This window comes from Lampris incognitus, chromosome 17, assembly GCF_029633865.1.
Source record: "Lampris incognitus isolate fLamInc1 chromosome 17, fLamInc1.hap2, whole genome shotgun sequence".
NCBI classification, from domain to species: domain Eukaryota; kingdom Metazoa; phylum Chordata; class Actinopteri; order Lampriformes; family Lampridae; genus Lampris; species Lampris incognitus.
In genome coordinates, this window is record NC_079227.1 from 14,181,539 (window position 1) to 14,312,205 (window position 130,667).

The 130,667-nt window shown below is 43.7% G+C and overlaps 1 protein-coding gene across 4 annotated transcripts; it reads left to right on the forward strand.

The window, feature by feature from the left end:
- The first annotated feature begins 22,464 nt into the window (after positions 1–22,464).
- plekha1b (pleckstrin homology domain containing, family A (phosphoinositide binding specific) member 1b) lies at positions 22,465–108,079 on the forward strand. Of its 4 annotated transcripts, none has more exons than XM_056296941.1 (13): positions 22,465–22,474; positions 56,048–56,232; positions 60,957–61,013; positions 61,390–61,435; positions 69,156–69,253; positions 71,960–72,082; positions 78,054–78,191; positions 79,998–80,066; positions 95,511–95,575; positions 96,842–96,905; positions 98,015–98,104; positions 99,644–99,717; positions 104,841–108,079. In XM_056296941.1, the coding sequence occupies exons 2-13, from the start codon at positions 56,092–56,094 to the stop codon at positions 105,100–105,102; spliced, it is 1,227 nt and encodes a 408-aa protein (XP_056152916.1). In that variant the 5' UTR covers positions 22,465–22,474; positions 56,048–56,091; the 3' UTR covers positions 105,103–108,079. The 4 variants fall into 4 exon arrangements, with proteins under 4 accessions (XP_056152916.1, XP_056152915.1, XP_056152917.1 ...); XM_056296940.1 differs by lacking the exon at positions 22,465–22,474 and adding an exon at positions 47,657–47,777; XM_056296942.1 differs by lacking the exons at positions 22,465–22,474; positions 96,842–96,905; positions 98,015–98,104; positions 99,644–99,717 and adding an exon at positions 47,657–47,777.
- The last annotated feature ends 22,588 nt before the right edge of the window (positions 108,080–130,667 follow it).

Below are 130,667 nucleotides of genomic sequence, written 5' to 3' on the forward strand. Positions count from 1 at the left end.
CTGTTGTCAAAAAATGTCTTTTATCAAACCAGTGAGATCGATTAGTGATCATTCGATCAAGGAAAAATCTGAGGAGTTTGAGAGAAGGATCGCAGAGTACGAGGATGAAATTTCGCGTCTCAAGAAGGAAAACTGTCGACAAAGGAAGAAACTGGACGCTATTTATAAACCTGAAGTACGGATATACAGATTAGGTATGTACAATTAAAATAAATTCGTCTTATTCACATCATCGACATTGTTTTTAGCATAGTTTTTCTCTGGTGTTGGATGCAAATATTTTGCCCGTGTTGAAGCCAACTCTACCTCCAAGTTGAAGAGGAACAGCACACATGCGGTCATATTTAGAGCTCACATCTGAAATATATGTTTTCATTTCAATGAAAGACATTAGTGTCGGACGAAAGATTTAATTTTTTTGAATAAATAAGATATAATTAATAACATAATCTGAATTTCCCGTTATACATCTACCAAAGTACAGTCATTAGGAGACGTCTTCACAGTTTTCCAAAGGAGTTGAATCAAGTGCAACTGGACTTGGTATATATCCGTGAAGACGTTTCACCTCTCATCCAAGAGGCTTCCTCAGTTCGTGTCTTTCTGACTAGACCAAGCTAGTCTGACTGGCTGGTGATGAGACTCAGAAAGTATCCTCTAGGAGTTGTTGTCGGAGCTATAGATATGCGTGGCTCTCCTGTGCTCCGATGTCCAGCCGCGCCCGTCGCCATCGGAGCTATTAATTTGCATTTGTTTAGCAGCGATGGTCGTTGGGGGTGTTAGTTTCGACTTCTTGTTCAGTGGTCATGAGAGTCGTTGGAGCCGTTAGTGACCGACTGTTGTTCTTGGAGGCTAGGCTTCCTGAGTCTCCTGGGTAGAGATGAAAGTACGGCATTGTAAGTGGGAGATAGGTGGTGTCGCAGACCTCCTCCTCTGTTGAGGGATGGTTTTTCCAGTTTCGCACAGATGGCTTCCTTCACCCCTCTTTCAAACCATCTATCTTCTCTGTCCAAAATGTGTACGTTGCTGTCCTCCAAGGAGTGTGTCTTCTCCTCTAGGTGTAGATAGACTGCTGAGTCTTGTCCTGAGGAGTTTGGCCTTCTGTGTTGGGCCATCTGTTTGTGTAGTGGTTGTTTGGTTTCTCCTATGTATAGGTCAGTGCAATTCTCATTTGCGGGTGTGTGGTACACGGTCTTTGGGATGAACCAGTCTTTGTCGGAGTGTGTTGCTGGGTTTGAAGTATACCGGGATGCGGTGTTTGTTGAAAATTCTCCTGAGTTTCTCGGAGACCCCAGAAACATATGGGATGACTGTGCTCTTCCTTCTGTTCCTTTTCTCCTCGTCGCTTGGTCTTTTTGGAACGTGTTGCAGTTTTCACAAAGCTCCAACTGGGGTAACCGCAGGTTTTTAAAGCTCCCCTCAGGTGTTTGTGTTCTTCTTGTTGGGCCTGAGTGCTGCTGGGCACATTGTCAGCTCTGTGTTGCAAAGTTCTGATGACGCTCAGTTTGTGTTCCAGCGGGTGGTGTGAGTCGAAAAGTAGATATTGGTCTGTGTGTGTAGGTTTCCTACAAACCCCCATGTGGAGGCTCCTGTCTTCCCCAATGTGGACGTCACAGTCCAAGAAGGGCAAACTGTTGTTCTTTACATCTTCCCTTGTGAACTTAATGTTCTTGTCCACTGAGTTGATGTATTTGGTAAACGCTTGCACCTCTTGTGTTTGGATTTTGACCCATGTGTCGTCCACATATCTGAACCAGTGGCTTGGAGGTGTTCCTCTGAAGGAGTTCAGGGTCCTGTGTTCGACGTCTTCCATATATAAGCTGGCCACAATGGGCGATACTGGTGAGCTCATTGCACAGCCGTGTTTCTGTCTGTAAAACTGCCCCTGAATTGGAAATATGTAGTGTTCAGGCAAAGGTCCAGTAGTTGGCAAATCTGGTCTGGGCTGAGGTTGGTCCTATTGTGGAGAGTGTCGTCCCATAGCAAACATTGCCTTACTGTTTCCAAAGCCTCCATGGTTGGGATGCAGGTGAATAACGAGGTCACGTCGTAGGATACCATGGTTTCATCCGGTTCCAGTTTTATGCCTTGGACCTTGTCCACGAAGTCAATGGAGTTTTGGATATGGTGAGGTGTTTCGCCTACTAAAGGGGTCAAGATGTTGGCTATATGTTTGGCAATGTTGTACGTGACCGAGTTTATGCTGCTGACGATGGACCTGAGGGGGGTTCCATCTTTATGGATCTTAGGGAGTCCATATATGCATGGAATGTTATCTTGTGGGTAGAGACGGTGGTATTGTATCCGATCAATGGTTCCTCCTTTCTGTAGTTTCTGTAGGTACTCTATTATTCTCCTCTGGTAACCACTAGTAGGATCGCGTCTCAGAGGTTCATAGGTGTCGGTGTCACTGAGTAATGACGTGATCTTGGCGTGGTAGTCTGTTGAGTTGAGGATAACCGTGCATCTCCCTTTATCTGCTGGAAGGATAGTGATATTTTTGTCCTTGCTCAGGGCTGTCACGGTTTCCTTTCCTCCATGGTTAGGTTGGAAGGAGGGAGTTTCGCATTGGACAGAGCTGCTGATACCTTTAACCTAAGCTGTTCCGCCTCAGTTTCCGTTAGCTTGTTTGTCCTTATGGCTGATTCTGTGGATGTGATGAGATCAACTATAGATAGTTGTTTGGGTGTCATGGCGAAGTTCAGTCAATAGCAATAGGTCTTTGTGTGTAGGTTTCCTGTTTTCCCCAATGTGGACGTCACAGTCCAAGAAGGGCAAACTGTTGTTCTTTACATCTTCCCTTGTGAACTTTGCCCTTCTTGGACTGTGACGTCCACATTGGGGAAGACAGGAGCCTCCACATTGGGGTTTACAGGAAACCTACACACACAGACCAATATCTACTTTTCGACTCACACCACCTGCTGGAACACAAACTGAGCGTCATCAGAACTTTGCAACACAGAGCTGACAATGTGCGCAGCAGCACTCAGGCCCAACAAGAAGAACACAAACACCTGAGGGGAGCTTTAAAAACCTGCGGTTACCCCAGTTGGAGCTTTGTGAAAACTGCAACACGTTCCAAAAAGACCAACCAGGTGAGTGACGAGGAGAAAAGGAACAGAAGGAATAGCACAGTCATCCCATATGTTTCTGGGGTCTCCGAGAAACTCAGGAGAATTTTCAACAAACACCGCATCCCGGTATACTTCAAACCCAGCAACACACTCCGACAAAGACTGGTTCATCCCAAAGACCGTGTATCACACACCCGCAAAAGTAATCTGGTGTATGCCGTACAATGCAATGAGGATTGCACTGACCTATACATAGGAGAAACCAAACAACCACTACACAAACAGATGGCCCAACACAGAAGGCCAAACTCCTCAGGACAAGACTCAGCAGTCTATCTACACCTAAAGGAGAAGACACACTCCTTGGAGGACAGCAACGTACACATTTTGGACAGAGAAGATAGATGGTTTGAAAGAGGGGTGAAGGAAGCCATCTATGCGAAACTGGAAAAACCATCCCTCAACAGAGGAGGAGGTCTGCGACACCACCTATCTCCCACTTACAATGCCGTCCTTTCATCTCTACCCAGGAGACTCAAGAAGCCTAGCCTCCAAGAACAACAGTCGGTCACTAACGGCTCCAACTACTCTCATGACCACTGAATAATGAAGTCGAAACTAACACCCCCACTGACCGTCGCTGCTAAACAAATGCAAATCAATAGCTCCGATGGCGACGGGCACGGCTGGACATCGGAGCACAGGAGAGCCACACATATCAATAGCTCCGACAACGACGGGCGCAGCCATAACATCAGTACACAAAAGAGCCACGCATATCTATGGCTCTGTTAGCGACGGGCGTTGGTAAACATCGGATCACAAAGAGCCACGCATATCAATAGCTCTGACAACGACTCCTAGAGGATAAATTCTGAGTCTCATCACCAGCCAGTCAGACTAGCTTGGTCTAGCCAGAAAGGCACGAACTGAGGAAGCCTCTTGGGTGAGAGGCGAAACGTCTTCACAGATATATACCAAGTCCAATTGCACTTGATTCAACTCCTTAGGAAAACCATGACCTGGATGAATGACAACATTCACAGACACGTCTTCACAGTGTACTGTTGGTTTCGGTCGGTATGCCACTGCATTGTTTATAAGGGCGGGGATACCTGCAGTCAGTTGAGACTGAAGAAGTCACTTAGATGAGTGATGAAACGTTTCTGTCAATAAACGTTGTGTCCAGATGAACTGATTCAACTTTCTGTGATTTTCTTACCTGGCATATTGAGCATGCATAAAGACAAGTCTTCACGGTCTTTCACTGAGACAAGTTGTGAAAGTTGTGTGATCATGAAGAGAAGTAAAGCATATCCTTCCAAATGGAGAATTAACTGGGTCAAAAATACTGTAAACTGAAAAAGTGCAGCTTTTCCCTGAGATTAACAAAGCAAATGGAATAACGCTCAAACAAGAGCATTCTTCCGGCGTAACTGTTTGGTTGTATTGATGCATGCTCAATATTCCAGGTAAGAAAATCAAAGAAGGTGGAATCAGTTCATCTTGACACAACATTTATTGGCAGATATGTTTCATCACTCAACTAAGTGACATCTTCAGTTTAAACTGACTGCAGGTATCCCCACCCCTTTTAAACAATACAGTACAATATAATTGCGTAACGACCAAAACCAGCAACCAGTTTCGAATGCAAATATGGGTGTGACCATTAACTAGAGTGACCTATAACATCTCTAAGTATCTGGCATCTATTCTTAACCCGTTGGTAGGCAGTAATGAGCATCACATTCAGAACACTATGGTTTTTGTGGATGATGAGGGGCATCAATATGGAGAAGGATGAAGCAATGGTCTCTTATGATGTTAAGTCTTTCTTTACGTGCGTTCCTGTTGATGAAGCAATAGAGGTAGTTCATATGAAATTATAAAACGACCCCACCCTTAGCAATAGGACCACCCTTAACACTGACCAAGTGTGTCTGCTCCTGAAACTGTCTTTAGTCCACGTACCTCACATACAGGGGGCAGTATTAGAGGCAGAGGCATGGGTGCGCTATGGGCTCCCCAGTCTCACCTGTAGTGGCCAACTTGTATATGGAGGAAGTGGAAAAGAGGACCCTGATGTCCTGTCCAGGGACACCACCTAGCCATTGGTTCAGATTTGTGGAAGACGCCTGGGTTAAAATTAAATCTCAGGATGTACCACATTTGACCGACCACATTAAATCTGTGGACAACCACATCAAATTCACCAGGGAGGATGTTAAGAATAACAGGTTAGCCTTCTTAGACTGTGAAATTGCAATTGGTGATTGAGGACATTTGATTGTTGATTTTTACTGTAAACCAATATATACTGATTAGTACTTAAGGTTTGACTCGCATCATTCACTGGAGCATAAACTAGGAGTCATCAGTAAACCGTACCACCGAGCTGACAATGTCCCCACCAACACAGTGGCTGGGGAAGGGAAGAAAGCCCACATTAAACAGGCCCTGCTTAATGTCTTTATGCATGCTGAATAATCCAGGTAAGAAAATCAAAGAAGGTTAATGAACTGATGGCAGATGAGCTCATTCAACCTTCTCTGAGGCCCTGGTTAAGTGTGGTTACCCTAACTGGGCATTAGTCAAAGCCAGGAAAATGTCCAAACAGTGCACCAGCCAATCAAAAAGAGGAGAAGGACAACAGCTGCCTAAGTGTAAAACAATGGTGATTCCATATCTGGCAGCAGTGTCATAAAAGCTAAGATGCGTATTTTCCAAACACCACGTCTCAATTGCTTTCAAACCCCAAAACACGCTGCGCCAGAAGTTGGTCCACCCCAAGGATCGGGTCCCCTGGCACAAACAGAGTGATATAGTGGACACGATTAAGTGCCACGAGGATTGCCGTGACTTATACACTGGGAAAAGTAAACAGACGCTGGCCAAAAGAATGGCACAACACAAGAGAGCTAACAGGCCAGGACTCCACAGTCTATACCCATCAACAGACCAGTGGCCACTTTTTGTCACTTTTTCAAGGATGAGAATGTACATGTCCTTGATAGGAAGGAGTGCTGGTTTGAACAGGGAGTCAAAGAGGCCATCTATGTTAAGAGGGAACAACCATCCCTGAACTGGGAGGTGGGGGGGCTAAAAGTATGTCTGTTTCCCCATCTTACAATGCTGTGATTGCAAACACTCCCAAATCCTCTGGGAATAGTACATATGGCCATCGAAACTTTAGTTAATGGTCACACCCATATTTGCACAGGAAACTGGTTGTTGGTTTCGGTCGTTATGGACCTGTATTGTTTATAAGGGGTGGGGATACCTGCACTCAGTTTAGACTGAAGATGTCACTGATGTCAAGATGAACTGATTCAGCCTTCTTTGTTTTGTTGTAATGAGATAAAAATTCTTCGCATTTGTTAGATTAGCAATATGTACTTTCCGTTTTGTTTTTCAGGTAATATTTTCCCTTTTTCAGTTTTGCTATTCAAGTTCGACCATGTCTCTCTGAAGTTTAAATTGTTTAAAATAGTATTATAGTTGTTAAAATGTGGTGTCAGTCGTTTCCTAACAGATATACTAACATATGCAGTGCATTAATATCTCAATTGTGGATTGACAGAATTATCTTCACAGAATATGGAGTTTAAAAACTGGCCATCATTTTGACGGCCCATGGTGGTTTTAGGCAGGAGTGAAATTCCGGTCGTTCTAGTGTTAAAGAAGTATCGATGCTACAGATAGGGTTTTTTTTTTTTCGTCACAAGGTTTATAATAACATGCAAAGTAGTTGTTTCTGAGTAAAACAGACATCACTTAGCATATCATGGCTCATAGCTCAATTTAAAGCATGCAGTTTAAAGCATACAGTAATAGTTTTCTGTAACATACACTACCGTTCAAAAGTTTGGGATCACCCAAACAATTTTGTGTTTTCCATGAAAAGTCACACTTATTCACCACCATATGTTGTGAAATGAATAGAAAATAGAGTCAAGACATTGACAAGGTTAGAAATAATGATTTGTATTTGAAATAAGATTTTTTTTACAACAAACTTTGCTTTCGTCAAAGAATCCTCCATTTGCAGCAATTACAGCATTGCAGACCTTTGGCATTCTAGCTGTTAATTTGTTGAGGTAATCTGGAGAAATTGCACCCCACGCTTCCAGAAGCAGCTCCCACAAGTTGGATTGGTTGGATGGGCACTTCTTGCGTACCATACGGTCAAGCTGCTCCCACAACAGCTCAATGGGGTTCAGATCTGGTGACTGCGCTGGCCACTCCATTACCGATAGAATACCAGCTGCCTGCTTCTGCTCTAAATAGTTCTTGCACAATTTGGAGGTGTGTTTAGGGTCATTGTCCTGTTGTAGGATGAAATTGGCTCCAATCAAGCGCTGTCCACTGGGTATGGCATGGCGTTGCAAAATGGAGTGATAGCCTTCCTTATTCAGAATCCCTTTTACCCTGTACAAATCTCCCACCTTACCAGCACCAAAGCAACCCCAGACCATCACATTACCTCCACCATGCTTAACAGATGGCGTCAGGCATTCTTCCAGCATCTTTTCATTTGTTCTGCGTCTCACAAACGTTCTTCTTTGTGATCCAAACACCTCAAACTTGGATTCATCCGTCCACAACACTTTTTTCCAGTCTTCCTCTGTCCAATGTCTGTGTTCTTTTGCCCATCTTAATCTTTTTCTTTTATTGGTCAGTCTCAGATATGGCTTTTTCTTTGCCACTCTGCCCTGAAGCCCAGAATCCCGCAGCCGCCTCTTCACTGTAGATGTTGACACTGGTGTTTTGCGGGTACTATTTAATGAAGATGCCAGTTGGGGACCTGTGAGGCGTCTGTTTCTCAAACTAGAGACTCTAATGTACTTATCTTCTTGCTCAGTTGTGCAACGCGGCCTCCCACTTCTTTTTCTACTCTGGTTAGAGCCTGTTTGTGCTGTCCTCTGAAGGGAGTAGTACACACCGGTGTAGGAAATCTTCAATTTCTTAGCAATTTCTCGCATGGAATAGCCTTCATTTCTAAGAACAAGAATAGACTCTCGAGTTTCAGATGAAAGTTCTCTTTTTCTGGCCATTTTGAGCGTTTAATTGACCCCACAAATGTGATGCTCCAGAAACTCAATCTGCTCAAAGGAAGGTCAGTTTTGTAGCTTCTGTAACGAGCTAAACTGTTTTCAGATGTGTGAACATGATTGCACAAGGGTTTTCTAATCATCAATTAGCCTTCTGAGCCAATGAGCAAACACATTGTACCATTAGAACACTGGAGTGATAGTTGCTTGAAATGGGCCTCTATACACCTATGTAGATATTGCACCAAAAACCAGACATTTGCCGCTAGAATAGTCATTTACCACATTAGCAATGTATAGAGTGTATTTCTTTAAAGTTAAGACTAGTTTAAAGTTATCTTCATTGAAAAGTACAGTGATTTTCCTTCAAAAATATGGACATTTCAATGTGATCCCAAACTTTTGAACGGTAGTGTATGTATTTTGTCTCTTATCTCTAGACCTCCAGCAGCTCTTAGCTTCTGAAAAGGAGGTGCCCATGGTGAATCAGGAGTGGAGCCCCATTTGGGGCAAGGAGGCAGCAGAGGCCCCGTGCATCAAAGAGGAAAAGGAGGAGCTTTGGACCAGTCGGGAGGAAGAGCAGCTTCAGCAACCAGAGGAGGCTTGTATAACCAAGTTCCCATTCACCCCTGTCCCTGTGAAGAGTGAAAATGATGAAGAGAAACCTCTGTCCATACTGCCTCATCAAAGCCAAACGGGGAAGTACAGAGTGGTGGAGCCTCCAGCCAGCACCTTAACGGAAGAGATGAAAACAGAACCTGATGGAGAGAAATGTGGACTATCAGAACTAGTAAGTAACCGAGATCAAGATGGTGATTTAGAAACAACTAGTGATGGTCAGCCCCCTTCCTCAGACTCCTACCAAAGTGAGGCTGAAGATAGTGATGATGGTTGTAGCAAGACTAGAGAACCACAGTCAAGTTTGGACACAACAGACAATACTGAAATAAATCATCAAAGATCTCTTCAGAAGAAACCCATCAGTTGCTCTGTCTGCGGTAAAGGGTTTTCTACAAGAGGAATTATCAAAAAACACATGAGAACACATACAGGAGAGAAACCATTTAGTTGCTCAGTCTGCGGTAAAGCGTTTACTCAAAAATGTCATTTAAACAAACATATGAGAATACATACAGGGGAGAGACCTTTTAGATGCTCAGACTGTGGTAAAGAATTTTCAGAAAAAAGTGATATGCGGAGACACATAAGAATTCATACAGGAGAGAAAGCTTTTAATTGTTCAGTCTGTAGTAAAGCTTTTTCTCAAACAAGTCATTTGCGGTCACATATGGTAATACACACAGGGGAGAAACCTTTTAGTTGTAAAGTCTGTTGTAAAGCTTTTGCTAGAAGAGCATGTGCGAATAGACACATGAGCATAGTACATACAGGGGAGAAACCTTGATGAGTCTTTGGTGAAGGTTTTAGTCAAAAGATCAGTCAGAGGAGACCTGACATATCACAGAGAACAAAATTAGATTACTTTGCTCTTTTTGTGGAAACAAAAACTTATTTGTTCATGTGCTACAATCAGATCATCATATGAATCTGTGTATTTGGACTTAACGAATGTCAAAATGGAGCCTAAAAGTGGATTTTGAATATCAAATTGTTGGAACATAAAAGATTTTTCAGTCAATTAGGAGAAGCCTGCAATGAATTCATTCAGTTTAACATTAATCCTATTCTTGACAGCAAGCTTTTATTAGGTGCCAGTTGGTGTATAATAGTCAAGTATATACTCAGTTTTTGATTATTCTTCAAGTGAGTTAAAGTTACTCTATTCTCATTAAGTCATCCTAACCTGTTCATGTTAAATCCAGTATAAATAAATGATACAGCTCCAATGAGATTTTGCTATTCCCAGGAAACACCAACATGATTTACTTTTGTTTCATAGAGTGCATTATCGTCAATAAATCTAGAACCATCCTGTCAGATGTTGTCTATGAAATGGAAAAGCAACACGTGTCCAAGAAATGCAATATGTGACTTGAGATTTAGTGTAAAAAGAAGGAACTCATTTTCATTACGTAAACAAAATAAAATTGTTATTGAACTCGGAATTTTTTAAAAATATTCACTTCCCTTAAAAAATGTACATAAAGGAGGTAAATTTTTAAGTCCTGGTTTTTTTATTTTCAAACAGAAATTAAGGCTGGAAATCAATCTACAGTTATTAAGTACCCCTGGGTCACGGTTAGAGTTTTAATAGTGGTTTTTAAAGGTAGTAGGATCAATGCCAATAACAGTCAACAAGTTGATCAAATTTAATATAGGGACTCCCAAAAACAGCCGAAGGCCTTTAAAAAGTTTAGCGGGGAGGGGGACACGTATGCAAGTGGTGGTTTTATCAGCCATCACCAATTTTGACAGTGTTTTCAAGTCAGAGGGTTGTTAAAATACCAATTTGGCATTGGGATGATTGACACCTGTCACTCAGACAAGCTGGAAGCTGAAGGAGGGAAAAATCCCCATGTTATCTCCGGCTTGATCGGGCGTCCCTACAGACACAATTTGCTGTGTCTGCGGGAAGCCAGACGTGGGTATGCGTCCTTGTCGCTGTACTAGCACCTCCTCTGGTTGGTCGGGGGGGGGAGTGGGGGGTTGGAGGGAATAGTGTGATCCTCCCATGCACTATGTCCCCCTGGTGAAACTCCTCACTGTAGGTGGAAAGAAGCAGCTGGCGACTCCACGTGTATTGGAGCAGGCATGTGGTAGTCTGCAGCCCCCGGGATGGCTCAGAAGAGTGGGGTAGTTGGCTAAGTACAATTGGGGAGAAAAATTCCACCCCCCAAAAAAAACATCCTTTCCTATGCGGCATCATGACTTTAATGATGACTGGTTATTTGGCCTGAATAGAAGAGGCTGCATTTATTTATTAAAATAGCCATTTCTGTTAAAGTGTTCCTTTGATGTTATAGAAATAACACAAAAGGGCCAGCTGTCATATACGGTAGTCAAATGCACTTGTGCATATCTTTTACTACTACTTTCGGCTGTTCCCGTTAGGGGTCGCCACAGCGGATCGTCTGTTTCCATCTCTTCCTGTCCTCTGCATCTTGTTCTGTCACACCAACCACCTGCATGTCCTCCCTCACCACATCCATAAGCCTCCTCTTTGGCCTTCCTCTTTTCCTCTTCCCTGTCACACTTCCCTCATACATGTCCTGCAGCACTCCTACATACTTCTCTGCAACTCCCGACTTCCTCATACAATACCACACCTCCTCTCTCGGCACCCTGTCGTATGCTTTCTCCAAATCCACAAAGACACAATGTAACTCCTTCTGGCCTCCTCTATATTTCTCAATCAACATTCTCAAAGCAAACGTCACATCTGTGGTACTCTTTTGTGGCATGAAACCATACTGCTGCTCGCTAATCGTCACCTCTCCCTTTAACCTAGCATCTATTACTGTTTCCCATATCTTCATCCTGTGGCTGATCAACTTTATAACGCTGTAGTTGCTACAGTTGCCCTTATTCTTGAAAATCTGTACCAGTATGCTTCTTTTCCACTCCTGAGGCATCCTCTCACTTTCTAAGATTGTGTTAAACAATCTAGTTAAAAACTCTACTGCCATCTCTCCTAAACATCTCCATGCCTCCACAGGTATGTCATCAGGACCAGCTGCCTTTCCACTCTCCATCCTCTTCATAACTGCCCTCACTTCCTCCTATCTAATCCACCGCACTTCCTGATTCACCATCCCCCACGTCATCTAATCTTTGCTTTCTCTCTCTCGCTCATTTTCTTCGTTCATCAGCCCCTCAAAGTACTCATTCCACCTTCTCAACACACTCTCCTGACTTGTCAGCATATACTGTGTGATATACGGTAATACAGAAAAACATAGGGGCTCTATGACCTCGGGGGAGTTATGGAAAAGTGTACATGAATGTTGGTGCGTTGCCTGGTGGTGATTCATTAAAACCAGCGAAAGCTAAATAAAGCCTCCATTGCAATTATTTACACCAGCAATGAAGTCAGTTGGATGTGATCCCTCAGCACTTTCACATAGACCAATAGTTCTCATATCGTTCCTGCGTGACCTCCCCTCTAAATCCTCACACATATCAGATAGGAAAGCCACCTGTTTAGTGAGACTATTTAGCTTACACTCCAGGGATGTAGTCTCATCCGACCAGTGAATTGCCCCTTTCCAATTCTGTCACACAGCTGGACAGAGTCCTAGCATCAGATCTGATTGACGCCAAGTCACCCTGCAGTTCGGGCCATATCAATGCTATTTCAGACCTCAGAGATGTTGCCAAAGTGTCTATTTTAGCGTTCACAGAAGCACAAATGTGATGTTAACTCAGATGCTATATCATCTCAAAGTGAATCAATAGCACTGAGAACAGCATTGTCCAAGGCGGTGGAGTTAGCTTTGTCGGTGTTAGCCATCATGTTAGCACCCTTAACACGTGTAATAGGCATAGTGCATAGTTACAATGTAGTACTCAAAAAGACGTAGTAGTAAAAAAAAAATATTGCCAGAACTGTTGTTTTAGCGACTTATTGAACAGTTGGCAGGGAGCTCTAAAATCTTCTGCCTACCGATTCATCACGCCACCAGAAGTTCGACAATAGTGATTCTGTGACGTAAACTAGATCCCATTCTACACACTCTGGTACGGTAGGTGGGGGTATGCGCCATAAAGTTGGTATTGCAATACCCAAAAAAACATGAAGAAGAAGCAGGAGTCGCAGTTGGAGTAGGAATGATTCAGTCACTTTAAAACCTTGTTGGGAAAAGGAGAAGAAGGAAACATAAAGTTTTAGATGGACAGTGACACAAAAAGCAACAGAACTTACAGTAGCTCAATTAAGTATTAGTACAACAGTACCCTGTACTTCCTGACACCACAGTAGATTTTAAAATAAAAGCAGAGACAGGGCGTTTATTTTTAATGCACATACCATACAAGCATATATGGATGGTTACCACAGTTACTATGTCCAGGTCTACACAGATGCATCAAAGAATTTAGATAGATAAATAGATAGATAGTAGATAAAATACGAGTAGCATTTATTGTTTGAGCATTTCATATTAAAGAAGGGAAAAGGATTAGTGAGGGATTATCAGTGTACACTGGCGAAATGATTGCTATATTGTTAGCAGTGCAGTGGACAGAGGAAACGACCATTGAGAGTTATCAGATAGCAGACTGGATAATTTAATAGAAGTACAACAAACATTATAGAGATTTCAAATGATGGGTCTGACAGTACATTTTTTGTGGGTACCGGCGCATATTGTTGTCAAAGGAAATTGAATGGCAGATAAGGTTGCTAGGAGGTTACAAAAAATAAATGCGTTGAATTAGCAGTTAGATTCAGCAAGACAGAAAACAAGAACATTATTTTTGTAACAATATTTTATTAAAGAAAATGCAGCAATATGTTATACGATAATAGAAAAAAAAGTCATACACAGGGCATTTTAAGTTTTTACCTTTTCTTCCCAACCCAAAACACCCTTAACCCCCTACCTTACACCCTATCCTGCAGGCCTCTTCCACAGGAAATAAATTAATATAGTATAAGTATAGAAATGACAATAAATAAAATTAAGTAAATATAATAGAACACTACAATTCAGTATAAAAGCAAAGATGTATATATGTTTAGGTATAAGTTATACTCATGAAGGCAGGGGGGAAAATAAAATGAATAAAAGCGGTCGTTAATTGCACCAAGACTGTTGCAGTACTGCTGAGAGTCCTTAACATATAGTCTGGGACCTGCAGTTAGGGCATGTACACTCGAGAGCATACATATAACCCCATTAACCATGCATAAGTCCCCTTGAAGAGGGGCTGGGTGGCACCCACATGTCGCTGACAGGACCACAACACACCTCCACTATGAAATTTCACTGGCCGGCAGTCAATCAACATAACTGATTAATGAACAAGAACATTATTAATATTATCTGAACAAGAACATTATTAAGCAGAGATTGAAGGAAAGTTGGCAAAGGCAATGGAGGGAAGATAGGAAAGGGCAGTGGTTTTACAGAGTTCAAAGGAAAGTGGGGGAAATGAGTGCAGACGGAAACGGGGGAGGAGACAAATTTGGACACACTGGACTAAACAGTACACTTTTAAAAAGAGCAAACATAATACAGGTAGAGGCGACTACTGTGGGCAAGAAGAAACAACAGGGCCTGATGATGCGAAACCTCAGAAATGAAGATGTAACTTGGACTTGATAGACATTCTAAAAACAGAACACAGGAAATTAGTGGCATCGAATTTTATTTCAGTGTCTTAGAATAACTAGTTGGATTGAAAAGACATGAGTTTTTTTGTTTTTTTGTTTTTTCAAGTAAATCGATATTCTGGTCCACACTCCATTCCAGTTGGTGGCGGTAATGCCAACCACCATTAAACCTAAAGAAGAAGAAAAAGAAGAAGATGTCAAAGTCAAGTATCTTTATTGTCCCTTACAGGGGAGTTAGTTGGCAGCCAGTCTATATAAAGCGCCACACAAAAAGCAAACATACAAACAGAAGAAGAAGCAGAAGCGGAGGAGGAGGGGGAAAAACGGATAGAACCCAGTAACCACGACCTCTGAGGTCACTACTGTCGGAAAATGTCTTCTCAAACCACTGAGTTCGGTTATTGATCATTCAATCAGTGAAATATTTGAAGAGTTTGAGAGAAGGCTTGCGGAGTACGAGGATGACATTTCACGTCTAAAGAAGGAAAACTGCCGACAAAGGAAGAAAATTGATGCTATTTATAAACCTGAAGTACGGATGCACAGATTAAGTGTGTAAATAGTTTAAATAATTCTAGTTCACATCATTGATATACTTTCATTTGCACGGTGTTTTCTTGTATTGGATGAAAACGTTGTGCCGGTGTTGCACACGGGAGAGGTTTTGCCCTCAGGGCTTTCTGCCAGAAAGAGGGGCTTTCAGGGCCTCACCCTCAACCTAACGGTCCTGGTCCACACCATCTACCTATACCTGTGCATACCTCACTGAACTGCTGTGGTTCGCACGCGTGTGGTGGCCATACAGACAACATTGCTGCTGCTGCAGCGCTGCTACTGCCAGCCCTATTTTTCTACATGATAATGGCCACCAATAATCTACTACTACTACTTTCGGCTGCTCCTGTTAGGGCTCGCCACAGCGGATCATCCATTTCCATCTCTTCCTGTCTTCTGCATCTTCCTCTGTCACACCAGCCATCTGCATGTCCTCCCTCACCACATCCATGAACCTCCTCTTTGGCCTTCCTCTTTTCCTCTTCACTGGCAGCTTCATATTCAGCATCCTTCTCCCAATATACCCAACATCTCAATCTTGTCTCTCTTGCTTTGTCTCCAAACCGTCCAACTTGAGCGGTCCCTCTAATATACTCGTTCCTAATCCTGTCCTTCTTTGTCACTCCCAATGAAAATGTTAGCATCTTCAACTCTGCCACTTCCAGCTCCACCTCCTGTCTTTTCATCAGTGCCACTGTCTCCAAACCGTATAACATAGCTGGTCTCACAGCCATCTTGTAAACCTTCCCTTTAACTCTTGCTGGTACCCTTCTGTCACCAATCAGTCTTGACACTCTTCTCCACCCACTCCACCCTGCCTGCACTCTCTTCTTCACCTCTCTTCTGCACTCCCCATTACTTTGGACAGTTGACCCCAAGTATTTAAAGTCATATGCTTTCGTCACCTCTACTCCTTGCACCCTCACCATTCCACTGTCCTCCCTCTCATTCACGCATAGGTATTCCACCAATGGCCACCAATAACAGAATGTTTAATTTCATTTTAAATTTCATTTATATTCAGTTTAGACAAATGTAGCTTTCCGCTTTCGCCTAACATGCAATAGCTAAAATTGTTGAAAAATATTTATATATTTTTTTCATGTCTGTGAAATATTCTACAGATATAGACATCTGGAACTGGTATGATGTCAATATGACTATCAGCAGATCGTATTAACAGTCTATTTTTGCTGAACTGCACGCCTCTCGCAGAGAAAAATAGGCATCGTGTCTATTCTCTAGAGTTGTTCTAGGGAGCTGTGGCTGCTCTAACCTGTTAACACAGGCGCCAAAATGAGAAGGAAGAGGTTCCGCGGCGCGCAGCCGCTGCTCAGGTAGGTGGTGTGGCCCTTAACCGAATGCTTCCTGAAGCTTTCTGGCAAAAGGCCCTGAAGGCAAACTTCTCCTGTGTGTACCCGTGTTGAAACCAACTCTTCCTCTACCCCTAAGTTGAAGAGGAGCTCCACACATGACTGCATGTGTGCAGCTCCTCAAAAAAAAAACTTTAATAGGGAGAAAAAATTGGAAGAAACCTCAGGGATGTCTCATTTTTTATCTTCATCTCATCTCAACTCATCATCAGCCGCTTCTCCGGGCTCGGGTCGCAGTGGCAGCAAGCTAAGTAGGGATCTCCAGACGTCTCTCTCCCCATCAACGCCCTCCAGCTCCTCCTGGGGGATCCCAAGGCGTTCACAGGCCAGATTGAACATGTAGTCCCTCCAGCGAGGTCTGGGTCTACCCCGGGGTCTCCTCCCAGTTGGCCGTGCCCGGTAAACCTTCAAAGGAAGGCGCCCGGGAGGCATCCTAATCAGATGCCCGAACCACCTCAACTGGCTCCTTTCGACGCGAAGGAGCAGCGGCTCTACTCCAAGTTCCCTCCAGATGTCCGAGCTCCTCACCCTATCTCTAAGAGTGAGCCCAGACACCCTACGGAGGAAACTCAATTCAGCCGCTTGTATCTGCGATCTCACCCTTTCGGTCACTACCCAAAGCTCATGACCATAGTGTGAGGGTTGGAACGAAGATTGACTGGTAAACTGAGAGCTTTGCCTTCCGGCTCAGCTCCCTCTTCACCACAACAGTCCGGTACAACGTCCGCATTACTGCTGATGCTGAACCAATCCACCTGCCACTCTCCCACTCCATCCTACCCTCACTCACGAACAAGACCCCGAGACACTTGAACTCCTTCACTTGAGGTAACAACTCATCCCCAACCCGGAGGGAGCAATCCACAATTTTCCGGTAGAGAACCATGGCCTCAGATGTGGAGGTGCTGAAATGTTTGGAATGAAAATCTGTTTTTCATTTCAATGTAAGTCATTAGCGTTGGACAAAAGCGTCAAGTATTTTTGTTGTTTTTGTTTTGTTTGTTTTTTGTGCAAATAAGATGATAATGATAATCACATCTGAATTTCCCATATGTCCACCAACGTGCGGTCTTTAATGCTTATATATGTATATATATGTGTATATATATATATGTGTGTGTATATATATATATATGTGTGTGTATATATATATATATATATATGTGTGTGTGTGTGTGTTAAAAAAAGTTATTTGAACTTAATCGACACAGAATTGTATCAATAGAAGTCTTCAGTCTTTCTCTGAGGTTGTGAATGTATGATCATGAGGAGTAAAGCATATCCTTCTAACTGGAGGATCAAGTGAGTCAAAAATAGTGTAAAACGATGACAAATACTGTTGTTTTTTCGTCAACGTGCTTATCGAATCAAGAACTGTCCAGTAAAATAATTTAAAATGAGCACCCAAAAATATGACACGGAAAATAGCACGCACCTTTTCTTTTCCCCGTAACCAATCATCTTTCTATAAGCTGATGTTATCAGTAAACTGGGTCAAAGAACACTCCGTATGAAAAATAGCGGCCATGTGTACTATTCACAGAGGATTTGGGAATGTTTGCAATCACAGCATTGTAAGATGGTGTAAGATGTACTCTTAGCCCCCCCTTGGTTCAGGGATGGTCGTTCGCTTGTCACATAGATGGCCTCTTTGACTCCCTGTCCAAACCAGCGTTCCTCCCTATCAAGGATGTGCACATCCTCATCCTTGAAAGAGTGGCCACTGACCTGTAGATGGGTGTAAACTGCGGAGTCCTGGCCTGACGTGTTAGCTCTTCTGTGTTGTGCCATTCTCTTGACCAACATCTGTTTGGTTTCCCCAATGTACAAGTCACAGCAATCCTCCCAGCACTTAACAGCATACACTGCTTTGTTTGTGCCAGGGAACCCGATCCTTGGGGTGGATCAATATCTGGCGAAGTGTACATCTGTCACCATCTTACAATGCTGTGATTGCAACCATTCCCAAATCCTCTGTGAATAGTACACATGGCCATTGAAACTCTAGTTAATGCTCACAGCAATTTGCATATGAAACTGATAGTTTTCGGTCATTATGCCACTGTATTGTTTATAAGGGTGGGGATACCTGCAGTCAGTTGAGACTGAAGAGGTCACTTAGACGAGTGATGAAACGTTTCTCAATAAATGTTTTGTCCAGATGAACTGATTCAACTTTCTGTGATTTTTTTTACCTGCGTTACTGAGCATGCATAAAGACATTTTTTCTGTAACGTATGTATTTTGTCTCTCATCTCTAGACTTCCAGCAGGTCCTAGCTACTGAAAAGGAGGTTCCCATGGTGAAGCAGGAATGGAGCCCCATTTGGGGCCAGGAGGCAGCAGCGGCCTCATGCGTCAAAGAGGAAAAAGAAGAACTTTGGACCAGTCGGGAGGAAGAGCAGTTTCAGCGACCAGAGGAGGCTTGTATAACCAAGTTCCCATTCACCCCTGTCCCTGTGGAGAGTGAAAATGATGAAGAGAAACCTCTGTCCATACAGCTTTATCAAAACCAAACAGGGGAGTACAGAGTGGTGGAGCCTCCAGCCAGCCCCTTAACTGAAGAGATGAAAACAGAACCTTGATGGAGAGAAAAGTGGACTATCAGAACTATACTGCTCAAAAAAATAAAGGGAACACATAAGCAATGCAATGTAGCTCCAAGTCAATCACACTTTTGAGATATCAACCTGTCCAGTTAGGAAGCAACACTGATTTGTGAATCAATTTCACCTGTTGGTAAATTGTCTAATTTCCACCAGGTGGAAATTAGACAATTTGCAAGACAACCCCTATAAAAGGAATGGATTTGCAGGTGGTGGCCACAGACCATTTGCCTGTCCTCATCTTTTCTGGCCGATCTTTGGTTAGTTTTTCATTTTGCTAGTGCCCTCACCACTAGAGGTGGCATGAGGCGGTATCTGCAACCTACAGAAGTTGCTCAGGTAGTGCAGCTCATCCAGGATGGCACATCAATGCGTGCTGTGGCAAGAAGATTTGATGTGTCTCCCAGCACAGTGTCCAGAGCATGGAGGAGGTACCAGGAGACAGGCCAGTACACCAGGAGACGTGGAGGGGGCCGCAGGAGGACAGCAACCCCGCAGCAGGACCGCTATCTGGTCCTTTGTGCAAGGAGGAACAGGAGGAGCACTGCCGGAGCCCTACAAAACGACCTTCAACAGGCCACTAATGTGCAGGTTTCTGCTCAAACAGTGAGAAACAGAATGCATGAGGATGGTATGAGGGCCCGACATCCACAATTGGGGCCTGTGCTCACAGCCCAACACCGTGCAGCCCGATTGACCTTTGCCAGAGAACATCTTGGTTGGCAGATTCGCCATTGGCGCCCTGTGCTCCTCACAGATGAGAGCAGGTTCACACTGAACACATGTGAGAGACGTGAGAGAGTCTGGAGACGCTGTGGAGAACGTTCTGCTGCCTGCAACATCCTCCAGCATGACCGGTTTGGTGGTGGGTCAGTGATGGTCTGGGGAGGCATATCCTTGGAGGGCCGCACAGACCTCTACGTGCTAGCCAGAGGTACCATGACTGCCATTAGGTACCGGGATGAGATCCTCAGACCCATTGTCAGACCATATGCTGGTGCAGTGGGCCCTGGGTTCCTGCTCATGCATGACAATGCTCGTCCTCATGTGGCCAGAGTGTGTCAGCAGTTCCTGTATGTCGAGGGCATTGATGCTATGGACTGGCCTGCACGTTCCCCAGACCTGAATCCAATCGAGCACCTCTGGGACATCATGTCTCGTACCATCCGCCAACGCGATGTCGCACCACAAACTGTCCAGGAGTTGACCGATGCCCTGATCCAGGTCTGGGAGGAGATCCCTCAGGAGACCATCCGTCGTCTCATCAGGAGCATGCCCAGACGTTGTAGGGAGTGCATACAGGCACGTGGAGGCCACACACACTACTGAGCCTCATTTTGAATCGTCTTGAAGAATTTCCACAGAAGTTGGATCAGCCTATGTTCTCATTTTCCACTTTGATTTTGAGTATGATTCTGAATCCAGACCTTAATGGGCTAATGATTTTGATTTCCATTGATCATTCTTAGGTTATTTTGCTCTAAACACATTCCTCTGTCTAATAAATAAAGATTTTCAGCTGAAATATTTCATTCATCGAGGTCTATATTGTGTTTTTAGGTGTTCCCTTTATTTTTTTGAGCAGTGTAGTTAGTAACCAAGATCAAGATGGTGATTTAGGAACAACCAGTTATGGTCAGCCCCTTTCCTCAGACTCCTATCAAAGTGAGGCTGAAGACAGTGATGATGATTGTAGCAAGACTAGAGAACCACAGTCAAGTTTGGACATGACAGACAACACTGAAATAAATCATCAGAGATCTCTTCAGAAGAAAACTGTCAATTGCCCTGTCTGTGGTAAAGGGTTTTCTAGAAGAGGACGTATGTGGCTACACATGAATGAACATACAGGAGAGAAACCTTTTAGTTGCTCAGTCTGTGGTAAAGTTCTTGCTAGAAAAGCATGTGTGAATAGACACATGAGAATACACACAGAGAAGAAACCTTGACGAGTCTTTGGTGAAGGTTTAGTCAAAAGATCCGTCAGAGGAAAAACATGTATAATAGTTATAATAATATAGTATTTACTCAATTTGTGATTATTTCTTCGAGTGAATTAAAGTTACTCTCTTCTCATTGAATCAAACAAAACTGTTCATGTCGAATCCAGTTCAAATAAATGATACAGCTCCAATGACGTTTTGTTGTTCCCAGGAAGCTTGATTCATTACATATTACGACATGAAGATTTAATTTGTGTGTGTGTGTTTGTGTGTGTGTGTGCCCTGTGATGGCCTGGCGGCCTGTCCAGGTTGTCTCCCCACCTGCCGCCCAATGACTGTGGGGATAGGCTCCAGCATCCCTGCGACCCTGAGAGCAGGTTTGGGTAATAGATGGATGGAAAATTATCATCAATAAAATCCAGAACCACCCTGTTTGATATTGTCCATAAAATGGAAAAGCAACACTTGTGTCCAGGAAATTGGATTTGTGATTTGAGATTTTGTTTAAAAAGAAAAAACTTTAATTACGTAAATAAAAAGTTGTTTGTGAACGGTTTTTTTAAGTATTCACTTCCATTTTAAAAAGTACATATAGGAGTACATTTTAAGCCCAGATTTTAATTTTTTTAAAATTTTTTACAAGTATTTTCAGAATCAGAATACTTTATTCATCCCTGAGGGGAAATTGGGTTCTATTACAGACACTCACACTAATAACTAAAAACTAATAACAAGATATAAGAAGATAAGAAAATAGAAACAGAAACAAATAGAAATAAAGATAAAATAAGAAACAGAAATTTCTTATTTTAATTTTCAAACAGAAATTAAGGCTGGGGATCCACCTACAGTTATTAAGTACCCCGGGTCAAGGTTAGGGTTTTAATAGTGATTTTTAAAGGCACAGGAAACGATGCCAGTAACAATTAACAAGTTTATCAAATTTAATATAGGGACTCCCAAAAACAGCCAAAGGCCTTTAAAAAGTTAAGCGGGGAGGGGAACACGTATGTAAGTGGTGGGTTTAGCAGCCATCACCAATTTTGACAATATGTTTAAGTGAGAGGGTCTTCAATTGTAAAAATACCAAATTGGCTTGGGAAACCCCAGGTGACCTCTCTGCCAAAGAATCTGTAATGGTGCAAAAAAACAAAGGAAATTGTGTCGTATATGAGGAGCCATCGGTAGAAGATTTTGTTTTCTACATTCTACTTTAAAATGAAACTATTTTACTTTACTTTTCACTTTTCATTTAACTTACCTGAAAATGTCACAGAGGTCAAGGAAAGGTTAACTATATACTTGTTGGTCGAGTTGGCACTATTTTGGATTATGTGCATGACCTTTCACAAATAAATAACCATACCAATAAAAAAGAGCCAACAACACCGAAATTAATACACTAATAATATCGCCCGAGGATAAAATATATTTTTTACACTTGCTGGTAAAATATCTGACAAATTCAATCACATATTTTCTTTGATTTCAGCACTTTTCCAAGTCACCGCTAGATGGCGGTAGTAGCTTAAAAAAAAAACAACAACCATAGAAGCTTCGGTGGCTTCAGAGGTACTCCGGAATGGTTCGGAGCCACCAAAGATTTAGCCTGCACCGCTTCAGGAATGAGTTGTGAGTGCTTCTGTTTTTATTGTATCTGCTTTCTATTTGCATATTGTTGTATATTGTACTGATTGTAGGGTCCTTCGGGACTACCTTGTGATTTTGGGCTGTACAAAGAAACGACTTGACTTGCTACTTTTCATGTCTTCCAGGCATACCCTCTCTGTTGTGTCTGTGTGTGTGTGCATATAATTGTGGATTTCTTATGTGCTTGTTATTCCATCTGTCCATCCATCCATTTGTCTGATCCCCTGTTGAACTCCAGAGGCTAAAACCTAAACCGTATTGTTGACCTGAACAGCAAACAGACTGTCTGTCACAAGACCATCCTTTAGACTACCTTCTGCTGCACTCTGAATTTCTCTTTCTCAAGTGTCCACTTTGGATTGCCGGAGACTAAAACTAACTGGAACAGTATTTTCATATTTCATCCATCGATTTACCAAACAAACTCAAACCAACTAAGCGTTTCCAGAAATGGCAGTTTTGAAAAGCATATTCCTCAGAGATCCTACAGACATGTAAAGATGTACACGACCAGAGCAGAGCATCTTAGAAAAGGATATTAAACATGTGTGCTATGTGCATGTAACGGGTTATTATAAATATTCCGTTTGCCCTGATTTACTGTTTGTTTCGCGGCCTGTGCTGATGCTGCTGGTCGGGTTGGGCCTTCACTGACTAGGGGCGGAAGTGGGGTAACCAAACGTCCGGGTTTGTCCGGGATTGTCCCGGTTTCAAGCTGGGGTGTCCCGAGTCCCGGCTACTCTAGCCTGTTTTCTTTTTTTTTCTTTTTTTGGTGGGGGGGGGGTAAAAATCCTTCAGTGTATCATGTCCGGCGAGACAGACAAGCTTGTGAGCGCGCGCAAATGCGTGTGCGCGTGCACGAACGCGCGGTACACATTTTAGGGTCCCGGTTTGGGATTTTGAAAATCTGGTCACCCTAGGCGGAAGTAATGTTGCGTTCGCCCTGCAGACATTGTAAATATAACACTTTATAATATGTATGGTTCTCCGGCTTGGTCGGGCGTCCCTGCGGACACAAATCGGCCGTGTCTGAGGGTAGGAAGCCGGATGTAGGTATATGTCCTGGGCGCTGCACTAGCGCCTCCTGTGGTCAGTCGGGGTGCCTGCTCGGGGTGGGGGGCTGGGGGGAATAGTGTGATCCTCCCACGCGCTACGTCCCCCTGGTGAAACTCCTCACTGTCGGGTGAAAAGAAGCAGCTGGCAATTACTAGAAGGGAGGCCAGCTACATTTTGAATTAACATCTTTCATGAATGTGATGGCAGTAAAGTCAATATTTATTCGTTATTTGTAATTTGAGTTATTCGTAGTTGAGTGTTTGAGCTTAATGCCGGTGGCTAGTGCGCAGTTTCACCACACAGCAATGCGTGTTTCGGCCAGCATGTTGCAGAGAGATGATGTTTCTTGTTACAAGTATGTCATGTATAGAGTATTTTAAGTTATCAGGATAATCCATCTATCCAAACCGCTTATCCTGCCCTCAGGGTCGTGGGGATGCTGGAGCCTATCCCAGCAGTCATGTTTGTTTGAGTTAAAACAATCCTAATTGTAAAGACTACTGTTTTTGTTATATATGTCTATTTTAAGTAATGGTGTAAGTAGTTTATTTTATATGAATATATATATATATGAAATCCAGTAAGTCAAGTAAATTCATGTTTCATGCCATAAGCACTGCTTATGGCATGAAACAGGCTTGTACTGTCTCATACAGAATTTACTTGACTCGCTGGATTATTTTGCTCCTGATTTGTTGAGCACTTTCCATACCGTTGAGTGTTTCTTTTAACAAAGTTATATATATACACTATATATACACACCCACTATATGTGGTATGTATGTATGTATGTATGTATGTATGTATGTATGTATGTATGTATGTATGTATGTATGTATGTATGTATAAAAGTATAGGAACACACCTTCTAATCATTGAATTCAGGTGTTTCATTCAGACCCATTGCCACAGGTGTATAAAATCCAGCAGCTAGCCATGCAGTCTGCAGTTACAAATATTTGGGAAAGAATGGGTTGTTCTGAAGAATTCAGTGAATTCAAGCATGGTACTGGCATAGGATGCCACCTTTGCAACAAGTCAGTTTGTAAAATTTCTTCCCTGCTAGATATTCCACAATTAACTGTAAGTGGTATTGAAAAGTGGAAGTGTTTAGGAACAACAGCAACTCAGCCACGAAGGGTGATTGGACTTGTTTTTCTGGCACATTCTACAGATGCTCGATCAGGTTGGGTTCTGGGGAATTTGGGGGCCAGGGCAACACCTTGAACTCTTTGTCATGTTCCTCAAACAACTCCTGAACCATTTTTGCTGTGTGGCAGGGCACATTATCCTGCTGATAAAGGCCGCTGCCATCGGGGAATATCATGTCCATGAAGGGGTGTAGTTGGTCTGCAACAATGTTTAGGTAGGTGGTATGTATCAAAGTAACATCCACATGAATACCAGGACCCAGGGTTTCCCTGCAGAACGTTGCCCGGAGCATCACACTGCTTCCCCCAGCTTGCCCTCCTTCCATACTGCACCCTGGTGCCACCTCTTCCCCAAGTAAACGACACACATGCACCTGGCCAGCCACATGATGTAAAAGAAAAAGTGATTCATCAGACCAGGCCACCTTCTTCCATTGCGCCATGGTCCAGTTCTCATGGTCATGTGCCCATTGTAGGCGCATTTAACAGTGGAAAGGGGTCATCATGGGCACTCTGACCGGTCTGCGACTACGCAGCCCCATAGGCAGCAAGCTGTGAGGCACCGTATCCTGATGCCTTTCTACATTAACTTTTTCAGCAATTTGAGCTACAGTAGCTCTTCTGTGGGATTGAACCAACTGGACTAACCTTTTGCTCCCCAAATGCGTCAATGAGCCTTGGGCGCCTATAACCTTGACACCACTTCAGTGGTTGTCTTTCCTTGGACCATTTTTGGTAGGTACTGACCACTGCATACCGGGAACACCCCACAAGACCTGCTGTTTTGGCGATGCTCTGACCCGGTCGTCTAGCCATCACAAATCGGCCCTTGTGAAAGTCGTTCAGATCCTTACACTTGCCCATTTTTCCTGCCTCCAACACATCAGCTTCAAGAGCTGACTGTTCACTTGCTGCCTAATATATCCCACCCCTTGACAGGTGCCATTGCAATGTGATAATGTTATTCACTTAACCTGTCAGTGGTTTTAATGTTTTGGCTGAACAGACAGACAGACAGATGGGCTTTTGATAAGAAGTTTCTTGTTACAGGATAAAACATGAAAATGATGAAGAATGCTCAGTAATATGTAAAACACAACGCAGAAGAGAACTGTTACATGCACACCTTCGCAAATGCACATACATATGCACGCACAAGAAACGTATCCACACTTACAAAGGATTGGGACAACTATTTTTAGCCCAGGTACTGAATAGCAAAATCCAGTATTGCTCTGATGTGGTTCAACAGCTGACGTGGATACACCTAGACACATGCTATACAGTAGCCACCTTTGTAAGTAAGTAACTAAAACTTTATTTATACTGCACCTTCTGTACGGGCTCCAAGTGCTTCACAACACTATAAACTCGTGTGTATGTGTGTGTGTGTGTGTGTGTGTGTGTGTGTGTGTGTAATATGCTGGTGGTCCAGGCACACTGCTAGACCTCAGGAGGAGCAAGGGTGTGGGTTTGGTCGCAGCTGTGAAAACAACTTGTTCAGGAAGAGTGATGGGGCCACTTGATTGAACGCTGAATATATTTTGGGCGGATATAAAGTAAAAAGATTATTTTACACTTTCACCCTTGTAGGTATTTTGCTGACACGCTCATCCCGGAGGACTTCCAACAAGTGAGTAGGTACACGCTCTGTGTCTTGCTTTGAGGACACGGGCTGAACTTGAGGCTTTTGTGGGGCATGCTCAGTATGCACAACTAGGTATCGATTTTAAAGATCGATTGTTAGGTCAATTGTAAGATTTCCTCGCTAACCACCAGGCCTCCCTGCTACCTCTAAAGCTGTGCTGAACCTCAGAAAGTAAAGCAACAAAACAGCCAGAACGTGAACAACACAAAACAATACTGGATTATCAACTCAGCCGCCATCCTGAAAACTGCCTCCCAGGGTGCTCATAATGTCACATGGCTATTGTTTCTATGGGCCCCAACATGAAGGGAAAAGGAAGCGTAGTTTCCCAGTGCTCAATGTATTTTCACATGGGCAGGGTGCTACCGAGGAAGCCGTCTGATCCAGCCGTCGCACAGAGGAGATGGGGCTGTTGAACGCATTACTTGGTGACACATGAGCCACGTCTGCAACTGCCCACTGTTTCAGTTAAAAACAAAAAAAGCTGCCAAAGCTGGACTGCCATCATGGTAGGCCAGATCATCGTCTGTGTACTGTACCAATAACAGACCCAGTGTGGGTTTGGCCAAGAAGTGACGACAATTTCATAGTTGTCTTGATATGAGTACAGCTGCTACTTTTGGTAGCCAAGGGCTACCTAGCATTGGCTTGACCCATTTTGTCTATATGCTTAATTGTCAAAGTTCGGCATAGTGGGTGAAAAAATACTAAAGCCCAGGCTCTTTCAAACATTTCAGGTTTCCACTTGGCTTGTAGCCATTAAAGTTCTCCTCTATTCAGTGTTAGTCGCCGTTGAAGTTCCCTCGCCTTGCCTTTAGCCTGTTTGCACTGCGTTTTGTATATGCAGTTTGTACTGCACACAGCGGTTTTCACCGTAGGAGCCATCATACCCTGCACACATCTGCACTGCACATGGGAGAGGCATGGTTCAGAAGGTAGAGCGGGTCGTCTAGTAATCAGAGGTTCCTGGTTCGATCCCCAGCTCCTCCAGAGAACATGTGGAAGTGTCCTTGAGCAAGACGCTGAACTCCTAACTGCTCCTGATAGTCCACCTTGGATGCCATGACAAAGTCCTCTGGATTTGGAGCGATAGTGCAGCAATGTACAGCTAGCATGCTGGATTGGGTCCAGGTTGGAAAAACCTGTCTGGAGGAGGTGGATGCGACATGCTCTCCCCTCCGAAACCAGCTGGTGTCCAGGGGCCCTTTGGCATCACCTCCAGTTGCTCCACTGGAACCCCTCAGATGCCAACATGAGGAGACTGTGGTTGAATTGGGCAGCTCCCTGGAATGAATGTGCAAATGAAGTGAATGCGTTTTTGTTAGGGTGCTGATGAAAAAGAGCATTTATTTTTTTACATAAAACCTTTCTTTATTGCAGTTAACATATACAGAAAAGTAAAACAAGTTGGTCAAGTGACTCTACCAGTGAGTGAGATGCAGGGAAAATCCTGTATACAGCCAGCATGGCATATAGCATGTCACACACAAACACTTATACAACTACAAAAGCAATAGTACAACAAGCATTTTAGCCTACCAGTAAAGCCTACCAGTCCACTACTGCACAAGTACTGTAAATATCCACTTGCATAAGTGAACACTGACCCGTAAAATTCTACATTTCCTACATTTGTTTGCACCTGTGTGTGTGTGTGTGTGTGTGTGTGTGTGTGTGTGTGTGTGTGTGTGTGTGTTAGTCTTTATTGTCTTGTTCCTGGTGAAAATCAAGTCAAGATTTTTTTTAAATCAGGTGACATGGTGTTTATGTTAAAGGTTGGTCTGGTGCATTTAGATAACATCATTTCATTCACTCGGTGCTGGTTCACTTGTTTAGCTAAAATTTTCTGCCTGAATCAAGCAACAAGCAAAATCTTACCGTACCAACCACCCTAGAGACATGTTTTTTAATCAAATGATCTTTTAAGACTAAATCCAAGTTTCAATCACATGTTCAAATTGGAGACACTGCAGCCTAGACTAGCCTGGCTCGTGGTTCTCCGTGGTCATGCTATAATTCCTTGACCCAGTTTATACTAAGGCTTTGTTTCCAGAAAACATCTCTCCAGTGAAAATACGCTATGTCATCAGGATGCTGCCGGATGGTTGCTCATCAACCCAAATACTTCAGCACTGAGCTAACGCTCCTTGGTGGGGTTCATCCGCCCAACGACTCCACCAACTGAGCCAGATTGAACCCTAAATTAAGCACAAACTAAGCCTCGAGAGAGTGTTACTCTACAACATGGCTATTTTCCACTTTGTCATTTGTCTTTGCCTCCTTGTAATGCACCAAGCCAAAACAGTTGGACTTGTAATATGTGATGCCCAGACACACATGGGAGCTTTAGTTGGCTACCAAACGTGACCTATCTGTCGGAATTTAGTAAGCAAAATGATGGCTAGCGAAGTTAATTAGTGGCCTTCTACCCCAGTCCTGACATTGACCATCAACACTCACACATACACACTCCCAGACACACGTTCCTGCGTTACCCTGAACAAGTATCCGTATCCAACCATAAGAATCCTATTCTGCCCCAATGCTATTAGCATACTCACATACAGGCTAATGTGCACTCAGCCATTGCCCAATCTTTGGTTTTGTATTTAAACACACACACACACACACACACACACACACACACACACACACGGGGAAATAAAGCAAAACAATAAAATAAAATAAAAAATAAATCTTCTGACTGAATTTTTTTAGGCCAAATCATATTCATATTCAGTGCATATTTTTAATTTATCTTATAACACCAAACAAAATTTTTAAATGAGCCTCTTATTAACAGAAAATGGCAAAAAAATAAAATAAAACTAACAGCACCGCACCAGCATCTGGGAGGGTGCTGTGGTGGCTGGGAGGGTTGGTCGGGGCATTTTGCATTGTGAAAATATGCTGTTTCACACCATATTGGACCATAATCATTGAAATATTTATAAAAGTAAAACTCTGGTTGCTGTTTATCCACATGCACTCAGACATTAAGCAAGAAGAAAATCGAAATTCTGATTCTGAGACTAATACGCTCACTGAGGACGTATACGCTGTCTGAAGCGATCCTCCACCTTTGTGAGTGATCGGTAGTCCGCGGTGGTGTAGCGGTCTAGGCATCGGCTTTGTGTCGATGCAGTTGCCCACTGGGGACTGGGGTTCGCGCCCCGGTCTCGTCAGATCCGACTATGGCCGGACTCGATGAATCAGCAATCATTGGCAACGCTGTTTTCGGGAGGGGGGCGGAGTCGGCTTGTGTTCGTCACGTGAATGCGTCTCTGGGGGTGTCGGAAAAAGCAGTGATTCGGCCTGGAGTCGCCTCGTCACGAAAGTGGGGAGGCGTCTCCTTCGAGACTCCCGGCCGGAGAGATGCAGTTGGCGAACGCATGCAGTACGAGGGTGGGTGTTTGAATTAAAATAGGGATCGATTGGCCACTAAATTGGGAGAAATCAGAAATAAAAATGTATATAAAAAAAGAAAAAAAACCTTTGTGAGTGATCCCACTATGCAACACACAAAATAGCACTGGTAAAACAAGACTTGTAGTGAATGGATTTGAACTTCAGTTTCCTCATCGTCCCATAGCCATTTGACAATGCGAAAGTGTTTCCCAACATTTCTGTTCAGAATGGCCCGTCTGTAGACGGCTCACTTTCCCAGTAGCCACAAGTCAGCTGACATTCTCTCAGCGTAATCTCTGATAGTTAACATTTTTCAGACTGTCTCTGAGCTCATCGTCTGACCGACATAATTCTTGGCTGTTTCACATTTCTGCCGTAATACGTCGGCAAGAACTCGTTTCCACTCGTCATGAATCATAATTTATTACCCCTGTGGCAGCAGAACCGTCAGAAACTCCCGCATGTTAAACCGGACATGACGTGGTAAATCTTGCAGGCATCGCGAAAAATATGCCATCGTCAACAGCGCACGCCAACAAACAGGAAACTTGTATGACCGCTGCAGTAGAAACCGGAAGTCAGTGGACTACAGTTATGCACGACGCGTTCGGCACTAGTCTGCTGCCGTTCGCGGCCGTGGAGTGCAGAAAGTATGTCCAAGACTTAAGTCTCAATCCTGCTCTGATCTCAGACATGGCGTCTCTGGAATCCAATCGACGGAAATTCGTCGTGGCTACGGAGAACTCTCATCTTGTCTGTGTATGCATTTCAACAGAGTTGGGCAAGTTACTTCCAAAATGTAATATATTACATATTACTAGTTACTTTCATTTAAAAGTAATGTTACACTACAATATTACTTTGTGTGTAGAGTAATTAGTTACTTATTACATATTACTTTGAGTTACTTTCACCAACCTAAACACCGAAACCTAGGCATTAAAAAATCAAAGCACATACTACTTCTTCCATGGCGAATAATGGAAGCACAAAAACTCAGATTAACTGGAGCCGATTACACAGAATTACATCACAACAAACAAATACATGACAAGACACAAAATATATATTTTTAATTGCTTGGACTTCAACAACTTCATGTTAGAGCGTCACTAAACAACCATACAGCCACCAGAAGGGCATTCATTTTTTCCATCCCTGAAATAGTATGGGACCAACAGCAACAAATATTAGTGCATCATTCATTAATTATAAAATATGGTTCATTTCAGTCCTGGATGAAGAAAAAAATAATACATAACCTCAACTTCATTAAATAAACAAGTCCATAGCTTGTAGTGTAGGCTATTATTTCAACAACAACAAAAAAAACACTACAGCCAAACAGGGTAGACCTGCAGTACAAGCAAGGGAAACATACAGCCTTATAAAGGCTGACAGTAATAATAAATGATAAATAAAAATAAACTATAGAAGGCAATTAGCCTTGACCTAAGGCTTTACTACATACTGCTAAAGAACTTGTTAAAACGCAGCAGGAGTAGGCGCTGAAAGCGTGCTTCACTGAGACGGTTTCTCTTTGGAGTGAGAACAAGTCCCCCAAGACTGAAAAGTCTTTCCACTGGTGCACTGGATGGTGTTGCTGTGTTATAGCGGAGTGCCACTTTTTTAATTCGTGGAAACTTGTGCAGGCTTTCCATCACAGGATCAGATTTGAGATAGTCCACCACCTCTGTTTCCACCGACATAGCTGCACTGGTTACATTGACCTCTGCATCAAAGGAAAAAAAGTCATCCTCATTGGAGGCAGCAACAGGTGGATGAGGATTATGCGTCAGGGCTGCTGGTTCTTCTGTAAAGGAGCGGCACTCCGTAATGAGCAGCAGCTTAATGTTGTCTTTTCTCGTTTCCTCTTTCAACCAGCGGAGCCTAAACTTGGGGAGCGAGACAGCAGCCAGCAAAGCCTCCTTGGAGTCAAGAGTTGTTGCAAACCGACTTTTGATTGAGGTCACAATGATGTCTGGCAGTCCACTGGTCATCTGCGATAGGCCATGTTTAATTGCGAGGGTTTTGGCCATAAGAATTTCTAATGTTGGCTGAAGTGTTCCATAAAAACAATTCTCCTCGCCCTGCAAAATGTCTAAAGCAGCTGTGTAAGGTCTCACTATAGAACAGTATTCGTTTAGAAACTGGTACTCCCTGTCGTTCATACATTTAATCTGAAGCTTTGTGCAGAGGTTATTGATGACAGTGAGAGGCATTTCTGTAATGCGGGCATATGCCTCATAGAATGAGTTCCACCTGGTTACAGTAGGAACAATCAACTTTTTACTGCTGACCTCTTCCAGGTACTCTGATGCTATTGTAGAGCAGCTGGCCTTTGTCCATAGTGCAGAACATTTGCCTGTAGCACTACGATACACAGCCTCATCCCAGTACAAGGATGACGTCAACCAGTAAGGAGAAGTTCCATCTGAGCTGTAGGTGTTTGGGTGAAGTAACGGGTAAACGTTAGGTGAGGGTAACCCTAACTGTTAGTTGAGGGTAACCCTACATGGTAGGTGAGGGTAACCCTAAACGGTAGATGAGGGTAACCCTCATAGAATGAGTTCCATCTGGTTACAGTAGGAACAATCAACTTTTTACTGCTGACCTTTTCCAGGTACTCTGATGCTATTGTAGAGCAGCTGGCCTTTGTCTATAGTGCAGAACATTTGCCTGTAGCACTACGATACACAGCCTTTGATTCTGAATTAGATGACAGCCATTTATCTACCTCATTGTTTGCAATTAGATTTAGTGTATGGGCTGCACATCTAAAGTGGGGAGGCAGTTCACATGTACTGTTTTCCACATTTTCATTGGTGGTGGAGAGCACACTGTGCAGGTCTGTAAAGGTCACCTCACCACCTTCCTCCATCTCCTCATCAGACTCAGACTGTGCTTGCTGCTGTTGAAACTCCTTGAACGCCTTTACAAAATTACTCCCATTGTCTGTCACACATGCAGTCACTTTGTTGTTGGTCAGTCCATATTGGGAAAAAATGTCCTCCAGCTCTGTTGCAATTAAATCATATGTGTGTCGGCCCCTGAATCTTCTACAAGCTATAGCTGCCTTTTCTCGTTGTAAGGTACCTGTCATAAGAAACGGAGAGATAGTTGAGTTTGCTTTGTCAAAATAATCCAGTCATCTTGTACACCAAACATGTGACTGCTCTCCTGAATGTCCAGTTGAACTGACTCACATGGGTGCTGTGTATCTACATCACTGTCTACAGTAGGCTATTTACCAATGAACCTGTCAATCAACATAAATATTAATAATAATATAACAACAATAATAACACCAGTATAGTATTTATAGAGCGCTTTTCCATCAAAAAGATGCTCAAAACTCTGTGGGAGAGGGGGAAGGGCACATCTCATCACAACCAAATACATTGACTGTACCTTCATCGATCCAGTGAACAGTCACTCCCAGGAAACTCTTGTTATTGCTTCTCCATATATCAACTATTGCTGACACATAGTCCTGGGCATCTAATTTATTCTTCAGCTGTTTTTCCATCGCTGCATAGGCCTTGTCCAAATCCTTGGCAAAGGTTTTTCAATCTGGTAGTACATGCTGAAAAATAAGAAGATGGCAAACGCTACACATTACCCCTTTTGTTTGTTTCCCAAGAACTCCGTGCCTTCAGCTACAGTTAGCTAGCTAACGTTGGCTAGCCTAGCACAACAAGGCTAGTTCCACTGCACGCTGTGTTGGTTGGGGCAAGTTAGCCAACTAACGTTAGCAACTTCCTCACCTCCACCCAACTCCCGCTTCTTTGGAAACAGCATGAACGTTTGGTTACGTTAGAGTAAGCTAACGTTAGCTAGCTAGCTACCGTTTTACACCAGTTTTGCAATCCCTTTAGTTGTTAGCTAGTAGTTCATCCCCTCTTCTAGCTAACCAGCTAGGTTAGCTAACATTAGCTAGTTGATTTGAGCCAAGTCCGAATATTAAGGGTGACGTTAGCTAGCTAAGCTGACGTTAGGCTATGTTTATTAGGACTTATTGAGCAATGCATTAGGGGGACTATAGCTAACGTCACGGTTTTTACCTTGTGAGTTGATCTGACAGGGATCATGGATACAAGTTTTCGGAACGCTGGTGATTCCACCGTAGTAAGAGGCAGCATGTTCTCCACGACATAATCCGCCACCAGCCTTCGCACTTCTCCTGGGTCCACCAACTTTGACTCGGGTCTGGAAAAATCCAGCTTTAGTTGTTTCGATGTACTCGCGCCATCCTCCCGGTCACTCTGCTTGCGGTCGTTAGTAGCAACTCTCCAGGTGCTTCTTCAGGTTGCTTGTGCGATTTCTAGCAGTAGATAGCTCCTGATCGGCAATACATAAAGTACACTTTACAGTGATGCTCTTCTCTTTTGCTCGGATAAACTGAAAGTAGTGGGAGTATATCCATTTTGAAAAAGTCGACTCGGGCTCTGCCGTCGTCGCCATTGCGCGCTTCTTCAGTGACAGTAGAATTTATATCAACAAGACATGCGCGCGGCGCTCTAGCGTCAGATAGCATCTCATGCTGACTGGTGTTGACGCTGACTGCGGAAGTGACATTTCGTTCAGAAACTCGTGAAATAAAAGATGAAATAGAAGACGGTAACGCGTTACATGGGCACAGTAACTGTAATAATATTACCGATATTGTATCAGTAACGCGTTATATTACTCCGTTACTACATATTACTGTAGCGCGTTACCCCAACACTGCATTTCAATGTACAAATCACGCCCTATAAAGGTTAATTGATTAACTGAGTGGTTTGTTGGTTGATTGATCGCAGGGTTTCCCTCAGAAAAGTTGTTGGGCCCGGTAGCAGGTGTCTTGTTTGACGGGGGCCCGACGCGGACCACCGACAGACTGATGCCAGGTAGGACCCTATAGTTTCTGTGATAGCAGAATCACGGATGGAATTGCAGAATTGAGAATTTTTAAAAAACAACTATGATACAGATTACATAGGGCCCTACATTAAGTCAGGGCTAAAAGCTGACTGGGGATATTTTATCTCTGATAAGATAAAGGGGGAAAAGGGCATCTGATTAGGATGCCTCCCGGGCGCCTTCCTTTGGAGGAGAACCCGGGGTAGACCTAAAACTCGCTGGAGGGACTACATGCCCAATCTGGCCTGGGAACGTCCTTTGGAGGAGAACTGGGAGGAGAACCCGGGGTAGACCTAAAACTCGCTGGAGGGACTACATGCCCAATCTGGCCTGGGAACGTCCTTTGGAGGAGAACTGGGGGGAGAACCCGGGGTAGACCCAAAACTCGCTGGAGGGACTACATGCCCAATCTGGCCTGGGAACGTCTTGGGATCCCCCAGGAGGAGCTGGAGGGCGTTGCTGGGGAGAAGGACGCCTGGAGTGCCCTACTTAGCTTAGCTTGCTGCCACCGCGACCCGACCCCGGAAAAGCAGCTGAAGATGAGTTGAGATGAGATGAAGATAAAAAAAAGAGACATCCCTGAGGTTTCTTCCTATTTTTTCCCCCTGTTATTTTTTATTTTTTTTAGGGGGTTGTTCCTTATCCGACGCGAGGGTCTAGGGGCAGGATGTTGTGTTGCTGTAAAGCCCCTTGAGGCAGATTTGTAATTTGTGATATTGGGCTATACAAATAAAATTGACTTGACTTAATGGTTTGTTAGAAGTAAGTCATTTATTCAAAGAAAGTTGAATCAGTTCATCTGGACACAATGTACACTAACGTTCAAAAGTTTGGGATCACATTGAAATGTCCATATTTTTGAAGGAAAAGCACTGTACTTTTCAATGGAGATAACTTTAAACTAGTCTTAACTTTAAAGAAATACACTCTATACATTGCTAATGTGGTAAATGACTATTCTAGCTGCAAATGTCTGGTTTTTGGTGCAATATCTACATAGGTGTATAGAGGCCCATTTCAAGCAACTATCACTCCAGTGTTCTAATGGTACAATGTGTTTGCTCATTGGCTCAGAAGGCTATTTGATGATTAGAAAACCCTTGTGCAATCATGTTCACACATCTGAAAACAGTTTAGCTCGTTACAGAAGCTACAAAACTGACCTTCCTTTGAGCAGATTGAGTTTCTGGAGCATCACATTTGTGGGGTCAATTAAACGCTCAAAATGGCCAGAAAACGAGAACTTTCATCTGAAACTCGACAGTCTATTCTTGTTCTTAGAAATGAAGGCTATTCCATGCGAGAAATTGCTAAGAAATTGAAGATTTCCTACACCGGTGTGTACTACTCCCTTCAGAGGACAGCACAAACAGGCTCTAACCAGAGTAGAAAAAGAAGTGGGAGGCCGCGTTGCACAACTGAGCAAGAAGATAAGTACATTAGAGTCTCTAGTTTGAGAAACAGACGCCTCACAGGTCCCCAACTGGCATCTTCATTAAATAGTACCCGCAAAACACCAGTGTCAACATCTACAGTGAAGAGGCGGCTGCGGGATTCTGGGCTTCAGGGCAGAGTGGCAAAGAAAAAGCCATATCTGAGACTGACCAATAAAAGAAAAAGATTAAGATGGGCAAAAGAACACAGACATTGGACAGAGGAAGACTGGAAAAAAGTGTTGTGGACGGATGAATCCAAGTTTGAGGTGTTTGGATCACAAAGAAGAACGTTTGTGAGACGCAGAACAAATGAAAAGATGCTGGAAGAATGCCTGACGCCATCTGTTAAGCATGGTGGAGGTAATGTGATGGTCTGGGGTTGCTTTGGTGCTGGTAAGGTGGGAGATTTGTACAGGGTAAAAGGGATTCTGAATAAGGAAGGCTATCACTCCATTTTGCAACGCCATGCCATACCCAGTGGACAGCGCTTGATTGGAGCCAATTTCATCCTACAACAGGACAATGACCCTAAACACACCTCCAAATTGTGCAAGAACTATTTAGAGCAGAAGCAGGCAGCTGGTATTCTATCGGTAATGGAGTGGCCAGCGCAGTCACCAGATCTGAACCCCATTGAGCTGTTGTGGGAGCAGCTTGACCGTATGGTACGCAAGAAGTGCCCATCCAACCAATCCAACTTGTGGGAGCTGCTTCTGGAAGCATGGGGTGCAATTTCTCCAGATTACCTCAACAAATTAACCGCTAGAATGCCAAAGGTCTGCAATGCTGTAATTGCTGCAAATGGAGGATTCTTTGACGAAAGCAAAGTTTGATGTAAAAAAAATCTTATTTCAAATACAAATCATTATTTCTAACCTTGTCAATGTCTTGACTCTATTTTCTATTCATTTCACAACATATGGTGGTGAATAAGTGTGACTTTTCATGGAAAACACAAAATTGTTTGGGTGATCCCAAACTTTTGAACGGTAGTGTATATTGACAGAAAGTTTCATCACTCAGTCTAAACTGACTGCAGGCGTCCCCACTACGACCAAAACCAACGATTGGTTTCTTATGCAAATAGGCGTGAGAATTCCAATGGCCATGTGTACTATTCACAGAGGATTTGGGAATGTTTGCAATCACAGCATTGTAAGATGGTGACAGATGTAATCTTATCCCCCCCCCCCTTGGTTCAGGGATGGTCGTTCCCTCGTCACGTAGATGTTCTCTTTGACTCCCTGTTCAAACCAACATTCCTCCATATCAAGGATGTCTCATCCTTGAAAGAGTGACCACTTGGCTAACGGGTCGGACCCTTTAGTCGACTGGTTAACGTAGTCGCCCGTGGTGCGGGAAACACGGGTTCGCGTCCCCGCTGTGGCGGTTCACGACTGACCCCCCCCCCCCGAATTCGCTACATTGGTGTCAGAAGTGGGATGGTGAGAACGCGTGAGGCCATCGGAAGCGAGTGCGCCCAGAGGCGTGAGGGAGCTGATATGCTGAAGCGCGGGGACGCGCTTCCCGAAGGAGGGGGGTATAGTGTAACGTGCACGGATAAATAGACTCGCTAACGGGTCGGACCCTTTAGTCGACTGTCTGTGAATGTTCTCATTCATCCAGGTCATGGTTATCCAAAGGAGTTGAATCAAGTGCAACTGGACTGGTATATATCCGTGAAGACGTTTCGCCTCTCATCCAAGAGGCTTCCTCAGTTCGTGCCTTTCTGACTAGACCAAGCTTGGTTTAGTCAGAAAGAAGTTGCACTTGACTCAACTCCTTTGGATTTAGTCGACTGGTTAACGAAGCCGCCTGTGGTGCGAAAGACACGGGTTTGCGTCCCGGCTGTGGCGGTTCTCGACTGCCCCTGAATTCGCTACACTGTTTAAATTTTTATGCTGGGGGACCCGATCCTTGGGGTGGACCAATTTCTGGCGCGGCGTGTTTTGGGATTTGAAAGCAACTGAGACACGGTGTTTGGAAAATACGCGTCTCAGCTTTTCCGACACTCCCGCCACAAATGGAATCGCCACTGGTTTACGCTTAGGCAGCCGAAGCAAGCATGACAACAGCTGGCATAGGCGATTTTGGGGAGGGGCCAACAGGGGCCAGTGCCCCTGTAACACTGAGCTTAGACCCCCCGTGGCCCCGCTCCAAACGACTACAATAATAATAAGATTGTCAATTTCTTGCGATGACATGGCGCTGATGCGAAAGGCGGAACAAATGTGGCTCAATATTGTAGTCAGATCCCATATAGCGGTACACCGCCACTGGCTGGCTGAAGCGCAAAATAAAGTAGGCTACCAACCACCTGTCAGCTCTGACCAGATGCAAGAATCACAGCTAAACGTTGCGAGACTACCACGAAGAAGTGAAGGTGAGCAAAACTATTTTATTTGTGCAGTTGTTACAAGTGTAAACTACTAATAAGACACATTAGCCCGTAGCTAATGGGTCTGACCCTTTAGTCGAGCGGGTAGTGATGTCGCCTTGTGGTGCAGTACACCTCGTGTCGAATCCCGCATCGGGCGAGAAAATAACCGGTTACGCAAGGTTAAGACTTTTGGCCAGGAAATGTTGTTGTTGTTGATTAGTAAACTTAATAGCAGCCAGCGTAAACAGCTACGGCTAACAGCTTGCTTTTGCATTGACGCCTTCACGCGTACGGTCACACCGGTGTGATTAGCCGTTTAGCGCCAATATGCTAAAACCGGTGCGAATAGAGAACTAGACTATAAAGATTCGAGCTAATTTTACCTTCGAGGAAGCAGAGAGTTAACATTGAAAAATACAGCAAATGCGAACGGAAAACTACGAGAAGCTTAATAACGCCAATGAAAACACGATGGACCACGTGACGTAACGCGCGCTACATAGCATAAAAAACAAGTTATATGCGAAAGGGTTAATACTTGCTGAAAGCTTTGCGATAGTTTTTGGAAGAAAATGTCTCTTCATGAATGGTTAGCCTGAGTTGATGGCATGCTGTGCATTCGTCTCCATCGGTTTTGCTATATACTTGTGCAAAGGCTACCACAATTTGAAAATGAATTCAAGCCAGCAACAGTATATTAATATTCTGGGTTGCTGAAGTGTTATGCATTCCTCTCCGTTGTTTTTGCTCTATAGTTACCATCAAAATGAAGAGGGGGGAAAAGGACGTTATGTCCTACTTTGCTGCCCACAAAAATAAAAACCACAATGATGAGGCAGATATTGAGACCGAGTCAGATGATCCAGGTGTTGAGAGAGCCGAAGAGAAATAGCAGGAAGTGGAGAGTGCCAGAGAGAGGAAGCCAGATGACTTGTTAGTTGGAGAGACTGGTTTTTCAAAGTGAGGGCACAGAGCAGTGAGGAGAGACGGGTGAAGATCCCGAGAGTGAGGCTGAGTGAGGGTGACATACAAACAGTGTGAGACACAGACAGAGGATACATGTGCACCCACAAGCAATGGACCATCAGGTTTGTGATGTTGAAAAAACATTTGCCGGCTTGTAAAGTAGTGTAAGTACAGTTCATGTGGTGTGTCCATATAGAAGTGCGTAGTCTTATGACGTTATTTCTTGATCGCTCTTGTATACGTGCCATATGTGTGTGTGTGTGTGTGTGTAGGAAAAAAAACTTTTAATACATAGCAGTACAAGCTTGTTTCATGCTTCTTTCGCACGAAAGATGGAATTAGTAGGCCTACTTTATGACACAAATGTAACCGGTTATTTTCTTGCCCGGTGCGGGATTCGATACGGGGTGTACTGCACCACAAGGCGACATCACTAACCGCTCGGCTGAAGGGTCAGACACGTTAGCTAGGGGCTAACGTGTCTTATTAGTAGTTTGCACAAATTATTAGAGATTAGAGTATAGTAACAGGCATGGGCACAAGTCCATGAATACTGGGATAGCATCCAGCACTTGACCTGCGCCCCCATCCATCCATAGGGTTAGTGGTTGTGTCAGGAAGGGCATCCGATGTAAAATTTTGCTAAATCGAAGCTCCGAATATCACAATTACAATTTCATTTGGCAGACGCTTTTATCCAAAGCCACATACATCTGAGAGTCTCCCCCCCACAGGGGTGCCGCCACAGGAATTTTGCGCCCCTATTAAGAATATGACTGAGCGCCCTTTATTTATTTAATTAATCAAATAATGATTTTATTATTTTCCTGACTTCTCTAAACATTAAACCCCTTCCTCTACCTTCATCCCATGCTACCAGCTTGCCCAACAATCCCCTCATCAACAGCTTCTCCAATAAGGGACCCATCTTCTTAGTTTGACAAATTTACATGTAAAATGCTCTTAACAAAAAGGAATGTGATACCACCGTAGCCCAGACTGAACCTGTGGGCTCTTTCCTGTGGATCTCTCCTTCCTGTGGATTGCGAATCAGAGAGGTCTTCGACAAGATCTGGCCATATGCCATTAGGTAATCAGGTGGGATAATTATTTTTCTTTTCCTTTTTTTTTTAGCGCAGTTGTGGCACCCCCTCTAGTCTGGCGCCCTTGGAATCTTCATAACATTATACCCACCTACGGCGCCACTGCCCCCCCTCCCTCCCTTTTTCTCCCCAATTGTATCCAGCTAATTACCCACTCTTACGAGCCGTCCCGGTCGCTGCTCCACCCCCTCTGCCGATCCAGGGAGGGGTGCGGACTACCACATGTCTCCTCCGATACATATGGAGTTGTCAGCCGCTTCTTTTCACCTGACAGTGAGGAGTTTCGCCAGGGGGATGTAGCGCGTGGGAGGATCACGCTGTTCCCCCCAGTTCCCCCTCCCCCGCAAACAGGCATCTCGACCGACCAGTGGAGGTGCTAGTGCAGCGACCAGGACACATACCCACATCCGACTTCCCACCCGCGGACACGGCCAATTGTGTCTGTAGGGACGCCCGACCAAGCCGGAGGTAATACATCTGAGAGTTACAACAACTCAAACAAGGATCTAGTCAGGAGGCGACAACGCAAGTGTAAAAAAAAAAACTAGGTTCAAGTCTGATAGGACATAGGTGTCAACAGGTAGTTCGCACAGGGAGCATAGAAGCGAATTTTTTTAATTAAAATTTTTTTTTTTAATATCATCAGTTGTGGAGGTATTTGAGAAAGATCTGGGTCTTAAGCTTCTTCTTAAAGATGGAAAGGAACTCAACGGATCGAGTGGAGTTTGGTAACTCATTCCACCACTGGTTCCCCAGTGGTGGAATGAGAAGAGAAGAGTCTGGCTAGTGACTTCGGGCCCCATTGTGGCAGAAGTGCCAGGTGCCTTTCATTGGTGAGGTGCATTTCCAGGAACTTGATGTTACTGACCCTCTCCATAGTGGCACCATCGGTGGTCAGCGGCGTATGATGGTGCCTGCCGGACCTCCTGAAGTCAATCACCATCTCTTTTGTTTTACTTATATTCAGGGAGAGGTCATGGGATTCGCACCATGCTGTTAGCTGCTCCACCTCCATCCTGTTTGCAGATTCATCATTATTGCTATATATTATTATAGTCGCTTTTGATTACTACTGAAGCTCCAGAGCCCCCCCCCCCCAAAAAAGGCATTCAAGGCAGCCCTAGAAATTTCACCACCAAATTGCAGAGGCTTGAGAAGGGCATCATGGCAGGATGTACAATATCGGTGGTCCTGTTTGTGGCTGCCATGAACCTACTACTAAAGGCAGGAGGAATGCAGTGTAGAGGGCCAAAAGCGGATGATGGAATAAGACATCCAGCTTGCAGAGCATTCATGGATGATATAACGGATGACTCCATCAAGCCAAGGAACACGGTGGATCCTAAGCTCGCTGGAGAAGATGGCTACATGGTCACAGATGCAATTCAATCCAGGAAAATCTTGCAGCCCAAGTATGCTGAAAGGAAAGCTGACAAAAAGAATCTTCATTATTCAATGGGCTGATTCCAATGATTCAAGAACAAGGAATCCGATGCCTTGGAAGGAATTATGACAGCACGTTGAAGGACAGCCGCAACCTCAAAGACACCATGGCTCAACTAAACATCTGGCTCAAGGTAACTGACAACAACCAGCTGCTTGAAAGCTTTAAGGTGTGAGGCTTCCAGTATGGCATTTTACCCAGAATGCAATGGCCATTCCTGCTATATGACTCCCCCATGACTTGAGTGGAAGCAATGGAGAGACTGTGCAGCAAATTCTTGTGAAGATGGCTGGGTGTTCCTCCAACTTTCAGCTTGGTCAATATGTACAGCAAGCAGTGGCTGTTCTAGACCAATTTTACGGGGGCGGCCAGGCTGGGGCCAGTTGTGTTGTCAGAAGGGCACATTCGACCTGGGACAAAAGAGACAAAGAGTGTTCAAGCTTTCAAAAATTTTAGTTCAGTATATAAATTAATTGCGCACAAAAAACCCCCCAACAACATGAAATAACAGTATTTGTTTCAGTAACTTACAGTTACAGTTATGTTTCAGTAACATATGTGTTTCAGTAATTTACAGTAACAATTTTATTAAATTACAAACATTATTGAAAAAAAATAAAACACATTCCTGTTAGCTTCAGCTCAAGTTACAGCATTCTTTGCTCCAACACTTTTTTTATGAGGCTCAATGAACAGTACACGCTGTACTTTACTAGAGGGTCTCTGCGTCCCAATCTGTATTTTCCTTTCTAGAATTTCACATTACAGCAACTGTGTTCTGCGGTTTTTGTGATTTTGACAAACCAATCAACAAATGAGTCAAGACTGAAAACCTTTGCCCTCCTAGACTCAATACTTAGTACACTCAGATTGCTCAATCTCTCATCGGTTATGGTGGACCTGAGGTAAGTTTTCATCAGCTTCAGTGTAGAAAAACTCGGCTCACAAGAAGCAGAACTCACTGGGATTGCGACTGCTATTTTGCAGCGTCTGAAGCGCTCAAAAAAACCCAACAAAAACTTCTTTATACGGCTCAATGAACAGTACCAGCTCTACAGTACTAGTAGGTCTGTGCATCCTAGCCTGTATTTTCCTTTCTAAAATTCAGCTGAACTGATGTAGTTCATGCCCCAGGTCATCAATATTTGAATCATACAATCGAGCAAATGAAAACAGAGCTGTCTCTTTCAGAAATGCATCACTTTTAGGGTTTAGAGCTTGGATGTTATTCATTATGTCATAATTTGTCTTTGAAAACTGTCTGTTAAGCTCATTGAGCATCTGATCGATGACGGGGTAGAAAAAGGCTGCAATAAACCCGTCTTTATCTGGTTCTGACAGACAGTAATCAGTACACAGTGTTCCCCGAAATAGAGCTTAGCGTTTTTGTCGTTTTACAGCTGGCTGTATTGCAGTATCACATTGCTCAGAAATGTTCAACACTTCATCCCACAAGTGATGAAAAAAATGACTCCTGCCTGAAGTCATTCAATGTCTGAACTAAAGCTTCAACTAAATCAACAGCTCAAGTGATGTCAAGTGATGAAGACTGTAGCATATCAGAGAGAGGTTTTGTTTCTCCAAACACTTTACGGAGTGTAACAAGATGCACAATGAATTCAAGATCTATCTGTGCCAGCAGGCCTCGAGCCTCAATAGATCTTTCACCATTGCATTTTTGGGCTATTTCCTGCAGTACTCGCTTAAGGGCAGGCAGGCAGGCTATCCATAATGTTACGTAGAGCTATAAATCGACATGCCCATCAAGTGTCACTTAATCACTGGAGTTCTCTTGGTGCACCTTCGTACATCTCTCTTTGTACAGTTAGCCATTTTGGATGGACATATGACTCAGCTGTGAACACATATAGTTTTTCTAGTAAGAAGAACTCCTCTGCCTCTGGGCCAGCTTTGACTGTATTTGCTAAACCTAAGTTTAGACAGTGGGCATTGCAATGGATGTAAAAGGCATATTTAGTTGCTCTTTCATTCTAGTCTGGACCCCAGGTTACTTACTACTCATGACTGCAGCACCATCATATTGCAGCGAATTCGGGGAACAACGCAACCATAGGAACTGCCGCGGCCGGGACGCGAACCCTTATCGCCCGCACCGCAGGAGACATCGCTAACCGCTAGACTAAAGGGTCACATCCGCGAGCCAGCGCCCAGCGTGTCTTCTTATCCTTGCACGTTACAATATGTTTGGCCTACAAGGTTGTTTTTGTATTCTAGACCATGACTTTCCAATATATGGATTTTTTTTTCTGTAAGCCCTGCTGCTTCTAGCCTCAGCAGATTCAAAACGGAGAAAACTCTCCTGGATAGCTCCATTGAAATAGTACGTGAGTACTAGAGAAATCGTTTTTTCGCGTCTATGTTTCATCTGACATGATGGTGAAGACTTCACTGTCTTTCACTTCTTCTGTAATTTCGGTTCAAACCATGCCTGCCAAACAATCCAGAACCTCATTCTCAATGATTTTGCTTTTGTACTTTGCATTATGAAGGGAAGTCAACCTTTTTTTAACAGCTTTGTCATGGTTAGCAATTGTCTCTAGAATTGTCATAAAGTTCCCTTTATTATCTGAGACTGCAGACTCATTATGGCCTCTTTGAGCAATGTTTTGTGTGGCAGTAAGTAGTGGCACTTCCTCTATCGTTTTTATATATTCCCGATTTTCTCTAACCTGTTTGTTATGTTCCTGTTTAGGACATTTGCCACTGTTGCATTAGTTGTTACAGCTCTCTGACACTATGTCTTGATGCATGCTCAATAATCCAGGTAAGAAAATCAAAGACGGTTGAATCAGTTTATCTGGATACAATGTTATTGACTGATACGTTTCATCACTCAACTAAGTCTGACTGACTATCTTTGTGTGTGTAGGTACGTATATATCTGGGTATAGTATGTATGTATATGTATATATATGTATATATATGCATATATATATGTGTGTGTGCATGTATGTATGTATGTATGTATGTGTATATACATACATACATACATACATACATACATACATACATACATACATACATACATACACACACATATACACACACACACACACACACACACACACACACACACACACACACACACACACACACACACACACACACACATAGCAGTACAAGCTTGTTTCGTGTGAAAGAATTCAGCCTAAACAAGTTTCTTCAGTGAAAACACAGTTTAGGCATGTTTGAAGTCTCTTTGGCGTCCTTAGACCTCTAGTCCCGATAACACTACCATGACAGAACAGCTGGGTGTGCAGATATCACTGCTACTTTGTGAAAAACTCACAAATCCAACTTTTGTAAAACTCACATTACATTGGAAGTTGAAATGGTGCATTGCAGGCTGAGTAAGTTTCATAACTTATTGGTCATTTCAATTTCAAAAGCATTTTATAATCTTAAAAGTGCACATGCGTCTATGCTTTCCCGACCCCCCATTTGTATCCCCAGTTGTACCCAGCCAATTACCCCACTCTTCCGAGCTGTCCCGGTCACACACGGGGAGGGCTGCAGACTACCACATGTCTCCTCCGATACATGTGGCGTCGCCAGCCACTTCTTTTCACCTGACAGTGGGGAGTTTCACCAGGGAGACGTAGTGCGTGGGTGGATCACGCTATTTCCCCCAGTTCCCCTGACCGACCAGAGGAGGCGCTAGTGCAACGACCAGGACACATACCCACGTCCGGCTTCCCACCCGTGTGTTTATGCTTTTTTTTCTCAACAGCAATGTCCATCATTCAAAGAAATTATAGTCTTCATTGTTTACAAAATGATAAGGTGCTGTTAGCTGTATGTGAGTGACCGTGTTTGCATGGTTGTTTTTAACACAACATATGTTACACCCATCATGTGTTGTGCCAATACCTGCTGCTTTTGTGTTAAGTGTTTAAGTGTATTTTTTACTGATTTGTTCAACAGCTGTCTTTCTGTCCTCACTATCTGGTCATCAGTTAATCTGTCCAAGTGACATCCTCCCTTCCTCTCACTGTCAGTGAGCTTTTCTGTTTGACTTTATTTTCAAGTCATTCATCTCACAACTGTCAAAAAAGCCCACGGTCCGTCCACACATGGAAATACCTTTCTGTCAAAATGACTGTACTATGCATACCTGCAGACACACACATATTTACATACGCTGACTCTCTCTCATCCACTCATACCCGCAATTCTCAGTATGCTGTCTCTTATTCGCAAATTTAAATATGGCTGCTAACCCACGAATACACACAGAGAAACTCTCACACACATACACACAAACCCGGAGCTTCCTATTAAATGTCTGCTATGGACCGTGGGAATTCCCCCTTGGTTGTACGTGAAACGCTAAACCAGATGTCGTTTCCTCGTCTGAGGTTATTTCAGTTTAAATCAGTGTAGAGGTACTGTGTGTGTGTGTGTGTGTGTGTGTGTGTGTGTGTGTGTGTGTGTGTGTGTGTGTGTGTGTGTGTGTGTGTGTGTGTGTGTGTGTAAACATCCACAATACATGGCCAGGTGTCATGGGTCCTGTATGACATCCTTAGTCTTTGAAAACACTTGAACATGAGGAAACTTAAGTGAAAAAAATATCCAGGGGAATTTTTTTCTTTTACCTGCCCCAACCAGTCACATGCTAACTAGTTTTGGCAATTGACCCCTTTGTAGGTCTTTTGATTAGTCCAGTGATCCACCAATCAGATGGCCCATGCACATAGCAACAGTTGCTAAGACCCTGTAAATGTATACATCTGTAATCTATAAGCAATGTGTATGTCCGACGTATACTTTGCTAATGTCCTCCAGTCTGTGTATACATTTTTGCGTGTATGGATGTGGCTATGAATGTTTTTTATCACGTATGCAACACTTCAAGGCACACTGAAGGCGGTGTTATTTGAGACCCCTGGCTCCAAAAGCGGTCACAGATAGATTCAGCAAGTAGGTCTGTGGTAGGTGGACAGTCAGTGCTAGCACCCCAGCCATGTCAGTTAATGTCAGAAATATGATCTGTTGTCTTTCGCCACTTTCCCCAAAATCATGCTCACTCACTGTACTGTACCTGATATGTTTCTTATTACAGAGATGTTTTTTCAAAGAAATTTAAAAATTAGGTCATTATTATTATTATTGTTGTTGTTGTTGTTAAAAAGCCTGCTTTGGTGGAAGTTTTGTCTCCTCTGCCCTGTAGTGGCTCCAAAAAAGTACCCTAGTCATTCTTGTTCATATGTATCTATGTCCCCATAATTGTCCGCATAATTGTCATGCATAGATAGTATGTGGTTGTATCTAGGTATCTATTTATCTTATCTAATCGATTAGATTAAATTCATCTTTACTGGCACTGCACAGAGTAGTAAGTACTAAGACAATGAATGTAGTTTAGGATCTAACCAGAAAGTGCAAGACAGTACAGTAAAGTGCAAGCTATAATGCATACGAGTGTACGGAGGCAATATAGAATTGTGCTGTCCCGTTTTGTCGACGGCCGTTTACCGTCTCCCGGATTCCGTGTGCACGCGGCATAAATCCGGTAACAAGAGGGAACCTGTCATGACTCCTTTTCCCGTCGTGCTTTGCGAGGAGAGGAGGAGGAGGAGGAGGAGGAGGAGGCGGAGGGGGGGTCGACCGTCGCCCTGTCGTACCCGCCCTACTTGAGCGCGAGGCCGGCAGCAGATAGGTAGGAAGTCGCGGTGGAGATGGGCTGAAACACCTCCCCGGCCCAAAACCTATAAGAGAAAGCCTCACACGTCTGCCGCGCAGAAAACTCCCAGCAGATCCCAGCGGTGTAAGTAGTCCTTCCGTGTTACCTGCTCGTCGTTTGCGTTAACGTCTTTAATGGGCTCACCCGCGTTGAACGTTGGCTGTAGGCGCGTAACGCGGGGAACCACGTATTGGTCCAGAATCGTGTTTTCTCGAGTGTAGAGCAACGGACGGACGACGGGCAGAGCAACGCAGCAGATCGGTCGGTGTTGCCGTAGGCCTGCGTCGGCGACCCGATGGGAAAATATGGTGTTCAGAAAACTGCCCAGAACGGTCGTTGCTTGGTGAAGGTAGATGCGTTGAACGCGCCTCTGCGGGCTGTTTTGTCCCCCCCGCGCGAGTAGAGAGTTGGGAATATGAAATTAAATGTTAAGAACAAAAAAAAAATTACTGACAGAACAATAGCACGTGTCCGCGTATGTGTATATTGTCTTGTGTGGCAGTTTTTGTAATGTGGACTGTAAACTATGAGCAGCCCATGTGACGCGCCACCAGCTCTATTATGAATAAGAAAACAAAACAAGAGTATTGCAACTGTAGGGTCAGTGCAACCATGGCACGTCCAAAGCCCAAGTAAACAAACCGTCCTCATGGTAAAGGGATCAGTAGGTTTTCTGCAGAGCGCTGCATAGCTTACTAGAAATGTGGACATCCATTACAGTAGTCCTAATCACTATTTATGATGTATCGTATTTGACTTTGTGGGCCATCAATAAACCTCACTTCGCCCTCTCACTTACAGCTCAGTTCAATTAACATTCCGACCTATTAGCGATTGGCAGAGTAGATCTGCAGCCTTCATACCCCGCCACTTCATTCATTATGTATAAGCCCTATGAATGTAATAGCCGAGAATGTACACTAGTATATAATTGCGATAAACTGGATTTTAGCCAGGGAAATGACTACAAGCCAAAGGCTGGCCAGTTTTCATAAATTATTCCACTGTAATAAAAACATAATCGACACTTGTTAATTGGATTGGAGAATATTGAAAGTGGCAAGTGAATTTTGGAATCCATCATTTGCCCGAGGCAGTCAGTTTCATGCTGTTATTATCGCACAGGTCTATTTTTTTTAACAATTATTGTATTGCTCTATTGATGTTACCATGGTAGAGATCACCAATCACTGTGACCAATGGACTGACTACTCAACGATGGCATAGGTACAATACTTTAAGGTGTGGATTTAAATGGCAGGAAAGGAAACGCAAAGAAGATTTGTGTATGTATGCATTCGCGAATATGATGAGAATAATGCAATTCTTCAACCTCGCTGTGTATGTTTGTGTGCATATATGCAAGCATGTACCTATATGAATGTGGGGGCCTGCATGTGTTCATGTGTGCTTGGCTGTTTGTATATGCATTTCGTGTGTGTGTGTGTGTGTGTGTGTGTTTGAGTGACTGAAGCTGCATGTGAATGCCCGCTTGCCTGATAGTATGAACGCAGAAGAAGCAAATGTGACATCTTGCCTCAGGAATGTTTGTTTTGTGCCTCCTAAATGAAGGTAACCTGAAGTTACTACCTGATGCTCCCACTGTTGTTATTTTCTTGTCCTTGTCTCGCTGTTTGTGTGTGTGTGTGTGTGTGTGTGTGTGTGTGTGTGTGTGTGTGTGTGTGTGTGTGTGTGTGTGTGTGTGTGTGTAAAAGAGAGATCCGTATCTAATGCATTCCTGGTAATTGCTGTGCTTCAGCACTTTCTAAACTCACAACTGCAGTGAGCAGCTCGAAGGTGTATAGATGTATTGTAATACCTATCTACCTATCTAGCTATCTGTCTATGTATCTCTCTCTGTACTTATCTATCTGTTTGTCTGTCTATTGACACTAAGCACAATAGCAAGTCTGTAACGTAACTTTATTTGGTAATTGATATGCTATGTATGCATTTACATATTTGTGCACATAATCTTTTGCATAAACTCTTCCATATTTTTGAACATATTCATGTGTTGTATGTTTTGTTTTCTTGTCAGCATGTCGTCATGCTTGCACAAACTTATGTTTGCATGTGTGGTGTGTGCATGTGTACACGTGTTTTCATACATACGTTTATCTGTGTGCATGTGTCTGGTGTGTATGAGCTATGATCTAGCAGGGCGCCTGACAGGGCTGCTCGCTAATCCCTGCATGCTTTCAACCAGTGTTGTCCTTGTCTATCCTCCTGTCACCACACACACACACACACACACACATCAATTTTTTGTTTAGGATCACAATGCTGTTTCATGACTACACACACAACAGTAGAGCAAGTATTTGCCATTACAGACTATTAGGCCTCAACTGTTACCCATGTTGCCATGTGGATGGTATCTAATGTATAGCCCAGTTGATTGATGTGGGGCTGACATGGGAACAGGGCAGGAGTGAGGTCCCATGGCCCCCGGGGGCACATCAGCTGAACACAAAGCTCCACACTTTCCACTCTCTGCCACACAGTGTTTATAAACACCGGCTGTGGTGGAATGGTGGCCTCCTTCTCACTGGGCCTCCATCTGTCTCTCTGTCACACGGCCTCTCTGTCTTTCTGTCTGTCTCTCTTTGGCTTGGTTGGTTCCTCTCTTTGCCTCTGCCCTGTGTGTGTGTGTGTGTGTGTGTGTGTGTGTGTGTGTGTGTGTGTGTGTGTGTGTGTGTGTGTGTGCGTGTGTGCGTGTGTGTGTGTGTTTGTTGATAGTTACACTTTCACTACTCTTAGCGTTTCAACAAATAAGAACCACTTGTTTTGGCCTTGTAATTGAGGGGAGGATACACACACAGACACCTGAGTTGATCTGACCAGCTATTTTGGTGTGATTGTAGTGTTTGAGTGTTCAAGTGGCAGAAAATATCAGCTGTCCATCAATGATGGTAAAACCTACTGCAGCACTGAAGATAGTCACCTACTAGACCCCATATCGTCCCCACCCAAGCCAGGTGTCTACAGTCAGCATTGGTGCTTACTAAAAGAGTATTTATTTCAGATGCTGTGGAATGTTAAGTGGGAAAATACTAGATACTAAAAAATTTGCCTTTCTGAGGGTATATCGCAAGTGGTTCCGTAATTAGGTGTGTGTGTGTGTGTGTGTGTGTGTGTGTGTACTCATACCTCTATGTGTTATAGATTATTTTCACTGTCTTGTGGGGTTCGAATGTCCCTACAGCAACAGAGAACTTGGATATCATTAGTTATCAGGGTATTTTTCTGGACCGCATTAGAACTCAGTATGTTTTTTTTCCCCAATGCACAAGTTCAAGTTTTTCAAGTTATACCCATGCCACAACATTAAAATACTCTGTGAAGTGGTTTTGATCAGGTATGTCTTAATTCTGTGTCTGTAAGGCATTCAAACATTTTTTTGGAGCTAGTTGACGAAAAACTTCGGCAGGTTTGCCTTCATTGCATTGGTGAAAGACATGCAAAATATGCAGCCGTAGCTTACTCAGTAGAGAAAGCCAAAGTGTAACACTCTTCATACCAATAGCAAGTCCAGTATGAGCACAGCATAGTGAGGATGCTTTACCTTGACTGATCACAGGCTTGGTTTGCTACTTGACTGCGATAGAACCGAGTAGTAGTAGTCTACTGTCATTGTGGGAACAAATAAGAAGAAGTGAAGGATCTCATTAATATTAAAATTACACCTTATCCCCGCCAGGCGGTGGCCTGGGAGGGGATATTACGTTTGGTCCTCTGTGTGTGTGTGTGTGTGTGTGTGTGTGTGTGTGTGTGTGTGTGTGGCTAATCTCACATAGTACTGGGCCTATCAGCCTGCATTTTTTTTCCTTTTTGCACATTTGTGACTGTATGATCAAGAACCTCTTCTGGTTGCGGTGATTCAAAACCTTTGAAAAATGTTTGTTCTTGCTCCTGCCGCTCCCTCTCTTCATTCACGCTCTAGCTCGCTCGACCTAAACTGGTCTCTGTCGCTGCCCCGATCTAAGTCAACTATGTGCATATGTGTGCATGCACGACTTACATCTATGGTTGACTTAGACCAAGCAGCGACAGACTGGCCCAATCCCAATGTCCACCCTCTGGACTTGTGGACTGAGCCCTCGTGGACTTCAGTCATACATACTGTGATGTGTTCACCGTCATCATGTCAAGTCTGCAAGGGCACACAACTGCAGGGCTATAAAAGCCGCTGATAGACAGGCCTCAAGTCTGTTTCACTCATTGCTGTGGAAACATTGGAGCGACAACTACAACCATCTCCCATCCCTTCAAGATATAAGATTCAAGATATAAATCCCATTTATAGGCCTTTTTTGTGAGTGAACAAAATTATATTCATACATTTCTATACAGCTTATAAGCTGCACACATTCAAAAACAGAAATACTCGTGAATATGGACCTGACTGTGACTAAATAATTTGGGTATTACTAACATGGGAAGACCTTTTGTTGTTTTGGCCATTTTTCTTAGCCTATGCATTTGGCATTACCTATACCTCATCTGAGAACTGCTTTAAAAAAATGAAAGTGGTCGAGAACTACTCATGTCTTATATTACATACATTTATTCACATAACCTAGCAAAACACTCAAATTAACCAGGAAAAAAGTGCTGTAGTATCTTACCCCTGCTGTTCAACTGTCTGACCTCTGTGTGGAGGAGGAGATCCCCATACTCAGCAGACAATTCCTCAAGAGACAGGTTGAAGCTCACATGGCCATTGAAACTCTAGTTAATGGTCACACCCATCTTTGCATATGAAAGTGGTCGTTGGTTTCGGTCGTTAAGCAACTGCATTGTTTATAAGGGGTGGGCATACCTGCAGTCAGTTTAAACTGAAGATGTCACTTAGTTGAGTGATGAAATGTATCTGTCAGTAAACATTTCAGATGAACTGATTCAAACATCCAGATGAACTGATTCAAACATCCAGATGAACTGATTCAACCTTCTTTGATGTTCTTACCTGGGTTATTGAGCATGCATCAAGACAACCTTCTGTGTTGTTTGGCCTGTGCTCGATGGAATTGATAATCTTAACAACAGGTGTCATGACATGACCAAATCCTATAACCGTTGCGTGTGTAGCCTGCTGATGAATGATGCAGTGATAGTTCACAAATATAGGAAAGTCTGGGTCTGCCTTGCAATTTGCAATAAATCTGATGTGGCTCCCTGTCATAGCTGGGGCTCCGTCTGTTGTTACAGATGCCAGCTTTTCAATGTGCATGATTTTTTCCACAAAGTAGTTCTTCAAAACAATTGTAGATATCAACTCCCCTGGTTGTGGTTTTCATAGAAAGCGGTGGCAAAAAGACTTCTTTGGTGGAAAAGTCATCAAACACCATCCCAGCAAACATAGCCAACTGGGCCATATCACTTCAGTCCACTAACTCATCACATTGGACTGAAGACCATTTGCACTTGGCCATGTCCCGTTCCAACTGCCCCGTTATATCTGCAGCAAGTGCAGAGACTCTCCTTGCCACTGTGTTGGCACCAAGCTGTACATCATCAATAGCAGACATAATTTCTGTCTTACTTATATGGCCAAGTCAAGTCAATTTTATTCCCTGAATAACGTTTCAGCCATCGCAGTCATCGCTTCCTTCACCATCCCGCCATTAGTGAACAGCTTCTTGTGCTTTGTTAGGATAGGCACCACTTTAAACAGTTCCTCCATTGCCACGTCGACCTTCTCCGTTGGTTTGGTGAATAGAGGTTGCTGTCTTTTTAGTGTTGCTCTCAGCTCGCAAAGTTGCTGTGGACTTGAGTGAAGTGGCGTTCAATGTTGCATCTTTTACCGACTGAAACGCTGGTACTGCAGATGAAGCACACGCTCTTTTCCTTCACATTCATGAAAAAAAAAAGACTCACTGCATGCTTTTTCTCAGCCTGGCCACTTTCTTTGTTCATTATAAATCTGGCTGTTTTATTAGCTAAACTGGCTTACTAATACCACTGAACACTTTGCTTTAGCTCAGTAGCTACCTCAGTAGCTAGCTAGCCTACAGTGTAACTGATGTGATGACGTGTTGACAAACTTGACAGTAGTGCAATTCAAAGCTGATATCATTTTGTGTTGGAGGGGGGTGGGATATCTGTGTATTTGATTGGATTGAAATGGGGTCTAGTTTCCAGGGTGCATTTATTTGTTGTTGGACATTTTTTTTGTACATAATCTTTGAACCTTTTGGCGAGCTACTCAAAAGCAGGCAGCTCGCAATTGACGTGCTGGGAGACCCATGTTTTATAGGGTAGTCAGCAATAAAGGCAGTTTGATGACCTCTATAGCCTATAATTCTACATATTTCTGTATCATGAAGTGGTTGAAAGTTATTTCCGGCCTGCATAATTCAAGTTAAGTTTTAATACAGTAATGGTTTTACAAATTCACAATAAGTTCATTTTGTTTTTTTAGTTGGCAGTTGGAATAACTACATCACGTCCATATAGCAAGGAATTGTGTGTAATTAAATCATTGAAGTCTGGTGAAGTCTGCACCCCAAGCGGACTCTCTGGAAGTCTGCAGGAAGTCCGCTTGAGGCCCCATGTGGACCAGATGAATTTTGGATTTGAACTGCCCTCGAACAAGTGTGCAATTGTGGTCTAGTCCGGACATTTGGATTCAGCCACTGAGTCTTGAAAGTAAACGAGAAGTCGATCATATTTGCAAGTCAGCAAATTATTCACTGCTCATCTCAGCTCAGGGAACTGAAGGAACCCTGAATGAACCAAAATGAATAACTGCCGTCTTTATTTTCAGAATCAGAATCAAGTTTATTGCCCATGTAGGTTTGCACTACATGGAATTTGACTCCGGTTTCATGGCTCTCTCAGTGTACTTAACATAGAACAACAACACAACTCCGTTGCCTACCAACACAGGGCTCTCATCCCTGTGTTACCTCCAGCTTGGTCGGGCGTCCCTACAGACACAATTGGCCATGTATGTGGGTGACAAGCCGGACGTGGGTATGTGTCCTGGTCGCTGCACTAGCGCCTCCTCTGGTTGGTTGGGGCGCCTGTTCAGGGGAGAGGGGGAACTGGGGGGAATAGCATGATCCTCCGACGTGCTACGCCGCCCTGGTGAAACTCCTCACTGTCAGGTGAAAAGAAGCAGCTGGTGACTCCACATGTGTCGGAAGAGATACATGTGGTAGTCTGCAGCCCTCCCTGGGTCGTCAGAGGGGGTGGAGCAGTGACTGGGACGGCTCGGAAGAGTTGAGTAATTGGCTGGATACAATTGGGGAGAAAAAGGGAGAAACCCCCCCCCCCCCCAAAAAAAAGAATAACAACACAACAATCTTAAAACATATACTCAAGGATTGACTATATATATATATATATACAGGCAAAATAAGAGGCGATAAAGTGCAGTGGTCCAGAGAATATATCAGAGACGCTGAAATAGATGTTAGCAGGTTACGTACATGCCCGAGGTAGATGGACATGACACAGTGTACCAGTATACGTACAATGTACAGTACAATATATACAAAATGGTTGGATTTATTTGGCAATGTTAAGTGTTCATTTGAATGACAGCCCACAGAAAGAAACCTTTTATATCTGGGTCTCCATAATATAATAATGATTGGTAAACTGTTTATGCTTCCGCATGCACGACTCACGTCTATGCTTGACTCAGACTGGGCAGCGACCTGATCGAAAGTTAAGAGACTTTTGATAATCCAAAAAATGCAAACGCTATAAAGGAACGACTTCGTCTAGGTTGCAGTCAAAACAGGAAGTGTTGCATATTCTTGGCGCTGCCTGATCTGTGTCAACTGTAGATGTGTCGCGCATCCCGGTAGGCAGACAAAGAGTGGTTTGCTGCCACGTCCGAGCATCGGAGAGGTGGAGATACGCCTGGTGGGGATCTGCACTCTACTGAGTGCACTTTTCTAGTTTTCTTAATGCTTTGATTCATAGATAGTCACTTAGTTGATGTAACTCCATCCCCCATATCTGTCTTTGTCTCTCTATTTGTCTCTCCTCATCTATGAAACATCTCTTCTATCCACTCTTTAATTTTGAATAGCTATTATGCGTCTCTTGTCTCTTGCCCTAGATTATTGCCAGCTGTCATTTGAGCATGGAGTTTACCCCTTCTGCCCTGCTCCACTGTTGCGCTTATTACAAATTGCTCTGAATCTCATTGTCAGCAAGTTGTTCAATGTGTAATTGCAAATGTGTCCTCCCCCTCTGCCATTTATTTTCCCCTCTTTTCTGTTTCTTTCTCTCTCTCTTCTTTCTCCTCCCTTATTGTTTTCCCTCTGCATCTCTCCCTCTCTCCCCTCATCTCTTCACCCCTATTTTCACCTCCCCATATCCCTCCCTCACAGTTTGCCTGTAATGCCCCAGTGTGGGCTGGGCAGTTTGGGTTGCGATGCCTTACGTGGACCGGCACAACAGAATCTGTGGCTTCTTGGACATCGAGGAGAATGAGAACAGTGGCAGGTTCCTTCGACGATATTTCATCCTGGACACACAGCAGGGCAGCCTGCTCTGGTACATGGACAACCCACAGGTACTGCTGTTTGTATGTTTGTGTAATTCTGTGTTTGTGGGTGCATGTGTGTGTGTGTGTGTGTGTGTGTGTGTGTGTGTGTGTGTGTGTTTCCTCACACTGACCGTGTGAGCTAGCATTTGGCATAGTAATCTGGGCAGAGACCTGTCAGCCAATAAGAAACAAGTATTTCCAAATATTTTCCTGTAATCCCTCTCTGATTGGTCTTGCCTCCTTTCATTGAAGATAAAATACAACACTCCGTCCACTGAAGATACAACATTACAACACTGCCATCTTCTTTTACTGACGATCAGTTACATCATGACAAACCGCTCAAAGTGGAGAATTATTTGGGGCTAAATAAAAATTCTTTGAGGCGATAGCCCCGAATGCCCAGGCCAGGCGATGCCTCTGGAGTTTTCCTACCAGGATGTCTCTGGAGTTGAGCTTGAGGTTGCTTATTTTCCCCGTGTTATCTCTGGCTTGGTCGGGCGTCCCTACAGACACAATTGGCCATGTCTGCGGGTGGGAAGCCGGATGTGGGTATGTGTCCTGGTCACTGCACTAGCACCTCCTCTGTTCGATCCGAGCACCTGTTCAGGGGGAAGGGGGAACCGGGGGGAATAGCGTGATCCTCCCATGCGCCATGTCCCCCTGGTGAAACTCCTTACTGTCAGGTGAAAAGAAGCGGCTGGTGACACCACGTGTATCGGAGGAGGCATGTGGTAGTCAGCAGTCCTCCCTGGATTGGCAGAGGGGGTGGAGCAGCGACTGGGACAGCTTGGAAAGTAGGGCAATTGGCCAAGTACAATTGGGGAGAAAAAGGAGGACAAAGTAAAAAAAAAAATTACTTCTTTTCGTCGTAGGGAACAAATGAGGAGCTCTTGTGTTGTTGAAGATCCCTGGCAAATGGTTGCCATTGCACATTGAAGAAAATTTTCAATTACACTCAGCACAAGCAAGACTTATTTTAATTCAAAAATGTTCTAAAACAAAGTTCTTTAGAAAAAATTGGCGTACATGTTTCACAAATTATATCACACTTACAATATTGGGCAACAGACTGAAAATGAGCACAAGGGGATCCCCAGAATTCATAACTGATTGTCTCCTCATTTGGCCTGCCAAAGTCCAACAACAGGCAGTAATCAATACAAGTCTAGCCAACAATCAATACTTTGAATGGGGTCTTTGTAAGAGAAGACTAGGGGTCTTTTTAGTGAGAGGTAGAGTCATGTCTGGCTGATCGGGGTCTTATTATAGTGGTAACTTGGGACTAATATATTGTTTGGATTGTGTTTGCAGAAAATAATGGATAAGCCCTGATCGTCTATACATTTCTATGACAGTGTAACTGGCTGTTTGTCTGTCTGTGGGTATATGTCTGACTCGCCATGTGTCTATGGATCTGTCTATCTGAACATTTGTCAACTTCGTCATAGTAGGGTGTCCGGGTGGTATGGCGGTCTATTCCGCTGCCTACCAACATGGAGATCGGCGGTTCAAATCCCCGTGTTACATCCGGTTTGGTCGGGCGTCCCTACAGACACAATTGGCCATGTCTGCAGATGGGAAACTGGATGTGGGTATGTGTCCTGGTCGCTGCACTGGTGCCTCCTCTGGTCGGTCGGGGGGCGTATTCGGGGGGGAAGGGGAACTGGGGGGAATAGTGTGATACTCCCACGCGCTACGTCCCCCTGGTGAAACTCCTCACTGTCAGGTGAAAAGAAGCGGCTGGCAACTCCACATGTATCGGAGGAGGCATGTGGTAGTCTGCAGCCCTCCCTGATCGGCAGAGGGGGCGGAGCAGAGATCAAGACAGCTCGGAAGAATGGGGTCATTGGCCGGATACAATTGGGGAGAAAAGGGGGGGGAAATCCCCTCCCCAAAAAAAACTTCATCATAATAATCGGTGATTTCCTGGCTTTGCCCTTTGCTTATTTGTCTGATGGCCCTCTCTCCACATATCTCCTGCATTACTGACCTTTTTGCGTGCCCACCTGTCGGCCTTTCTGCCTGTCTCTCTGAAGGACTGTGTATCTGCATTAATAACCGTGAACTATCAGCATATTTTTCCTATATTCATTCACATTCGGATGTCTGTTCTGCTGTTTTTTTTTTTTATTCAGACTGTCCTCATCCCTTTCTCTCCAACAACCCCCAAAACAGCTGTTTAGACCTCATCGAAAAACATGAAACAGAACGGAAAGTGAAATAGTGGTTTGTATTTGTCACACTTTGGTTCTCCCTCAGTGGGAAGTTCCCTCATCACCTAAATACCAGAGAAATTGCCTATTATTCCCCCAATGATGAGTGTAGGTTGACTCCTCAGTATTCTCACTATTTCACCACTTTTTTATATTGATACAGAAACAAGCCTCCACTTGAAGGGTGATTACCTGCCAGCATTGATGTTGGAATAACTAAGTTTCCTTTATTAATCCCCTTGGGGAAATTCAGTTGCTTCAAATTAACCCATCCTAGCTGTGATCTGTGTAGCTAGGAGCAGTGGGCTGCCGCCTTCATGCTGCGCCCGGGGACCAACTCCAGTTCTTTTCCCATTGCCTTGTTCAGGGGAACAGACAGGAGTTTTGCATGCATACTAACATGTTTCTTTTGATGGTGGGGGAAACTGGAGCACTCGCAGAAAACCCACCGCAGACACGGGGAAAACATGCAAATTCCACACAGAGGATGACCTTGGATGACCCCCCCCCCCCCCCAATGTTGGACAACCCCAGGGTTTGAACCCGGGAACTTCTAGAGTAGACAGTTTTCCTGCTGCAGCCAAAATTTCAGTAGCGCTTAGCCTATATAAGATAACAGTTATTTCTAACAGTCATTTCTGACCCTAAAAATGAATAATGTTACACAACAGACGTAAGCAGCACCATTTGGACACTGCTCAGCATGCAAATTACACCAAGTTTTTCGGGGGGACCCTAATTTTGCCATGTGAAATCAATTCCAAAGCTCAAATGCCAATATATGCTTCAATTTAACTTTAACCCCCTATAAATTCACACTCTGATCCTGCTCACTAAGAAAGAATATCGTACAGTATTATAAATACAGTATGCTCAATGTAAAGTTTTAACAGATTTGGTCCGTTTTTACTAGGAAAATAATTACAGAAATATCAATACATGTTATACTTAGCTGATGGCCTTAATTACATTATTCACGACAGAGGAAGGTTCGGTCACTTGCTCAAGGACATTTAACCAGTTGATGGTTGTTTATGGATGGTGTGGTAATAGAATGGTACCTGGACCAAACTAAAAAGATAGACTGCATGTCATGTTGTAGACTGCCGCAGAGATGATCACCTAAACAGAAAGACATACAGACAGACGGACACAAATACTGTCTCCCCCATCAAAGCAGCCGTCAGTTATTGATGCTGTAGATGTTTGGATTCTTTCTCTCCATTTCTTTTCACACCGTCTTCACTACTCCTTTCCTTTCCTCTCAAGCCCCGATCCTCTCCCAACACCTGCTAAAAGTTTCATGCTGTGTTGGTGAGCAGTCCTGCCTGTGGATAAAAAATATCACTGTCTCTCTCTCTCTTTCAAAATTGCAGTTTTCTATTTCTGCCAATCTGAAAAGCCTTACCTGAAACCTTGTAAGTCTAGGATTAGTGGTTAGAGTCTGTCCTGTATGTTGTCGAGGTCACAGGTGAGGTTTTCACTTAAGGAGGAAAAGAGTAACGGGACCTTGGCTATCATAACAATCTTTGTAGAGTCTATTGCTACTTTCGGCTGTTCCCGTTAGGGGTCGCCACAGTGGATCATCCGTTTCCATCTCTTCCTGTCCTCTGCATCTTCCTGTCACACCAGCCAACTGTATGTCCTCTCTCACCACATCCATAAACCTCCTCTTTGGACTTTCTCTTTTCCTCTCCCCTGGCAGCTCCATATTCAGTATCCTTCTCCCAATATACCCAGCATCTCTCTTCCACACATGTCCAAGGCATCTCAATCTTGCCTCTCTTGCTTTGTCTCCAAACCGTCCAACCGGAGCTGTCCCTCTAATATACTCGTTCCTAATCCTGTCCTTCTTCATCACTCCTAATGAAAATCTTAGCATCTTCAACTCTGCCACCTCCAGCTCCACCTCCTGTCTTTTCGTCAGTGCCACTGTCTTCAAACCATATAACATAGCTGGTCTCACAACCATCTTGTAAACCTTCCCTTTAACTCTTGCTGGTACTGTTCTGTTGCAAATCACTCCTGACACTCTTGTCCACCCACTCCACCCTGCCTGCACTCTCTTCTTCACCTCTCTTCTGCACTCCCCATTACTTTGGACAGTTGACCCCAAGTATTTAAACTCATACGCCTTCATCACCTCTACTCCTTGCATCACCATCCCACTGTCCTCCCTTTCATTCATACATATGTATTCCATTCTTTGTAGAGTACAATGTAAAAAAAAAAAAGGCCAATCGGTAGAAAAAAACAAAAACAAATAATGGAGCATCAGCACAACTTGTGGATAATGGCCCTCACCCAGTGCCATGCCCAAATCAATTGCCATGTAAAGAGAAATATTGTCCTGGTAAGAGTGCATATCGACATGAATTTAGCTATTAACAGCATCCTTAAAGCGGACACCGATTGTGCCTGGTGTCATAGTATCAGTTAAAGGACAGCTGTGTGCTCGATAGGATTCAAATGTAGCAAGCAGATTTTGCTGGTACCAATTTTGAAGTCTGTCTTTGTTGTTAATAATTTGTGCAGAACCTGCCTAAAGGAGCGGAGAATGTGGGCTCTCTTAAACTCACCTACATCTCCAAGGTATGTAGTTTCAAGTCTCTCTCGCTCCCTCTCTCTCTCTCGTTCTCGCTCTCTGTCTCATGCTCACACACACACACACACACACACACACACACACACACACACACACACACACACACACACACAGAGCACTCTGTTTTCCATGGAATTGTTTTCTCTTTTGATTATCAGTTCTCTCTTCCTCTTTTTCTTTGTCCCGTTTTGTGTTTTGTCTCTTTGTCCTCTCACTAACCTCATTTACATCTTCCTCTCTTCCATCTTTTCCCTTTGTTTTGCTCCCTGTCACTCTGTGTATGTCTTCCTTTGGCTCTGTTATTTTCTCTCTTACAATTCTTGCACCCCCACCCCCCCGTCTTTGTGATTCTATGTCTCTCAGGTTAGTGATGCCACCAAGCTGCGGCCAAAGGCAGAATTCTGCTTCGGTAAGAAACTATACTTGCACTTCACTCTTCTTTCTTTCTTTCTTTCTTTCCTTTCTCTGCCAATCCTTTTTATTCCTTTCTGTATCTCGCCATCATTTCCCCTGCCAGCTCTCATTCTGGTTACACTGCTGTCTGTCTGTGAATGGGAAAGCACAGTGGAGGGAGGGCAGAGGGCATGACTGCACCAGTGTATTCAAGTTCAAGAACTTAATTTTTCATTATGCAAGCACAACGAAATTGCATTCGTGTCAACCTCAAATTGTACGTACGAAAAATAAATAAGACAGGAAAGAGACAAGAAATATAAAATACCAGCAATAAAAAGTCCAGAGTCTAAACAATATAAGTACAAGATGTAAGCAATATAAAGTATAAATACAACACAGTTAACGATAAAATACATTTACGAGGTGCAAAAACAACAGCAAAAATGCAGGAAAGGTGCGGTGTGACAGATATGAAGTGGCTTAAAGTGACATGTAAGTAAATATTGCAAATATTGCACATGCCCAATGGTGGCAGCACATCAGTCTTGTCAGACTGAGGAGATGTCAGAGATTATTAGTGCCACAGCTTCTGGAAAGAAGCTGTTTTTCATTCTATTTGTGCATGTGCGGATTGATCTGAAGTGCCTACCTGATGGGAGGAGCTTAAATAGATGGTGTCCAGGGTGTGTAAAGGCTGTAATGATGTTCTTAGCCCTCCTCACACAGCAAGTGCTGTGAAGATGTTTTAGGGATGGCAGATCAATGCCAACAATGTCCTGTGTTGTTTTCAAAACATGCTGGAGGGCTTTTTTGTCAGCTTTGGTGCAGCTGCTGTCCCAGGCTGTCATGCAGTTTGTTAGGATGCTCTCTGTGGTGCGTCTATAAAAGTTGACAAGCTGCTTTTGGGGGAGGTTGGCTCTCCTCAAAAAAAAAAAGGTTGGGGGAAATGATATTGGGGGGGGGGTGATAACATATCTGATCTCACAACCATCTTGTAAACCTTCCCTTTAATTCTTGCTGGTACCCTTCTGTCACATGTATGTATTTACTGAATGTACCTTCGACAGAAGGTACATTCATTATACCTATTAACCGAATAACCTTTCCCACCCAAATTCTTCCTACTGGCTATAGAAAAAAATATTAAGCGAGAGAAAAATGAAATGAAAGCCACTCTATTTTGTTAGGTTACAATGAAATTGTAGGGTACAATGAAATTTGTTCTCTGCATTTAACCCACTCTATTGTATTGGAGCAGTGGGCAGCTGCAGCGCCCGGGGACCAACTCCAGTTCTTCTTTCTATTGCCTCAGTCAGGGGTACAGACAGGAGTATTAACCCTAACATGCGTGTTTTTTTTATGGTGGGAGAAAACCGGAGCACCCAGAGGAAACCCACACAGACATAGGGAGAACATGAAAACGCCACAGAGAAAGGACCTGGGATGGTCTGGGGTTCAAACGCAGGACCTTCTTGTTGTGTTGCAACAGTGCTAACCACTGGGCCACCGTACAGTCATGTAACACCTATATAGAAAAAAAGAGGGGGGGCTGGGGCTGCATCTAGTTGTCATCTGGGGGAACCATAGCCATGTTCAAATACTTGATAAAGTACTTCCAGGTCTTGTCTAAGGATTTACTGGACTTTTTAAACTGAAAATCCAATTTTTCGAGTTAGTGTGTGAGGTAGTATCTCCTTGAGCCAGCTCTTGTGTGAGGAGGGAAGAACATGCTTCCACTTAAATAAAATGAGGCACCTAGCTAAAACAAAGTTGTAAAGGTCAAGATGCGCTGTTTTATCGAAGGGAAATTGGGTGCTTTGTATGGTGAGACTCCAAATAGAGCTGTAAGAGGTTCTGGCTTAAGGTTTATACCAAATATTGTCATAAGTGTGTTAAAATTTTGATGCCAGAAATCTGTTAGATTTGGACTGGACCAAACAATGTGAGTATGGTTTGCGGGTGATTGTTTGCACCTATTACAAGTATCATTGGTATCTGTGTAGATTTTTGCCAGATGGGCATTGGTATAGTGTACTCTGAAAGGAACCTTGCTTAAGAGAAGACCATGCCTAGCACACATAGAAGCTGAGTGTACCAGATCGAGAATATGGTCCCACTGGTTGTCAAGTATTGATACACCAATTTCCTGCACCCAAATGTCCTTCGGGTGGGTTGTCAGATCAAGATTAAGGGAGTCAATGAAGCCATAAATTAAGGAAATGGAGCATTTCTGTGCAGGGACTAAGGTAAGAAAGTCAATAGTGGATCCAGGAGGGTGATTAGGGAAATGGGGATAATTGGTTTTAATGAAATGTCTAATTTGAAGGAAACAAAAAAAAGTGGGATTTGGGCAGGTCAAACCTAGTTGAGAGCTCTGTGAAATCAGTGAAGATTCCTTCCTTATAGAATCTTTGATATTAAGTAAGCCCTTGTCATGCCAGATACTAAAAGTGAGGTCGGAGGAAGAAGGTGGGAATAAATGGTTTTTAAAAACTGGGCCTAAAGTAGAGGGTTTGTCCAGTTTGAAATGCTTACAGAATTGTATCCATATCTTAATTTAGTTGGTAACGACTGTCCATATCTCAATTGAGTTGGTAATGACTGGGATTTTGGAAATATGAATTTTAAGGGGAAGTTGTGGAGTAATGACAGACTGGAGGGAGAGCTTTGAAGACGATAGTTCCATTTGGGCCCATAAGGGACGTGTCTCAGCCCTGCTATCGATCCAACAGTGTAATTTGCCAATATTGCATGCCCAGTAGTACTGAATATAATTGGGCAATGCCAGACCACCTGACTTTCTGGAGAGTTGTAGAATGGCTCTTTTTTTCTTTTTTTTTTTTTTTAATTCATTTTTGATTTTTCTACCAATTTAGTGGCCAGTCGCTCTCTATTCTAGTTCAAACACCCACCCTCATACTGCATCTCTCCGGCTAGGAGTCTCGAAGGAGACGCCTCACCACTTCCGTGACAAGGCGAATCCAGGCCGAACCACTGCTTTTTCCGACACACACAGAGACGCATTCATGTGATGAACACAAGCCGACTCCGCCCCCCTCCTGAAGACAGCGTTGGCAAATCTCTGTGCTGCAGTGGAGAGTAAAGGGAGGGAGACCTCATGCTATTGGTGAGAACATAAGCAATGGGAGATTCATAGAGTAGTCTAATCCAAGCAATAAAATCAGAGCTAAAACTAAACTGTTCCAGGATATAATAAAGGTATCTACACTCAACCCTGTTGAAAGCTTTTTTTGGAATCTAAAGCTATTACTACCCCAGGAGTGTCAGGGTTGGGGTAGCCGATTATATTGAGCAGCCTTCCGGTGTTATAAGACGAGCTCCTTCTGATCATAAAACCGGTTTAGTCTGTTGAAACCAAAGTTAGTAGGTCCTGTTGTAAATGTGAAACTAAAACCTTTGCTAGGCTCTTTTGCGTTACATTTTATTGCGATATTGGCCTGTAATTGTTACATTCAAGAGGGGTTTCCTCTTTTTTTATATAAGAGACAGCTGGTGGCTTCAGATAAACTCAAAGTTAGTTGGCCGTTAGTGAAGGATTCATTGTAAATGTTTGCTAGAAGCGGCGAGATTAAATTTGAATATGCCTTGTAAAAGTACTTTATACTCATCTAGACCCTGGGATTTACCATTTTGCAGCAGTCCAACTGCCTCCCTTACCCCATCGGTTGAAATTGGGGCTCCTAGCTTATTGGTGAAATTGACACTGATTCTGGGAAATGTGATCAGCTCTAGAGGGTTGTGGCCATTCCAGACTTGAGGTGAGTATTTAGCACAGGCATCAGCTAGGGTAGAGGACGATACTTCGAGAGCTTGCCTATGTTCCTCGGTTAAGTTGTCATTTGTCTCCAGACTTACAATTCACTCACCATAATCAGTCACTCTTGCCTGTACTGCATTTAATTTGGTTTCGAGAGATGCAAATGCCGACTTAAATTTGGTAGAAAGAGCTGACTATATAGACTCGCGGTGCTCTTCTAGCAAATTAGTGAGACTCTGCATGCTAATTAATCCCTTTAGCAGGAAGGTTTGTCTTTTTTGACATCTTTTTTTAGTTTGTTTGGTTTTAGAGGCCATAGTGTGATTTAAAGATGGTATCTGTCTTTACTAAAAAGATTTGGTTAAATTTTGGGTTGTAAAAAAAGTTTTATTTTGTAAAGTCGTGGGAGAGCGTGACAAATGTGTTTACTCTATTTCTGTCTCCTTCTCAAAAAAATCACTGGATATTCCGGGTCCGGAGAGCAGAATTTATCGATTGTGGTCGTGTTTATGCACCATGTTTCGTTTATGTAAAAACAAAGTCCACCACCTGATGCCTTACTGGAGTCAGATTTTCTGTTGTTGCGATGGAGTGAGCGGCCTGCTAGCTCAGTTGTGGCAACCGGTATGTTGTGATCCAGCCATTTCTCTGTAAAAATCGGAACGCAACAGTCCTTTGTTGTTCTCTGTGTAGCAATACTCAGTCTGAACTCATCCATTTGATGGCGAGTGATCTTACATTCAAGAGAAAAAGACTAGGGAGAGGAGTTTTCTATGGAGCAACTCTTAGCCGGGTTAGCAAACCAGGTCGCTTACCCCGCTTCCGTTTCCTCTCCCTGCACTGTCTGTATCGCCTCCCCCCAGAATAGGGACACATGATAGACCCGGTGGTCTGAGAATCTCCTGCTGTATTGTTTTTGAGTTGAAATGGCATTCTGTACAGTCAGTACCAAGCTTTAAAAAAGTTCTTGGCAACTGTAGTGAATTTTTGCCCTCATTTCTTTGACTACTGAGATGATAATAGTCAATATTGATAACAATAAGAGGCACTGGTAAGAGGAGCACAAAGCCTCTGCATCTGTGTGTGCTGCCACCATTCAATGGGGAACTACAATTGAACTGGTTCATACGAGCGAACCAGTAGAGGAGAAATTCGACATTGGCTTCGACCTTCACAGTCTAAATGTTAGCAAACAGATAAAAGTTTTTCACACAGCAGCCCCAAGGTAGCAATTTTGTAATGTAGGCCTGCAACTAACAATTGTTTTCATTATCGATGAACCCATTGATTATTCCTTCACTTAATAGATTGATCATTTGGTCATTAAAATGTAAAAAATAATGACAGTGATATGAAAAGGAAGGCAAGAATACCGTAGCATTTCTTTAGGTGTAACCAGCAAATGTTTGGTACTTTTCCTTGATAAATGGCTGAAATGATTAATGATTTATGATGTATTGGTGTCATTGTTGATTTATGGTCTGTTGATTGACTAAATGATGAATCAACTAATTGATTCAGGTCTATTGTATGGTTATGACTTTGTCACATGGTTTCTTAGGAAAGATTTGACTATTCTGGTTTATTGCCTTCGTTTTGCAACTCTGTATTAACGGCTAATCATGAACGAGCAATGCAACCAGTAGCAAGCAAGAGGGTAGAGACGATGAAGAGGAAGGAATGGGTGCCTCTCTTTATCCCTACCAATCATTTTCATCTTCTTCCTTCCATCCCTCACTACTTCCTATTTGCTTCACTTCTCTTTCCTGCCTCTGCTCCCCTCATTCTCTCCCTTCCTCCTTTTCACCTTGTTCGATAGCTTGTCTTCTCTCACGCTTTCCTATTTCGTTCTTATTACTTCTCCTTCACTCACCAGTTTCCTGCCTCTCTACCTCCACCTCTTACTTCTCCTTTTTCTCTCTTCTCATCTCAGTCTCTCCGACCGCTCCCTCTAATCTCTCTCCCTCCTCGACTTCTCCTTCTTCAATCCCTCCCAAAGCTATCTCCTATCTTCCCTTTCTACTTCGCTACCCCTTCCATCTTCTACTGTCCCCCCCCTCCCTCTCTCTCTCTCTCTTCACAACTACTCTGTCTCAACCCATTCTCTCTCTCTCACCTCTTCTCCAGCCAACTGTGTTTCCATTGTGACGTCAGCAGGTCTTATGTCCCTCAGTGCTTATTGTTGTTGTCGTTGCTCTGTGTTGGTGGCAGTAGCGGCCCCGCAGCCGGCTACTGGCAGCCCACAGTAGCTGTTTGTCACTCAATAGGAGGAAACTGTACACTGACCCTGACATGACCTGCCAGCGCTGTGTGTTTGTGTGTGTGTGTGTGCTCACGAGCGTGTGTGTGTGTGTGTGTGTGTGTGTGTGTGTGTGTGTGTGTGTGTGGTCTGTTTTGTGTGCGTGCATGGAGGGGGCTCTCTTGGAGGTCCATGTCCCGCTTTCTTGACAGGATGTTAGCGTCTCAATAAGAACACAAATACACACGCGTGCACATGTGCACTAGTGCACAAACATGCACAGTATACATGAGGAGGAGGGGGGGGGTTCTGCCCTCTAGGCAGGATATTAGTGTCCCTGTCAGAACCAGCCCCCTTCCCTCCTACTAAATACACACACACACACACACACACACACACACACACACACACACACACACACACACACACACACACACACACACACACAGCTGCTCCCCTCATCCCCCACCCAGAAGATATTTTTAGATTTTTAGATCGTGATTTGCATGAAGCAATGAATGTCCTCACCCTCTTTCTGCTCTCTTTCTCTGACTGGCTCTCATGATTCTCGTCTCATCTGTTTATTTTTTTCCTCACTCCTGCACAAACCCTCTTGGATGCCCTTCTCCCTTTTTTCCCCCCTCCGCTGTCTCTAGTGCATGTTTCTTATATCTCTATCAATCTCTCTTCTTGCTTTCTCATCCAGCGCTCTCACGCTCCCACCCGCCTCTTTCTCTTTCATTCTTCGTAAATGACTCTCAGCTCAGTTTAGTTCAGTTCACTTCAAAGAGCTTTATACTTATGGCTCGATGGAAGTTAACGCTGGGTGTTGACAACACTCTCTCTCTTTCTCGCTCTCTCTCACTTTCTCTCTCTCTTTTGCTCTCTTTCTGGCTTGCCCTCCTTCTATTTCTCTCTCTCTCCATCTTTACCTCCCTATCTTTCTCTCTCTCTCTCTCTCTCTCTCTCTCTCTCTCTCTCTCTCTCTCTCTCTCTCTCTCTCTCTCTCTCTCTCTCTCTCTCTCTCTCTCTCTCTCTCTCTCTCTCTCTCTCTCCTCCATCTCTTTTTCTCTTTGAAAGCATTGGAAATTTTGCTCATCTTTCAGTATTGACCAAATGGGCATTTTTTTGTTTTTTGTTTTGTTTTTTATTTGAGCAGTCTTTGAAAATACAAACGCTTTTTTATGTCCTTTGAAAAGGACCGATAATTCTGTAATGCTAACAATTTTTTTTTCATCCTTTTAGTTCTGTGATTGACTTTTCATTAAAAGCATAAATCCAAGCTAAATGTATTTGGGTTCTATGATGGTATTAATGTAGAAATAAATGAAAATTTTTGGCTTTGGTATAAACTGGAATTTTTTATTTCATATGGTAAATTGTATTGGGCAAGCATTTATTTTTGGTACACTATTTCTTTCTACATTTGACAAATTTCTGTCCTCACAGTCCCTCTGTCTCTATCCTTTCTTTTTTCCCTCCTTTCTCCAAATCTCTTAATTTCTCTTTATCTTTTCATTGTCTCTGTCTGAATCTTTCTCTCAGTCCCTCTCTTTCCTATTCTCTCCATTTATCATAATTACCATTAACATACTTTATAACATGCAAGTTAAATATAATGGTACAAAACCAGTGTTTTTGCTATAAAATAAATATTTGTACATCTTCTCTGTGTCTGTTTCTGTCTGTCTTTTCTGCATCTCTCTCTCTCTGCAGTTATAAATGCAGGAATGAGGAAGTTCTATCTGCAGGCTAACGATCAGCAGGACCTGGTGGAGTGGATCAGTGTCCTGAACAATGCAACCAAGATTACAGTGAGACACACACACACACACACACACACACACACACACACACACACATACACACACACACACACACACACACACACACACACACACACACACACACACACACACACACACACACACACACACCTTTCAAAACGAACTCTCAAAACTGAGCCTATCAGCCACTGTGGGTTGTATTGTTTGCTTTGAGATACTACCTGGTGTCATCGGCGTTCACTCAAAGCAAGTATGACTGTCCTCTCTGTTCCTCTACTTGTGGGTCTTCAGATTGCTGTAGAGGCTGAGCCACGATCCACATACTTTGGTGCAGTGTGGACAGGGGAAAGTGGTGGTTGTTGGTGGTGGTTGAGCCTTTTTCTCTCTCTCCTTGTGGTGCTGTCACTTTTTCTGTGCAGCACAGTAGAGTTCAATTTCATGACGTCCAGCTCTTTCCTGCATGGATTTCTTCCAGGAGCGCCTATCCAGTGCAGTGTGTTCCCAGTTGCTCAAAGTGATGTTGAATTTCTTCAGACTGGTCTTGATATTGTTCTTGAAACATTTCTTTTGCCCACCAGGAGCTCACTGACCTTCCTTCAGCTGAGAATACAGGATCTGTTTTGGGAGACGTGTGTTGGACATGCGGATGACATGGCCTGTCCGTTGGAGTTGGTGCTGCATTGTTGTGGTGGTGGTGCTAGTCATGTTGGCTTCTTCCAGAGCGGTGATGTTGGTGCGTCTGTCCTTCCAGCTGATTCTCATTGTCTTTTGACTCTGCTCCATACAGCTGGGTGGGGAGAACAAAAACTCTATAGACCAGGAGTTTGGTTTGGGCCTTTAGATCTTGCTCTTCAAAGATTTTTCCTGAGTCCGGCATAAGCACCACTGGCACAACACAGGCAATGGTTGACCTCAGATCTGATCTCAGCTTTTGAGGTGAGAAGGCTGCCAAGCAAGGGGAAATGATCGATGTTTTTAAGAATTTTGTTGTCCACTTTTATGGTGGGCTGAGTAGATGGCTGGTTGGGTGGAGGTTGACATAGGACCTGGGTCTTCTTGATGTTTAATGCTACACTCAGGCCTCTGTATCCCTTGGCAAAGGCATTCAGAATATCCTGGAGGTTTTCTGCGGAGTGTGCTGCGATGGCATTGTCATCTGCATACTGAAGCTACATGATGGTGATGTTGCAGACTATGCTCTTGGCCTTGAACCGATTAAGGTTGAAGAGCCTGCCATCAGTTCTGTATAGGATTGGGATCCCCCGTGACAGCTCTTCACCAATGAGGTGGAGTATGGCAGCACTAAAGATGACTTAACAGGGTGGGTGCAATGATACATCCCTGTTTGACCCTGTTTCCACAGTGAAGGGCTCTGACTCAGAGCTGCTGTTGCTGAGCACTGTGACTGACATGCCGTCATGTAGAAGCCTCAGTATTCTGATGTATTTGTTAGGGCAGCCATATCTTGATATTATGCTCCACAGAGCCTGACGGTCTACTGAGTCAAAAGCTTTTGTCAGGTCTATAAAAGCCATGTACAAAGGCTGCCTTTGTTCATGGCATTTTTCCTGGAGTTGGCATGCTCTAAATATCATGTCTGCTGTACCTGCGAGGACCGGAGCAAGGACTTTGTTGTTGACAGGAGTGAGATGCCCCTGTAGTTTTAAAATTTTGCTTTTGTCCCCTTTCTTGAATATGGCCACTATTAGAGCATCCCTGAGCTCTGAGGAAAGTTCTTTTTCCCAGACCCTGAGGAGGAAGGCATGGATGTGGTACAGGAGCTCTGGTCCACCTTCCTTTAAGATCTCAGCTGGGATCTCATCTGGACCTGCGGCCTGGTTCTTCTTAAGGCTCCTGATGGCATCCTGAACCTCTTTCATGGTGGAAGGTTCCCAAGTGTCTTCTCTGATGGGACTCTGGGGAATGTGGCTGGAAATGTCTGCTTCAGCTGTGCTGTTACAGTTGAGGAGTTCCTGGAAGTGCTCCTTCCATTGGGCGCTAATGGACTCGTTGTCCTTCAGCCTCTCCTGCCCGTCCTTTGAGTGCAGGGGGTTTAAGCTGCGGTTGCTTGGACCATAGACAGCCTTAGCAGCACTGAAAAAGCCACTAGTGTCACCCAAGTCTGCCAGTCGCTGGATTTCCAGAGCCTTTTCTGTCCACCAAGAGTTCTTAAGCTCCCTCACCCATCTCTGGATGTTCACCTTGGCTCTGGAGTGAGCTATTCTTTTAGCCTTGCAGGTTACATCATTTTGCCAGACATGAAAGGCTTTCCTTTTCTTGGAGGTTAGCTGTTCTATCTCTGTGTCATTCTCATCAAACCAGTCCTGGTGTTTTCTGGACTTGTATCTCAATGTCATCAGCATATTCCTGTTGGAGGGTTTTCCCAAGAGAGGGCTGAAGTTGCTGCTGGGTGGTAGTTTCATTCAGTCTTTCAAGGTTCAGTCTTGGCTGGATCTGCTTCTTTTGAACCCTCCTCTTCCTCTTGAGTTTGATGGACATCCTGGAGCAGATGAAGTGATGATCCGTCCAGCAGTCATCTGCATCGATCATGGCCCTTGTGATGTTCACGTCACGCCGATCCCTGGTTCGTACAATGACATAGTCAAGGAGATGCCGCATCTCCTTGTGTGTTTGTGGGTGCTTAGAAAGCAGTTTTCTGTTATTTATGATATGGTGTTATGATACTGATACGCTATTGCTCTTTTGTTTTTGTTGTTGTTATGTGTTTTATAGGTGCCAAAGTCAGGGGACAGTCAGGCCAGTTCAGAAACTCCTCAAGACATACTGGGAGCCATGAAACAGGTCTCCTATAAGACTGAGATTATTGGAGGCGTCCCTATTATCACTGCCACACAGGTAACATGGACATAAAAATGCATATGACAACAGACATGTAGTTACACAGATATGAATACAGACATAAAGATGCATGAACGGGGGCGTACGGGTAGTGTAGCAGTCTATCCCGTTGCCTACCAACACGGGGATCGCCAGTTCAAATCTCTGTGTTACCTCCGGCTCGGTTGGGGGTTTCCTACAGACACAATAGGCCGTGTCTGCGGGTGGGAAGCCGGATATGAGTATGTGTCTTGGTCGCTGCACTAGCGCCTCCTCTGGTCAGTAAGGGTGCCTGTTCAGGGGGGAGGGGGAACTGGGGGGAATAGTGTGATCCTCCCACGCGCTACGCTGCCCTGGCGAAACTCCTCACTGTCAGGTGAAAAGAAGCAGCTGGCGACTCCACATGTGTCAGAGGAGGCATGTGGTAGTCTGCAGCCCTCCCCGGATCAGCAGAGGGGGTGGAGCAGCGACCGGAACGGCTCGGAAGAGTGAGGTAATTGGCCAAGTACAATTGGGGAGAAAAAGGGGTAAAATTCAAAAAACAAAAAAATAATAATTAAAAAAATGCATGAACACGCACACATACACAGACACAAATTAATGCAAAAATGCAGGAACACAGAGCTACACACAGATACACACACACACACAAATCACACACACACACGCACATGCACACACACGTGCACTCTATTCAGTAAATTCCAGTTCGTAAAACAGAAGGGTCCCTATTATTATTGCCCACTTTCTCGCCATCTCCTCTCCTTCCAAAATGTCAGTACCACTTGCTCTCTACAGTTTGCTGTCATCTGTCGTATTAATAGCCATTTGCAGTTACAGGGCGCTATGACAAGTCCTGTCCTGTCTGCCCGTGTGTGCAATCTGTATTGGTATGCAGGCCAAGCCATGGTACTCAACAAGTGTTAAAGTTACTTCTCTCACCTGAATTTAATAGACCCCTGGCCTCTCTTAAGTCCTTCTGTTTTTTTCTTTTTCTTCTCTTCTACTCCACTCCATTTTATGATATTCTACCATGTTCAAGTTTGTACTCTTTGCTGGTATTTTAGTTCATGTTCTTTCCCAGTGTGACAGAAAAGCCTTGAAAATATTTGTACAAGTCATGAGAAATTTATCTATATCTGATACCTTGTTTATAAAATAAGAAAAGCTTTTTGAACTTGGGCTGTAGAAGATTATCTTTCTCTTATCTTTCTCTGTTATGCGGCACTGCTAAGAGTTAACGCTATTAACCTCCAACTCACTGTGGAATGTCCTGTTTAAAGAAGATGCATAGGCCAACAAACTCATCATTTCTAAAACCACTTCTTAAAACATGCTTTTTTAGACCCGCTTTGTTTTTTTAAATATGATTTATTTGTCGAACCTTCAACACAAAAAACACGCATACTACATAAACCCTCGCATGTATAACTGAGTAAATGAAATATAAGAACATCTGTAGAATGTAGAATGAGGTAAACATTGGCAGAGGTTGTGTAATGATACTAAGACGAGGGTAAAATCAACATCACAGCCACAAGACAAAAAACAAAGAAAACAAAAATATAAAATTACATCCAATATACAAGACATTTTTGAGACAATAACATACTAGACATACTGTGTGCTACTGGCATGGGGAAAACAGGAGTTGGTCAGGAGATGCAGGATATAGGTGCAGTACGGGGGGGGGGGGGGGTGCTCAGCCAATGGGGAGAGCATCCAGCCTAAGGGACCCGACATGTTCTAAGAAGGGTTGCCAAATTTTAGAAAAATTTACGTTAGAGCATGCAAGGGATTGAGCTGGTAGGCAAGAGGAATCACAGGTAGTTTTTTCAAAAAATAAGTTTTTATTTACCCAAAACCATTCCCCCGTGATAACAAAAAGCTCTTGGCCCGTAAAAGAGGTCAACTAAACAGAACTTACCTCATATCATGCAAAAGTAAGGAACTGAACATAACAAACTCAGCATACCAAACTGAACACAATGGGGAACATATATATACTGGCTGGTCAGACCATTTTGAAACAAAAGGGGTAATGCACAAACAGCACTCTACCAACTCAACTACAAATAACAAGAAAACAGGACAATTCTTCAATAAGTTAACCCATTTAAATAGTAACCAGAGCATAAGAACCAAAAGCTAACATTTTCTAAAGAAACAAACAAAATATCTAAATTAAGAATAACATTCCCCCCTATGACATAGTGGGTAGTTGGTAGAGCCCCATTGGCCACCCTGTATTTAACAGCTCTGCTCTGTGGAGCACATCTTTTACTCAGGCTTGACAAGATGTCCTCCAGCAGTGGCAACCAGCAGCGGCACCCCCAGCACTGGTAACTCAACAACTGAAAACTAAAACAAAATGAGCTACAAATGTGTGGCTGCGAGTGCAGCCATCACAGAGTAACAAAGGGAGTATTTAATTTTATCTAATTTCACAAAGGAGGGGCATCCTTTATCCAATAGATATGAGAGGGGAAATGAGGACTCTTCAGGGCATCAGAATAACACGCCTCACTAGCAATGTGAGAAAAGCTACAAGTTCAATGAAATAGGATGGCAGTGAATGGTCAGTGGGTAGGACACCAAACAGGCCAACTAAGGCTGAGGGGTGGATGTTAACAAAACTTTTAAGTCTCCAACTGTCCAATGGACAAACTGAACAGACTTTATTTACTGACTTTAATTGAACATTTTCACAAAAATCTTGCCAAGGTCTTGATTGGTACAGCCCTGTGCAGACTTCGTTGAAGACACCGAAGGGGTAAGCGAGCAGGAGCACTCATTAAACTGCGACAGCAGGGATTTCGAACCGCCCCCCCGTCAATCAATCGGGTGAATTTAGACTCTCTGGCCAACAAGATGGACAAACTGCTACTCCTAAATGGAAAAACTCAGACTTTTCCAGATCTGCCACCCTGTGCCTCACTGAAACCTGGCTTAGTGAGCATATCACGAACAGTACACTTCATCTGCCACAGTTCCAACTCCTCCAGGCAGACCGTGATATGGAGCTATCAGGAAAAAAAAAATGGGGTGGCGGCAAATGCTTCAACATAAACAAAGGTTGGTGTACGGATGTCACAGTGTTGAAGAAATCATGCAGACCTCACTCAGAGATCTTTTTTCATTGACTGTAAACCATTCTATTCACCGTGGGAATTTTCATCATTTATTCTGGTCGGAGTCTATATCCCACCCCAGGCCTGTGTTAAAGAGGGTTTAAAACACCTGGGTGATCAAATTAAAAACATGGAGTGCAAATATCCAGACTCCCTACTCATTATCCTTGGGGATTTTAACGGAGCAAAAAAAATGAAACTGCCGAAATACAGATAGCATGTTAAATGTCTCACCAGGGACAAAAACACTTTGGATCATTGCTGCACAATAGTAAATATAATACCTATCGCTCTGTCCCCCATGCAGCCCTGGGACTTTGTGATCACTGTCTGATTCATCTTATCCCAACCTACAGGCAGAAACTAACATCTGTAAAGCCTGTGGTTAAAACTGAGGAAATGGACCAATGAGTCAAAACTGGAGCTTCGGGCCTGCCTCGACTGCACTAATTGGAGTGTTTTTGAGGCTGCATCTACAGACCTGGACGAACTTACTGATACTGTGAGATCTCACATCATCTTTTGTGAGGACATGTGTGCCCACCAAACCCTTCTGTACCTTTAACAACAATAAGCCCTGGTTCTCAGCTAAAGTCAGGCAGCTTCATCAGGCCAAAGAGGAAGCCTACAGGAGTAGAGATAGGATCCGGTACAACAAAGCCAGGAATACACTCACAAAGGAGATCAGAGTGGAAAAAAAGGTGCTACTCTGAAAAGTTGAAAAACAGGTTTTCTGCCAACGACCCAGCATCAGTCTGGAGAGGTTGGAAAGACATTACCAACTACAGGAGACCATCCCCCCACACTGCAGGGAACAATTGGCTGATTATTTAAATGGGTTTTACTGCAGGTTTGGTAAGCAAACTTTCAACCCCTCATCCTCTCTGGCCACAATACACAACCAACTGCACTCCCTGCCAGCCACTCCCTATCGAATCCCCACCCGCACTCAGAATCTGTGTTGCAGACGTGCACCAGCTCTCCCAGAGACCGAAGACCAGAAAGAACCGGCTCTGGATGGCGTATCACCCTCCTGTCTTAAAGTCTGTCCTGACCAGCTGGCCGCCATTTTTACACTGATCCTCAACAGATCATTGGAGCTATGTGAAGGCCCCTCCTGCTTCAAGAGCTCCATTATCATCCTGGTCCCCAAGCAACCTCATATCACAGGATTAAATGACTACAGGCCCATTGCCCTTATGTCTGTGGTCATGAAATCCTTCGAAAGACTGGTGTTGGCCCACCTGAAGGAAATCGCAGGCCCCCTGCTCAACCCCCTGCAGTTTGCCTACTGAGCAAACAGGTCAGTGGATGATGCCGTCAACACGGGATTGCACTATATCTTCCAACACCTCAACTCCCCAGGGACATACTACACAAGGGTCCTGTTTGTGGACTTCAGCTTAGCATTCAACACCATGATCCCAGATATCCTCTACTCCAAACTCACCCAGCTCACTGTACCAGCTCCCATCTGCCAGTGGATTAAAACTTTCTGACAGACAGGAGGCAGCTGGTGAGACTGGGGAAAAAGTAACATCCATCACCTGGACAGTCAGCACTGGCGCCCCCCAGGGATGTGTGCTCTCCCCTCTAATCTTCTCCCTCTACACAAATGACTGCACCTCAGGAGAACCATCTGTTAAACTACTGAAGTTTGCAGATGACATAACAATCGTTGGCCTTATCTGGGATGATGACGAGTCTACATATAGATGGGAGGTTGATTAGCTGACTCTCTGATGTAGCCATAACAACCTGGAGCTGAACATGCTCAAAACAGTGGAGATGGCAGTGGACTTCAGGAGGAGTCCCCCAACACTACGGTGAAAACCTACAGATTTCTGGGTTCCACAATCTCCCAGAACCTAAGGTGGGCATCCAACATAAACACAACCATCAAAAAGGCCCAGCAGAGGATTTACTTTCTCCGCCAGCTCAAGAAATTCAACCTGCCTCCGGAACTGTTGATTCAGTTCTACACTGCAATAATCCAGTCTGTCCTCTGCACATCCATCACTGTCTGGTTTGTTTCGGCCACCAAACAGGACAGGGACAGGCTACAACAGGGCTGCAGAGAAAATCATTGGTGCCAATCTGCCCCCCATTCAGCACCTATACACCTCCAGAGTCAGGAAACGGGCAGGCAACATCACTGCAGACTAATCACACCCTGGTCACAACCTGTTCCAACTCCTCCCCTCTGGCAGGTGCTACAGAGGGCTGTACCGCAAAACAACCACATATAAAAACAGTTTCTTTCTGCGGGCTGTCATTCAAATGAATGCTCAACACTGTCAATCCAACCATTTTGTATATACTTTACTCAAGGCTCAGCGTTTTCAGTTTTTACTGATTTTCACCGAAAAATACCCAGATTTTTTAAAAGGAGCAGATCGGTTTACTTGTGTTGTACTCTCCTGCCTAGGTCCTTACTCAGATATGCGTTGCTTTGAATGAAAGTCTCCGCTAAATGAAATTGTAATTAAGCACCTAAAAAGGTTTTTGACCTGGTTTTACATGGATCTAATGTCTTCGATTCTAGCCACCATTTTGTATCGAGTTTTTTTTTTATCTAATATGTTTTCTTTTTTTTAATGTTACCATTTTGTCCAAAATTTAAATTCTTCTTTTACACGTTTGAGTTTTTAATGTTATGTCCCTTTCAAAAGTGCTTTGTAAATGTTTTAATGATTTCAAATCAAGTGTCCTTCAGTACCAGTAAAACTGCTGCGTATTTTACTTTCATCAGTCCTGGCAGATAGCACCAGCACCCACGCTTAGATCATGGAGATAATGATAAAATCTTTCCCTGGAAACCACTTGTGTGTGCTTGTGTGTGTGTGTGTGTGTGGTAGGAGCAAGGGGAAGGGCAGAATGGGGCGGAGCGAGGTGGTCTGAGGCGAGGACAAAATCAGCTACCCTACTTCCTGTCCCGAGGTATGCAGGACCATGCTGTCATCAAAGCTGGCTTCTGTGTCAAACAGGGAGCTGTGGTGAGTACTCACAGTATGTCTCTATCTCTCCCGGTCCAGTATCAAGGCATGTATTATCATATATATATATATATATATATATTATATTCTGAATATATTACATTGCAAACCATTTACCCACTCGACCACACCCTCTCCCCCTCTCTCTCTCTCTCTCTCTCTCTCACTTACTCACTTACACACACACACACACACACACACACATACTGCAGACCACAACACACCCCAGGCATGCACAGACTTGTCCCCCCGAACCACATACACTCAGAGACTCAAACACTATATCATTCACAGACTTACGCACACGCTTATGAACACATATTTGTCAGTCTTTTCCAAAGACTGTGAGTCAGAACTATGTCCTAAGTACAAAAACACAAAAAGCAAGCAGTTGTATCTTCTGTTGACTTGTAACACAGTCAGCACATATACACGCACATGCATCACATTACACACATGATAATTGGTACATTCGGCACATAGCAATCAAATATACTCTAAAGCACAGTTAAGGAGGCATTCAGTTAAAAGTTGGTTTTCACCACAGGCAGACAGAACAGCAAAAATATCCATCCTAATCAGTCATTTGGTCTGGTAATCTGTCTCAAAGTGTTATTATTCTGAAAATAAGTGAAATATTCTTACTTTTACTCCCTTTTCTCTCATTTCCGGATTTTTTCTAAAAGTGAATCAGTGAATTGACCCTTCACTCTGGAAAATTCTTAAAACAAGTTGATTGAATTTGAAAACAAGTGAGATCATGGGTCCTTTTCGTAGATTTTCTCACTTGTGAGTGGTCTATTCCATTACCTACCAACACAGAGATCGCCGGTTTGAATCCCCGTGTTACCTCTGGCTTGGTTGGGCATCTCTAGAGACACAATTGGCCGTGTCTGCAGGTGGGAAGCCGGATGTGGGTATGTGTTCTGGTCGCTACACTAACGCCTCCTCTGGTCTGTCGGGGCGCCTGTTCAGGGGGAAGGAGGAACTGGGGGAATAGCGTGATCCTCCCACGTGCTACATCCCCCTGGCGAAACGCCTCACTGTCAGGTGAAAAGAAGCGGCTGGTGACTCCACATGTATCAGAGGAGACGTGGTAGTCTGCAGCCCTCCCCGGATCGGCAGAGGGGGTGGAGCAGCGACCAGGAGGGCTCAGAAGAGTCGGGTAATTGGCCGGATACAAATGGAAGAAAAAGAGGGGGGGGGAATCCAAACAAAAAAGAAAAGAATGAATACTATATACAGAGACCCTGAAGACTACATACTCTATGCATGCTCAATAATCCAGGTAAAGAAATCACAAAAAGTTGAATCAGTTCAGTTCAGTCACAGCATATTAAGATAGTGACAGATGTACTCTGGGTTCAGGGATGGTCGTTCCCTCTTCACATAGATGGCCTCTTAGACTTTCCGTTCAAACCGGCGTTCCTCCCTATAAAGGATGTGCACATCCTCATACAATGCTGTAATTGCAACCATTCCTAAATCCTCTGTGAATAGTACACATGGCCATTGTAACTCTATTTAATGGTCATGGTAATTTGCACATGAAATTGATCGTTAGTTTCAGTCGTTATGCCACTGTATTGTTTGTAAGGGTGGGGATACCTGCAGTCAGTTGAGACTGAAGAGGTCACTTAGATGAGTGATGAAACGTTTCTCTCAATAAACGTTGTGTCCAGATGAACTGATTCAACTTTCTGTGACTACATACTTAATATTAATACTAAATTAAATGTCTCACTAAGATGGCTATATTTTTTTCCATGCTAATGTTATATCCTGTTTCATGGTCCTCTGACTCAGATGAAGAACTGGAAGAGAAGGTACTTCCTGCTAGATGAAAATGCTGTCAGCTACTTCAAATCTGATGTGGTGAGTCACACAAAATAGACACTACATACCTAACATTCCGCTAACCTTAACCTTAATGACAAATCTTAAGCCTTGTGTCTAAACAAGTTACCGGAGGAAGTTTCTCACAAGTCATCACTTATCAGGGTTTGTGATCCTTAACCATGAGAGTTATTCCCAAACATTTTACTTCTATTTTTGGGAAAGATGTATTTTGAATTTCATCACATGGTCCGGGCTATGCATTATTTCAAATATCTACTATTTACTACTATCTACTATTCTAATCTTGTCAATAATTTCATTTCTCATATCATTTTTCATATAACAGTGTAGATCTTCTGTTGGATAATGAATGCTAAGCTGTCACCCACACACAAAGCAGCAGTGAATCAGAATTACACTACCGTACAAAAGTTTGGGATCACCCAAACAATTTTGTGTTTTCCATGAAAAGTCACACTTATTCACCACCATATGTTGTGAAATGAATAGAAAATAGAGTCAAGACATTGACAAGGTTAGAAATAATGATTTGTATTTGAAATAAGATTTTTTTTACATCAAACTTTGCTTTCGTCAAAGAATCCTCCATTTGCAGCAATTACAGCATTGCAGACCTTTGGCATTCTAGCTGTTAATTTGTTGAGGTAATCTGGAGAAATTGCAGCCCACGCTTCCAGAAGCAGCTCCCACAAGTTGGATTGGTTGGATGGGCACTTCTTTGAGCAGATTGAGTTTCTGGAGCATCACATTTGTGGGGTCAATTAAACGCTCAAAATGGCCAGAAAAAGAGAACTTACATCTGAAACTCGACAGTCTATTCTTGTTCTTAGAAATGAAGGCTATTCCATGCGAGAAATTGCTAAGAAATTGAAGATTTCCTACACCGGTGTGTACTACTCCCTTCAGAGGACAGCACAAACAGGCTCTAACCAGAGTAGAAAAAGAAGTGGGAGGCCGCGTTGCACAACTGAGCAAGAAGATAAGTACATTAGAGTCTCTAGTTTGAGAAACAGACGCCTCACAGGTCCCCAACTGGCATCTTCATTAAATAGTACCTGTTAGAGCCTGTTTGTGCTGTCCTCTGAAGGGAGTAGTACACACCGGTGTAGGAAATCTTCAATTTCTTAGCAATTTCTCGCATGGAATAGCCTTCATTTCTAAGAACAAGAATAGACTGTCGAGTTTCAGATGAAAGTTCTCTTTTTCTGGCCATTTTGAGCGTTTAATTGACCCCACAAATGTGATGCTCCAGAAACTCAATCTGCTCAAAGAAGTGCCCATCCAACCAATCCAACTTGTGGGAGCTGCTTCTGGAAGCGTGGGGTGCAATTTCTCCAGATTACCTCAACAAATTAACAGCTAGAATGCCAAAGGTCTGCAATGCTGTAATTGCTGCAAATGGAGGATTCTTTGACGAAAGCAAAGTTTGATGTAAAAAAAATCTTATTTCAAATACAAATCATTATTTCTAACCTTGTCAATGTCTTGACTCTATTTTCTATTCATTTCACAACATATGGTGGTGAATAAGTGTGACTTTTCATGGAAAACACGAAATTGTTTGGGTGATCCCAAACTTTTGAACAGTAGTGTAGTTGTTGGCCACAATCAACTGCTGAGCATGGCATCTGCGATTCCCTGACCCCTCTGGGCTAGCGTACGTCCTCACTTACACACACACACACATATGCGCACACACACGCACGCGCACATGCACGCACACAGACACACACGTATAACACCATCTAATAAGCTGTGTACTCATGGGACACCTAGATGTAGACACACACAAATGGAAAGCCGGAAATACCACCCCTCACACATACACACACAAACACACACACACACACACACAAATGGATATACAGCCCTTCACACCAGTTGCTTGCTCGCTTGCTGGTTGTCCATCGTATCGATGATGACCATCTTCTCCTATTTGTGAGTCCTTTGGTGGCTGAATAGTCCGATCCTGGATGCACAGTTGCGGATGCAGACCGGGCATGTAAAAGTGGTGCTGGGGGGGGGGGGGTTAGCTTTGCGTGCATGCCTCTTCACACACTTTGCTACACAGTGTTGTGTGTGCTGGTTTTCCATGTACTTCACTCCCTGTGAGACGTGAGAGTGCCAGATGGTGCGGCAGGAGGCAAGTTCCTCCAAAAAAGAGGGGTCAGTCTGGCATCTTTTCAGCGTGGTCTTCATTTGGTCTTTGAACTGCTTCTTCTGCCCACCAGCAGTGCGTTGACCAAGGTGTAGTTGGCCGTAGAGGACTTTACGTGGGAGTCGTTGGCTGTGCATTAGAAAGGCATGCCCAAGCCACCTGAGTAGATGTTGGTTTAGGGTAGACTCCATGTGGCAACTGCCAGCCCGTTCCAACACCTCTGTGTGTGGCACTCTGTCCTCCCAAGTAATGCCGAGGATCCTTTGGAGACATCTCACATGGAAGGCCTCCAGGCTTCTGGGATGGTGGCTGTAGATAGTCCATGCCTCACATCCATAGAGTAGTGTGGAGATGCACACTGCTCTGTAAACAAGCACACTGGTGTGGAGACTGAGGTTGGTGTTCTGCCTCAGAGCGGAGGTCTTGCCATTTTTTCTTGAGAGGTTGGGATAGCGGGTTGCTGAGGGCAGCTCTGTGTGCCTTATGCACATTGTCCAGGAGGGTGGAGATCGTTCTGGCATTGTCATCAAACCAGTCCTGATGTTTCTTGGTTTTGAAGCCATTGGATTGGGCTGCATTGTCAAAGAGGGTGGTGCTCAGAGAGGTCCACTTCTCATCCATCCCAGACTCTGAGTTGATCAGCTGTTCAATGTCAATTAACTTGTCGGCTAGAGAATGACGGAAGGTGTTTCGGGTGTCACTGTTGGAGAGTCTGGCGCAGTGGAGTGGGTTTTTTATTTGGACCAAGCTTGGCATCTCAAGGGTCAGACATGCACTCTGACTTTTGTCAGGATCATGCGGTGGTCTGTCCAGCAGTCTGCTCCTTGCAAAGTTCTCGTAAGGAGCGTGTCTCTAAAATCAGTCCACCTCACGATAGCATAATCAAACAGGTGCCAGTGCTGGGATCTGGGATGCATTCAGGATGCCTTGTATTTATTATTTTGTTGGAAAATAGTATTTGTGATAGTGAGGTCATATTCCAAGCACAGACTAAGAACTCTTACGCCATTGGGATTGACTTTTCCAATGCCATTGGCGCCAATCACTCTTCTAATTTTGCATGTTCTTTCCAACTCGTGCATTAAAATCACCAAGCAAGATGACTTTGTCGCTTCTTGAGATGTTGATGAGTATATCATTGAGTTCCTGGTAGAAGGGTTCTTTCTCTTCACCATGGAATGGTAAAGTTGGAGCGTAGGCACTTATCAGGGTGATGTATCAGCATTTTGTGAAGGGGTATGCGGAGGGGTATGCATCAGCCGTTCACTAATGCCCACTGGTGTTTCTTCGAGTTTGGGTAAGAGACGGTTCTTGATTGCAAAACCAACTCCATGGATGTGTTGACCTCCTAGGGGGTATCCTTTCCGATAGAATGTATAGCCCTCTCCTACTTCGTTGAGCGAGCCCCCTTCAAGGAGCCTGGTCTCACTGAGTGCCGCCACATCCACACAATAGCACTTCAGCTCACTGGCAATAAGTGCTGTTCTGCGTTGAGGTCGGTCTGTACCTTGGCTGACGTCCAGGAGTGTTCTTATGTTCCATGCTGCAATTCTTAGTGGTATAGTATGTGTTTTTCGACCACATAGTGGAATAGCCCGGCAGGTGCGGTTTCCTGCCCAGGCACAGTGTTGAGTGGGCAATTTTTGGGCCATCTTTTCTAGGCCATTCCCCAAATGGGGTGAGCAGTGCGGTCCCTAAATAGGGCTGCTCAGATGCACAGGGGTCTGCCAGAAACAGCTACCACTCAAGCCCAGCTGCTAACGACCATTGCCCTGTGCCGCTGGCATGCAGAGTTCCAACTAAGTGCTTCCAGTTCTTTCAGACCTGCTCCTGTCACTGGATACTCCATCGCCGCCAGACTTTGTGAGGTCGGGGACTCAGGTAGCAGAAGAACATACCTGCGCAGAGATGGTTTTTAAAGTGGCATGGGGGGTGTGTTTCTCCCAACGCCACTGACTTGATTGTAGAGGAGATGGTTCCAATGGCAAGGGGGACCCCTAGACGACCGGCACCTCCTCACAACTGCAGGAGGCTGCCGGAAATCCAGTTTTTCGGAAACCACCTCGGAGCATGCTGCCACAGCTTGCTTTTCTGTTTGGGTAAGTTCCCTTAGCCTTACGTCTTCCCAAACTCACCCACAAGGTAGCGGGGCAGTGGCTGATAGGTGCCAGGGCATGTCCACCAGGGTTGGCCTGCACACCATATCTCTGGGGCCCACTGCTGCTCTGAAATCCCCTGCCAAGTTAGCCTGGGGCCACAAGACCCCAGTTACCTTGTGTGGCCGCGGGGAGGCCTGGCAGGAGTCTTGGTGAAGGAGGCTATGTACTGGCAAGGGAAGGCTTACATGCTAGGATGCTTCCCTATTCGCCACAAAGGCTAGCCAGCGACAGCGAGCTAAAGGCAGTAGGGTTGAAAGCAGGTTGGAAGAACACATGCACCTTCCCTCCAACTACACGCTGCTGCACTAGACGCATCACAACACCCTGTGGGCAGCCACACTGCCCCCCCCACACACACACACACACAAATGGACAATGGACCCTTCACACCAGTACACACACAGATCAGATCAGATGAGAGCAGAAGAGCCTTGATGCTGTGAATTGTTCCCTGTCCCTCTGTGCTGCTGGTTAATCTCCTAATAAAAAGAGCTTCATCCTGACAGCCTAAGGCAGGCTTAGCACTTGCTATTGGCTCTGGGATTTGGTTACACAAGGATTCCACTCCTATATCTAAGACATTTTCCACATACCACAGTTAGACCGCGCACTGCCATAAACGCTATTTGAGAGAGCACGTTGAAATTATTGTAATTTTATTATTTGATATGGCGTTTATTGTTATAGTTCTTCTGGATTTATCAGATAGCTGGGTTTGTGGTGCTGTGTGTAGGTTTTTGACTGCGTGGTACTAAAGCAACACATTGCCCAAAAAGACTTGCAGAGCTAAATTTTGTTGTAAATATAACTGGTTCCAAATCCTCAGTGCAGATTTCATATTACTAGTATAGTGCCGCCATAATAGTTTTGAGAGTTTTAAGGATGCGCGCACCCATACACACACACACACACACACACAACCCTACATGAAAAGGTGTAACATGATACTTGTACTGCATGTGTTGTGTAAGGAGAAAGGTAGAAAGACAGCCAAACAATTACCGCAATGAAATCGTCAATATAGTTTTGATAACATTTAACAATCACCCTGTTGCAGTGTATGAACCACTGGAAAAGTATACGTTGATACCGGTTAAGTATTTTGATGAAAATCCCCCTGTAAAATATAAAGTGCTTGCTATAGACTTTGTACACACGTATCGCACTCTTCTAAGTATGTTGTGTATCGGGGAGGCTTCGCAAAAGCAGTATTCCTGAGAGCTTGGAAGTATTTAGTGGTATTTACTGTGCGATACAGGCGTGCTATGTATCTGTGTATCTAACCGTCCTTGAGACACAGTTTTCGAACCTAGGGCACAAAACTGACAACTGACATGAAAGACAGAGAGGTGTGTGTGTGTGTGTGTGTGTTTGTGTGTGTGTTTTTGTGTGTATGTGTGTGTGGGAGGGAGACAGAGAGAGAGGCGTGTGTGTGTGTGTGTGTGTGTGTGTGTGTGTGTGTGTGTGTGTGTGTGTGTGAGTGGGAGAGAAGGGGCTTGTATTTCCTGCTAGAACTTGTGCCTCAACATGCAGCAGCATGCGTCCTGAATTCCATTTCATGCGATCCATGTGTGGACAGCTTAGCGTGTTCTAACTGCAATCTGTTTGTGAACATATATGGGTATAACTGATGCGTGCGTGTGTGTGTGTGTGTGTGTGTGTGGTTGTGTGTGCTTGTTGTCTGTTTATGCATTTACAGACAATTATACTGTCATGCGTACAGCTAGTGCAACAGTAGAATATGATGGATCATAAGCATTACTGGACTCCATTGTATGCTGCAGCTAAAACCAGCTACCGAAGCAGTGAGAACCACACTATTTTTGTGTGAGTGCTGTCCTCTCATTTCAGTGCTTTAATCTGTGTAACTCTTGTCCCACAGTCCACTTCTCTGCGTTTTACAGGATACGAGTAGAACAGGCTTCCTATTAAGCTATGATAGCAACAATTGTCTAATGGGATACACAGGACTCCAACTGTGTGCATGTGTTTTTGTGCATGGGTGTGTTTTAGGGCATTTGTGTGTGTGTTTGTGTTTGAGTAGCTGGAGGGTAAGTTTTTTTTAAAAATCTATGTTCATGTATTTGTGTAGGTTGGTTCTGGCTGTTTGTGTTGAGCCTTTTAGTAGCTGAGGGGTAAAATTTTCTGCATGTGTCTGTGTGCTTGGGAATGTGCAGCTTTGTGTGTGGTGTGCATGCGTGAGTGCGCGTGCGTGCGTGTGTGTGTGCGTGTGTTTCCATACATTCACGTCTGTTGTTGTGTATGAACTTGTGTTGATGTAAATGCAGAAGAAAATATTTTTAAAGTTGTTTGCATGCTTATAAGGAGAGAGAGAGAGAGAGAGAGAGAGAGACAGAATCAGGGCATTCACGACTGCTGCATTTTAGTAGTCATCAATCACCTCCAAAAAGTAGTTGAGTAGTCAATTAATCACGGGAGCTATATCATATATATAATTAATATATCATATTATATATATCATATTTATCCTTCTATGAAAGCTGAGGACGGTGATTAATTGCCCCCCCTTACCCATCCCGGATGAGCCCCCAAATTGTTGTAGCCATTACTTAATTCCACTCTGACATTAAATGTCAGAGTGGAATTAAACAGGCACCCGCTTCCGATGTGGGAAGATGGCGGCACGAATTTACGTTCGCAGCGGCCTCTTTATCCACATCTGCGTCTAAGGTTTTGACTTCATTTGATGGCTGGGAGAGCTGGCGCTGGATCGGCTGCGAGAGCTTGGTCTGCTGCGCTGTGCGCCCAGGGACCATGGCCTTGCCCAGAGCTGCACCCGAGGAGGTAACACCGAGGGCGGTCTGACAGGATGTGGAAGCGGGGCAGGCTAAGCTAACTGTTAGCCCATGGAGCCTGGCAGTTCCGCTAACACCGAGGGCGGTCTGGCGGCGGCCTCACCTGGCGTTGACTGTGGTGTTTTTGATGTCGGTTGTGTGGAGTGCGGGGAGGTGTGTCAGGGGTGTCTGGGTGGGAGAGCTGGCGCTGGATCGGCTGGGAGGGCTTGGTCTGCTTTGTTCGCTTGCCACAGGGACCACAGCCCCTGCCTGGAGCTGTGCCCGAGGAGGAAACACTGAGGTTGGACTGACAGGATGCGTAATCGGGGCAGGTTAGGCTAACTGTTAGCCCATGCTGACCAGCAGTTCTGACAGTCATCCTGGCTGGCGTTTGTTCCATTGGACAGTGATTTTTTTTTTTTTTTTTAGTTTGGATATATGTGTTAGTTTGAATATGTGTGTTCTTGTAGTTCTTGAATGTGTTTTTGTCTGTATGTTGCACTGCTGTGGGCTGGGGCAAATAGCATTTTGTTTCATGTCATTTGCGCAAGTACATGAGGTGAAATGACAAATAAAGTGTTCCTGATTCCTGAAATGAGGAGTGAGACAAAAATCTGGCCCTGTGATGGCTTGGTGGTCTTTCCAGGGTGTCTTCCGCCTGGCACTCAATGACTGATGGGATAGGCTCCAGCAACCCTGAGAGCAGGATAAGCGGTTTGGATAATGGATGGATGGATGTTCGTTTAACCAATAACAGTGACCAATTCTCACCACAAAGGTCTCAAATACAAGGGTTAACTAGTGAAGGTGGGACCAACCTGGGGATAGATGAAATAACAGAGTCCTCGATGGCTCTGAAAGGCTGTTTACAAATGAGCCGCGATCTGATTGGAGTAAACCCCCAGCAGGCTTGTCTGAGCCGAAGATTGACTGCAGTAACAACGCGACTGCTTTCTTGTAGGGGCTTCAGTTCAGTTTAACTAGTGCTCATGACTTTCAGCCGAGTGTGTCCATGGCTGTCATGTTGACGGCAGCTTTTGAAAACCTGGAAGCTAAAATCTTAAATTGAATGTTCAGTGCAGTATATAGTCGACTGGTCCTTTTTGTCCCACATTTTCCTACTGAATTTCCCCTCGGGGATGAATAAAGTATTCTGTTTCTGATTCTGATTGTGTAAATTAAATGGTGTCACCAACAAGAAGCATTCACATTTCTTGAGGATATTTATCATGTTGGGAAAAACAGACTAGCAGAGCAGCTAGCATCTAATGAGGTATTTGACATTATATCATTACAAGTTAAATGATTGAATATGAGTCACTGTGCGATCGAGGATAACGGTATAAAATACAGCTGCACAGCCAGCTGCGGTTTGTTTCCCACAGTATAACAGACGCTAGGAGAGGTGAATTTGTCTTGCTGAGCACAATTTAACTCACGCAAATTGTTAGTGTAGATGCTAAACACAGATGAGTGTGTATTTAAAATCGATTAAAGTAAAATTAAAGACTTTTTGGGAGGACAGTACATGTTCTGTTCATGTTTTCAACAGCTGCCGTTACTAAAGTGACTGTTTAGATCCCACACTTCCTTCCCGAAACTTCCATCTCCTCATATGGTGGCATCCCACAGTACTGTTCCCCCCTGCTAGCTCCCCCGACTGGCCTCATCTGTCATTAATCCTCTCACCAGGCGTTTTCCCCATACAGACTATTATTAGTCACAGGAACTGTCATCCACACAACATGCCTAATGGTAGAAGCAATAACAACCGAATAGAGCAAATATTTGCAATTTACGTCCTATTGGCCGTATTCCCGTTTCTTTTCCCTCTGTTTGGCACCAAACAATTTTGACTTCTTGAATGTGAGATTGCTGGGTAATAAGTCATTAATCGTTAATGATTTTATCGTTTCTAATGATATGGACTTTTTTATGATAACCGAGACATGGCTGTCCCCAGGGAGCACAGTTCCCCTGATTGAGGGTAGGCCCCCTGATTTTGTGTATTTTCATATTCCCAGGCCCTCTGGAACAAGAGGTGGTCGAGCTATTTTTTTATAAGTTAGGTGTCGTCCTGTTACTTTTGGTTATTTTATCTCCTGTGAGGTTTTTAAGTTTCTTAATCACTGGCCCTCTCCCTTAATTCTGCATCTTAATTTATAGGCCCCCTAATTCAGTTAGTTTTATTTCTATCTATTGTCATGCCTAAATATGACAGGGTGCTTATTCTTGGTGATTTTAATATTCGGGTATGTTGTCCTTCCCGTTCCCTCACCTCACATATTTGGGTCTTATAGACTCTTAACCTCATTCAAGCTGTTAAAAGGGCCACACATTCCAAAGGTCACATCTTAGACCTTGTACTCTCATCTGGTTTCTCTCTCGAGTGTGCTGATCTGGTGGATATGCCTGTATCTGACCATAAAGCTGTCATTTTCAAAGTCCCACTACAGCTCTGTATTTCTAGTCCCTATCCTAAAACACGCTCTCGCATTCTCAGTGCCGGTTCTGCAGTTAAATTATTTGATGCTTTTAATTCGCTGTCCTTTAATCAGAATCAGAATTTGAATCATGTTTATTGGCCATGTAGGTTTGCGCTACATGGAATTTGACTTCGTTTTTTTGGCTCTTTCAGTGTACTTAACATAGAATAACAACACTACAACACAACAATATTCAGATATATATACAAGGGTTGACTGATACAGGCGAAATAAGAGGCGATAAGGTGCAATGGTGCAGAGAATATAAATCAGAAATGCTGAAACAGATGTTAGCAGGTTACTTACATACATGCCTGAGGTAGATGGACATGACATAGCATACCAGTATACGTACAATGTACAGTACAGTATATACAAAATGTTTGGATTTATTTGATATGTTAAGCGTTCGTTTGGACGGCGCAGTTGTTGCAGTCGCCTCACAGCAAGAAGGTCCTGGGTTCGAGCCCCGGGGTAGTCCAACCTTGGGGGTCGTCTCGGGTCGTCCTCTGTGTGGAGTTTGCGTGTTCTCCCCGTGTCTGCGTGGGTTTCCTCAGGGTGTTCCGGTTTCCTCCCACAGTCTAAAGTCATGTAGGTCAGGTGAATCGGCCATACTAAGTTGTCCCTAGGTGTGTGTGTGTGTGTGTGTGTGTGTGTGTGTGTGTGTTAGGCCTGTCAGATAGCATTTGAAATTCGAATGTACATTCGAATTATGGTAATAATATTCGAATTTGAATATGAAAATATGAAATTCGATTTTTTGTAATATATTTTTTTAATATATTTTTCCCCCTTATTAATATTATTATTAATGCACACACGTTTAAATGGAAATAAATGATGGTTTCGTGAAACGTATTTTATGAAAATAAGCATAGCCTACATCCGTAGTAAAACCGGAAATTAAAAAGCTCTCGTCAGTTCCCACGCCGAGCGGGCGGGCTCATAGAACACAGGAAATGGCGGAATCCGAGAAGAACGTTGGCTGTGACCCAAGCGCTAGCACTAGCACTAGCACATCTCCTGCGAGAGTCATTCATACTCCACAACATCTGAGAAGTTACGTATGGAAATTCTTTGGGTTTTGGGCTGTTAATGGGAAAATGGAAGAGAGAATATATCCACACCTCGGGAAGATGGCTCAGAGATACCTCGCCGTGCCAGGGACATCCGTGCGCTCTGAGCGTGTCTTTTCTGATGCGGGAAACATAGTCACCAAAAAAAGGAGCGCTCTCGAGTCTGAACACGTGGACGCTTTGGTTTTTCTCGCAAACCACTATTAGCACAACTTCTTATACTACTACAGTGAGTAGGACTCTTGATTTTATTTTTTTAAGCCCCGTGGGTCATGGATAATTTACTATGCCTATGTTACTTACGGTAAATTCGTTAACACCATCTGGCCTTTTCCTAGTCAGATTTATTTTACTTGTATGTTACTTAGAGTAGGCCCTAGTTAACATCATCTGGCCTTTTCCTAGTCAGATTTATTTTATGTTTAGGGGTGCTCAACAACAGTTTTTGGACTAATATGTGCGGACAATGTGCTGGAGTTGTATGTTGTCATAAATATGCTGTTAATAAAAACACGGGCTACAATAGACTTACTCTCTCTGTATTGATTTTTGGGGGTGATATGCAAATTCAAGGTATTCGAATGCCATTCGAACCTCAGTGTGTAATATTCGTTATTCGTTCGAGGCCTATTTTTGGCATTCGTTCACAGCTTTAGTGTGTGTGTGTGTGTGTGTGTGTGTGTGTGTGTGTGTGTGTGTGTGTGTGTGTGTGTGTGAGCTCTATGGTGGCCTAGGGGCCTGTCCAGGGTATCTCCCCGCCTGTTGCCCAATGACTGCTGGGATAGGCTCCAGCGACCCTGAGAGCAGGATAAGCGGTTCTGATAATGGGTGGATGGAAGCGTTCATTTGAATGACAGCCCGCGGAAAGAAACTTTTTATACTGTAGCGCCTGCCAGAGTGTGATGAGTCTGCAGTGGTGTTGCCTGCCCGTTTCTTGAGTCTGGAAGTGTTTAAGTCCTGAATGGAGGGCAGGTTGGCACCAATGATTTTCTCTGCAGACCTCACTTTCCATTGTAGTCTGTCCCTGTCCTGTTTGGTGGCCAAACCAAACCAGACAGTGATGGATGTGCAGACGACAGACTGGATTACTGCGGTGTAGAACTGAATCAACAGTTTCTGAGGCAGGTTGAATTTCTTGAGCTGGCGGAGAAAGTACATCCTCTGCCGGGCCTTCTTGATGATTGTGTCTGTGTTGGATGCCCACCTTAGGTCCTGGGAGATTGTGGAACCCAGAAATCTGCATTTAGATGGTGACCCTCCAACTGCTGCGACGCATATGTGCCGCAGATGGAATGGGGCCCCACGAGACAAGTCACGGCCTTCTGGCAGTGGAGAGAGGCAGACAACGGGGCGACTGCTCCCTCAGCCGTGGCACGAGCCCAGCCCGACCGACCCAGTTGTCTGGTGGTGCTTCTGCAGCCATCAAAAACACAAGTCTAAACCACTGCACCAAAACTGTAAATGATGAAATAATATAACTAACCGTAAATTGAGAGAAATTCAAAAGGTTGGTAGAAAATGTAATGAAGGCACAAGGTTAGTGAGTAAACTCCCGTGAATGATGCGTCTCGATCAGCATATATTTGAAAATGAGCGCTGTTTCACAGACTCACAGTCAACGGCAGGGACTGGGGAAGCTGCGTCTCCCACCTCTGATTAGGGGGTATTATCATCTTTGTTAAAAAAATTTTTTTTTATTTCATCATGTAGATAAGTCCTAACCGGTCAACTCTACATCAGCATTGGCCTTGCAAGGTTCAGGGCTGATGCAAAACAGTAGATGGCGTGTTGAGCCATTTTCAACCCATGAAATACCAATTTTTAAAAATTTGGAAAGAAATGTCAACATTAACACCAACATTGATGTGTTTTGTCACCATACAGTCATGTCATTCAATTTACAGCTCAAAAAAAGTTTAAGGGTTTAGTACCTCTTCAAGCCTTAATATAAATTAAAGTGATGACTTATATGAAAAGTCACCCCCCCTCCCCCGCTCAGTTATCAAGGTGGGAGAAATTAGCTATAAAGACCAAAACCGTTTTTTGAACCAGGCTGTAAAATACATTTATTTCTGCTGTAAAGTTTGGGCATTTTAAGATGGGGGTGTCTATGAAGCCAGATTTTTTTTGCAACCATCAGTCTCCCCTGCTGGCCATTAGAAAGAATGCAACTTTAAGGAACTTCCTCATTGGCCTCACTTTTCAGACCCAGAGGTTGCCCCTTGACAACAACCAAAGTTATGTCCACCTACCAACATCTCCCCTAACTGCATATCTTTTTACTACTTTTTGTTAATCCCCGTGGGGTAATTCTTTCTCTGCATTTAACCCATCCTAGCTGTGTAGCTAGGAGCAGCAGTGGGCTGCCGTGCACCGCCCGGGAACCAACTCCAGTTGGTCTTGCCATGCCTCAGTCAGGGGCACAGAGAGGAGTATTAACCCTAACATGCATGTCATTTTGATGGTGGGGGAAACCGGAGCACCCGGAAAAACCCCACCGCAGACACAGGGAGAACATGCAAACTCCACACAGAGGACGACCTGGGATGACCCCCAAGGTTGGACAACCCTGGGGTTCGAACCCAGGACCTTCTTGCTGTGAAGCGACAGTGCTAAACACTGCGCTGCCGTGCCGCCTAGCATATCTGCAGTAGATGCAGTGCCACTGCTTTATTACTGCACAGTGCTAATACCAGAGATGAACGATTAGTCTACGACTATGTACAGTGTCGACTAGTGGTTTTGATAGTTGAATATTCTGTGAAACCTCTTGGTATTCATCATTTACAATAACCTGGATGTACTCTGATCCTGTCTGGGAAAAGGGTGACCTTATGAGCTGAAATTTGCGTATACTTTCTGGACCTCTGACATACCTATTCACCTAATCCTGTTTACTGTCGGGTCTTTCTTGTGTAATTTCACCAGACGTTTGCAATTTAGTTTGTGTGTGTGTGTGTGTGTGTGTGTGTGTGTGTGTGTGTGTGTGTGAGATTGAGATCAGATGCTTGGTTTACTAGTTACCATATATTTAGAGTTGCGTTCTTCTCCTCATAGCCTAGTATAAAATGTCGATGTGAACTCATATCAATAAGCGTGGTGTTTTCCTGTGGGCAGAGACAGATGGGGAAACCAGGCCTTGAATCCGGTGACTCTGTATTTAGTTTCGTTGAACTTAATTTTCAGTTGACTATGCAGTTTGCTTACTTTGAGACGTCATTCTCTGAACCTAAACACATTGCCTTGCAACTGCTGTTTGTGGTCTCCAGCTCTTTCTGTCAAACATGCTCATTTTTGTCATGTAAAATTGTACTCTCTCTCTCTTTCTCTCTCTCTCTCTCTCTCTCTCTCTCTCTCTCTCTCTCTCTCTCTCTCTCTTTTCCTCTCTGTTGTTTAAAATTCAATTCTCATTCTCTCTATGTATCTCTCATTCTGTATCTCTATCACTCATTCTCTCTATCTTTCTTTCTCTCTTTGTCTAACTCTCTTTCTCTGTCTCTCTCATTCTGTCTCATTCTCGCTCTCTCTCTCTATCTCTCTCATTCTCTCTCTGTCTCATTCTTGCTCTCTCTCTCGCTCTCTCTCATTCTCTCATTCTCGCTCTCTCTATCTCTCTCTCTCATGCTCTCTCTCTGTCTGTGTGTCTCTCTCCACTGATATGTGAATCGGTTCTAGGATAGAAAATGAAGTCTTTATTGGACAGGTTATTGTGAAGGAGTGGTTTTTGTTCATATTGTTTCATATTGTTAAAAAGATGTCAAGTCTGTTTTTGTTAATTTTTTCTTAAATAAAGGCTTGTTTTAAAATTAAAAAAAATCTCTTTGTCTCTCGCTCTCTCTATCTATCTATCTATCTATCTATCTATCTATCTGTCTATCTGTCTGTCTGTCTGTCTGTCTGTCTGTCTGTCTGTCTGTCTGTCTGTCTGTCTGTCTGTCTGTCTGTCTGTCTGTCTGTCCGTCCGTCCGTCTCATTCTATCGTTTCCATCCCCTTTCAGTTTTTCTGTCTCTGTGACCGTTGTAGACGTTGGTATAATGCTTTGCAAAGCCCACTTTTCTTTTATTAGTTTCACTTCATATTTCTCTTTGGCTCCCTCCATCTGTCTGTATTTCACTGTCTCTGGTTTTCTGTTTTATCCCTTCCTTTTCTCTCTCTCTCTGTCTTCTTTTTCTGTCTCTCCTTATCTCTCTCCCTCAGAAACTAAAGTGGGTCAGTTGCAGTGGCATGTTTCGTCAGCCTTCGTATTCCCACCATCGCCAGTCCTTTTGCTTTCTCAGCATCGTCTGTCTGCATCTCTCAAACCACTGCTTTTTTCTACCACTCTCTGTACGCCACACCTACTACCACTCTTTTCTTTCGTTCTCTGTTTCCTTCACTTTTGCCCGTCTTGTTTTTTCACCTTCTCAAACCTTGATGTCACATTTCTTAGACCCAGCTATGGTTTTTAATGGTTTTGTTCCATAACTGCAGTTCAGCAGCGTGGTCATGTGTGACTCTTAAGGGTAGGGATTTTTTATTTATTTATATTTTTTTGGGGGGGGGGGGGTCATATCTTGGCTTCTGTAAAAGGAATAAATGTGATGTGTCATGTGACTCGTGTTTTGAAACACATTTCCCTTTCTTCTTCACAAAGGAGGGAGCTGCTAGTCATCATTTCTAAAAGGAGACATCTCTTGTGATGCAAAACTTGGTTCAAGTTTTCGTTTTTTCTGTCTCCTCTCCTTATCCCGTCCCCCCACTCCCCCCGCCCCATGACCTCCCACCCCTGACACTTTTACCTGAAGGAGAGGGAGCCATTGAGAGTCATACCACTGAAGGAGGTTCACAAAGTCCAAGAGTGCAAGCAGAGGTTAGTTTGCGCTTCCTGTGTCGGCCTCCTGCCTGGTCTTCTCTTGTTACCTGCTGAATGTCCTGCCTGTTGTCTACTTCCTGTGGTATGCACACTGTTTTTGTGGTTTTTGCTGGCCTTGTGGACTCCTTCGATTTTGAGAAATCACACTTGTTTTGGTCAGTTTCAATAGCGGAAGGCTACGTTAGCCTACCCATGATCCTCAGCGTGTTTGAAAGTCTTGCTGAGTGTCATAAAAAAAATGGAAAATCTGTGTCCATGCACACAAATCAATAGATTAAATTTCGTGACTATTTCACGACCTGACTGGGCTGTGGCCAAAGGAGGAGATAAAGGTCACAGATGAACGGACACGGAAACTCCTGGGCGCGCTCTTTTATTGACACACCAGCCAGAACAGACCAGAACTGATAACACATAACGACTTTCCCCCTGAGGTTGTAACTTGCAACATCAGTCTAAGTCACGGTCCCAAGGTCAGTCAGTCAAAACTTTAAAGAAAAATATATATTCCATAACTTTTCCAGGGCCTGGAAATTGCATTTTAGATTTACATGACTTTTCCAGGTTTTTCATGACCGTACGAACCCTGTGTAAGGAATGTTTCTGTTAAGTTTTGTATACCTATACACACATTCTCTCTCTCAGTTATAAATACTGTACTGTGGAAGTTGGGAGAAAACAGATGAACAACTTCTGTCTTTGACTACACCCACGCGTGTGTCGTTTATTTCCTTATATTCCCCACCCCGCCCAACAACATGGCGCTGCGTAACCATGGCTACACCCTGAGCCCTTAAAGTGAGCACATCAACTTCATACAAACCAGCCATGGTGAATGATGTACATAAGTCCACTACAGTACCGTAGTTAGATGTATTATTATTACTGTATTATTTTATTTATGATGTTTTAGGTAAAATAAATACTGTATACTAAGACAAACATTTGACTAATTGACACTAGATGTGAACTGTACATAACTGTTCTGACTTGCAGACAATTTCGACATAAGAACAGACTCGTTTGTAATCTGGGGACTACCTGTATATAGACATAAATTCATTCATTTTGGTACTGCTATGGTGCTACAGACACTATTTTGTTTTTATTTGAATGATGTTTTGTTCATGTGTTATACTCAAGTCGTGTATTTGATAATTGATGTTGGTGCTACTGTGCTACGGATGTTCCAGATCTTTGTAATTCACTCATTTCGATATAATCGATAAAAGAAAGAAATGTGACATGTATGTTTTCTGGCAGTGACTTGATGATGAGGGACAACTTGTTTGAGGTGGTCACAAGCTCCAGGACGTTCTACATACAGGTATCATATACTTACAGCTGAAAAGTGCTGCGTCAGCCTACTAAAGCTGAACTGCTGAATTTTCCATGTTAACAAGCACTAGTTTGTTTACGCTCATAGTTTCACTCAATCAGACACAGCCATAGAAGGGTGTCCGGGTAGTGAAGCAGTCTATTCCGTTGCCTACCAACATGGGTATCGCTGGTTTCAATCCCCGTGTTGGTCGGGTGTCCCTACAGACACAATGGACCTATCACTAAGCCCCGCCCCCTTAGTTACTGTTGCTAACTCGGACAAGCTACCCGGGCTGACTAGAGAGTTACAATGGCAGCTATCGGTGTCAAAACTATAACCCAAGAGGCTACACATAACTTCTGGAGACAGAAGGACCTGATTTCATCTAGAAGCCATCAAAAAGGGCTTCAGTATGCGATGGAGGGATATGTACAAAATTTAAAACTAAATTTTGTACATATCCTTAAAACTTAGTATCATTGTTGCATGTACCCCATGCCCATCGTTTGACCATTTTTGTTCAACTTATATCCATAAAACATCACAAAAACCACAACTTCTGATGCAACTCTGATGCTACTTAATGGAGTCCTTAGCTCTAGATGTCCGAGTGAGCTCCCGCTTGCATTTGGTATACTGCCATTGGCTCATCTGCGTTTGAGGGGCGGGACTGAGCGATAGGTCCATTGGCCGTGTCTGTGGGTGGGAAGCCGGATGTGGGTATGTGTCCTGGTCTCTGCAGTAGCGCCTCCGCTGGTCGTTCGGGGCACCTGTTTGAGGGGGAGGGGTAACTGGGGGGAATAGCGTGCTCCTCCCACACGCTACGTCCCCCTGAAAAAAAACTCCTCACTGTCGGGTGAAAAGAAGCAGCTGTGGTGACTCCACATGTATGGGAGGAGGCATGTGGTAGTCTGCAGCCCTCCCCGGATCGGCAGAGGGGGTGGAGTAGCGACCGGGACAGCTCAAGAGAGTGGGGTAATTGGCCGCGTACAATTGGGGAGAAAAAGTGGGAAAAAACCCCAATATTAATTGTTTATGTCTGTCTCTATTATGCAATATTAATAGTTTATGTATCTCTATTTCTTTCTGTCTCCCTCTCCCTCTTCCTTTATCAGTCTGACAGTCCAGAGGACATGCACAGCTGGATCAAGGCCATCTCAGGGGCCATCGTGGCTCAGAGAGGCCCTGGACGCTCAGCTGCCACTGTAGGTCCCATTGCCCTGAATAGAACACAACACAGCGTGTATTTCCATCATGCTGTTAATGTCATGCTCTTTACCAATGCACAGGATCTGGTGTCATTGTCTTTTGTGCTATTTAGTGTAGGAAAGCGGGTGTCGGGTGAAAGTGACTGTTATCATTGTTGTTAAATACGCTCCCCCCGTGGTGGATGTTTTGTTCATTAACGCCTACAGCATTTTCATATGGATTGGCCATATATTCATTCAGCCAAATACAGTACCAGAACAAATCCCCTTTAGTGATACCCGCTCTCATCACTTACCACCATTACACTGAGCTCACAAAAACCTATATTTTAAACTACTATAGTGGTATTTTATTAATACTACTTAGTATTGTGAAAAATATATGTGTTGCCATTACGCATTTTTCATTTAATTTATAGTTTTCAGCGATAACTCAACCCATCTTGTCTATATATTTTTGACAAACATGTTGATGATGATAATTACTGCGGCTCTTTGCTCATATTAGGACTACTTCATTTGCCCCACTGCAGCCCCAGCACCACATACCACATACATGACACAGCACAAACCTCTGCCTGTATGTCTCTCTGTTGAATATCTCTTCCTCTTCTCTGCCTCTCTCAACCACTTTTTTTGTGAGCACCGTTCACCACTACACACAAATATACGTATATATGCACATGCACACACACACATCCACCCCCCCCCACTTTGCTCCTACCTGTCTCTGCCCACATATTCATCTTCTCTCCTCCTGTCTTTTCTCTCTCTGTCCCTCGCTCTCTCTCTCTCTCTCCCCACCCTCCCACTCCCTCCCATTCCCTCTCTCTCTCTCTCTCTCTCTCTCTCTCTCTCTCTCTCTCTCTCTCTCTCTCTCTCTCTCTTTCTCCATCCCCCCCTCCTCCCTCCCTGAAAAAAATTCAATTCCCTCTCTCTCTCTCTCTCTCTCTCTCTCTCTCTCTCTCTCTCTCTCTCTCTCTCTCTCTCTCTCTCTCTCTCTCTCTCTCTCTCTCTCCCTCTCACTTTCCTCCTATTTTCTCTCTTTTTGAAGAGTGGCTCCAAAATGAGAAATTCCCTGTTTGGTAATAAGTAACAACTTATAAAATACGTGGCAGCAGGGTCACAATGTTTTAAGAGACCATTTCTCCAGTGGAGGACCAGGATTAAAACAAATGTCTGAGCTGTCGTGCAGTAAAACACATCCACCGCTGGTCTGCAGCAGACACTGCTCTAACCTCCCTCACTGAAAAGAGAATATCTTCAAATACATCAATAAAAAAAAAACCCACAATAATGTTACAAATCAATGCATTTTGCAAGGACAATAGACAGCTAACTCCTTGGTTGTAAATAATTTCTTAGTTGACAAACTCATACAGACTGGATTCGCTATATTGTGGACACTGAATCATGAAACCTACATTTTTATTTTTGGTTACTTATTTGTTTCCAGAATTGCATTTTGGGATGCAACTCTTCTTTATCTTTTTTTTTTTCATAACTGAGCTATGCTGTGCGCTGTGTTGTTTTCAGATACGTCAGGCCAGAAGGCTGTCCAGCCCTTGTATACAGAGGTATACGGCAATCTGCAGTGGTGAATGCAGCACGTATGTGACCCTGCCCTTCCCAATCCCGTCCTAGCCTCATCAGCTCCCGACTAAGACAACAAACCCACCCTGCCTTTCCTAGCACCTGCAATTACATGCACACTATAGGAGTTCTTCGCCCCTGTTTGCGCTGGGCTACTCGTTTTTTTTTTTTTTTAGCGAGCAATGGAAACCGGATGTTTGTGGGAAGTGCTGGTTATTTAGGATTTCCTCCACCTGGTGGGCCTGATTAGCTCCAGCTGTTTCTATGAGCAAAGTGTGTTGCCCTTTTGCTCAAAGTTTACATTTTCTTTTTTACTTTTTGCACCTTGAATGCTCAAATCGTAGGCTGAAAAAAACATTTCCCTTCATTTTACTAAGAAAGCCGCACTGAGAGATGCAGCTAAAAAAATAGTAAAATACAATCGAAAGGAAAACACAACAAATAACAGTATTGATGATTGAAAAAATTGAAAAAAAATATGAAGGAATAATTGACCAGATTTGTAAGATTTGAATGACATGTATATTGCACTAATGACAAGCTGCTCAAAGTTTACACATCCCTTAAACATCATTGTTAGGGGCATCCGGGTAGCATAGCAGTCTATTCTGTTGTCTACCAACACAGGGATTGCCAGTTTGAATCCCCATGTTACCTCCGGATTGGTCGGGCGTCCCTTCAGACACAATTGGCTGTGTCTGCGGGTGGGAATCCAGATGTGGGTATGTGTCCTGGTCGCTGCACTAGTGCCTCCTCTGGTTGGTCACGGCACCTGTTCGGGGGCGGAGGGGGAACTGGGGGAAATAGCGTGATCCTCCCACACGCTATGCCCCCTTGGCGAAACTCCTCGCTGTCAGGTGAAAAGAAGTGGCTGGCGACTCCACATGTATCGGAGGAGGCATGTGGTAGTCTGCAGCCCTCCCTGGATCGGCAGAGGGGGCGGAGCAGTGACCGGGATGGCTCGGAAGAGTGGAGGTAATTGGCCAAGTACAATTTGCGAGAAAAAGGGGGGGGGGAATCATTGTTTTACAAATCTTTACATGTTGAATAACTATCTGAAACAGATACTCAGCGAATATCATCCCATTCTTTTTACCTTTTAATGTCTACCCTTGTATCCCAGCTGGTAACATCTTACTGGGTCTAAACCTGGAACCCTGAAGTGTGCATCCCTTTATGAAGTTGCTGCTAACTGTATGGTTTGCGTAGTTACTACTCTCCCCACCTCGCCCTAATGCTGCAGAACAAACCTTTTAAAATCCTCGCCACATCCTTTTCAAAACACGGCCTCGGCGCAAATAGGGAGTCTGCAGATTCAGGTGAGCTGTATTTGACGTTCTTCTCAAATACAGCTCACCATGTGCTTGGAATGCCAGATGCAGGTATTGCATATTTGGATCTCTACATTTAGTTTCATTATGCCGGACAACATGCTCAAAAGAACACAGGCAAGATTTGAAAGGGTTTTGAAATACCATTTGACTTTTGACATGGATCCAGGTTTTCAACCCATGCTTCAAAGTGGAGCCTCTCAGTACTTTCGACACCCATTTAATGCCCCGAGTATGGATCACGAGCTAATATCATCCGCCTCCATTTTAACTAGTCCCACCTGATTGTCATCACCTTGTTAATCTACTGTTGATTAAACCAGACTAACACTAACCACCCCTTATGACATTGCAGCCCAGAGGCAATATGGAGTATTCAGTGACATCATACCCCTGTCATCATTCTGTTCATTTTTTTTTTCATTCTTAATGATTTGCCACAGTTGTTTTTGTTGACATAGGATGTATGATCAGAGGCATGGGAATCAGCAGAGTTATTGCTGGACTATAGGACTTTCCAGTTACATATGTCCACATCAATGTTCATGTGGACATGTACATGCACACACTTACACACCCACCAAAACACCCCGTTTCTGCCTCTCTTTCTGCTCTTTATCTCTTCCAGCCCAGGATCAAGACTTGTAATATCATGCATATTATATTCTACATGTGTTACATTGCAAATCATTTACCCACTCAACCACACCCTCCCTCTCTCTCGCTCTCTCTCTTGCTCTCTCTCTCTCTCGCTCTTTCTCTTACACAGTTTTCATAAATCATCAAGATACGACCTGCATATTTTGTTGCATTGTGACTGCTTATTATCACAACATGACCTCATAATAGCCAAACTTTTCCTCTTTCCTTGGCTTAGCTCCTTTCATGATATATGTGTGGCCTGCAGTGTTATTTCAATAATGCTAACAGTTTCACCACCCCTAACTCTTGGCAGGTAGTTGTGAGCTTTGTCTTTCATTTGCTAACCTGCTGGCATCTCTCTCTTCTCTTTTTTCCTCTGTGCGTTTGTGTGCAATTGTGTGTGTGTGTGTGTGTGTGTGTGTGTGCACACATCCATTTGTTTGTCTGTTTTACAGAAAGTAAGGTGTGACAGTGACATACTAACTTTCCCCAAATGAGCCCCGCTGCCTACTTCCTGTCCCTTCCACTGCTGCTCATCGCCCAATCACACGTCCCACTGTCTCGTCGCTTCCTTCGCTGCCACTGCTCTGCTCTCACTCCTTGGCAACAGCAACACCACGCTAGATAGTATGTGTTCCTCATCACAGCATGGACCCTTGTATAACTCCCATAATTCACAGGCAACATAGCTATCACACAAGTGCTGTTTTGCACTTATGCCAGGATTATAATGGGTATGAAAGAGTATCAGTACATTGCTGTACCTGCGCGGGGCCTACTGTGGGTATGGCACACTATCAGTACCTGCACAGGGAAAGCTGTCCATAGATTATGCTCTGTATGGGAGACCTTTTTTGAACTTTACTGCCAAAAAAGACAATAATACCAAATATTTCCTTGAAATTGGGCCTCATCTGACACACATGGAAAGAAAGTAAATATATAAAAAAAATGCAAAAATATTACTAAATCTGTAAATAAAAAATAAAATAAAATCTAAAATACAATCTAAGAGAGTTGTATAAGATCAAAAGGATACATTAGACTAAAAAGAACTAAAACATGATATACATATAAAATAGCAATGCAGAGAAAATAAGAGATACAACTAGCAAATCAACCTATATAGCAATATACCGTATTTCCTAGACTATAAATCGCGTTTTTTTTTTATTTAACTCGTCTGGCTGGTCCTGCGATCGATATTCCAAAGCGATATATACAATATAATTTTGTCAGACGAATATACTGCATTTCAACTAAGGCCACTAGATGGCACTGTTTAATCTTGTGACTCAATACTGTACCACTCATAGAAAATCAATGAGAGTAGAGCGGACATTAAACCGTTTGCCGTGGTCATTGAGTAGTTCAGAAGAAATGGCGGTTGTTGTTGTTATGGTGGCAACACATGTCAGAGGGGCTGTAAACGCTCATACTACTCCACTGCTCGTTTGATCGATACTGCAAAACCTCACCTTAGTGAGTCCGCGACTTAAAAAAATTAAAAAAGGAGTCCACGACTTGCTGCCAGTCGGTTTATACAGAAGTTAGCCTGCTCCAACGCTCACAGCTCTTTTGCAATGGCTTCTGTTCAAATAAAAATGGCCGCCGCTCTGACCATCCTGCTATGTATGTTGAGTTGAATGGGAATGTCTGTTCTACTCATTCCGTTTCTATGGTACCGCCATATAAATGTGACTTATACACCGAAATTGCCTATATGTTTTTTTCCAAACAACAACGCGTTTTTGTTTTGTTTTGTTTTGTTTTTTTTGCTGTGTGCGACTTATAGCTATGCGGGAAGTAAGGTATGTTACTGGTTGTGCATGGGAGGTAGTACTGTACCATACTTTAAAACAAAAACTCGTTCCTTGTAATACCACTTTGCCTCTTTAACTGGTTCAAATGTATTCATACAACTAAAACCACAACGATGTGGTGCCTTAGTTCATGATATTAGCCTGCCAGCTGTTGGGTGAACGTTAACATTTAGGCTAGTGCTACACAAAGTTTGCAACTGATCTTAGCTAGCGAGCTAGTGCCCTTGTCCAAGGTGCCTCTCCATTGTGACTGTTGGCTAACTTGTATGTGAAATATTTCCTGATTACTAACATAACTTATAACTAACAAGAACTTGAGCATATTAGCCCCTGTGTCTACTGTGCTAGCAGTGCTAAAATGACACAAGTGCTGACCATGGCTTTTGCTGTTGGCAAACCAATCGCTAAAACGTTGAAGCATGGTACTCCTCAAGTAAAACCTAACATTTTTTACTTCTTCTATACACGTTAAACACATTCTAAGCTGTCAGCTAACATAAACACTGCTTCCAAAACGTTTAGCCAGAACTTTGAGGAGGGATTTCTGCTCTACACGCAAACCTTTTTCTTTTTTTTTTGTATTAAAACTTCTTCTCTGTCTACTTTCCTTTCTATCCTTGTCTCTGTCCCAGCCATTTAGGTCCAATATGTACAATTTTCTCCTTTTCTTCTTGTAACAGAGAGGACGTCATATGAAAATGCATACTGGTAATATCAAAAGCTGTTGAACTTGTCCTCACCACCGAACGTAATTGTTCACTTTACCAGCTATTCCATCTCTTCATTGTCATTCACCAAAGTTCCAATGGGGAACAGAAGGGAGAAGTGCACGCCCATTTTCTCTCCTCTGGATGTGTGCCTTTTTTGTGTCACATGTGAGCGAGGACATTTAACTGCCAGGTGCTGGCTTGTAGTTTGGTGTGACATCCTCTCAAACACACAGAGGTCAAGTTTAAAAATTATACAATCTGATGGACTGTTTTCTTTTTTACCTTCCTATCATCCTTCTATTTCCATTCACTCTTCTTATTTATCATACACCTGATTCCACATCTTTGCTCATTGTCCACCCATTGAGCAACCATTCAATCAATCCATCCATCCTCCAATCCACCCATGTTACCACCATTCTCTTCATCCATCCATCCGTCCATCCCTAATTTAAAACCATCTCCCTTTTCCTTTCCCCATCTCCCTTTCTCCTCCAATTGCTCTTTCTGTCACTCTCTCATACTCTCATCCTTCGTTCTTTTCCACTCAACCTGCCTCCTTCCCGCTCTCTCGCTCCCCTTTTTCTTTCTATCCCTCCTATCCCTCTCTCGACCCCATTTTTTTTCTCCCCAGGAACGCAGTGAACACTCCTCATCCCCCATATCCTCCTCCACCTTCTACTACTCCCTCGACCAAGAACTGCACATCCCACAATGCCCCACTGCCTCAGCGAGCACTCAGCCTGACGTTGGACACGCGCCACCAGGACGACTTCCTGGGTCTGCTGCCGTGGAGACTGAGTGGCGTTCACTCCAGCACGGCGATGGTGATGATGCCCATTCCTCCCGCGCGGTCCCGCCTGTCGCTGCAAGAGACGGTCCGGTCTTCAAAGTAACGGGGCGCGACGAGGACGGGTCACCGTGGAAGCGGCGCAGCGAGGTTGGGATGGAGTTCGGTGATGGGGAGGAGCCTAGGTTTCCTAAAACAGAGGATCCAGACATTCAGATAAGCCTGTTATGACGATGATAATGATAATGATAGCGTTGGTGATGATGACACATTTTTACACATACCCCATGCTGAAAGACTGTGTTGCCCTTTGTGTGCTGGGAAAAATTCCTGTGACTGACATAAAACATAACAACCCCCCCCCACACACACACACACACATACAAATGAACCTCTTGCTGGTCAAACTATCCTGCTGCAAAACAATCTTAACAAATGCCCACACACACATACCACCACCATCAACCCCCCCCCCTTATCCCATCTCTTAAGAACTTAATGATTGGCACTGTGTGTGTGTGTGTGTGTGGTGTGTGTGTGTGAGGGTGGCCCACATCCTTACGCTTAACCTCTGGTATGTTACAAGTCCGAGATGAATTCTGCTTTTGTTATTTCTTTGTTTTTCTCTTTTTCTGTGTTTCGAGGTGTCACTTTATTCCCTAGTATTGTTAACGTTATATCGCTGCTGACAAAAAGAACCCCAACAATAACATACACTGACTATGAAAATTTTGTTTTTCTTGAGTGAAGAACAGAATGCTTATTTTCATACTGTCGCACACATTTGTGAAACTCACTTTATATATACACAGTCGTGTAAATTAGCAGTTCATCTAAGAAATTGTAAGAAACACCAAAACTGACATTTTTTTTCTCCTTCCATGCAACAGGCATGACTTAAGCCAAACCGATGAAGGCTCTGATACACTGGAAGTGTCTGACTGGCACTCTAAGAGACTGACACACCGAGAAACTGACTAATCCAGCTTCTCAGTTTCTTTTATATGACAATCCTTCTTGATACTGTAAATTTTTAAACCTGCGTGTCCACTAGGAACCCCCCCCCCCCGTGACCTTCATTTACAAGGATCTCCCTTCCTGCTGTAACATTTGCGAGAACATATTTCGGGTGCTCATGGCACTAACTCTCTAAGTTAAAACTGTTTTAAAAAAGAGTGCCATGCTTCAAATGGACTTTTCAGTAGTTGGACAAGAAGTCCGGACCAGCACCTTACAAGCATCTGTTGGGCACTGCTGGCTGTGAAAAGGGGTGCCCGGTGGAAACCAAGACGTATGAGTAGAAACTCTTGTTGTGACATATAAAATCAGTATGAGAAGACATTGCAACTCAGCTGTTCCAAGCTTAAGACTGTACTGTGTTTTTTTGTCTTTATTGTGATCACAAACAAACTCACCTCCTGCATATTGATGTTATATTTGTGTTATAGATACATTTGCTTTTATGTTCACTGTTTTGCATCCTGTATCGCGTTAAAAAAAGTGGAGAGATATGAAAACCAAATTCGGTGAACACACTGTTGCTTAATATATTTGTAAAGGCTCATCTCTTCAGAGAAATTGTTCTTTGTTTTTTGGTTGTTGTTTTTTTTTTTTGTGGATTTTTCCCCTTTTTTCTCCAAATTGTACTTGGCCAATTACGCCACCTTTCTGAGCCGTCCCGGTCGCTGCTGCACCCCCTCTGCCGATCCAGGGAGGGCTGCAGACTATCACATGCCTTCTCTGATACATGTGGAGTCGCCAGCCGCTTCTTTTCACCTCACAGTGAGGAGTTTCACCTGGAGGATGTAGCACGTGGGAGAATCACACTATCCCCCCCCCCCCGAGCAGGCGCCGTGACTGACCAGAGGAGGTGCTAGTGCAGCGACGTGGACACATACCCACATCTGGCTTCCCACTCGCAGACACGGCCAATTGTGTCTGTAGGGATGCCTGACCAAGCCGGAGGTAACACGAGGATTTGAACCGGAGAGTCCCGTGTTCGTAGGCAACGGAATAGACTGCCACGCCACCCGGACGCCCCCAGAGAAATGTTTCTTAAACTCAGCAGAGTCCAAATTCTCAGGAGTCTGGGGGGCTAAGCAACCCTGAATGAGCTTTGGGACCCCTTAAAAGAAGCAAACATTTCCCTAACTGGGACTCTAAAATTTGAATCGAAGCATATATTGGCATTTGAGTTTTTCATTTTTGCATTGGAGAGGATTTCTAGTGGCAGAAAGAGCCCCACTTCGAATGAGATGGGCTTAAGACCCAAAAAACGGGTCACTGCCAGGGCAGGTCACAAACCCCCCCTCTTTTTTTTTTTGTCAATCACCGGCTACTGCAGCAGATAAAGCCCAAAATTCACCAGGCAATTTCACATCCAGTATCCTTCACTACTGCAGCAGCAAGCTAGTTTTCAAAAAACCCTAGACTCTCCAAATGATGGTTGGGTGCTCTCCAAAATCGCCAGTGGATAAAACAAACTTAACAACCACAGTTTAAATGCACCAGCATCAAGTTGGTGGCTTGATGCCACTTTGCTCCCTGACCTATCACCAGTCCCCACATGACAAGAGTACCGATGATATTCGATGAGCCTTTGTCTCTGGACAGCACTGAATTTATCCTGTTTTAGGTTTTCAGCTAAAAAACCTAAAGGACTTGTTTTACAGAACTCTTAATGCCATTTTATATGCTGGTTGTGGTGGGATGTTTTCTTTCCTGTGTTTGTGGTCTTGTGTAAGTGATGAGTCCGTTATTAACAGTATAAAGTGCTTTTAAGGAAAAACAAATCTAAGTTGCTTACTGACTTTTTTTAAACACGTGCATTTGCATGCGCACAGCCTCTTTCTATCTGCAGTAACAATCAAATCTCTCTATCGTTATCTGTGTAAAGTTTCTCTCCTCCACCCCGTTATGTCCCTCTGAAACATAAGCTGGGTTAAGTGCCTGCATTGTTCTTTTAAAAAAAAAAGTTGATAGGAGATGAGCCGTTTTGACCCTTTTTAGGTGTGTACTTGATGTTGTTCAAAAGTCATGCACATTATTTATTAAGCAGAGTTTGAGAATAAAAACTGGATTGGATCAGCTGTCCTGTTTGCCTGCTTTCAGCTCTGTTCAGAAGAAAGAGTCTTCCCTGCTTGAATAGCATCAGTATTAATTCATTCCTTCACCGTATATACTTGCTTAATCCACTCCAGGGTTATTGGAGCCTGTCCCAGCAGGCAGAATGCAGGGAGACACCCTCGACACGTGCAGGCGGGCCCATCGCTTGCTCACCATTCATACCTATGGGTAGTTTGGCATTTTTAATTAACCGACCGACCTTGCATGTCTTTGAACTGTGACGGGTTTAGAGGAAACTGCCATAAACAAAAAAAAAAAAAACTACACAGGTTGGATCTGCTGCTCATGAAGCCACCTAGCATACTAAAGATAACTAGGATAACGTGATACATCTTTGTGAGGGAATTCTCTGCACACTACTTCTTCAGGGAGGTCAAGGGGTTAACTACAGAAACAATGGACCCTCTTGTGATCCGGCGGCTTGCTAAAGGACACCAGTGCAATTTGAACACCGTGGCATTGTGCGCCATCAAAGCTCTGTCAGAGCTAACTTAACACATTTAATTACTCACACGTCATCATAACAGCGGTGTGATGAAGGTGAACATATGAGCAGAACAGGTGCCTTGTTGTGATGGGGTATGCAGTGGCAATGACTTGGGTGGTCCTTGAGAGTGATGCATGCAAAACGACCTAATTAACAAAAATTAGTAACACTACTTTGAATGTATTACATATGGATATAAGAAGTTGACAATAGCTTGTAAAGGACTAATTGACATACAAGACAGCACGAAGTGTTGCGGTGGTCTATAATAACCTGCTCGATCATAGAAATGGGATTCTGCTGCCCTCTGGTGGTATGTTTTTGCCAAAGCACCTTTTAGAGTGTGTAGGGAATTGACGCCTTCATGCAAACAAGGAATAAAATATTTGAACCTGTTGCGTCAGATGTGTCTCAAATGAAAGCAAAATACAGCAGCCTAACCAAATTGAATAGAAATAATAAAAGTATAAAAATAAAAACACTTAAAAAACTGCAGCAAAATGCTATTAATGTATGGCAATCAATCAAGTTGAATTTTATATAGCGCTTTTCTAGCTGCAACAGCCACTCAAAGCGCTTTACATAAATATATGAATAAATAAATAAAAATTATAAACAATACAGCAGGGGGCAAGGAAAAAACAAAAAATTAAATACATATGTTCAAGGCATCGTATATTTTCAGTCTTAATGGCTTTTTTTTAAACATTTTGCAGAGATTGAAAATAATACTTAAGTATGGTTAAAGAAAAAGAAATCATAGCAGAATTACACACTTAAAATGCATGGCAGAACCGTTTCTAGTTTTTCTGTGGGCCCTTACGCAAAATCTTGCTTTGGGGCCCACCCCCTACCTCATGCACCTCTGGACACACACTGAATCACACGCTTGGGTAAATCAGTGAGCGAGCGAGCCAGCGGGTTTCGTTCCAGGCCCATGGCTTGCTTCACATCTAAAAAGTAAGAGAGTTTGGCATGGGCATTTTGCGTTGGTAAGTAGGAGTCGCTGCTTTGAATAGTAGATATTTAATGTTGGAACAGCGCCTCCTGTGCTCCCACTTTTAAGTTTTTGGATTTACTGATTCATCGTCAGGGAAAGACTTTGGTCATTTCTTTTTCCAGGCCTTTAAATTTTGGTTATCTTGATTTTTGAGCCAAGCACTTCATATAACCGTTTGGCCTCCCTTCTCCTCTCTGTAGACACAGGTGGAGGCTGTCCAGATAAACAGCTAAGCGGTTACTGGTCATTAGGTCATGGTGTTTGGATGAGGGCTGCAGAATATCAGTCACACTGCTGTACTTATTTTCCAGTTAGTGTTACATAAGCTCAACATTATGAAGGCAGAATGTAGTTGGACATTTTTCATTAACCCATGCACGTAGGTTCGAGGCCAGTACCAAATGTAAGTATTGTTCCTTACTTGATTTAAACACTTTTCAGTGTGTTTCTAATCTGTTGTGCAGTAACACAGATTGTTAACATAGACCCTATAGCATAGATCTTATATCAGCTGATAGCCTAACAATTCTGATTCAAATGAGATCCCACACTTGAAATCCAACTCTTTCAAGCTTTGTGGTTTGTTTGTTCTGGTTCGACAACCTGTTAGGATCAAAGGTGTGATCCCCAAAACACATAGCCGTGTAATGGAAATTACTCTCACTAACTGCATCAGCTATATGCCTGAAGCATATACACAATATACTAGACACGCTCCTCTGCAACGTCGCAGTTTACATACATACAAGCGGCAGTGCAGCACTATTATCCAGGAATGTCAAGTTTTCCATTGTGCAGTTGACTCATATAAACTTGGTATTCATCATTTACAATAACCTGGATGTACTCTGATCTTGTTTGGGAAAAGCGTGAACTTGTGAGCTGAAATTTGCCCTCTGGGCCTCCGACGTACCCATTCACCTTATCCTGTTTACTGTTGGGTCTTTTTTGTGTAATTTCACCAGACGTTTGCAATTTAGTGTGTGTGTGCGTGCAGAGAAAAATAAAGACAGTTTATAAATTGGGGTACCTCCGTAACCATGATAACATGAAGAAATGGAGCATCCAACACTTTTGCTCTCTTCCTTTTTCTCTTTACTTCTCTCCTGATTTCTCTCTCTCTCTCTCTCTCTCTCTCTCTCTCTCGTATGAACCCTTTCACATCTGAGCACCCGCTTATCTGTCAGTGGTTTGTTCCAGCCAGTTCTAAAACAATGTTTTTGGGCTTGTTCCACTGCATTCTGCGAGCTTGATTGACAAACAGATGGATATGGCTCATATTGAGAGAGAGAGAGAGAGAGAGAGAGAGAGAGAGAGAGAGAGAGAGAGAGAGAGAGAGAGAGAGAGAGAGAGGTTGGGTCTCAGTCACATCTGTATCAACCCAAAGAACAGAACAGAACAGGCCAAATGTCATTACAATACATCACACTAGAACAAATTAAGCAATACTGTTGTAATGTGTATGTGTGTGTGTTTGTGTGTGTGTTTGTGTTCGAGAGGGAGGGAGAAACAAGTGTGTATTTGTGAGTCAGTCCATTTGAGTCGCGCCTTTATATACAGTTTAATTTGTGAGCTTTCAACGTAAAAACCTAATTTAAAGTTAGACTAATGATACTACCGTTATAGTGTGTGTGCGTGTGTGTACTCTTGGCTTGCATATGTTCCTGCGTAGTATTTCATATCGACGCTTAACCATGTCCGGTCAGAAGAAGTTGCGGTGTCCCTGTCCGCATGACTGCGTAAGAATATATCCGTTTAAGCGGCACCATCGGTTCATTATGTAAGCTCTCCAACTCTGCAGCTGTTACACCGAAGTTAGCGAACATATTGACAAAAATATTTGGGTTTCCCCAAACAGCTGCAATGCTAAGTTTATCTCCGCCTCATTGGTTTACAGTAGAGCGAAGGTGGTCGTATTGCTAATGTGATGAGTCGCCTTCTGGTTCGAGACCTCCCTCGTCACTGCCAGCTGTTTCCGGCGTCCGGCTTCGTGAGAACGACCACCGCTGTTTATTCTCGAGCTCTCTCTTCACTGTATTCTGCTCTAACCTACCGATTCCCGCTGTGCTTAGCTCACTTAGAGTCTCCGGCTTTCTTTCTCCAACGATTCTCGTGTCAGTGTGCACCGGTCTGCAGGAGGACCGGATCTTCAAAATCCCAAACCGGGACCCTAAAAAGCGTACCGCACGTTCGTGCACGCGCTCACAAGCTTGTCTGTCCCGCCGGACGTGACGCATTGAAGGATTTTTAGCCCCCCCCCACCAAAAAAAGACAGGCTAGAGCAGCCGAGGTTGTTTTTAACTTCACACATACAGACAAATCAGTGTTTAATTCACACACGTGGTGCATTGTTTATGTTTTGTTGATTGGATTAGGTGATAATGAGTGGGACAGAACACGGGAAACGTCTCTGTAAGCTCTGAAAACAAATATAATATTCGATATCTTTTTTTAACTGCCCTGAAAACCAAGTCATTTGGGGGATGGATCAAAACCGAGACATTTTATTATTTTACAGATAGATGTCGGGACTCGGGACACCCAGCTTGAAACCGGGACAATCCCGGACAAACCGGGACGTCTGGTCACCCCACTAGTCTTGTTTACTAGTTTGAGTTTAGCCTAGTTTATCTCTATTGCATTTGCAGTCAAAGCAGCCTTGTTAAAACGATGGTGTGTGTGTATGTGTGTGTGTGTCGCAGTTAGCGATAGGTTGCCTCTGCTAGAGAAACGCGTCAGTGCGTTAGAGCAACTTGTTTCGGCTAGGATCACGTTAGACGTGACAGCCTTAGCCCCGCCGGGTTAGCGCCAGCTCAGCCTCGTCGGCAGATGGGGGCGGAGTTTGTCTCTGTTTCCAGGCGTGGGAAGGTTCGCAAGAGCAAGCCACTGGTCGTGTGGCCCGGTGGGCAGTCACCGCTCCCAAATGCAAACCGGGTTTTGCCCCTCACCAGCCCCGTTGGTAGACCTACCGGCCAGGGTGCCTGTCCTGTCGACAGAGTAGGGCGATGCACGCTAGTGATAGGAGACTCCATTATCCGCAATATTAGATTAGCTTCGCCAGCCTTGGTTCACTGTTTATCCGGGGCCAGTCTCCGACATAGAGGATAATCCTGGGGTGCTGGCATTGTTGTTCATGTCCGCACCAGTAATGCTAGAATGAAGCAATCAGATCACAAAAGACAGCCTAGTCGGGACGCTTGAGTTGGCCAGAAAGATGTGTCGGCATCGACTAGTTGTCTCTGGTCCCTTACACGTGAGGGGTAACGATGCGACAGTTGGCTCACCTCAGTCGACCGCTGGCGCGTTGCTGTAATGAGCAGGGATTCGGCTTCGTTGTTAACTGGCTTGCTTTCTGGGGCCGCCCTTACCTGCTGGAAGTGGACGGCATTCGCCCTACTGGGGACGGCGCCGCTCTTTTGGCTAGCAATATAGCTAGCTGTCTACCTGTAGTTTGGCACCAGGGACTTATCATTCAGCAGGTTGCAGGTGATAAGAGAGCCTGCTAGGTTTAAACTTAGTGCGGGTGTGGAGTCAGCTAGTTTAGTTAATATGTTTAGTCAGGGAATTTCTCATATAGACTGACAGCTTGGTCTATAAAATTGAGATTGTCTCCCTACCCTGCTGTATTGCTCCCAAGCTCTCCTCTCCTAAATGTGTGTGAATCACAATAATCTAATAATCATTCCTACCACTGGTGGTGGTGAAATGTGCAACAAAGTACCTAATAATCTACAGAACCAAACATCTAATGTTATCAAAAGTGTGACCACGCATCGTTCAAAGTGTAGGTCTTAAAAGTGTCAACTGATAATACAAGGTGTCTTAATTCCACTTAATATTTCATCTATTGGTACCTTTAAAGTTCTACCTACTACTGACCACTTCAACAAGATGCTTAAATTTGGTTTCATAAATATCAGATCACTGTCTACAAAAGCCTTACTAAAAATGATCTGATTCTTGAACATAGATTGGGGTTATGTGGGCCCTGTGATGGCCTGGCGGGCTGCCCAGGGTGTCTCCCCGCCTGCCGCCCAATGACTGCTGGGATAGGCTCCAGCATCCCGTGACCCCGATTGGGATAAGCGGTTTGGATAATGGATGGGTGGATGGAGTTATGTGAAACATGACTGAAACCAAATGTTTTCCTTCCCTTAAATAAAGCCTCCCCACCTGAATATACGTATGCTCGTGTACCTCTGGCAAATACAAACGGTAGGGGTGTTACCTTAATATGTAAGTCTATTTTCAATTTTACTTATAAACTTGAATCTAAATTCCAATGTTTTGAGGCTCTTATTCTGAGCCCATCTCCCTCAGCCACGAACAGATCCTGCTCAGACCAGATTGTGATACTCTATTGACCTCCTGGCCCTTAGACACTATTTCTTGAAGAATTTGGGGCATTTGTCTTTGGTCTTGTTGCCAAATTACCAAGAATTAGAATCTCAAAGTTACCAAGGGTGATTTCAATATTCATCTGATTCAGATAACTATTTAAATCACCAAGAATTAGAGTTCAGATGAGCCTTATGATCAGCCTATCTGAATAAGGCTGCTGAGCTTTTAAATAAAGCCTTACTGGCGCTTGTTGATACTTTTGGGTTCGCTCAGTTTGTTCAAGAGTCCACTCATTGCAGTGGTAGTGTAACCCAGCGGTTTCTTAGTTGATTCAGCGTTAATAGGCACACTGTCTCTTTAAGAGTCACGACCCTGAGCACAGCTTTACGGGACCAAGAAAAAGAAAAAAACAGCTTTACGGCTGTAGAGTAGGGGATCTCTATGGCGACAAAGTAGCCATAGATCTCAGAGCGGGAGAGTTCGCGGGTTCGCTTGAGTAAACGATAGAGAAGAGAGAAGACTTAGCCAAGTGTGGCCAGCCTCTAGCCTTTCTTACTGTCAAGTCACCGCTCTCTGAGATGTTTTCCTGCTAGGTGAGCACATGTACTTGTATTTGTTTTGTGAAAAGAGGTTATTTTCTTGCGTATGCGGAAATGTTCCTTTTACGAAGTCAGGCTAACCGCTAGCTAATTGCTAATTCACGACTAATAGCTGATCAGCCTGCACTCAAAAGCTAGTAGCCCGTTTGAAGGGTAGTAGCTAGCTACCTCATAAACATTTAAATGCGGCTACTCAGTTGTAATTGAGTTACGGTAATTGGAGTTGTTTGTGTGTTTCATTTTCTAAATGTTGCATATACTCTACCCATCCTATACTGAGTTCTAAAGTATGTCACTTGAATAAATGTAGAGAGAACACTTAGCCAAGTGTGGCCATTGACATCAATAGCGCTGATAACGACTCTAAAGAGGCTAAATATCTGAGTTTCATCACCAGCCAGTCAGACTAGCTTGGTCTAGTCAGAAAGGCACGAACTGATGAAGCCTCTTGGATGAGAGGCGAAATGTCTTCACGGATATATAACCAAGTCCAGTTGCACTTGATTCAATTCCTTTGGATAAAAATGAAAGTTTTTTTTAACCTATCTTGGCATAAGTGTTTGTTGAAATACAAATGTGCTTTAGCTGCTGTGAAAGCAACTTATCTCTCTCGCTTAATATTAATAAACATAAGATTTCTTTTGGACACTAGCTAAATTTACTATAAAGCAAGCAGCCATCTATTAGCTGATTACTATTCTTGGCCCATGAGTTTCTAGACTTTTTCAGTAATAAGGTTGATGAGATCATAAAATTAGTTCTTCAACTTGAGCTACTCCTGCAGATCTTGTCTTACCGAATTCATATCTATACAATGAGTCACTATCTCTCCTGATACTTGGATTGAGCTCGTGTTAGATTCTAAACCAACTACCTGCCCGCTTGACCCTTTACCAACAAGACTTTTTAAAGACCTCTGGCCTTTCCTGGGACCTACAATGCTAGACTTTGTGAATTTATCACTTATTACTGGCACTGTACCCAGAAGTTTTAAGACAGCTGTGGTCAAACCTCTACTTAACACTAGAACGACAAAGCTGGTCATTTTGACCGTTTTGATTTTTCAAAGTTTAATATCTTTGTGGGGGAAAAAAAAAGATACAGACCTTTTGCTCCCTGAATTCTCCTAAAATGTTATATATTTGCATTAAAATTGGTTTTCGATCAATTGCACAAAAAAGTTATAACATCTACTTAAAACGACCATGAACAGTCAAAATGACTGCACATAATTTGCGTGTCGTCATGCGCGTCATGTCACTATTTATGACGTTTGTTGGTCGCATCATTTCCTTTGCGAAGTTATTGCTCTGTCCTAGAATCTAATGTTCTCCAGTGATAAGTAATAGTCTAAACTTGATTTTTGATTATTTCCAACATATCTGGTTATAGCCGCCGTGTCAGATGCACCATGACTACCACCAAGGTGTTGCAGTATTTATAGGCGTTGGACAGTGGCGATTTTATATTGTTTGAAAAATCGTTTTAAAGTTGTTAAAATGTTAATTTTGGTGTCAGTCGTTTCTTAACAGACATACTAACATATGCAGTATCTCAATTAGATATTTATCTTGACAGAATATAGAGTTTAAAAACCCATGAATGATCTAATAGTTTTTAAGTTCCGGTTGTTGTTTAGGACTGTTTCAGTGGTTATTTTCAGTTCTTTTTTTCATTTCACGTTTTATAGGCCTTGTTACGTTTGTTAGATTAGCAATATGTGTTTTCTGTTTTGTTTTTCAGGTAATATTTTCACTTTTTCAATTTTGCTATTAAAGTTTGACCATGTCTCTCTGAAGTTTAAATAGTTTAAAATTAGTATTATAGTTGTTAAGATGTTAATTTTGGTGTCAGTCGTTTCCTAACAGACATACTAACATATGCAATGCATTAATATCTCAATTGGGTATTTATCTTGACAGAATATAGAGTTTAAAAACCGGCGGTCATTTTGACCACCCGTGGGTTTTAGGTAGGAGTGAAATCCTGGTCATTCTAGTGCTAAGAAACTGCAACTTCATCTAGGGTCTCTTAATAACTATTGACCAGTCTTAGACTGCTATTATTTGTCATTGCCTTAAATGCATGTCTTATGCATACAAGGGGATGAAATTACGTTTCACATGGACCACAATGCCACAGAAAAACAAATGACACGCAATAAATATTAAAAACAATAAGTGCATTAAAAAAATTAATTCACAGACCTAAACATCACAACCACACCTGACATGGACAGGGAGTAAGAAGGTCAAAAAGTAATTTTATGGAAGGTCTAAGTGTTCAGGTTGTTGAGGAACCTCACAGCCTGAGGAAAGAAACTGTTGCATAGTCTGGTGGAGGCAGCACAGATGCTCCGGTATCTCCTTTTAGGCTGAGAGCCTTCCAGGTGCATCGTGCGTCATAGATGGCCTGGATGGACGGGAGAGCAGTTCCGATGATCTTTCCAGCTGTCTTCACTATCTGCTGTAGGGATTTTTCGTCAGAGGCCTTGCAGTTCCTATGCCAGACAGTGATACAGCTGGTCAGAATGCTCTCTATGGTGCCTCTGTAGAATGTGATGAGGATGGGTAGGGGGAGACTTGCCTTCTTCAGACGCCACAGGAAGTGAAGATGCTGCTTGGCATTCTTGGAGAGGGCAGTGACATGTGAGGACCAGGAGAGGTCCTCTGTGATGTGAACTCCCAGGAACTTAACACTGCTGACTCTCTCCACGTCTATACCATTGATGGTCAGAGGGGTATGGTGGGCGCTGGTCTTTCTAAAGTCAATAATAACCTCCTTAGTTTTTTTCTATATTTATGGAGAGGTTGTTGTTTTTGCACCTCACCGCCAGTTGATCCACCTCCGCTCTATGATGATTCATCGTTGTTGCTGATGAGACCTACCACTGTAGTATCATCAGCAAACTTTATAATGAGGTTGGAGGTGGATGATGCTGTGCAGTCGTGAGTCAGCAGGGTGAGCAAGAATGGACTGAGCACACAGCCCTGTGGAGTGCTGGTGCTCAGTGTGACGGTCCTGAAGGTGATCTTGCCAATTTGCACTGACTGTGGCCTCCCCATGAAGAAGTCCAGCACCCAGTTGCAGAGGGAGGTGTTAAGGCCAAGCTGGCTCAGCTTTCCGATCAGGTGTTGTGGTATGATTGTGTTAAAAGGTGAGCTGAAGTCAATGAACAACTTCCTCACATAGCTGTTCTTTCTCTCCAGGTGGGACAGGGCCGGATGAAGAGCAGAGGTTATGGCATCTTCTGTGGAGTGGTTAGCGCGGTATGCAAACTGGGAGGGTCCAGAGTGGAGGGGAGGCTGGACTTGATGTGCTTCATGACCAGCCTCTCAAAGCACTTCATGATGTTGGGAGTCAGTACAATGAGGCGGTAGTCATTGTGGCAGGACACAGGGGACTTCTTTGGCACTGGTATGATGGTGGTAGATTTGAAACACGTGGGGATGACTGCCTGGGACAGCGAAATGTTGAACATGTCAGCAAGGACATCTGCCAGCTGCTCAGCACAGTCCCTGATGGCTCAGCCTGGGATTCTGTCTGGACCCGCAGCTTTGTGTGGGTTGACTTTGGAGAGGGTCCTTCTCACGTCACCTGCAGTTACCTGCAGAACTTGGTCATCTCTCAGGGATGTAGTCTTCACCACTGGCACGTTGTTCAGTCTCTCATGTCATGTGTAGAAGTCATTCAGTGCATCTGGGAGGGTGGGGACACCGCCACAAGTCTGAGGAGGAGGCTTGTAGCCAGTGAGAGCCTGGATGCCCTCACTGGCTACTGTCTCTAATCTTCTGTTCTTTTCTAAAGTACTAGAGAGAGTTGTGTATCAACAACGTTCAACCCATATAGAAGAAATGGTATTCCGGTATTGGTATTACATTTGAGCCCAGCCTCTCCCTTTGATAAGCACATTAAAGAAATCACCAAGACTGCCTTTTACACTTCGTAACATAGCTAAAATTCGGTCTTTCATGTCCATTTGTTTCATCCAGACTTTATTACTGTAATGTTCTGTTTACAGGTCTGCCACATGCTAGTACTAAAAGTCTTCAGATGGTTCAAAAAGGGTAAGAGGGGGGTGTCCAGGTAACGTAGCAGTCTATTCTGTTGCCCACCAACATGGGGATTGCCGGTTCGAATCCCCTTGTTACCTCCGGCTTGGTCAGGCGTCCCTAAAGACACAATTGGCCATGTCTGTAGGTGGGAAGCTGGATGTGGGTATGTGTCCTGGTCGCTGCACTAGCACTTTCTCTGGTCAGTCAGGGCGCATGTTCAGGGGGGAGGGGGAACTGGAGGGAATAGCGTGATCCTCCCACGCGCTACATCCCCCTGATGAAACTCCTCACTGTCAGATGAAAAGAAGCGGCTGATGACTCCATATGTATTGGAGCAGACATATGGTGGTCTGCAGCCCTTGCTCCCTTTGTCTCCCCAATTGTATCCGGCCAATTACCGCACTCTTCTGAGCCGTCCTGGTTGCTGCGCCACCCCCTCTGCAGATCTGGGGAGGGCTGCAGACTACCACATGTATCTCCTCCGATACATGTGGAGTCACCAGGCGCTTCTTTTCACCTGACAGTGAGGAGTTTTGCCAGTGGGACATAGCACGTGGGAGGATCACGCTATTGCCCCCAATTCCCCCTCCCCCCGAACAGGTGCCCCAACCGACCAGAGGAGGTGCTAGTGCAGTGACCAAGACACATACCCACATCCAGGTTCCCACCTGCCGACACGGCCAATCATGTCTGCAGTGACGCCCGACCAAGCCGGAGGTAACTTGGGGATTCGAACCGGTGATCGCCGTGTTGGTAGGCAATGGAATGGAATGGACCGCTACTCTACCCGGATGCCCATTTTCTGCCTTTTTAAAGTTGTTTTCATATAATACAGAACAAAGTAAACTAGAGATCAGTAAATAAGTGAGTTAATTAATTGAAACACAAACGAACCAGAGGGGGAAGATAAGAAAAGAAAGAGGAGAGGAAAGAGAGTTGAAGGAACGTCAAAAACGATTGCCTTATTATAGAACTTATCAGACTTAGCTCACTGAATATTGAATCTTCTCTAGCTTTAGAAAGGACATGATATCACTGAGCTACTGACTGCTGGAGGGAGCACCCACTACTAGGGGAGGCTCCAGCCCCCCCCCCTTTCCTGTGCTAACGCATGTAAGCATTTAAATACCTTTAGATCCACTCCACCAGGCCAGACTAACCAATCAGAACTGCCTTGTATTTAAAGCAAATGATGCTATTCCAATGTGATATATACGCGTTTTGAAATCTCCTCTAGAATCATTTAAAATCAAGTGCTCTTCATTTCTAGCTTTTATAATATGATATAACATGCATATAGAATCAGTTCTCTGAACCCCCATCCTTTAATTTTATTCTAATTTGTTTTTAGTGTTATGAGGCCAGTCATTTTGCAGGATTAGCCTGGAGTATTTTTATTCATATAATGATCAGCTCATTTTGGAATGAACACTTGAAATGTCATAACAAACCAGGTTCACTCCAGGCCAGCCAATGTTTAAGTGCTATGTGGAAGCCAAAGCCCACCACCATCTAATTCCACAGAACAACTCTGTTTAATGGGTCTTTTGGATTGCCTTGCCTTTAGTTTAGTCACTAGTCTAATTTCAATCATCCCTCATGGATATATGTACACACACACATGTGCATATATATACTTAGCACAAAAAGTAAGGAAATTTGTGTTTGGTAGATTATTTCTTTGTTGTAACAATGCTTCTTGGCAATAAATGTTTTTCCATTGGAAAGCCTGTTTATTTCCCTTTTAAATGGTGCCACATTTGTAAGGAACATGCATTTGTGGGAAGAGCAGCAGAGCTGAGTATGTGGGTTGCACCCATGAAAAATTTGCCAAATCTTCTCTGCCAATGCCAAACAGCTTATTTTGCTGTTGCTATTGACTCTTGTTTTGAGCTTCTGGTACCCCAGGTGCTGACAATCAGGTGTCTGATATAAGATTTATTGCCAAGAAGCATTGTTACAACAAAGAAATAATCTACCAAACACAAATTTCTTTACTTTTTGTGCTAAGTTTATATAATACATGTTTGTGTGTGTGTGTGTGAGAGAGAGTGCATTATAAAGACAACATCTTAATATATTTTCAGTTGGTACAAATCAATATATCAGGACATTCCTAGTTGAAGGTAAAGGATTTGCCACTCCCTGCTGAAGCACAACCCCCCTTCTGCTATGTGCATGTTAGGCAATCACTGTTGGCATCGCCAAACAGGGGCTTAACCGTACACAAAGTTTGTTTGCACAGGCCTGAACTGTCCTCATCAATCCAATGGAGCCTCCACTTCTAAACCCAATATGAAACAAATGAGAGCGAGGAGGAAGCTGGCAGTGGTGTTATATTTTAAATGGAAGAGACGATGCATATTCAGAAGACATACACTACCGTTCAAAAGTTTGGGATCACCCAAACAATTTTGTGTTTTCCATGAAAAGTCACACTTATTCACCACCATATGTTGTGAAATGAATAGAAAATGTTTGTGCTGTCCTCTGAAGGGAGTAGTACACACCGGTGTAGGAAATCTTCAATTTCTTAGCAATTTCTCGCATGGAATAGCCTTCATTTCTAAGAACAAGAATAGACTGTCGAGTTTCAGATGAAAGTTCTCTTTTTCTGGCCATTTTGAGCGTTTAATTGACCCCACAAATGTGATGCTCCAGAAACTCAATCTGCTCAAAGAAGTGCCCATCCAACCAATCCAACTTGTGGGAGCTGCTTCTGGAAGCGTGGGGTGCAATTTCTCCACATTACCTCAACAAATTAACAGCTAGAATGCCAAAGGTCTGCAATGCTGTAATTGCTGCAAATGGAGGATTCTTTGACGAAAGCAAAGTTTGATGTAAAAAAAATCTTATTTCAAATACAAATCATTATTTCTAACCTTGTCAATGTCTTGACTCTATTTTCTATTCATTTCACAACATATGGTGGTGAATAAGTGTGACTTTTCATGGAAAACACGAAATTGTTTGGGTGATCCCAAACTTTTGAACGGTAGTGTAGATTCTTTATTCTTTCACTTAAGAGAATTCCTTGCCACAGCCTGCATATTAAAATATCTTTACACCACAACAGAATACAAGTTCAACTTCATAGATAAAAATAAGAGAGAGAGAGTGAGAAAAACAACCAAAACAGGCAGTTAAGACTGGCCCTACTACTACTTTCGGCTGCTCCCGTTAGGGGTCGCCACAGCGGATAATCCTTTTCTATTTCTTCCCGTCTTCTGCACCTTCCTCTATCACACCAGCCACATGCATGTCTTCCCTCACCACATCCATAAACCTCTTTTTTCACCTTCCTCTTCTCCTCTTCCCTGGCAGCTCCATATTCAGCATCCTTCTCCCAATATACCCAGCATCTCTCTTCCACACATGTCCACACCATCTCAATATTGCCTCTCTTACTTTGTCTTCATATCGTCCAACTTGAGCAGTCCCTCTGATATAATCAATCCTAATCCTGTCCTTCGTCACTCCCAATGAAAATCTTAGCATCTTCAACTCTGCCGCCTCCAGCTCCACCTCCTGTCTTTTCGTCAGTGCCACTGTCTCCAAACCATATAACATAGCTGGACTTACAACCATCTTGTAAACCTTCCCTTTAACTCTTTCTGTTACCCTTCTGTCGCAAATCACTCCTGACGTTCTTCTCCACCCACTTCACCCTACCTGCACTCTCTTCTTCCCCTCTCCTTTGGACTCCCTGTTACTTTGGACAGTTGACCCCAAGTATTTAAACTCATATGCCTTCGTCATCTCTTCCCCTTACATCCTCACCATTCCGCTGTCCTCCCTCTCATTCACTTATAGGTATGCCATCTTGCTCCTACTGACTTTCATTCCTCTTCTCTTCAATGCATACCTCCATCTCTCCAGGCTCTCCTCAACCTGCACCCTACTCTCGCTACAGATCACAATGTCATCCGCAAACATCGTCGTCCATGGAGACTCCTGCCTGATCTTGTCTGTCAACCTGTCCATCACCATTGGAAACAAGAAAGGGCTCAGAGCTGATCCTTGATGTAATCCCACCTCCACCTTGAACCTATCTGTCATTCCAACCGCACACCTCACCAATGTCACACTTCCCTCATACGTATCCTGCACCACTCCTACGTACTACTCTGCAACTCCCAACTTCCTCATACAATACCACACCTCCTCTCTTGGCACCCTGTCGTATGCTTTCTCTAAATCTACAAAGACACAATGTAACTCCTTCTGGCCTTCTCTATACTTCTCCATCAACATTCTCAAAGCAAACATCACATCTGTGGTGCTCTTTCATGGCATGAAACCATACTGCTGCTCGCTAATCATCACATCTCCTCTTAACCTAGCTTCTATTACTCTTTCCCATATCTTCATGTTGTGGCTGATCAACTTTATACCTCTGTAGTTGCTACAGTTCTGCACATCACCCTTGTTCTTGAAAATCGGTACCAGTGTGCGTCTTCTCCACTCCTCAGGTATCCTCTCGCTTTCCAAGATTGTGTTAAACAATCTAGTTAAAAACCCCACTGCCATCTCTCCTTAACATCTCCATTCCTCCACAGGTATGTCATCAGGACCAGCTGCCTTTCCACTCTTCATCCTCTTTATAGCTTCCCTTACTTCCTCCTTGCTAATCCACTGCACTTCCTGATTCACTATGCCCACATAATCCAACCTTCTCTCTCTCTCATTTTCTTCATTCATCAGCCCCTTGTAGTACTCCTTCCACCTTCTCAGCGTACTCTCTTTGCTTGTCAGCACATTTCCATCTCTATCCTTGATCGCCCTAACTTGCTGCACATCCTTTGCAGCTTGGTCCCTCTGTCTAGCCAATCGGAACAAGTCCTTTTCTCCTTCCTTAGTGTCTAATCTGTCATACAACTCACCATACGCCTTTTCCTTTTCCTTTGCCAACTCTCTCTGCACTTTACGCTGCATCTTCTTGTACTCCTGTTTACTTTCTTCATCTCTCTGACTATCCCACTTCTTCTTTGCAAACCTCTTCCTCTGTATAATTTGTTGTACTTCCTCATTCCACCACCAAGTCTCCTTGTCTTCCTTCCTCTGTCCTGATGACATACCAAGTACCTTCCTAGCTGTCTCCCTCACTATTTCTGCAGTGCCTGCCCAGCCATACGGCAACTCTTCACTACCATCCAGTGCCTATCTTAACTCCTGCCTGAACTCCACGCAACAGTCTTCCTTCTTCAACTTCCACCATTTGATCTTCGGCTCTGCCTTCACTCGCTTCCTCTTCTTGGTCTCCAAAGTCATCCTACAGACCACCATCCAATGCTGCTTAGCTACGTTTTCCCCTGTCACCACCTTGCAGTCTCCAATCCCTTTTAGATCACACCTTCTACATAAGATTGGCCCTACACTACCAAAAACAAAATAAAAAACAAAATAGTGGGGCCAATAAGAACAAAGCAATCAATATCAAATATCAATTAATCAGTTGCTATTCAACGTTAAACCAGCTTCATTTGAAAACACATCCGGTTTTCTAGATCTTTAGTTAGTTGTAGCAGAGGCGAAACTACCATATATGCAGGTAATGCAGCTGCATTGAGGCCCACAACAGTTTAGGGTGCACGTGCACGAACCCCTTTTTATCTCACCACTGTCATATCACAGATCTCGAGCACCGAGTCGACGGTATACGGTATGTTCAAAAACATGACGTGTGCCCATGTGTAATTTTGGTCCTGCATACTAGCTAGCTGGAAAATTGTCAAGACTTCACACAGCAAAATGTCTGGAGAGTGATGTAAGAACTTATTTACTATTTATTTGACTAATAATCAACCTACACACTTGTGTTTATAAGGCCTGTGTGCAGACATGGATGGTGTCAATGTGCAGGTGCGCTGTCACCGATTATATTTTCCTCTCTGTCAGGGTGCGCTGTCACCGATTGATTTAATCTGTTATGGTGCTCTGACACCAGATCTTGTTAAGTAGGTTAGTCTGTTACTATCTTGGCCTTGCTATTATGACTCCTAGTAATCATTTCGTTTAGGCGTCAATTGTGCAGTGCATTTCACTGTTGCTGGTCATTTTAAAGCTGCGTGCTTTTACTTCTTTCATTCGCTACCAACGTGACGTTCCTGTTACATCTGATTGTGATGGGTAGGCCGGGGCCCGCTTTGACCATCTTGTATTGGGGCCTGGCGCGGACTTGTTACGCCTGCAATTTCTATATACAGGCAATAAATATAAACTCTTTTTTATGTTACTTTGACCAAATTAAATTTGTGGTAAACCCATGTGAAAACTTTCTTAGCAAGTAAAACAGATTCTGGTTCTCTATAAATTGTGTGTGAGTGGGTATTTACTTGACACCTTGAACTTGGCCTAAATATTGAATTAAAAGTCCTCCATCAGACACGAAGAAGTTACAAAACCACTGCCCTTGACCACACCATTCCCCTTGCTCTTCTCACTCATATTCTTGTTGTAAGGTTAGGATTGAGTTCAGGATAATGTTCTGCTTTTAGTTATTTTAAAAATAGAGAACGCATGGGTAATATCACACGTATTGTTAGTCAATGTATAGGAGCTGTACGGGTTTTGTTTTGACCGCTTTGTTTTAGTTCCGAGGGAATGTTGTTGGTGGGACCATTTTTAGTAAGAGATGCGTGAATAAGCAAGAGAGAGCAGGCGTAGTATAAGCGATTGGCACACAGCAGATATCGTTCCATACTGTGCCATTTGGCCAGAGAAATAATAAAGAAGTCCACGGAACCTGATTTTAATCCAAGTGGTTTACCTTCGCCCCTGAGACTGTGAAGGAGACTATATATATTGTGTCGAACCATAGGATTACATTGTTTTTATGTAATCTCAGTCAAACATCATACAAAATGAGACTGTCAAGCAAAGTCTAGAATGACCCTAGTCACTACAGATTTTGGTGGGACCAGCTACAAAATAGGCAGGCAAATATGAAGTTCATCCTCCTCCATAGCTCACACAGTAAACAGGATTCGCCCAGGGCAGAAAGGAAATACACTGTGTAAGGGACCAAGCTGGTAGGCAAGAGGAATCACAGGTCTTTTTTTTTTTTTTTCAAAAAATAAGCTTTTATTTACCCAAAACCATTCCCCCGTGATAACAAAAAGCGCTGGGCCCATAAAAGAGGTCAACTAAACAAAACAACTCAAATCATGCCAAAGAAAGAAACTGAACCTAACAAACTGAACATAACATACCAAACTGACCTAAAAAATTGAACACGGGGAGAGGGGGGACTTATATACTGGTTGGTCAGACCATTGTGAAACAAAAGGGGTAACACACAAACAACAATCTATCAACTAAACTACATATAACAAAAAACAGGACAATTCTTCAATACATTAACCCATTTAAATAATAACCAAAGCAAAAGAACCAAAACCTAACATATTCCAAAGAAACAAACAAAATATCTAAATTAGGAATAACATTCCCCCCTATGACATGGCGGGTAGTTGGTAGAGCCCAGTTGGCCACCCTGTATTTAACAGCTCTGCTCTGTGGAGTGTATCTTTTGCTCAGGCCTGACAAGAAATGAACTACAAATATGTGGCTGCGAGTGTGGCCATCACACACTGAGTATTTTGAGAAACTAGCTGGTATGCTCTAAAGACAGCCAGTCAGTGTACTAGCACTTTACAGGCAGCTATTGTGTGTATGTTTTAGTTCATTGAGCAGGGCTAATGAGTATTGTCATACATTGAATGCAACTCATAAGTATATTAGTGTATTAGATTGTGAATGGGACCCTGAATTCTATAAACTTTTAAGACTTTCATTTATCTATACACAAAATGAATATTCAAAGTATGCGAAGTAGTCAGTGTAAACAGATGATAAAAATAAAAGTAAAAGTGGTGCTAAAGCAAGTATAAATAAATGATAAGCTTTTATTTAAAAATTCCCAGCACGCCTCGCAAACATCCTTAGGAGACATAGTTAGAAAGCCTGCATCTCCAATTTTCTTATGGGTATGTTTCTGATTGTCTAAAAAAAACAAAAAAAAAAACAAAACAGCTGCAGAGGACCTGAGGGGTTTTTTGTGGAAACATAAACCAGAAAAGAATCTCTGATGTAGGCTGGCCCTAGTCCATTAAAAGCTTTTCATACAATTAAAAACATCCTTGCAGAGTTTGTTGCCATGTCATAACCATAGACCTAAACGGAGAAGGGAACCCCTAATACTGTCGGTGCCATGTTGAGCAACGAAGGACAATCGTGGCAATAACTGTGAATTTTTGGGTGTAATGTGACCTCATGAAAGCCCAATCCATGCTGCGGCACTTTCTCCCAGATTAACATATGATGAAGGATTTACATGAGCTGAACTCCAGAGGTGTAAAAACCAGGTCCAGAAAGTACATGTCCAAACCATGTATTTGCTCCAACCATGTTACTAAACCAGCTGATTTCATTAACTAGTTTTCCCTACCTATTTGAGGAGTGCTGTTGACTAGAATCTGCTGGTGTAGTGCATGAGTGGAGCAAATACATGGTTTGGACTTTTACTTTCTGGACCTGGGTTTTACACCTCTGCCAATCTCTGACTGACAGTACCTTCAGAAGCTTTGGACTATCTGACTATCTGATTTAACAAAATGTCAACTGCTAATGGACAGTTAAAAAAAAACAAAAAAAACACCACTTTTTTTGTCTACTTCCTGAACTTTTTATGAATGAGGTGCTGCCTATACCACATTTGCAGGTGCTGCAATTTTTCCGAAATGACTCTGTCTGCCTCACAGCCTGCTCCCCTTGTCCTATGTAAAAAAAAAAAAAAAAGGCTGCTGGCAGTTTGAAGCAGAATGGTGGGAGTATGTCCAAAGGAGTTGAATCAAGTGCAACTGGATTTTGGTATATATCTGTGAAGATGTTTCCCCTGTCATCCAAGAGGCTTCCTCAGTTCATGCCTTTCTGACTAGACCAAGCTAGTCTGACTTGGCTGGTGATGAGACTCAGAATTTATCCTCTTTGGAGTTGTTGTCAAAACTATAGATGTCCATGGCTCTTTGTGTTCCGATGTTTACCAACGGAACACATCGGAACACACACACACACACACACACACACACACACACACACACACACACATATGCTTGCTTGCTTGCTGGTAGTCCATTGAGTCTGATGATGACATCCCTCCTTGTTAACGGTGTGTCCTTTGATGACTGTAGAGTCCAATTCTTGATCCACTAGGTTTATTGCACGTTGGGCTTATGAAATCTGAATTAGTGGGGGCAGGCATGGTTGTTTGTCTCCTTAGTCTTTTCTGTTGTTTTTTCACATTCCTCTCAATTTCCAGCTGTTCTATACCTCTGTGGAAGATCTCCCGCCAGTTGGAACAGTTGATGGCAGCTTGCTCCAGTCTCAAGGGGTTGATACGACACTTCTTCAGTGATGTTTTTAGTCTTTGTATCACGTCTTCTGACCACCTGCGGACTGGCGGCCCAGATGAAGCTGTCCATACAGGCAGGGTCCGAAATTAACACTCGCCACCCGCCAAATGTGAGTAGATTTTCTGATTGGCGAGTAAATCTCAGAAGCCTACCCGCCACATGGCGAGTAACAAAAAGAGTGAAATCCAACCACTTAATCCCCCCCATCTCTCTTGCTCCCTCTCTCCCTCTCCCTCTCCTTAGCAACAGCAATAACATAGCAAAAACAATAACAGAAATTAACCAACCAAAGTGCATTAGAATAATAACATAGCAACAACAATAACAGACATTAACCAATCAAAGCGCATTAGAATGTTGCTAGACGCTACTGGCAGGTAACATTACACACACACTCGAGAGGAACAACGACAGCAGCACCCGTCAAACTTGGTACTAGCCTTCTCTATTCTTTTAACTAACGTTAGCGAGCAACACCAGTTATGTGGCGATATTTAGAAGGCACAAAACCACCATCAAAAAGACATCCATGCCCTGCAGAGGAGGAAGAAGCCACCATCACCACCAAACCGAAAAAAATAAAGTTTAGTTAAAAGTGGAGGTATGGCGATAAAGGAGCTGTGAGAGGCTGGCTACAGTATAATGCACAAACCGTGATAATGAGTTGTTCCATCTGTCGCCAGTATGCCAAAAACCGTAGCAATTAATTTGTCATCGGTAACAAGATAATGAAGGTAGAAAAGATCAAGGAACGAACATGAGACCTCCAGATGTCAAATTACCTGTATGAATGCCTCTCAGGCTCAATCGGAGCCTCTCCTCGCAACATCCTCCATAAAGGCACTAATAGCTATGTCCGAGCAGACCAGCATGAAAATGCAAAACATGTTTAGGACTGTGCATGCCATTGGCAAGAAGCCGAGACCACTCTCCGACTTCGAATGGATGTGCGAGTAAGTGAATTTAGTTGTCATCTCAAAATATCCTTATACAGCGTAAACAAAAGTGCTGGCTGTAGCTAACATTAGCCAGCTAGCACTAATATGTGACACCTAGCTTGCACTAACATTAGCTGTGTGCTAGCTTCAACACCATGAAACAGGTTAAAACTGATTGGCGGTCCAACCTCAACTCAGACACACTCTCGGATCTACTGATGGTGCAGCTGTCATCTCCCGAGATCAGGGAGTATAACCAGTGCTGTTGATCTGTGGCACCGAGACTCTTGTCAGGAGCAGGAGGCCAGACTACATGGACAGTGCAAAGAGAGTGGCTGCTGTAGAGTGAGAAGTAGTCTGGGACTAGGGATGGGCATGTGGAGCACTCGAGTAGTTACAATAATACTGCAAATAAAACATGAAATCATGCTTGTAACTTTTTATCTTTTAACCACTGACTAATTTTACATAAAAATATTTTTGCTTCAGATCTGCTCTTGTCACATTTTTAAAAGCTTTTATTCAACACAATACCTTATTCTCTCATTGATATGTACTGAAAATGTATATATGGCACAAAAAAGGCTACTAACTATTTTGGCCGGCAAAAAATATGCTTGGCTGGTAGATTTTTTCATCTACCAGTCCCCTTGGCCGGTAAGCCAAAAAGTTAATTTCGGACCCTGCATACAGGACTTGGCGTGGCAGGCGCTCTTGAGGCATCCTGATGACATACCCAAGCCAGTGCAATTGCCGTTCATTGACCATGGCTTCTATGCTCTTGTAGTTTGTTCTAGCAAGAATTTCAGCATGAGGAACACGTTCATGTCATATGATCCCCCTGATTCACTGCAAACACTTTATGTGGAACTGCTCCAGCAACCTTAGATGGCGGCTGTATATAACCCAGGCTTCACAGCTGTATAGGAGAGTTGTGATGCAGACGGCTTTGTAAATGGCAATTTTGGTGTTGAGGTGTGTGTTTTGGAAGACCTTACGTCAGAGTTTGCAGAAGGCTACAGAGGCTTGTTTGATTCTATTATGAGTTTCGGGTTTAGCATTGCAGCCCTCAGAAAGGATGGTGCCCAGGTATTTGAAAGATGGAGCAACTGAGAGTGGTTGGTGTTCTATAGTGAAGACAGGCATAGTGTGTGGGGGCTGGACTGCCATTGGCATAATGCCTCAGTCTTGGTGGTGTTGACTGATAGACACAGCCTGCTGTAGGCATTCACAACTATGGCAAGGATGGTTTGCAGGTCTTCTGGTGTGTGAGCTACAAGAGCACAGTCATCAGCATACTACAGCTCAAGGAACTGCACTGCAGACAACTTGGTGGTTGCCTGGAACCTTCGGATGTTGAAGAGGTTTCCATCTAGCCTAAAGTCTATTGTGATCCCACTACTGTCTTCCAGATCTTTATGAAAAAGTTTTGTGACACATAAAAGGTAAATGTTGAAGAGTACCGGTGCCAGCACACACCCCTGCCTCACTCCAGTGCATACATTAAAGGGCGCCGATTCCTGTCCTATGGCCACCTGTGCCCCCATCCCATCATGGAACTGTGATAGAATGTTCACAAATTTGCTTGGACAGCCAAACTTTCTCGGGATTTTCCAAAGTAGCTCTCAATTCACGGTGTCAAAAGCTTTGGAGAGGTCGACAAAAGCCATGAAAAGGTCCCGATGTTGTTTGTGGCACTTTTCTTGTAGCCG

Bases quoted from the DNA above. Each gene is read 5' to 3' on its own strand.
- plekha1b (XM_056296941.1), top strand. From the start codon at position 56,092: ATGCCTTACGTGGACCGGCACAACAGAATCTGTGGCTTCTTGGACATC. The intron at 69,254-71,959 runs GTGAGACACACA...TGTGTTTTATAG, and splicing joins ACAATGCAACCAAGATTACA to GTGCCAAAGTCAGGGGACAG. The intron at 99,718-104,840 runs GTATGTGACCCT...TTTTCTCCCCAG, and splicing joins TGCAGTGGTGAATGCAGCAC to GAACGCAGTGAACACTCCTC.